Here is a 144,179-nt window from a genome sequence, read left to right as displayed (position 1 = left end):
TTTAAAACAACAACAAATATAAGTAAAGAAAATTTATTCACACCCCACAAATGAAGACAAAAATTTTGTTATCCAAGTTTGGGAAATTCCACTAGTTCAATCCTAATAGCTTGGTTTTATAAGAAAGAGATTTCTTCAACACATGTATTAAAAAATGGATATGCATGCTTTAAATGTGTTAAAGATGTAAATGACCTATGGATCCAAAGCTTTTAAAGAAAATAACAGACGCTCAATAAATTCTCAATTGAAAGTGTGGTGGCATATTTACCCGACTAATACAAGCCATTATTTTGCCCATTTACAAAAAGCTGACCTAAAAATCATAGAAGGTTGTAAATTGATTTGTCATTCGTAACGGGCTATATTTTTGTAAGAAATGACTTATGGATTGGGAGTCAACGCTCAGCTAAAAATCCCTCGCCTCCCCCTTTTCCCGACGATTGCAAAACCTAATATATAAAAACTAAAAAGAGTTTATAATCCCTCAAAATTACAGACACACTTTGGAATTATGTCTCTCTACATTTGTGCATTGTGCATTTCCATTTTAGATATATAATTTTTTCTTAAATCAAAACTTTGAGTTTTCGCTCTCCCTTCGTCATGTAAACAAAAAAGGCCAATTGATCACCACAAAATGAAAATTTTAGAGCTTATGTATTGAAAAAGTTTTAAAAAACAACAAATGTAAGTAAAGAAAATTTATTCACACATCACAAATGAACACAAAAGTTTTTCTATCCAAGTTTGGAAAATTCCACTAGTTCAACCCTAGTTGCTTGGAATTTAATAAGAATGAGATTTCTTCTACACATGTTTTCAAAATGGATATGCATGCTTCAAACGTGTTAACGATGCAAATGACCTATGGATCCAAACCTTTTCAAGAGAATGACAAACGCTCATTAAATTCTCAAGTGAAAGTGCGCTGGCATATTTACCCGAGTCAAACAAGCCATTTTTTTGCCCATTTACAAAAAGCTGACCTAATAATCATAGATGACTGTAAAGTAACTGATCATGTGTAACAGGCTATATTTTTCTAAGAAATAATTTATGGATTCAGAGTCAACACTCAGTTAAAAATCCCCCGCCTCCCCCTTTTCCCAACGATTGCCAAACCTAAAATATAAAAACTAAAAAGAGTTTACAATCCCTAAAAATTAGAGGAACTCTTTGGAATTATCTTTCTCTACATTTGTGCATTGTGCATTTCCATTTTAGATATATAATTTTTTCTTAAATCAAAACTTTGAGTTTTCTCTCTCCCTTTATCGTAAACAAAAAAGACAAATAGGTCACTATAAAATGAAAATTTTAGAGTTAATGTGTGGGAAAAATTTAAAACAACAACAAATATAAGTAAAGAAAATTTATTCACACCCCACAAATGAAGACAAAAATTTTGTTGTCCAAGTTTGGGAAATTCCTCTAGTTCAATCCTAAAAGCTTTGTTTTATAAGAAAGAGATTTCTTCTCCACATGTTTTAAAAATGGAAATGCATGCTTGAAACATATTAAAGAAGCAAATGACCTATGGATCCAAACTTTTTAAAGAGAATAACAAATGCTCATTAAATTCTCAAGTAAACGTGTAGTGGGATATTTGCCCGAGTCAAACAAGCCATTATTTTTCCCATTTACAAAAAGCTGACCTACCAATCATAGATGATTGTAAACTGATTTATCATGTCTAATGGGTTATATTTTTTTTAGAAATGACTAATGGATTGGGAGACAACACTCAGTTAAAAATTCCTACCACCCCCTTTTCCTGGTGATTGCTAAACTTCCCTAAAAATTGCAGACACTGTTTGAAATTATCTCTCTCTACATTTGTGCATTATGCATTTCCATTTTAGATGTGTGTTTTTTTCTTAAATCAAAACTTACAGTTTTCGCTCTCCCTTCATCCCGTGAACAAAAAAGGCAAATAGATCACAACAAAATAAAAAATTTTGAGTTTATGTATTGAAAAAATTTAAAACAACAACAAATGTAAGTAAATAAAATTTATTCACACACCACAAATGAACACAATTTTTCTTATCCAATTTTGGGAAATTCCTCTAGTTCAACCCGAATAGCTTCGAATTTTATAAAAAAGAGATTTCTTCTACACATGTTTTAAAAATGGATATGCATGCTTCAAACGTGTTATATATGCAAATGACCTATGGATCCAAACCTTTTAAAGAGAATAACAAACGCTCATTAAATTCTCAAGTGAACATGAGTGGGATATTTACCCGAGTCAAACAAGTCATTATTTTTCCCATTTGCAAAAAACTGACCTAACAATCATAGATGATTGTAAAGTAATTTATCATGTGTAACAGGTTATATTTTTTTAAGAAATTACTAAAGGATTGGGAGGCAACACTCAGTTAAAAATCCCTAGCCTCCCCGTTTTCCCGACGATTGCAAAACCTAATATATAAAAACTAAAAAGAGTTTACAATCCCTAAAAATTATAGACACTCTTTGGAATTATCTCTTTCTACATCTGTGCATTGTGAGTTTCCATTTTAGATGTATAATTTTTTCTTCAATCAAAACTTTGAGTTTTCTCTCTCCCTTTATCGTAAACAAAAAAAAGGCAAATAGGTCACCACAAAATGAAAATTTTAGAGTTAATATATGGGAAAATTTTAAAACAACAACAAATGTAAGTAAAGAAAATTTATTCACACACCACAAATGAACACAAAAGTTTTGTTATCCAAGTTTGGGAAATTCCACTAGTTTAATCCTAATAGCTTGGTTCTATAAGAAAGAGATTTCTTCTATACATGTTTTAAAAATGGATATTCATGCTTGCAACATATTAATGATTCAAATGACCTATGGACCCAAATCTTTTAAAGATAATAACAAACATTCATTAAATTCTCAAGTGAACGTGTGGTGGGATGTTTGCTCGAGTCAAACAAGCCATTATTTTGCCCATTTACAAAAAGCTGACCTTACAATCATAGATGATAGTAAAGTGATTTATCATGCGTAACTAGCTATATTTTTGTAATAAATGACTTTTGAATTGGGAGTCAACACTCGTTAAAAATCCTCTGCCTTCGCCTTTTCCCGACGATTGCAAAACCTAATATATAAAAACTAAAAGGAGTTTACATTCCCTAAAAATTACAGACACTCTTTCGAATTATCTCTCTCTACATTTGTACATTGTGCATTTCCATTTTTTATGTATACTTTTTTTTTAAATCAAAACTTTGATTTTTCTCTCTCCCTTCATCTTGTAAACAAAAAAGGCAAATAGATCACAACAAAATGAAAATTTTAGAGTTTATGTATTGAAAATTTTTAAAACAACAACAAATGTAAGAAAATAAAATTTATTCACACACCACATATGAACAAAAAAGTTTGTTATTGTTACAATATGGTGCCCACCATGGTGCTCGAGTAGGTGGGACCTGGACATAGGTCATCAAGAAGGATCCTAGAGGACTTGGGACACCAAGAAGAGTCCTCTCCCAAAGCCAGCACGAGTTAAGGAATCAAGAAGCACAAGCTGAATTGATTTAGAAGACTTGAAGATCAAGTGGGACCCACAAAGATTTCATGAGCTGGCATTATTATCAAGGTGCGCTGAAGGATCATGAGGGGCCCACAAGGATAAGGCCACGAGCTGGCTTATACCTTATAATCTCATGGGTAATAATGGACTCCTAGTTCTTCTCCAATTAGTTTTCTAGGAGTTCTTGTTTGAATAGACTTACTTATATTGAAGAGTTACAGTTGCAATGCAATTAGGATTGAATGACAAGTTGTATAAGGACTCTACCTCCTCCTCTACTATAAATAGAGGATTTTTAATTTAGAATTAATCAAGTCACACATTCATTCTCGAGATGGTTCTCTTTCTCCCTCTCCTTACTTGACGCAGCTCAATCTTTTCTTTTAATTTTTTTTTTCTCTACCGAGAGCTTTCCTCCCCTTTTCTCATTTTTTTACTTCTTTATCTTGTTCATGATCATGGAAAAGGGATCCTAAATTCAACTTGGTATCAGAGCAACATATTTAGGATCCCTTGAAAAAGGAATGCTCTAGAGAAATGATGATCAACAACACTCAAGAGAAGGCTCTTGTATGAAGGAAGAACACTAGCCAAGAGATAAGTGTCCAAACATATTTTTTTTTACGCTAATGGTTCTAGTTTTTAGATTATGATTCAAGGATGAATAAGTGATTACTTTCATGTTTTTATGTTATGAATATGCATGCCCCTCTATCTAGAAGAGCTATCCAAACAGTTTTATCGATTTGGAAATTCTGTTTGCCAAGACTAGTTCATACTCAGACTATTGAATTTTTTTCATGGTATAAGATTTCCTTGATACTAGAAGATTGCTATTGAGCCTCTTATGAGTGGATATCTGGAAAAAAATTATTTAGCATTGATGCTATATTTACATATACCGAGTTGATTGAAGAAGTGCTACTTGCTGATATTATTTGAAGTTTTTTTAAGAAGAAGAGCCTATCATGGCTGATGAGAATATGAATATCAAAGGTGAGATACTGAAAATCACCACCATACCCTTACATGGGGTATCAAATTTTATGAGTTGGTCCACCTCGGTTAGGAGGTTTCTCATAATCAAAGACCTTCTTGGTCACCTCACTACCCGAGGACCACCTATTGATGAAGATGATATTTTTTATATGAAATGGCTGAAGAATGATACTTTGGTAATTGGTTGGCTGATAAATATCATGGAATCACATGTCTCTAGTAATGTTATTCATCTTGACAATGCTAAACATATTTGGGAGACATGTACTAAACTATATTCAAGCCCTGATACACTGAATAGACCCATAGTGCTGGTCTAACAGATGATATTAAATGCACTCATAGTAAATTTCAGGGCCACACTATAGACCAGTGCCGTTATAGGCCATGCACTTACTGTGGTAGATATGGCCACTATAAATAAATATGCTATAAGGCTAATGACAAGTCAGAATCAACAAAAGCTAATCAAGCCTTCATTAGTGATGCGCAAGCAGACCATCCCCCAACACCAGTTAGACAAAAAATTATTACTGATAATGAGTATGAATTATTTTAGAAAATAATGACAATGCTATGGTCTTCTCCTAGCCCCTTTGCCTCTACTGCTGCCACTACTACTTCAAGTATGCTATCTGGCTCCTCTTCATCCTTATCTCCTAGTCTTTCAAACAAGTTTGTTACCATAGCTGACGATTCTCAAACCAAAGTCCAAGGAAAAGGTTCCACTTCTATCACCCCATCACTTCTGCTCAATGATATTCTTTTTGTTTCTTCCTTTCCTTTAAACTTGCTCTCTGTAGTCAGCTTACAAAATATTTTAATTGCTCGGTTACCTTCTCACCTACTTCATGTGTTTTTCAGAATCTTATAACCAAGCAAGTGATTAGTGGAGGCCATGAACAAGGGGGGTTCTACTACTTTGATGTGCCAAAGGTCAATATGGTGTCTACTACTGAGAATGAGACACGAGTATGGCACAATCGGTTGCATCCTTCCATACAATCTCTTTATCATATGTTTCCATCTCTTAAGATAAGGTCAGAATTTAGTTGTGAGGTATGTCAGTTAAGAAAACATCAAAGGAGTACATACTCTCCTCATCATGAAGTCAAAAGTAACATTCCTTTTTCATTGATTCATACTGATGTTTGGAAGCCTTTGAGTGTCTCTAATATTTCTCAAGCCAAATATTTTATCACTTTTATTGATGATTTCACTCATACAACTTTGTTGTTTATTTTTAAGGAGCGTTATGAGATACCATCTATTTTTAAATATTTTTATACGATGGTACACACTCAATTTGGTTAGAAGATAAAAATCCTCCGGTCTGATAATGCCAAAGAGTATATTTTAAAAGACCTTAACTCCTTTGTCAAGAGAATGGCATTATCCATCAGACATCATGTGCCTACACTCCTCAACAAAACAATGTAGCCGAATGGTCGTCATATTCTTGAGGTAGCTCGAGGTCTATTATATGCCATGAAAGTTCCATATTTTTACTGGCCCCTTGCTGTCCTTACAATGTGTTTTCTTATAAATCATCTACCATCTACTGTTCTTGGGAATAAATCCCCCTACTCTAAACTTTTACCACATGATGATCCATTTGCATTACCATTGAAAGTCTTCGGTTGTCAATGTTTTGTTCAACATACTTTACCTAGACACAACAAACTTGACCATAAATCTATAAAGTGTATCTTTTTGGGATACTCTCGAGCACAACAGGGTTATGTTTTTTGTAGTCCCTCTTTGCAATGTTTATTTGTGTCCAGGGATGTAACATTCTCTGAAGACTCCTCAAATTATTCTGATAGCGCTCCACTTGGTATGTCATCAGTACCAAGTTCTCCTCGACCGGTTGTGCCTTATGATACAGAGATTTTTCAGCCCCCAGATACAGTGGCCGATACCACACCTGCCGAGTTGTCGGATCCACCAAAGGTAAGTCCTTCATCACCAGTCATTTTTGGTCTTGAATTTGATACTTGTCCTATTGCTATAAGAAAAGAACCTCGTTCGTGCACTCAACCTTCTACTTCTCATCTTATCTCCAATTTTGTGTCTCATCATCACCTCTCACCTCTATGTTGTCAATTTCTTTCTTTTATTTCATCCATATATGTTCCACAGTCATATCAGAAGGCTCTACAACATCGATGGTGGAAGGTAGCAATGGACGAAGAGATGAAGGCCCTTAATGATAATCACACATGGTCTCTGGTTCCACTACCTATAGATAAAAATCCCATTGGTTGTAAGTAGGTTTATACAGTAAAAAATTATCCAGATGGGACCATTGCACGGCTGAAGGATTGACTGGTTGCAAAAGGTTACACTCAATGCTATGGTATTGATTATGATGAGACATTCTCTCTAGTGGCAAAAATGACCGTGGTACATATATTATTATCCTTGGCAACTAATTACTCTTGGCCCATATATCAACTGGATGTTAAAAACTCATTTCTCAAAGTGATATCAAAGAAGTGATTTATATGCAACAACCACCTGGATATGTGGTTGAGGGGGAGTCCGTATGTCGCCTTAAAAAATTTCTATATGGGCTAAAGCAATCCCCACTGGCATGGTTTGAGAAATTTAGTCAAGCCATCATACGGGCAGGTTTTTACAGATGCTCTGCAGACCACTCAGTCTTTATTGAGAACACAGCAAGAGGTAAGGTGATTCTAGTTATTTATGTTGATGATATTATTTTAACTGGGAATGATTCTGAGGGCATTCAAAAAATAAAAGAAAGAATATGTGCTGAATTCAAGAGGAAGGATCTTGGATTTCTGAAATACTTTTTGGGGATTGAGGTCTTACAATCTAGACATGGGATTATTCTATCCCAAAGAAAATATGAACTTGATCTAAAAGAAGAAACATGTATGATGGGATGCAAACCAGTAGACACTCCTATGGATGCAAATAAAAAATTATGTGGAGGCATTGGAGAAGATGTTGATATTGGCAAATATCAAAGGTTACTAGGATGACTTATTTACCTGTGTAACGAGGCCAGACATTTCATATGCAGTAAGTGTGGTAAGTCAGTACATGCACAAGCCACAACTTAGTCATTGGAAAGCACTTGAGAGGATACTACGTTATCTGAAAGGTGCTCCTGGAAGGGGGCTCCTCTATAAAAAAAAATGCTCACTTCAAGATTGAGGGATTCGTGGATGCAGATTGGGCTGGATCCCCAGATGATAGAAAATCTTCTTTCTATTTTTGCATGATGGTTGGAGGAAATCTCGTGACATGCAAAAGTAAAAAACAAAATGTAGTAGCACGGTCAAGTGCAGAAGTAGAATACAGAGCCATGGCACACACTGTAAGTAACCTTTTATGGATAAGGTCCCTTCTCACTGAATTGGGATTTTATAAAGAAGCTCCAATGGACCTATACTATGATAACCAAGCAGCAATACATATTGCATCGAATCCAGTCTTCCATGAGAGGATAAAGCACATTGAGGTCGATAACCACTTTATACGAGAAAAATTCCAAGCTGGTCTCTTATCCCTAAAGCACATCTCATCACAAAATGAAGTTGCAGACATCCTCACCTAACCAGTCACTCACAAGATTATGTCTACCATATGCAACAAGTTGGGTGTTTATGACGTCTTCTCACCCTCAGCTTGAGGGGGAGTGTTACAATGTGGGGCCCACCATGGTGCTCCAACTGGTGGGACCCACCATGAAGACGTAGGTCATCAAGAAGAATCCTAGAGGACTTGGGACACCAAGAAGAGTCCTCTCCCAAAGCAAGCACACGTTAAGGAATCAAGAAGCACAAGCTGAATTGATTTAGAAGACTTGAAGATCAAGTGGGACCCACAAAGATCTCACGAGTTGGCACTCTTATCAAGGTACGCTGGAGGATCATGAGGGACCCACAAGGATAAGGCCACGAGCTGGCTTATACCATATAATCTCGTGGGTGAAAAATGACTCCTAGTTTTACTCCAATTAGACTTACTTATATTGAAGAGTTAGAGTTGGAATGTAATTAGGATTGAATGACAAGTTGCATAAGGACTCTACCTCCTCCTCTACTATAAATAGAGGAGTTGTAATTCGAAATTAATCTAGTCACACATTCAATCCTGAGTTGGTTCTCTCTCCCCCTCCTTACTTGACGTAGCTCACCCTTTTCTTTTTTATTTTTTCTCTTCTCTACCGAAAGCTTTCCTCCCCTTTTCTCATTTTTCTTTCTTCTTTCTCTTGTTCATGATCATGGAAAATGGATTCTAAATTCAACAGTTATCCAAGTTTTGGAAATTCCACTAGTTCAACCCTAATAGCTTGGAATTTTAAAAGAAAGATATTTCTTCTACACATGTTTTAAAAATGGATATGCATGCTTGAAACATGTTAAAGATGCAAATGACCTATGCATCCAAATCTTTTAAAGAGATAACAAACGCTCATTAAATACCCAAGTGAACGTGCAGTGGGATATTTACCCGAGTCAAACAAGCCATTATTTTTCCCATTTACAAAAAGGTGACCTAACAATCATAGATGATTGTAAATTGATTTATCATGCGTAACAGGCTATATTTTTTTAATAAATGACTTATGGATTGGGAGTCAACACTCAGTTAAAAATTCCCTGCCTCCCCCTTTTCCCGACGATTGCCACACCTAATATATAACAACTAAAAACAGTTTACAATCCCTAAAAATTACAGACACTCTTTGGAATTATCTCTCTTTACATTTGGGCATTGTGTATTTCCATTTTAGATGTATACTTTATTCTTAAATAAAAACTTTTCGCTCTCCTTGCATCCCGTAAAAAAAAGGTAAATAGATCACAACAAAATAAAAATTTAAGAGTTTACGTATTTAAAATATTTAAAACAACAAAAAATGTAAGTCAAGAAAATTTATTCACACACAAAAATTGAACACAAATGTTTTGTTATCCAAGTTTGGGAAATTCCACTAGTTCAACCCTAATAGCATGAAATTTTATAAGAAAGAGATTTCTTCTACACATGTTTTAAAAATCAATATGCATGTTTTAACGTGTTAAAGACGCAAATAACCTATGGATCCAAACCTTTTAAAGAGAATAAAAAACACTCATTAAATTCTAAAGTGAACATGCGGTGGGATATTTACATGAATCAAACAAGCCATTATTTTGCCCATTTACAAAAAGCTGACCTAACAATCATAAATGATTGTAAAGTGATTTATCATGCTTAACAGGCTATATTTTTGTAAAAAATGACTTATGGATGGGGAGTCAACACTCAGTTAAAAATCCCCCACCTCCCCCATTTCCCGATGATTGCAAAAACTAATATATAAAAACTAAAAAGAGTTTACAATCGCTAAAAATTATAGACACTCTATGGAATTATCTCACTCTACATTTGTGCATTGTGCACTTCCATTTTTAGTTTTCGCTCTCACTTCATCCCGTAAACAAAAAAGGTAAATAGATCACAACAATATGAAAATTTTAAAGTTTATGTATGGAAAAAAGTTAAAAAAACAACAAATGTAAGTAATAAAATTTATTCACACTCCACAGATGAACACAAAAGTTTTGTTATCCAAGTTTGGGAAATTCCAATAGTTCAACGCTAATAGCTAGATATTTTATAAGAAAGAGATTTCTTCTACACATGTTTTAAAAATGGATATGCATGCTTGAAACGTGTTAAAAATGCAAATAACCTATGGATCCTAACCTTTTAAAGAGAATAACAAACGCTCATTAAATTCTCAAGTGAACGTGCGGTGGGATATTTACCCGAGTTAAACCAGACATTATTTTGACCATTTAAAAAAAGCTCACTAACAATCATAAATGATTGTAAACTAAATTATCATGCGTAACGGATTATATTTTTGAAAGAAATGACTTAATGGATTTGGAGCCAACACCCAGTTAAAAATCCCCCACCTTCCCCTTTTCTTGACGATTGCAAAACCTAACATATAAAAACTAAAACGAGTTTACAATTGCTAAAAATTACAGACACTCTAAGGAATTATCTCTCTCTACATTTATGCATTGTGCATTTTCATTTTAGATGTATACTTTTTTCTTAAATCAAAACTTTTATTTTTCGCTCTCACTTCATCCCGTAAACAAAAAAGGCAAATATATCACAACAAAATGAAAATTTTAGAGTTTATGTACAAAAAAAATTAAAAAAACAACATATGTAAGTAAAGAAAATTTATTCACACACCACAAATGAACATAAAAGTTTTCTTATCCAAGTTTGGGAAATTCGACTAGTTCAACCCTAATAGCTTGGAATTTTACACATGTTTTAAGAAATTTCTTCTATATATGTTTTAAAAAAGGGATATGCATCCTTGAAACATGTTAAAGATGCAAATCACCTATGGATCCAAACCTTTTAAAGAGAATAAAAAACACTCATTAAATTCTCAAGTGAACGTGCGGTGGGATATTTACCCCGAGTCAAACAAGCCATTATTTCGCCCATTTACAAAAATCTAAGCTAACAAACATTGATGATTGTAAAGTGATTTAACATGCATAATGGGCTATATATTTTTGTAAGAAATAACTTAAGGATTGGGAGTCAACGCTCAGTTAAAAATCCCCCGCCTCCACCTTTTCCCAATGATTGCAAACCCTAATATATAAAAACTAAAAAGAGTTTACAATCCCTAAAAATTACATATAGTCTTTGGAATTATCTCTCTCTACATTTGTGCAATGTACATTTAAATTTTAGATGTATACTTTTATTTTAAATCAAATCTTGGAGCTTTCACTCTCCCTTCATCCTGTAAACAAAAAAGACAAATAGATCACAACAAAATAAAATTTTTAGAGTTAATGTATGGAAAAAATTTAAAACAACAAAAAGTGTAAGTAAAGAAAATTGATTCACACACCACAAATTTTTACGGTCCTGAATCTGACACTAGAATTCGTTGGGAGGATCTTGGAACTGCCACGGGTTATAGGTCTGCCATGCATTACTGTAGGGATAGTAGGAAGACTAGGGGAAGACAAAGAATGGAGGATGAGAGAATACGTGGGTTTTTGAAGAAAACCCTAACATCGAGATCAAGAAGGTGATCTCAAGCCTCTTTACAGTAGATTTAACCTAATTCTCAATGCTTGTCTTTTCTCATTACTCTTACCCCTTAAATAGGGTTCACCTAGTTAGGGTTTAAGATAAAATATTACAAAAATACCCCTATAAATAAAATATTCCAAAAATTCCCCTGTGGCCTAAAACTGAAATAAATAAAGTAAATTATAGAAAAATAATTAAAATAATAATGTTATTGTGTGCATAACATTACACCCCCTCAAGCTCGAAACTAGGGCCTGTATGTCGACGTCTCCACCTGGTCCCCATTTGCATCCGCGAGTGCTATGTCTACCCTCCAGACGCCCAAAACAAGAGCATTCCCTCTAGAAACGTTTTTAATTTATTTATTTTTATAGTTGAATATAGGAATGCATGCTGAATATCGCTACATCTCCCCAAGTAGCATCTCTATTTGCCTTCAGTCCCGGATGGCACTACCTACACTCTGGCCGCATTGTACCCACAATCAACCCAATGAAGACTTTAGGTGTCAAAACATCTATTGTTGAAATTGCAGCCCGGCTCACAAAACCCCCCAAAAAGAGCTAAAGACACCAGGGCGGCTGAACCAATTGCAAAGCCCTTTCCAATAGCAGCAGTAGTGTTTCCAGCAGTAACAAGGGCATCGGGTCTCTCACGTATCCTGTGGCTCATGCCCGCCATCTCAGCAATACCTCCGGCATTGTCACTCATGGGTCCATATGCATCAATTGCCAACCTAGTGGCGATGGTGCCCAGCATCCCAAGAGCAGCCACTGCAAAACCATACATAGAAGCAAGACTAAAACAGAAAAAAATGTTGACTGCAATAGCAAAAATGGGAATAATGATAGACTTATATCCCAAAGCCAGCCCAAAGATCACATTTGTGGCAGCTCCTGTCCTGCAGGAATCAACAACATCTTGCACAGGGCTGTAAGCATTACTAGTATAGTATTTAGTTACAAGCCCAATGACAAGTGCACCCCACAGACCAACAACAACACAGAAGAACAGCTCCCAGTTCTTCACAACCTTCTGGGCTCCAAAATTATAGATTGTAAAGGACCATGGCAAGCCAATCCAGCTAACAATAGCAATACCAACAGACATCAGAGCAGCGGAAATGATGAGCTGCTTTTTCAAAGAAGGTTCAATACCGTTTTCAGATAAGAAGACTGTTGAGTTATTGAAATGCTCCTTTACGTACTTAACTGTTTTATACATTCCCCATGGGATGATGTAGAGCCACACTGAATTTTCTCTAGGACCAATTGGCACTCCATCATGTTCATAAGAAAAACCAGCATTGCAATATCTTACGGCCTGATATGTCGATCCAGAATCATAAATAGAAGTTGAAGCATACTGATCGATACCGACAAAATCAGTGAACCCTTAACTAATCTGATTGCTCCTTTTGTGAATCGTGGGACCCTCTCTCCTACAATTAGTTCCCTCCACTCAACCGTTGATATTTTCTCCACCAATATGCTACTTGGAGCCCGCATAATCTTGCATGAAGTAATTATACCCAACTCAGAAAACACTTCAATCAGCTTCTCATCAGCTATAGCCTCTAAGACCAATTCCAGAAAACCCAACAGAATGTCTATTAACACACACCCTCTATGATAATTAAGCCCTTTCTCAAACAAAAAAGGACCAACATCGTTGATCCCACTATCAATGGCATTCAGCTCCCTCCAACTCACGCCAGAAATTCCAACAGAATTTCCAGCCGGCAACTGACTCATGGAAAGCAATGGAAAATGAGAGGTAAAAGAGGATTCCAATTTCTGTGTTCTCACTTGTAGTGCATAATGACAACCTTTTGTGCAAACAAAACTAATAACATAATTATACAACCAACCAAGCATCTTTACTACACCAAAAAATTTTGTATCTCCATTTCAAACCTTGATGGCTCCCTCCCCATATGCTGCACTCCCATTGAAATGAAACTTATCCACTAACAGTGCCCGAGCAGCCAATAAAGCTGGAATGCCTCTTTCAAGTGCAATTTGAACTTGAATTTCATGTTCATCCTTGGGAACAAAAGACATAGTAATAACATCTCTATCAAAGAGATAACCTCCAAAGTTGGCAACCCCACAGCCAACGTCCAATACAACACGACCTCGTTTCCCCCATGCAATGTTAGGAAGTGTCTCTTGAACGAAATCAACATAATGCAGAGCACCATGCTTAAACTGTGTTCCACCTCTAGGTAACGTAAGGTACTCAGCAGTAACTTTCACCCAATTCTGGTGTCCTTTTACCACTAAAAGCTTGGTATGCGGAACATTGTGGTACCAAATCTTGATCCTGCTGTCAGGCCAAGAGATGGGCCGCTTGTATCCTTCAGGAAGAGGGACAAGACAAGGAGGTCCTTCCTCTAGGTAGTTGTAAACTCTTATTAGTTTTTATATATTACGTTTTGCAAGTGTCGAGAAAAGGAGGAAGCGGGGGATTTTTAACTGAGTGTTGACCCCCAATCTATAAGTCATTTCATACAAAAATATAACCCTTTATGCATGATAAATCACGTTACAATCATCTATGATAGTTTGGTCAGCTTTTTGTAAATGGGAAAAATAATGACTTGTTTGACTGGAGTAAATATCCCACCGGACGTTCACTTGAGAATTTAATGAGTGTTTTCTATTCTCCTTAAAAGGTTTGGATCCATAGGTCATTTGCATCTTTAAAAAATTCCAAGTTATTAGGGTTGAACTAGTGGAATTTCCAAAACTTGGATAACAAAACTTTTGTGTTCATTTGAGTTGTGTCAAAAAAATTTCTTTACTTAAAATTGTTATTGTTTTAAATTTCTTCCAAACATAAACTCTAAAATTTTCATTTTGTTGTAAACTATACACCTTTTTTGTTTACTGGATGAAGGGAGAGCGAAAACTCAAAGTTCTGATTTATGAAAAAAGTATCATCTAAAATCGAACTGCACAATGCACAAACGTAGAGAGAGATAATTCCACAGAGTGTCTGTAGTTTTTAGGGATTGTAAACTCTTTTTAGTTTTTATATATTAGGTTTTGAAATTGTTGGGAAAAGGGGGAGGCAGCGGGATTTTTAACTGAGTGTTGACTCCCAATCCATAAGTCATTTCTTAAAAAAATATAGCCCATCATGCATGATACATCACTTTAAAATCATCTATGATTGTAGGTCAGTTTTTTTGTAAGTGCAAAAAATAATGGCATGTTTGACTCGGGTAAATATCCCACAGCACGTTCACTTGAGAATTTAATCAACATTTGTTTTTCTCATTAAAATGTTTGGATCCATTGGTCATTTGCATCTTTAACATGTTTCAAGCATGCATATCCATTTTTAAAACATGTGTAGAAGAAATCTCTTTCTTATAAAATTCCAAGCTATTAGGGTTGAACTTGTGGAATTTCCTAAATTTGAATAACAAAACTTTTATTTTCATTTGTGGTGTGTGAATAAATTTTTTTACTTACATTTATTGTTGTTTTGAATTTTTTCCATACATAAACTCTAAAATTTTAATTTTGATGTGATCTATTTATCTTTTTTGTTTATGGGATGAAGGGAGAGCGAAAGCTCAAAGGTTTGACTTAAGAAAAAAGTACACATTTAAAATGGAAACACACAATGCACAAATGTAGAAAGAGATATTTCCAAAGAGTGTCTATATTTTTTAGGGATAGTAAAATCTTTTTAGTTTTTATATATTAGGTTTTGCTATCATCGGGAAAAAGGGGAAGCGGGGGATTTTTAACTGAGTGTTGACTCCCAATCCATAAGCCATTTCTTACAAAAATATAGCCATTTATTCTTGATAAATCACGTTACCATCTATGATTTTTAGGTCAGATTTTTGTAATCGTGCAAAATAATGACTTGTTTGACTTGGGTAAATATCTCACAGCACGTTCACTTGAGAATTTAATGAACGTTTGTTATTCTCTTTAAAAGGTTTGGATCCGTAGGTGATTTGCTTCTTTAACATGTGTCAAACAAGCATATCCATTTTCAAAACATGTCTAGAAGAAATCTCTTTCTTATTCAATTCCAAGCTATTAAGGTTGAACTAGTGGAATTTCCAAAACTTGGATAAAAAACTATTGTGTTCATTTGTGGTGTGTGAATAAATTTTCTTTACTTATTTTTTTATAGTTTTAAATTTTTCCTTACATAAACTCTAAATTTTTCATTTTGTTGTGATCTATTTGCCTTTTTTTTTAGGATGAAGAGAGAGCGAAAACTCAAAGTTTTAATTTAAGGAAAAAGTTTAAATCTAAAATGGAAATGCACAATGCACAAATGTAGACAGAGAAAATTCAAAAGAGTGTCTATAATTTTTGGGGATTGAAAACTCTTTATTTTTTATATTTTAGGTTTTGCAATCGTCAGGAAAAGGGGGAGGCGAGGGATTTTAAACTGAGTGTTGACTCCCAATCCATGAGTCATTTCTTTAAAAAATATAGCCTGTTACGCTTTATAAATCACTTTGCAATCATCTATGATTGTTCGGTCAAATTTTTGTAAATGGGCAAAAAATTGGCTTGTTTGAGGGGTAAATATCCCACCGCACGTTCACATGAGAATTTAATGAGCGTTTGTTATTCTCTATAAAAGGTTTAGTTCCATAGGTCATTTGCATCTTTAACATGATTCAAGCATGCTTATCCATTTTTAAAACATGTGTGGAAGAAATCTCTTTCGTATAAAATTCCAAGCTATTAGGGTTGAACTAGTCGAATTTCCAAAACTTGGATAAAAAAACTATTGTGTTCATTTTTGGTGTGTGAATAAATTTTATTTACTTACATTTGTTGTAGTTTTAAATTTTTTCCACACATAATCTCTAAAATTTTCATTTTGGTGTGATCTATTTGCCTTTTATGTTTACGGGCTGAAGGGCGAGCGAAAACTCAAAGTTTTGATTAAAGAAAAAAGAACCCATAAAAATGGAAAGGCACAATGAACAAATGTAGAGAGAGAAGATTCCAAAGAGTGTCTATAATTTTTGTGGATTGTAAACTCTTTTTAGTTTTTTTATTTTAGGTTTTGCAATCATCGGGAAAAGGGGGAGGCGGCGGATTTTTGACTGAGTGTTAACTCCCAATCCATAAGTCGTTTCTTTGAAAAATATAGCCCGTTACGCATGATAAATCACTCTACAATCATCTACAATTGAGAAGTCAGCTTTTTGTAAATGGGCCAAATAATGGCTTGTTTGACTCGGGTAAATATCCCACCGCACGTTCACTTGAAAATTTAATGAGAGTGTTTTATTCTCTTTAAAAGGTTTGGATCCATAGGTCATTTGCATCTTTAACATGTTTCAAGCATGCATATCCATTTTTAAAACTTTTGTAGCTGAAATGTCTTTCTTATAAAATTCCAATCTATTAGGGTTGAACTAGTGGAATTTCCAAAATTTGAATAACTAACCTTTTGTGTTCCTTTGTGGTAAGTGAATAAATTTTATTTACTTACATTTGTTGTTGTTATAAATTTTTTCCATACATAAACTCTAAAAGTTTCATTTTGTGGTGATTTATTTGCCTTTTTTGGTTACAGAGTGAAGGGAGAGTGAAAACTCAATGTTTTTATTTAAGAGAAAAGTATACATATAAAATGGAAATGCACAATGAAAAAATGTAGAAAGCGATAATTCGAAAGAGTGTCTGTAATTTTTTGGGATTGTAAACTTGTTTTATTTTTTATAGATTATGTTTTGCATTCATCAGGAAAAGGGGGAGGCAGGGGGGTTTTTAACTTAGTGTTGACTCCCAATCCATAAGTCATTTCTTTAAAAAATATAGCCCAATTGCGCATGATAAATTACTTTACAATCATCTATGATTGTTAGGTCAGCTTTTTGTAAATGGGCAAAATAATGGTTTGTTTGACTCGAGTAAATATCCCACCTCACGTTGACTTGAGAATTTAATGAGCGTTTGTTATTCTCTTTAAAAGGTTTGGATCCATAGGTCATTTGCATCTTTGACATGTTTAAAGCATGCATATCCATTTTTAAAACATGTGTATAAGAATTTCTTTCTTATAAAATTACGAGCGTAATGGGTTGAACTAGAGGAATTTCCCAAACATAGATCACAAATATTTTGTGTTCATTTGTGGTGTGTGAAAAACTTTTCTTATCTTACATTTGTTGTTTTTAAAAAAACTTTCATACATAAACTCTAAAATTTTCTTTTTTTTGTGACCTATTTCCCTTTTTTGTTTACGGGATGAAGGGAGAGCGAAAACTCAAAGTTTTGATTTAAGAAAAAAGGATACATCTAAAATTGAAATGCACATTGCACAAATATAGAGAGAGATAATTCCAAAGAGTGTCTGTAATTTTGAGGGATTGTAAACTCTTTTTAGTTTTTATATATTAGGTTTTGCAATCGTCGGGAAAAGGGGGAGGCGGGGCATTTTTAATTGAGTGTTGACACCCAATCCATAAGTCATGTCTTAAAAAAAATAGCCCGTTATGCATGATAAATAACATTAAAATCATCTATGATTGTTAGATCAGCTTTTTGTAAATGGGAAAAATAATGGCTGGTTTGACTCGGGTAAATATCCCACCTGACGTTCACTTAATCATTTAATGAGCATTTTTTATTCTTTTTAAAACTTTTGGATCCATAGATCATTTACAACATTAATGTGTTTCAAGCATGCATATCCATTTTTAAAACATGTGTAGAAGAAATCTCTTTTTGATAAAATTCCTTGCGTAATGGGTTGAACTTGTGAAATTTCCCAAACTTGGATAACAAAAATTTTGAATTCATTTGTGGTCTGTGAAAAATTTTTATTTACTTAGATTTTTTGTTTTTAAAATTTTTTTCATACATAAACTCTTTAACTTTCATTTTGTTGTGATTTATTTGCCTTTTTTGTTTACGGGATGAAGGGAGAGCGAAAACTCAAAGTTTTGGTTTATGCAAAAAGTATACATCTAAAATGGAAATGCACAACGCACAAATGTAGAGAGAGAGAGAATTCCAAAGAGTGTCTGTAATTTTTAGGGATTCTAAACTATTTTTAGTTTTTATATATTATGTTTTGCAATCATCGGGAAAATGGGAGGCGGGGGATTTTTAACTGAGTGTTGGCTCCCAATCCATAAGTCATGTCTTACAAAACAAAAATATTGCCCATTACGCATGATAAATTACTTTACAGTCATGTATGATTGTTAGGTTAGCTTTTTATAAATGGGCAAAATAATGGCTTATTTGACTCGGGCAAATATCCCACCGCACGTTCACTTGAGAATTTAATGAGCGTTTGTTATTCTCTTTGAAAGGTTTGGATCCATAGGTCATTTCCATATTTAACATGTTTCAAGAATGCATATCCTTTTTTAAAACATGTGTAGAAGAAATCTCTTGCTTATAAAATTCCAAGCGCAATGGGTTGAACTAGTGGAATTTCCCAAACTTGGATAACAAAACTTTTGTGCACATTTGTGGTGCGTAAATAAATTTTGTTTACTTACATTTGTTGTTGTTATAAATTCTTTCCATAGCTAAAATAAAAAAATTTAATTTTGTTGTGATGTATTTGCCTTTTTTGTTTACGGGTTGATGGGAGACCGAAAACTCAAAAGTTTTGATTTAAGAAAAAAGTGCAGATCTAAAATGGAAATTCAGAAAGCACAAATGTAGAGAGAGATAATTCCGAAGAGTGTCTATAATTTTTGGGGATTGTAAACTCTTTTTAGTTTTTATAAATTAGGTTTTGCAATCGTCGGGAAAATGTAGAGGAGGGGGATTTTTAACTGAGCATTGACTCCCAATCCATGAGTCATGTCTTACAAAAATATAACCCGTTACGCATGATAAATAACTTAACAATCATCAATGATTGTTAGGTCAGCTTTTTTTAAATGGGCAAAATAATGGCTTGTTTGACTCGGGTAACAATCCCACCGCACGTTCTCTTGAGAATTTAATAAGCGCTTGTTATTTTATTTTAAAGGTTTGTGTCCATAGGTCATATGAATTTTTAACAAGTTTCAAGCATGCATATCCATTTTTAAAACATGCTCTTTCTTATAAAATTCCAAGTGTAATTGGTTGAACTAGTCAAATTTCCAAAACTTGGATAACAAAAATTATGTATTCATTTGTGGTGTGTGAATAAATTTTCTTTACTTACATTTGTTGTTTTTGTAGATTTTTTTCATACATAAACTCTAAAATTTTCATTTTGTTGTGATCAATTTGCCTTTTTTGTTTACGGGATGAAGGGAGATCGAAAACTCAAATTTTTTATTTAAGTAAAAAGTATACATCTAAAACGGAAATTCACAATGCACAAATGAAGAGAGAGATAATTCCAAAGAGTGTCTATAATTTTTATTGATTATAAACTCTTTTAAGTTTTTATATATTAGGTTTTGCAATATTCGGAAAAAGAGGGAAACATGGGATTTTTAACTGACTGTGGACTCCCAATCCATAAGTCATTTTTTGCAAAAATATAGGTCATTACACAAGATAAATAACTTTACAATCATCTATGATTGTTAGGTTAGTTTTTATAAATGGGCAGAATAATGGCTTGTTTGACTCGGGTAAATATCCCACCGCACGTTCACTTGAGAATTTAATGAGTGTTTGTTATTCTCTTTAAAAGGTTTGGATCCATATGTCATTTGCATCTTTAACATGTGTCAAACATGCATATTCATTTTAAAAACTTGTGTAGAAGAAATCTCTTTCTTATAAAATTCAGAGCGTAATGGGTTGAACTAGTGGAATTTCCCAAACTTGGATAACAAAACTTTTAAGTTCATTTGTTTTGTGGGAATAAATTTTATGTACTTACATTTTTTTTTGTTTTAAATTTTTCCATACTCTAAAATTTTCATTTTATTGTGATCTATTTTCCTTTTTTGTTTACGAAATGAAGGGAGAGTGAAAACTCAAAGTTTTGATTTAAGAAAAAAGTATACATCTAAAATGGAAATGCATAATGCACAAATGTAGAGAAAGATAATTACCAAGAGTATCTGTAATTTTTAGGGATTGTAAACTCTTATTAGTTTTTATATATTAGTTTTTGCAGTCATCGAGAAAAGGGGGAGGCGGGGAATTTTTAACTGAGTGTTGACCCCCAATTAATAAGTCTTTTATTACAAAAATATAGCCCATTACGCATCATAAATCACTATATAATCATCTATTATTTTTTAGGTCAATTTTTTTGTAAATGGGCAAAATAATGGCTTGTTTGACTTAAATAAATATCCCACCGCACGTTCCCTTGATAATTTAATGAGCGTTTGTTATTCCCTTTAAAAGGTTTGGATCCATAGGTCATTTGCATCTATAACATGTTTCATGCGTGCATATCAATTTTTAAAACATGTGTAGAAGAAATCTCCTACTTATAAAATTCCAAGCGTAGTGGGTTGAACAAGGGGAATTTCTAAAACTTGGATAACAAAAATTTTGTGTTCATTTGTGGTGTGTAAATAAATATTATTTAATTACATTTTTTGTTGTCTTAAATTTTTTCCATACATAAACTCTAATATTTTCATTTTGTTGTGATCTATTTTCCTTTTTTATTGATGGGATGAAGGGAGATTAAAAATCAAAGTTTTGATTTAAGAAAAAAGTGTACATCTAAAGTGAAAATGCACAATGCACAAATGTAGAGAGAGATAATTCCAAAGAGTTTCTGTAATTATTATGGATTGTAAACACTTTTTAGTTTTTATATATTAGGTGTTGCAATCGTCGGGAAAAGGGGGAGGCGGGGGTTTTTTAACTGAGTATTGACTCCCAATCAATAAGTCTTTTCTTTCAAAAATATAGCCCATTATTCATGATAAATCACTCTACAATTATCTATGATTCTTAGGTCAGTTTTTTGTAAATGGGCAAAATAATTGCTTGTTTGACTCGGGTAAATATTCCACGGCACGTTCACTTGAGAATTTAATGAGCGTTTGTTATTCCCTGTAAAAGGTTTTGATCCATAATTCATTTTCATCTTTAACATGTTTCAAGCATTCGTATCCATTATTAAAACAAGTGTAGAAGAAATTTCTTGCTTATAAAATTCCAAGCATAGTGGGTTGAACTAGTGGAATTTCCAAAACTTGGACGAAAAAACTTTTGTGTTCATTTGTGGTGTGCGAATAAATTTTCTTAACTTACATTTGTTGTTGTTTTAAATTTTATATTCATAAACTCTAAAATTTTCATTTCGTTGTGACCTATTTACCTTTTTTGTTTACGGGATGAAGGGAGAGAGAAAACTCAAAGTTTTGATTTAAGAATAAAGTATACATCTAAAATGGAAATGGACAAAGAACAAATGTAGAGAGAGATAATTCCAAAGAGTGTCTAAAAATTTTAGGGATTGAAAACTCTTTTTAGTTTTTTGCAATCGCCAGGAAAAGGGGGAGGCGATGAATTTTTAACTGTTTGTTGACTCCCAAATGTAGAGTGAGATAATTCCAAATAGTGTCTTTAATTTTTAGTGATGGTAAACTCTTTTTAGTTTTTATATAGTAGATTTTACAATCGTTGGGAAAAGGGGGAGGCAGGGGATTTTTAACTGAGTGTTGACTCCCAATCCATAAGTCATTTGTTACAAAAAAATATCCCATTAGGCATGATAAATCACTTTAAAATCATCTATGATTGTTAGGTCAGCTTTTTTTAAATGGGCAAAATAATGGCTTGTTTGACTCGGGTAAATATCCCACCTCATGTTCACTTAATTATTTAATGAGTGTTTTTTATTCTTTTTAATAGTTTTGGATCCATAGATCATTTACATCTTTAAAATGTTTCAAGCATGCATATCCATTTTTAAAACATGTGTAGAAGAAATCTCTTTCTGATAAAATTCCTTGCGTAATGGGTTGAATTTGTGGAATTTCCCAACTTGGATATCAGAACTTTTGTGTTCATTTGTGGTGTGTGAAAAAATTATACTTACTTACATTTGTTGTCTTTTAAAATTTTTTCATACATAAACTCTAAAACATTCATTTTGTTGTGATCTATTTGCCTTTTTTGTTTACGGGATGAAGGGAGAGGGAAAACTCAAAATATTGATTTATGCAAAAAGCATACATCTAAAATGGAAATGCACAACACACAAATGTAGAGAGAGATAATTCCAAAGAGTGTCTGTAATTTTTAGGGATTCTAAACTCTTTTTAGTTTTTATATGTTATGTTTTTCAAACATCGAGAAAGTGGGAGGCAGAGGATTTTTAACTGAGTGTTGGCTCCCAATCCAGAAGTCATGTCTTAAAAAAATATAGCTCGTTATGCATGATAAATAACTTTACAATCATCAATGATTGCTAGGTCAGCTTTTTGTAAATGGTCAAAATAATGGCTTGTTTGACTCGGGTTATAATCCCACCGCACATTCACTTGAGAATTTAATAAGCGTTTTTTATTCTCTTTAAAAGTTTCTTATCCATAGATCATATGCATCTTTAATATGTTTCAATCATGCACATCCATTTTTAAAACTCATGTAGAAGAAATCACTTTCTTATAAAATTCCAAGCGTAATGGGTTGAATTAGTCGAATTTCCTAAACTTGGGTAACAAAACTTTTGTGTTCATTTGTGGTGTGAAAATAATTTTCTTTTACTTAAATTTTTTGTTGTTTTAGATTGTTTTCCATACATAAACTCTAAAATTTTCATTTTGTTGTGATCAATTTGCCTTTTTATTTTACGGGATGAAGGGAGATCGAAAACTCAATGTTTTGATTTAAGTAAAAAGTATACATCCAAAATGGAAATGCACATTGAACAAATGAAGAGAGAGATAATTCCAAAGAGTGTTTATAGTTTTTAGGGATTATAAACACTTTTTAGATTTTATATAGCAGGTTTTGCAATCGTTGGAACAAGGGGGAGGCAAGGGATTTTTAACTGACTGTGAACTCCCAATCCATAACTCATTTCTTACGAAAAAATAGCCCGTTACCCAAGATAAATCACTTTACAATCATCTATGATGGTTAGGTCAGCCTTTTGTAAATGGGAAAAATAATGGCTTGTTTGACTCGGGTAAATATCCAACAACACGTTCACTTGAGAATTTAATGAGCGTTTATTATTCTATTTAAAATGTTTGGATCCATAGGTAATTTGAATCTTTAACATGTTTCAAGCATGCATATCCATTTTTAAAACATGTGTAGAAGAAATCTCTTTCTTATAAAGTTCCGAGTGTAATGGGTTGAACTAGTGGAATTTCCCAAACATGGATAACAAAACTTTTGTGTTCATTTGTGGTGTGTGAATAAATTTTATTTAATTACATTTTTTGTTGTTTTAAATTTTTTCCATACGTAAACTCTTATATTTTCATTTTGTTGTGATCTATTTTCCTTTTTTGTTTATGAGATGAAGGGAGATCGAAAAATCAAAGTTTTTATTTAAGGAAAAGTATACATATAAAATGGAAATGCACAATCACAAATGTAGAGAAAGATAATTCCAAAGAGTGTCTGTAATTTCTAGGGATTGTAAACACTTTTTAGTTTTTATATATTAGGTTTTATGATCGTCGGGAAAAGGGGGAGGCGGGGGATTTTTAACTGTGTGTTGACTCCCAATCAATAAGTCATTTCTTACAAAAATATAGCCTACTATGCATGATAAATCACTTTACAATCATCTATGATTGTTAGATCAATTTGCTGTAAATGGGAAAAATAATAGCTAGCTTGAAATGGGTAAATATCTCACCGCATGTTCACTTGAGAATTGAATGAGCGTTTTTTATTCTCTTTAAAAGGTTTGGATCCATAGGTCATTTGCATCTTTAACATGTTTCAAGCATTCATATCCATTTTTAAAACAAGTGTAGATGAAATCTCTTGCTTATAAAATTCCAAGCGTAAAGGGTTGAACTAGTGGAATTTCCAAAACTTGGATAACCAAACTTTTGTGTTCATTTGTGCACTGTGAATAAATATTCTTTACTTAAAATTGTTGTTGTTTTTAATATTGTATATACATAAACTCTAAAATTTTCATTTTGATGTGATCTATTTGCCTTTTTTGCTTACGAGATGAAGGGAGAGAGAATACTCAATGTTTTGATTTAAGAAAAAAATATACATCTAAAATGGAAATGGTCAAAGCACAAATGTACAGAGAGATAATTCCAAAGAGTGTCTATAATTTTTAGGGATTGTAAACTCTTTTTAGTTTTTATATGTTAGGTTTTGCAATCGTCGGGACAAGGGTAGGCGATGGATTTTTAACTGAGTGTTGACTCCCAATCCATAAGTAATTTCTTACAAAAATATAACCCATTACACATGATAAATCACTTTACAATCATCTATAATTGTGAGGTCAGCTTTTTGTAATTGGGCAAAATAGTGGCTTGTTTGACTCGGGTAAATATCCCATCGCACGTTCACTAAAAAATTTATTGAGTGTTTGTTATTCTTTTTAAAAGGTTTGGATCCAAAGGTCATTTGCAGCTAAACATGTTTCAAGCATGCATATCCATTTTTAAAACATGTGTAGAAGAAATCTCTTTGTTATAAAATTCCGAGCGTAATGGGTTGAACTAGTGGAATTTCCCAAACATGGATAACAAAACTTTTGTGTTAATTTGTGGTGTGTTAAAAATTTTCTTCACTATCATTTTTTGTTTTTAAAACTTTTTTCATACATAAACTCTGAAATTATGATTTTGTTGGAATCTATTTGCCTTTTTTTTTTTACTGGATGAGGGGAGAGCGAAAAACTCAAAGTTTTGATTTAAGAAAAATGTATACATCTAAAATTGAAATGCACAATGCACAAATGTAGAGAAAGATAATTCCAAAGAGTGTCTGTAATTTTTAGGGATTGTAAACTCTTTTTAGCTTTTATATATTAGGTTTTGCAATCGTCGGGAAAAGGGGGAGACAGGGGATTTTTAACTGTGTGTTGACTCCCAATCCATTAGTCATGTCTTACAAAAATATAGCCCGTTACACAAGATAAATAACTTTAAAATGATCTATGATTGTTAGGTCAGCTTTTTGTAAATGGGAAAAATAATGGCTTGTTTGACTTGGGTAAATATCCCACCTCAAGTTCACTTAATTATTTAATGAGAGTTTTTATTCTGTTTAAAAGTTTTGGATCTATAGATCATTTACATCTTTAACATCTTTCAAGCATGCATATCCATTTTTAAAACATGTGTAGAAGAAATCTCTTTCTGATAAAATTCCTTGCGTAATGGGTTGAACTTGTGGAATTTCCCAAACTTGGATAAACAAAACTTTTGTGTTCATTTGCGTTGTGTGAAAAAAATTTATTTACTTTCATTTGTTTTTTTTTTTAAAATTTCATACATAAACTCTAAAACTTTCATTTTATTGGTATATATTTACCTTTTTAATTTATGGGATGAAGGGAGAGCAAAAACTCACTGTTTTGATTTATGTAAAAAGTATAAATCTTAAATGGAAATGCATGACGCACAAATGTAGAGAGAGATAATTCCAAAGAGTGTCTGTAATTTTTAGGGATTCTAAATTCTTTTAAGTTTTTAAATATTATTTTTTGCAATCATCAGGAAAATGGGAGGCAGAGGATTTTTAACTGTGTGTTGACTCCCAATCCATAAGTCATTTCTTATTAAAATATAGCCCGTTGCGCATGATAAATCACTTTGCAATCATCTATGATTGTTAGGTTAGCATTTTATAAATGGGCAAAATAATGGCTTGTTTGACTCGGGTAAATATCCCACAACTCGTTCACTTGAGAATTTAATGAGTGTTTTTTATTCTCTTTAAAAGGTTTGGATGCATAGGTTATTTCCATCTTCAACATGTTTCAAGAATGCATATCCTTTTTTAAAACATGTGTAGAAGAAATCTCTTGCTCATAAAATTCAAAGTGTAATGGGTTGAACTAGTGGAATTTCCCAAACTTGGATAACAAAACTTTTGTTCTCATTTGTGGTGCATAAATAAATTTTCTTTACTTACATTTGTTGTTGTTATAATTTTTTTCCATACATAAACTCTAAATTTTTTATTTTGTTGTGATATATTTGCCTTTTTTGTTTACGGGCTGAAGGGAGAGCGAAAACTCAAAGTTTTGATTAAAGAAAAAAGTACAAATCTAAAATGGAAATTCACAATGTAAAAATGTAGAGAGAGATAATTCCAAAGAGTGTCTGTAATTTTTAGGGATTGTAAACTCTTTTTTTGTTTTTAAATATTAGGTTATAGATCGTCGGAAAAAAATGGGGAGGTGGGGGATTTTTAACTAAGTATTGACTCCAATTCCATAAGTCATGTCTTAAAAAAATGTAGGCCATTACGCATGATAAATAACCTTACAATAATCAATGATTGTTAGGTCAACTTTTAGTAAATGGGCAAAATAATGGCCTGTTTGACTTGGGTAATAATCCCACCGCATGTTCACTAGAGAATTTAATGAATGTTTGTTATTCTCATTAAAAGGTTTGTATCCATAGTTCATATGCATCATTAAAATGTTTCAAGCATGCATATCCATTTTTAAAACATGTGTAGACAAAATCTCTTTCTCAAAACATTCAGAGTGTAATGGGTTGAACTTGTGGAATTTCCCAAACTTTAATAAAAAAAATTTTAAGTTCATTTTTGGTGTGTGAATAAATTTTATTTACTTAAATTTTTTAATCTTTAACATTTTTTCCATACAAAAACTGTAAAATTTTCATTTTGTTGTGATCAATTTACCTTTTTTGTTTACGGGATGAAGGGAGATCGAACACTCAATGGTTTGATTTAAGTAAAAAGTATACATGTAAAATGGAAATTCATAATGAAAAAATGAAGAGAGAGATAATTCCAAAGAGTGTCTATAAGTTTTAGGGATAATAAACTCTTTTTAGATTTTATATATTATGTTTTGCAATCGTCGGAAAAAGGGGGAGGAAGAGGATTTTTAATGGACTGTGGACTCCCAATCCATATGTTATTTTTTACAAAAATATAGCCCTATACGTATGATAAATCACTTTACAATCATCTATGATTGTTAGGTCAGCTTTGTGTAAATGGGCAAAATAATGGCTTGTTTGACTCAGGTAAATATCCAATCGCACATTCACTTAAGAATTTAATGAGTGTTTGTTAATCTCTTTAAAAGGTTGGCATCCATAGGTCATTTGCATCTTTAACATGTGAAGAAGAAATCTCTTTCATATAAAATTCAGAGCGTAATGGGTTGAACTAGTGGAATTTCCCAAACTTTGATTACAAAAGTTTTAGTTCATTTTTGGTGTGTGAATAAATTTTCATTAATTACATTTTTTGTTGTTTAAAATTTTTTCCATACATAAACTCTAAAATTTTCATTTTGTTGTGTTCTATTTTTCTTTTTGTATATTGGATGAAGGGAGAGCAAAAACTCAATGTTTTTATTTAAGAAAAAAGTATACATCTAAAATGGAAATGCACAGTGCACAAATGTAGTGAAAGATAATTCCAAAGGGTTAGGGATTGTAAACTATTTTTAGCTTTTATATATTAGTTTTTGAAATCGTCCAGAAAAGGGAGAGGCGAGGGATTTTTAACTGAGTGTTGACCCCAAATCCAAAAGTCTTTTCTTACAAAAATATTGGCCATTATGCATGATAAATTACTTTATAATCATCTATTTAGGTCAATTTTTTGTAAAGGGGCAAAATAATCTCTTTTTTAACTCGAATAAATATCCCACCGCACGTTCACTTGATAATTTAATGAGCGTTAGTTATTCTCTTTAAAAGGATTGGATCCATAGGTCCTTTGCATCTATAACATGTTTCATCCATGCATATAAATTTTTAAAATATGTGTGGAAGAAATCTCTTGGTTATAAAATTCCAAGCGCAGTGGGTTGAACAAGTGGAATCTTCCAAACATGGATAACAAAACTTTTGTGTTCATTTGTGGTGTGTGAATAAATCTTATTTAATTACATTTTTTGTTGTATTAAATTTTTTCCATACATAAACTCTAATATTTTCATTTTGTTGTGATCTATTTTCCTTTTTTTTTTCTAGGATGAAGGGAGAGGAAAAAATCAAAGTTTTGATTTTAGGAAAAAGTATACATCTAAAATGGAAATGCACAATGAACAAATGTAGAGAGAGATCATTCCAAAGAGTGTCTGTAATTTTTAAGGATTGTAAACACTTTTTAGTTTTTATATATTAGGTTTTGCAATTGTCGGGAAAATGGGGAGGTGGGGGATTTTTAACTGAGTTTTGACTCCCAATCAATAAGTCATTTCTTAAAAAAATATAGCCCATTACGCTTGATAAATCACTTCACAATCATCTATGATTGTTATGTCAGTTTTTTGTAAATGGGCAAAATAATGGCTTGTTTGACTCGGGAAAATATCCCACCGCACGTTCACTTGAGAATTTAATGAATGTTTTTTATTCTCTTTAAAAGGTTTGGATCCATAGGTCATTTGCGTCTTTAACATGTTTCACACATTCATATACATTTTTAAAACAAGAGTAGAAGAAATCTCTTGCATATAAAATTCCAAGCGTAATGGGTTGAACTAGTGGAATTTCCCAAACTTGGATAACAAAACTTTTGAGTTCATTTGTGGTGTGTGAATAAATTTTCTTTACTTACATTTTTTGTTGTTTTAAATTTTTTCCGTACATAAACTCTATAATTTTCATTTTGTTGTGATCTATTGGCCTTTTTTGTTTACGGGATGAAGGGAGACCGATAACTCAAAGTTTTGATTAAAGAAAACAGTATACATCTGAAATGGAAATGCACAATGCACAAATGTAGAGAGAGATTATTCAAAAGAGAGTTTAAAATTTTTTGGGATTGTAAACTCTTTTTAGTTTTTATATATTAGGTTTTGCAATCGTCAGGAAAATTGGGAGGCCGGTGATTTTTAAATGAGTGTTGACTCCCAATACATAAGTCATTTCTTACAAAAATCTAGCCCATTACGCATGATAAGTAATTTTACAATCATCTATGATTGTTATTTCAGTTTTTTTTTTAAATGGGCAAAATAATGGCTTGTTTGAATCGAATAAATATCCCACCGCATGTTTAATGAGCATTTTTTATTCTTTTTAAAAGGTTTGGATCCTTAGGTCATCTGTATTTATAACATGTTTCAAGCATGCCTATCCATTTTTAAAACACGTGTAGAAGAAATCTCTTTCTTATAAAATTCCGAGCGTAATGGGTTGAACTAGTGGAATTTCCCAAACTTGGATAACAAAACTTTTGAGTTTATTTGTCGTGTATGAATAAATTTTCTTTACTTACATTTGTTGTTGTTTTAAATTTTTTCCATACGTAAACTGTAAATTTTTTATTTTGTTATCATCTATTTGTCTTTTTTTTTACGGGATGAAGGGTGAGTGAAAACTCAAAGTTTTGATTTAAGAAAAAAATATACATCTAAAATGGAAATACACAATGCACAAATGTAGAGAGAGATAATTCCTAAGAGTGTCTATAATTTTAGGAATTGTAAACTCTTTTTAGGTTTTATATATTAGGTTTTGCAATCATCGGGAAAAGGGGGTGGCGGGGGATTTTTAAATGAGTGTTGACTCCCAATCCATAACTCATTTCTTACAAAAAAAATAGCCTGTTACGCATGATAAATAACTTTACAACTATCTATGATTGTTAGGTCAGCTTTTTCGTAAATGGGCCAAATAATGGTTTGTCTGACTCGGGTACATATCCAACCGCATGTTCACTTGAGAATTTAATGAGCTTTTCTTATTCTCTTTAAAAGGTTTGGATCCATAGGTCATTTCCATCTTTAACATGTTTCAAGCATGCATATCCATTTTTAAAACATGTCTGGAAGAAGTCTCTTTCTTATAAAATTCCGAGTGTAATGGGTTGAACTAATGGAATTTCCCAAACTTGGATAACAAAAATTTTGAGTTCATTTGTGGTGTGTGAATAAATTTTCTTTACTTACATTTTTTATTGTTTTAATTTTTTTCTATACATAAACTCTAAAATTTTCATTTTTTTGTATTCTTTTTGCTTTTTTTTTAACAGGATGAAGGGAGAGCGAAAACTCAAAGTTTTGATTCAAGAAAAAAGTAAATATGTAAAATTGAAATGCAAAATGGAGAAATGTAGAGAGAGATAATTCCTAAGAGTGACTATAATTTTTAGGGATTGTAAACTCTTTTTAGTTTTTATATATGAGGTTTTGCAATCATCAGGAAAAGGGTGAGGCGGGGGATTTTTAACTGAGTGTTGACTCCCAAACCATAAGTCATATCTTAAAAAATATAGCCCATTTCGCATGATAAATAACTTTAAAATCATCTATGCTTGTCAGGTCAGCTTATAGTAAATGGGCAAAATAATAGCTTGTTTGACTCTGGTAAATATCCCACCTCCCGTTCACTTAATAATTTAATGAGAATTTTTTATTCTTTTTAAAATGTTTGGATCCATTGATCATTTACATCTTTAACATGTTTCAAGCCTGCATATCCATTTTTAAAACTTGTGTAGAAGAAATCTCTTTCTAATAAAATTCCTTGCGTAATGGGTTGAACTTGTGGAATTTCCAAAACTTGGATAAAAAAACTTTAGTGTTCATTTGTGGTGTGTGAAAAAAAAATTCTTTACTTATATTTTTTTTTTTAATTTTTTCATACATAAACTTTAAATTTTCATTATGTTGTGATCTATTTGCCTTTTTTGTTTACGGGATGAAGGGAGAGCAAAAACTCAAAGTTATGATTTTTCAAAAAGTATACAACTAAAATGGAAATGCACAATGCACAAAAGTAGAGAGAGAAAATTCCAAAGAGTGTCTTTAATTTTTAGGGATTATAAACTCTTTTAAGTTTTTGTATATTATGTTTTGCAATCATCGGGAAAATTGGAGGCGGGGGATTTTTAACTCAATGTTGACTCCCAATCCATAAGTCATGTCTTACAAAATATGATCCGTTACGCATGATAAATCACTTTACAATCATCTATGAATGTTTGGTCAGCTTTTTATAAATGGGCAAAACAATGGCTTGTTTGACTCGGGTAAATATCCCACCGCACAATCACTTGAGAATTTAATGAGCGTTTGTTATTCCCTTTAAAAGGTTTGGATCCATAGGTCATTTCCATCTTTAATATGTTTCAAGCATGCGTATCCTTTTTTAAAACTTGTCTACAAGAAATCTCTTGCTTGTAAAATTACAAGCGTAAAGGGTTGAAGTAGTGGAATTTCCCAAACATGGATAACAAAACTTTTGCTTTCATTTGTGGTGTGTGAATAAAATTTATTTACTTACATTTGTTGTTATTTTAAATTTTTTCCAAACATAAAATCTAAAATTTTCATTTTGTTGTGATCTAATTGCCCTTTTTGTTTATGGGATGAATGGAGAGCAAAAACTCAAAGTATTTTTTAAAGAAAAAAGTATACATCTAAAATGGAAATGCACAATGCACTAATGTAGAGAGAGATAATTCCTATGAGCGTTTGAAATTTTTAGGGATTGTAAAATCTTTTTAGTTTCTATATATTAGGTTTTGCAATCATCGGGAAAAGTGGGAGGCAGGGGATTTTTAACTGAGTGTTGACTCCCAAACCATAAGTCATTTCTTACAACAATATAGCCCATTACGCATGATAAATCACTTTACAATAATCTGTGATTGTTAGGTCAATTTTTTGTAAATGGGCAAAATAATGGCTTGTTTGACTCATATAAATATCCCACTGCACGTTCTCTTGAGAATTTAATGAGCATTTGTTATTCTCTTTAAAAGGTTTGGATCCAAAGGTCATTTTCCTCTTGAACATGTTTCAAGCATGCGTACCCTTTTTTAAAACATTTGTACAAGAAATCTCTTTCTTATAAAATTCTGATCGTAATGGGTTGAACTAGTGGAATTTCCCAAACTTGGATAACATAACTTTTGAGTTCAATTGTGGTGTGTGAATAAAATTTCTTTACTTACATTTGTAGTTGTTTTAAATTTTTTTTCCACACATAAACTCTTAACTTTTCATTTTGTTGTGATCTATTTGCCTTTTTTGTTTACTGGATGAAGGGATAGTGAAAATTCAATGTTTTGATCTAAGAAAAAAGTATACATCTAAAATGGAAATGCATAATGCACAAATGTAGAGAGAGATAATTCCAAAGAGTGTCTGTAATTTTTTGGGATTGTAAACACTTTTTAGTTTTTATATATTAGGTTTTTCAATCGTCGGGAAAAGGGGGAGGCAAGGGATTTTTAAGTTCGTGTTGACTCCCAATCAATAAGTCATTTCTTACAAAAATATAGCCCATTACACATGATAAATCACTTTACAGTCATTTATGATTGTTAGGTCAGCTTTTTGGACATGGGCAAAATAATGGCTTGTTTGACTCGGGTAAATATCCAACCGCACGTTTACATGGGAATTTAATGAGCGTTTGTTATTCTCTTTGAAAGGTTTGGATCCATAGGTCATTTGCAACTTTAACATGTTTCAAGCATGCATATCCATTTTTAAAACATTTGTAGAAGAAATCTCTTGCTTATAAAATTCCAAGCGTAATGGGTAGAACATTGTGGAATTTTCCAAACTTGAATAAAAAACTTTTGAGTTAATTTGTGGTGTGTGAATAAATTTTCTTTACTTACATTTGTAGTTGTTTTAAATTGTTTCCACACAAAAACTCTAACCTTTTCATTTTGTTGTGATCTATTTACCTTTTTAGTCTACGGAATGATTGGAGAGTGAAAACTATAAGTTTTAATGTAAGAAAAAAGTATACATCTAAAATTGAAATGCACAATGCACAAATGTAGAGAGAGATAATTCCGAAGAGTGTCTTTAATTTTTAGGGATTGAAGCATTGTTTACTTTTTATATATTAGGTTTTGCAATTGTCGGGAAAAGGGCGAAGCTGGGGATTTTTAACTGAGTTTTGACTTCCAATCAATAAGTCATTTCTTACAAAAATATAGCCCATTACGCATGAAAAATCATTTTACAATCATCTATGATTGTTAGGTCGGTTTTTTGTAAATGGGCAAAATAATGGCTTGTTTGACTCGAATAAATATCCCACCGCACGTTCACTTGAGAATTTATTGAGAGTTTTTTATTCTCTTTAAAAGGTTTGGATCCATAGGTCATTTGCATCTTTAAGATGATTCAAGCATGCATATCCATTTTTAAAACATGTGTTGAAGAAATCTCTTTCTTAAAAAATTCCGAGCGTAAGGGGTTGAACTAGTGAAATTTCCCAAACTTGGATAATATAACTTTTGAGTTCGTTTGTGGTGTGTGAAAAAATTTTCTTTACTTACTATTTTTGTTGTTTTAAATTTTTTCCATACATAAACCCTAAAATTTTCATTTTTTTTGTGATCTATTTGCCTTTTTTGTTAACAGGATGAAGGGAGAGCAAAAACTCAATGTTTTCATGTAAGAAACAAGTATGCATCTAAAATGGAAATGTACAATGCACAAATGTAGAGAGAGATAATTCCAAAGAGTGTCTGTAATTTTTAAGGATTGTAAACTTTTTTTAGTTTTTAAATATTAGGTTTTGCAATCTTCGGGAAAATGGGGAGGCAGGGGATTTTTAACTGAGTGTTGACTACCAATCCTTAAGTCATTTCTTACAAAAAAATGTAGCCCATTTCAGATGATAAATCACTTTATAATCATCTATGATTTTTAGGTTAGTTTTTTGGAAATGGGCAAAATAATGGCTTTCTTGACTCGAATAAATATCCCATTGCTCGTTCACTTGGGAATGTAATGAGCCTTTGTTATTCTCTTTAAAAGGTTTGGATCCATATATCATTTGCATCTATAACATGATTCATGCATGCATATCCATTTTTAAAGCATTTTTAGAAGAAATCTTTGGCTTATAAAATTCCAAGCGTAATGGGTTGAACTAGTGGAATTTCCCAAACTTGGATAACAAAAGTTTTGTGTTCATTTGTTGGGTGTTAATAAATTTTCAATAATTAAATATATTAGTGTTTTAAATTTTTTCCATACATAAACTTTAAATTTTTTATTTTGTATTGATCAATGTTCCTTTTTTGTTTACGGGAAGAAGGGAGAGCGAAAAATCAAAGTTTTGATTTAAGAAAAAAGTATAGATCTAAAATGGAAATTCACAATGCTCAAATGTAGAGAGAGATAATTTCAAAAAGTGTCAATAATTTTTAGGGATTTTAAATTCTTTTTAGATTTTATTTATTAGGTTTTAAAATCGTCGGGAAAAGGGAGAGGCAGGGGATTTTTAACTGAGTGTTGACTCCCAATCTATAAGTCATTTCTTACAAAAATATAGCCTGTTACACATGATAAATCATTTTACAATCATCTATGATTGTTAGGTCAACTTTTTGTACATGGGGAAAATAATGGCTTATTTGACTCGGGTAAATATCCAACCGCACGTTCACATGAGAATTTAATGAGCGTTTGTTATTCTCTTCAAAAGGTTTGTATCCATAAGTCATTTGCATCTTTAACACATTTCAAGCTTGCATATCCATTTTAAAAACATGTGGAGATAAAATCTCTTTCTTATAAAATTCCAAGCGTAATGGGTTGAACTAGTGCAATTTCCCAAACTTTGATAACGCAACTTTTGAGTTCATTTGTGGTGTGTGAATAAATTTTCTTTAGTTACATTTGTTGTTGTTTTAAATGTTTTCAACACATAAACTCTAAACTTTTAATTTTTTTGTGATCTATTTACCTTTTTGTTTACGCGATGAAGGGACAGAGAAAACTCAAAATTTTTATTTAATAAAAAAAATTTCATCTTAAATGGTAATTCACAATACAAAAATGTGGAGAGAGATAATTCCAAAGAGTGTCTGTAATTTTTTGGGATTGTAAACACTTTTTAGTTTTTATATATTTGGTTTTGCAATCGTTGGGAAAAGGTGAAGTCGGGGGATTTTTAACTGACTATTGAGTACCATACCAAAAGTCATTTCTTTCAAAAATATAGCCCGTTACGTATGTAAAATCACTTTATAATCATATATGATTGTTAGGTCAGCTATTGGTAATTAGGAAAAATAATGGCTTGTTTGACTTGGGTAAATATCCCACCGCACATTCACTTGAGAATTTAATGAGCATTTGTTATTCTCTTTAAAAGTTTTGGATCCATTGGTCATTTGCATCTTTAACATGTTTCAAGCATGCATATCCATTTTAAAAACAGGTGGTGAAAAGATCTCTTTCTTATAAAATTCCAACTTGGGGGATTCTTAACTAAGTGTTGACTCCCAATCCATAAGTCATTTCTTATAAAAATATAGCCCGTTACGTATGATAAATAACTTTACAATAATCTATGATTATTAAGTCAGCTTTACGTAAATGGGCAAAATAATAGCTTGTTTGACTCGGGTAAATATCCAACCGCAAGTTCCCTTGAGAATTTAATGAGCGTTTGTTATTCACTTTAAAAGGTTTGGATCCATAGGTCATTTGCATCTTTAACATGTTTCAAGCATGCATATCCATTTTTAAAACATGTGTAGAAGAAATCTATTTTTTATAAAATTCGGAGCGTAATGAGTTGAACTAGTGGAATTTCCCAAACCTGGATAACACAACTTTTGATTTCATTTTTGGAGTCCGAATAAATTTTCTTTACTTACATTTGTAGTTGTTTTTAATTTTTTCCACACATAAACTCTTAATTTTCATTTTGTTCTGATCTATTTACCTTTTTTGTTTACGGGAAGAAGGGAGAGAGAAAACTCAAAGTTTTTATTTAAGTAAAAAGTATACAGATAAAATGGAATTGCACAATCCACAAAAGTAGAGAGAGATAATTCCAAAAAGTGTATGTATTTTTTAGGGAATGTAAACACTTTTTAGTTTTTATATATAATGTTTGGCAATTGTCAGTAAAAGGGGGAGGTGGGGGATTTTTAATTGATTGTTGACTCCCAATCCATAAGTCATTTCTTACAAAAATATAGCCCATTACACATTATAAATAACTTTACAATCATCTGTGATTGTTAGGTCAGCTTTTTGTAAATGTGAAAATAATTGCTTGTTTGACTCGGGTAAATATCCCACCGCACGTTCACTTGAGAATTTAATGAGCTTTTGTTATTCTCTTTAAAAGGTTTGGATCCATAGGTCCTTTGCATCTTTAACATGTTTCAAGCATGCATATACATTTTTAAAACATGTGTGGAAGAAATCTTTTTCTTATAAAATTCCAAGCGTAATGGGTTGAACTAGTGGAATTTTCCAAACTTGGATAACAAGACTTTTGTGTTCTTTTGTGGTGTGTGAATATGTTCTCTTTACTTACATTTGTTGTTGTTATAATTTTTTTCCATACATAAACTCTAAAATTTTCATTTTGTTGTGATCTGTTTGCCTTTTTTGTTTTCGGGGGAAAGGGAGAGAGTAAACTCAATGTTTTGATTGAAGAAAAAAGTATACATTTAAAAAGGAAATGCAAAATACAAAACTTTAGAGAGAGATAATTCCAAAGAGTGTCTGTAATTTTAAGGGATTGTAAACTCTTTTAGTTTTTATATATTAGGTTTTACAATTGTCGGGAAAAGGGGGAGGGGGGATTTTTAACTGAGTGTTGACGCCCAATCCATAAGTCATGTCTTAAAATAATATGGCCCGGTAAGCATGATAAATAACTTTACAATCATCTATGATTATTAGGTCAGCTTTTTGTAAATGGGCAAAATAATGGCTTGTTTGGCTCGGGTAAATATCCCACTGCACGTTCACTTGAGAATTTAAGGAGCATTTGTTATTCTCTATGATTATTAGGTCATTTGCATCTTTAACATGTTTCAAACATTCATATCCATTTTTAAAAACATGTGTTGAAGAAATGACTTTCTTATAAAATTCCAAGCGTAATGGGTTGAACTAGTAGAAGTTCCCTAACTTGAATAACAAAACTTTTGTGTTCATTTGTGGTGTGTGAATAAATTTTCTTTACTTACATTTGTTATTGTTTTAATTTTTTCCATACATAAACTCTAAGTTTTTCATTTTGTTGTGATCTTTTTGTCTTTTTACTTTATGGGATGAAAGGAGAGCGAAAACTCAAAGTTTAGATTTAAGAAAAGGGAGAGTGAAAACTTTAGTTTGGTTTTGAAAAAAAATTGAACTTCCAAAATGGAACTGCACAAATGATGAGATAGATAATTAAAAAAACTATCTGTGATTTTTAAGGATTGTAAACTCTTTCAGTTTTTTATATATTAGGTTTTGCAATCATTAGAAGAGTGGGGGGCAATGCATTTTTAACTGAGTGTTGACTCCCAAACCATAAGTAATTTCTAACATAAATTATAGCCGTTACACATCATTAATTGATCAAAACATTTACTATGATCTCTGATTGTTAGGCGACTTTTTTTAAAATCGGCAAAACGTGAGTTGTTTGGCTCTGGTAAATATCGCACCATACTTTAACTTGGATCATTAGGTCATTTGCATCTTCAACATGTTTCAGATATGCATATCCAACACATTTAAAACATATTCGAACTCATTAAAAATCCCTTTCTTATAAAATTCAACCAAGCTATTGGGGGTTGTACTTGTGAAATTTCCCAAACATGGACACAAAAACTTTCGTGTTCGTTTTTAGCATGTGAAATAATTTTCTTCACTTACATTTATTGTAGTTTTCAATTTTTTGTATACATAAACTCTAAAATTTTCATTTTATTGTGATCTTTTTGCCTTGTCTTTTTGTTTACAAGAAAAATGGGAGAAAGAAAACTCAAGTTTGGATTTGAAAAAAAATTGAACATCCATAATGGAAATGCAAAAATTTTGAGAGGAATAATTCCAAAAACTATCTGTGATTTTTAAGGATTGCATACTCTTTTAATTTTTTAAATATTAGGTTTTACAATCACCGAAAAAGGGGGGAGGGGGGGGGGGGGGGGGGGGGGGGGGGGGGGGGTTGGGGTTTAACAGAGTGTGACTCCCAAATCATAAGTCATTTATGACAAAAGTTATAGTCGTTACACTTCATTAATCGATCAAAACATTTACGATTATCTATGATTGTTAGGTCTGCTTTTTGTAAAATAGGCAAAAAGTGGGTTGTTTGGCTCTGGTAAATATCCCATCGCACCTTAATTTTTTCAACTACTTGAAAATTTTGGATCAGTAGGTCATTTGCATCTGCAACATGTTTCAGGCATGCATATCCACTACATTTAAAACATGTTATGATCAATTAGAAATCTCTTTCTTATAAAATTCTACCAATCCATTAGGGGTTGCAGTAGTGAAATTTCCCAAACATGGATAACAAAACATTTATGTTCATTTTTAGTGCAAGAAATTATTTTCTTCGCTTACATTTATTATTATACTTTTCAATTTTTGGCATACATAAACTCTAAAATTTTCATTTTGTTGTGATCTATTTGCCTTATCTTTTTTTTTTACGAGAAAAATGAGAGAGTGAAAACTCAAGTTTGGATTTGAAAAACAATTCAACATCCAAAATAGAAATGCAGAAATACTGAGAGAGATAATTGCAAAAAGTATCTATGATTATTAAGGATTGTAAACTCTTTTAGTTTTTTATATATTAGGTTTTCCAATCATCGGAAGAGGGGGGACGAGGCATTTTTAACTGAGAGTTAACTCCCAAACCTTAAGTCATTATTTCTATCCTAAATTATAACCGTTACACTTCATTGATCAATAAAAACAATTATGGTGATCTATGATTGTTAGATCCAGTTTTTTTAAACCAGGCAAAAAGTGGGTTTTTTGGCTATTGTAAATATCGCACCGCACGTTAACTTGAGTATTTAATTTTTTCTACTCCTTGAAATTTTTGGATAATTAGGTCATTTGCAACTTCAACATGTTTCAGGCATGCATATCTACCACATTTAAAACATGTTAGGATCAATTAGAAATCTCTTTCTTATAAAATTCCACCAAGCTATTAGGGGTTGTACTAATGTAATTTCCCAAACATGGATAACAAAACATAGGTGTTCATTTTGAGTGCGTGAAATAATTTTATTAGCTTACATTTATTATTAAAATTTTCTCTTTTTTGCAAAGATAAACTCTAAAACTTTCATTTTGTGGTGATCTATTTGCCTTATCTTTTTGTTCACGAGCAAAATGGGAGAGTGAAAACTCAAGTTTGGATTTGAAAAAATATTGAACATCCAAAACTGAAATGCACAAAAGCTGGGAGAGATAATTCCAAATAGTATCTATGATTTTTAAGGATTGTAAACTCTTTTAGTTTTTTTATATATTAGGTTTTGCAATTATCGCAAGAGGGGGGCGAGGATTTTTTACTGACTGTTGACTCCCAAACCATAAGTCATTTCTAACAAAAATTAAAGTCGTTACACATCATTAAACGATCAAAACATTTATGATGATCTATGATTGTTAGGTCCACATTTTTTAAAATAGGCAAAAAGTGGGTTGTTTGGCTCTCATATGTATCCCACCGCACGTTAACTTGACAATTTAATTTTTTCTACTCCTTGAAAATTTTGAATCATGAGGTCATTTGCATCTTCAACATGTTTTAGGTATACATATCCACAAAATTTAAAACATGTTAGGATCAATTAGAAATCTCTTTCTTATAAAATTCCACCAAACAATTACTGTTTGTACTAGTGGAATTTTCGAAACATGGATATCAAAACATTGGTGTTCATTTTTAGTGCGTGAAATAATTTTCTTCACTTACATTTATTATAGTTTTCCACTTATAATGTACTTAAACTCTAAAATTATCATTTAAATTTTGGATTTTAAAAAAAAATTGTACACTCAAAATGGAAATGCACAAATGCTGAGAGAGATAATTCCAAAAAGTATCCATGATTTTTAAGGATTGTAAAATCTTTTGTTTTTTTGTCTATTAGGTTTTGCAATAATCGGAAAAGGGGGGCAAGGCATTTTTAAGTAAGTGTTGACTCCCAAACCATATGTCATTTCTAACAAAAATTATAACCGTTACACATCATTAATCAATTAAAACTTTTACGATGTTCAGTTATTGTTATGTCCACTTTTTGTAAAATAGGCAAAAAGTGGGATGTTTGGCTCTGGTAAATCACCCACTGCACGTTAACTTGGCAATTTATTTTTTTCCACTCCTTGAAATTTTTGGATCATTTGGATGATTGCATCTTCAACATGTTTCAGGCATGCATATCCACCACATTTAAAACATGTTAGGATCAATTAGAAATCTCTTTCTTATAAAAATCTACCAAGCTATTAGGGGTTGTATTAGTGCAACTTCCCCAACATCGATAACAAAACTTTGGTGTTCATTTTTAGTGCGTGAAATAATTTCCTTCACTTACATTTATTATAATTTTCAATTTTTTTCATTCATAAACTCTAAAATTTTCATTTTGTTGTGATCTATTTGCCTTATCTTTTTGTTTACGAGAAAAATGGGAAAGTGAAAACTCAAGTTTGGATTTGAAAAAAAATTGAAAATCCAAAATGGAAATGCACAAATGCTGAGAGAGATAATTCCAAAACATGAAGTCATTACACATCTTTAACTGATCAAAACATTTAAGCTGATGTATGATTGTTAGGTCCACTTTTTGTAAAATATGCAAAAAGTGGGTTGTTTGGCTTTGGTAAATATACCACCGTACGTTAACTTGAGAATTTAATATTTTCTACTCCTTGAAATTTTTGGATCATTAGGACATTTGCATCTTCAACATGTTTGTGGCATGCATATCCACCACATTTAAAACATGTTAGGATCAACAAGAATTCTCTTTCGTATAAAATACCACCAAGTGATTAGGGGTTTAACTAGTGGAATTTCCCAAACATGGATAACAAAACTTTGGTGTTCATTTCTAATGCGTGAAAATATTTTCTTCACTTACATTTATTATAGTTTTCAAATTTTTCCAAACATAAACTCTAAAATTTTCATTTTATTGTGATATATTTGCCTTATCTTTTTGTTTACGAGAAAAATGGGAGAGTAAGTTTGGATTTGAAAAAAAAATTGAACATCCCAAATGGAAAGACACAAATTCCGAGAGAGATAATTCAAAAAGTATCTGTGATTTTTAAGGATTGTAAACTCTTTTAGTTTTTTATATATAAGGTTTTGCAATCATGCGAGGCATTTTTAACAGTGTTGACTCCCAAACCATACGTCGTTTCTAACAAAAATTAAGTTGTTACACTTCATTAATCGATCAAAACATTTACCGTGATCTATGATTGTTTTGTCCGCTTTTTGTAAAATAGGCAAAAAGTGTGTTGTAAGGCTCTAGTAAATATCCCACCGCAAGTTACAGTGATCTTGAGAATTTAATTTTTTCAACTCCTTGAAAATTTTGGATCATTAGGTCATTTGCATCTTCAACATGTTTCAGGCATGCATATCCACCACATTTAAAACATGTTAAGATCAATTAGAAATCTCTTTCTTATAAAATTGCACCAAGCCATTAGGGCTTGTACTAGTGGAATTTCCGAAACAAGGATAACAAAAGTTTGGTGTATCTTTTTAGTGCGTTAAATAATTTTCTTCACTTACATTATTATTTTTTTTCAATTTTTTGCATTCATAAACTCTAAAATTTTCATTTTGTTGTAATCTATTTGCCTTATCTTTTTATTTGCGAGAAAAATGGGAGAGTGAAAACTCAAGTTTGGATTTGAAAAAAAGGTGATCATCCAAAATGAAATGCAAAAATGCTGAAGAGATATTTCCAAAAAGTATCTTTGATTTTTAGGGATTTTAAACTCTTTTAGTTATTTATATATTAGGTTTTGCAATAATCAGAAGAGGGGGAAGAGGGGGGGGGGGGGGGGGGGGGAGCGAGCAATAACAAAAATTATAGCCATTAAACATCATTAATGGATCAAAACATTTATGATGATCTATGATTGTTAGAACCCCTTTTTGAAAAATAGGCAAAAAGTGGGTTGATTGGCTCTAGTAAATATCCCACTGCACGTTAACTTGAGAAGTTAATTTTTTCTACTCGAATTTTTTTATCATTATTTCTTTTGCATCTTCAACATGTTTCTGGCATGCAGATCCACCACAGTTAAAATATGTTAGGATCAATTAGAAATCTCTTTCTGATAAAATTCCTCCAAGCTATTAGTGGTTGTACTTGTGGAATTTCCGAAACATGAATAAAAAAACTTTGGTGTTTATTTTTAGTACGTGAAATAATTTTCTTCACTTAAATTTAATGTAGTTTTCAATTTTTTTCATACAAAAACTCTAAAATTTTCATTTTGTTGTGATCTATTTGCCTAATCTTTTTGTTTATGAGAAAAATGGGAGAGTGAAACCTCAAGTTTGGATTTGAAAAAAAATTGAACATCCAAAATGGAAATGCACTAATGCTGAGATAGATATTTCCAAAAAGTATATGTGATTTTTAAGGATTGTATACTCTTTTAGTTTTTTGTATATTAGGTTTCGCAATCATCGGAAGAGGGGGGGCGCTGCATTTTTAATTGAGTGTTAACTCCCAAACCATAAGTCATTTCTAAAAAAAATTATACCCATTACACATCATTAATCGATCAAAACATTTACAATGACCTATGATTGTTCGGCCGGCTTTTTGAAAAATAGGCAAAAAGTGGGTTGTACTGCTCTGGAAAATATCCCACCGCTCGTTACCTTGACAATTGTTTTTCTACTCCTTGAAATTTTTGGATCATAAGGTCATTTGCATCTTCAACATGTTTCAGGCATGCATATCCACCACATTTAAAACATGTTCAAATTAATTAGAAATCTCTTTTAAAAAATTTCACCTAGGCATTAGGGGTTGTACTAGTGGAATTTCCCTAACATGGATAAACAACACTTTGGTGTTCTTTTTTAGTGCATGAAATATTTTTCTTCAGTTACATTTATTATAGTTTTCAATTTTTTGCATACATAAACTCTAAAATTTTCATTTTGTTGTGATCTATTTGCCTTATCTTTTTGTTGACGAGAAAAATGGGAGAGTGAAAACTCAAGTTTGGATTTGAAAAAAAATCGAACATCCAAAATGGAAATGCACTAATGCTGAGATAGATATTTCCAAAAATTATTTGTGATTTTTAAGGATTGTAAACTCTTTTAGTTTTTTATATATTAGGTTTAGCAATTATCGGAAGAGGGGGGCGAGGCATTTTTAAATGAATGTTGACTCCCAAACCATAAGTCATTTCTAAAAAAACATTATAGCTATTACACATCATCAATGAGTGTTAGGTGCACTTTTTGTAAAATAGGCAAAACGTGGGTTGCTTGGCTCTGGTAAATATCCCACCACACGTTATCTTGAGATTTTAATTTTTTCTACTAAAAAATTTGGATCATTAGGTCATTTGCATCTTCAACATGTTTCAGTCATGCATATCTTCCACTTTTAAAACATGCTAGGATAATTTAAAAATCTCTTTCTTAAAAAATTCCACCAGGCCATTGGGGATTGTACGAGTGGAATTTCCCAAACATGGAGAACAAAACTTTAGGGTTCACTTTTTGTGCGTGTAATAATTTTCTTCACTTACTTTTATTATAGTTTTCAATTTTTGTATACATAAACTCTAAAATTTTCATTTTTTGTGATCTGTTTGCCTTTTCTTTTTGTTTACGAGAAAAATGGGAGAGAGAAAACTCAAGTTTGGATTTGAAAAAAATCGAACATCCAAAATTGAAATGCACTAATGCTGAGATAGATAATTCAAAAAATTATCTGTGATTTTTAAGGATTTTAAACTCTTATAGTTTTTTATATATTAGGTTTTACAATCTTCGGAAGAGGGAGGGCGAGGCATGTTTAACTAACTGTTCAATCCAAAACTAGAAATCATTTCTACATAAAGTTATAGTCGTTACACATCATTTATTGATCAAAACATTGATGATGATCAATGATTGTTAGGTCCGCTTTTTGTAAAATAGACAAAAAGTGGGTTGTTTGGCTCTGGTAAATATCCCACAAGAAGTTAACTAGAGAATTTAATTTTTTCTATTCCTTAAAATTTTTGCCTCATTAGGTCATTTGCATCTTCAACCTGTTTCAGGCATGCATATCACCACAATTAAAAAATGGTACGATCAATTAGAAATCTCTTTCTTATAAAATTCCACCAAGCCATTAGGGATTGGACTAGTGGAATTTCCCAAAATATGATAACAAAACCTTGCTGTTCGTTTTTAGTCCGTGAAATAATTTTCTTCACTTACATTTATTATAGTTTTCAATTTTTTTAATACATAAACTCTAAAATTTTCATTTTGTTGTGATCTATTTGCCTTATCTTTTTGTTTACGAGAAAAATGGGAGAGTGAAAACTCAAGTTTGGATTTGAAAAAAATTGAACATCCAAAATGGAAATGCACAAATGTTGAGAGAGATATTTCCAAAAAGTATATGTTACTTTTAAGGATCTTAAAATCTTTTAGTTTTTTATATATTACATTTGGCAATCATCAGAAGAGCAGGGCGATGCATTTTTAACTGAGTGCTGACTCCCAACTCAAAAGTCATTCCATACAAAAATTATAGCCGTTACACATCATTAACCGATCAAAACATTTACAATGATCTATGATTGCAAGGTCCACTTTTTGTACATTTATTATAGTTTTCAATTTTTTGCATACTTAAATTTTAAAATTTTCATTTTGTTGTGAGTTATTTGCCTTATCTTTTTTTTTTTACGAGAAGAAAAAAGGGAGAGTGAAAACTCTAGTTTGGATTTGAAAAAAAAATTGAACATGCAAAATAGAAATGCACAAATGCTGAGAGAGATAATTTCACAAAGTATCTGCTATTTTAAAGGATTGTAAACTCTTTTAGTTTTTTAGATATTAGGTTTTCCAATCATTGGAAAAGGGAAGGGGGGGGGGATGCGTTTTTAACTGAGTGTTGACTCCCAAACCATAAGTCATTTCTGAAAAACATTATTGCTATTACACATCATTAATCGATCAAAACATTTACACTGAACTATGACTGTTAGGTCCGCTTTTTGTAAAATAGGCAAAAAGTGGGTTGTTTGGCTCTTGTAAATATCCCACCCCATGTTAGCTTGAGAATTTAATTTTTTCTTCTCCTTGAAATTTTTGGATTATTAGGTTATTTGCATCTTCAACATGTTTAAGGAATGCATATCCACCACGTTTAAAAAATGTTAGGATCATTTAGAAATCTCTTTCTTATAAAATTCAACCAACTATTAGGGGTTGTACTAGTGTAATTTCCCAAACATGGATAACAAAACTTTGGTGTTGATATTTAGTGCGTGAAGTAATTTTCTTCACTTAAATTTATTATAGTTTTCAATTTTTTTTCATACATAAACTCTAAAATTTTCATTTTGTGGTGATCTGTTTGTCTTATTTTTTTGTTTACGAGAAAAATGGGAGAGTGAAAACTCAAGTTTGGATTTAAAAAAAATTGAACAACCAAAATGGAAATGCACAGATGCTGATGAGAGAAAATTCCAAAAAGTATTTGTGATTTTTAAAGATTGTAAACTCTTTTAGTTTGTAATATATTAGGTTTTGCAATCTTTGGAAAAAGTGGGGGGGGGGGGGGGGGGGGGGGGGGGGGGGGGCGCGACTCATTTTTAAATGGGTGTTGACATGCAAACCATAAGTCATTTCTAAAAAAAATTATAGCCGTTCCACAACACTAATCGATCAAAACACTTACGCTGAACTATGATTGTTAGGTCTGAGTTTTGTAAAATAGGCAAAAAGTGGGTTGTTTGGCTCTGGTAAATATCCTACTGCATGTTAACTTGAGAATTTCATTTTTTTTACTCTTTAGAATTTTTGGATGATTAGGTCCTTTGCATCTTGAACATGTTTTAGGTATGCATACCCACCACATTTAAAACATGTTAGGATCAATTAGAAATTTCTTTCTTATAAAATTCCACCAAGCTATTAAAGGTTGTACTAGTGGAATTTCCCAAAATGGATAACAAAACTTTGGTGTTCATTTTTAGTGTGTGAAATAATTTTCTTCACTTACATTTATTTTACTTTTCAATTTTTTTTCATACTTAAACTCTAAAATTTTCATTTTGTTGTGTTGTATTTGCCTTATCTTTTTTTTTTACAAGAAAAATGGGAGAGTGAAAACTCAAGTTTGGATTTAAAAAAATTGAACATCCAAAATTAAAACGCAAAAATGCTGAGAGAGATAATTCCATAAATTATTTGTGATTTTTAAGGATTTTAAATTCTTTTAGTTTTTTATAGATTAGGTTTTGCAATCATCAGAAAAGTGGGGGAGAGGCATTTTTAAGTGAGTGTTGACTCCCAAACCATAAGTCATTTCTAAAAAAAATTATAGCCTTCACACATCATTAATCGATCAAAATATTTACACTGATCTATGATTGTTAGGTCCGCTTTTTGTAAAATAGGCAAAAACTGGGTTGCTTGGCTCTCGTAAATTTCCCACCGCGCGATAACTTGATAATTTAATTTTTTTTACTCCTTAAAATTTTTGGATCATCTGGTCATTGGCATCTTCAACTTGTTTCAGACATGCATATCCACCACATTTAAAACATGTTAGGATCAAATAGAAATCTCTTTCTTATAAAATTCCACCAAGCTATTAAGGGTTGTATTAGTGGAATTTCCTAAACATGGATAACAAAACTTTGGAGGTCATTTTTAGTGCATTAAATAGTTTTCTTCACTTAAATTTATTATAGTTTTTAATTTTTTGCATACAAAAACTCTAAAATTTTCATTTTGTTGTGATCTATTTGCCTTATCTTTTCGTTTACGAAAAAATCGGAGAGAGAAAACTCAAGTTTGGATTTGAAAAAAAAATTGAATATCCAAAATGGAAATGAAAAAATGCTAAGAGAGATAATTCCACAAAGTCTCTGTGATTTATGTGGATTTTAAAATCTTTTAGTTTTTTAGATATTAGGTTTTGCAATCATCAAAAAAAGGGGGGCGACGCATTTTTAACTGAATGTGGACTCCCAAACCATCAGTCCTTTCTAACAAATATTATTGCCGTTTAATAGATGCCAAATTATAACATGAGAACTAGATTAATTATAATAGAATAACCCTTATAATTGTGTTATAGGTGGTTATTTATCGGTTTTCGAATGAAACGTGCATTTATTGAATTTAGCAGTAATTACTATTTATATTGCATATTTTTCTCTTCTGAATTATATTTCATTGCTTTTAGGGTTTATTTCTTCCTGAAATGATTTTTATGGATTCAATTATGGAATTTTAGGAGAATTTTGGTGGAGAAGGAAATATTTACAAAAATACCATTAGTGGTGTTCATTAACTGAGTGTTGACTCCCAAAACATAAGTCATTTCTAACAAAAATTATAGCCGTTACACATCATTAATCAATCAAAACATTTACGAAGATATATGTTTGTTAGGTCTGCTTTTTGTAAAATAGGCAAAAAGTGGATTGTTTGGCTCTGGTAAATATCCAACCGCACGTTAACTCGAGAATTTAAGTTTTCTTCTCCTTGAAATTTTTGGATCATTAAGTCATTTGCATCTTCAACATGTTTCAGGCATGCTTATCATGAAAAAAAAAACATTGTTGTTCATTTTTAGTGCATGAAATAATTTTCTTCACTTACATTTATTATAGTTTTCAATTTTTATTTTATTGTGATATATTTGCCTTATCTTTTTGTTTACTAGAAAAAAAGGAGAGTGAAAGCTGAAGTTTCGATTTCAAAAAAAATTGAACATCCAAAATGGAAATGCACAATTGCTGAGAGAGATAATTCCAAAAATTATCTGTGATTTTTAAGGATTGTAAACACTTTTAGTTTTTTATATATTAGGTTTTGCAATCATCGAAAAAGGGGGGCGAGGAATTTTTAACTGAGTGTTGACTCCCAAACCATAAGTCATTTCTAACAAAAAGTATAGTCGTTACACATCATTAATCGATTAAAACATTTACAATGATCTATGTTTGTTAGGTCCACTTTTTGTGAATTAGGCAAAAAGTGAGTTGTTTGGCTCAAGTAACTATCCCACTACATGTTAACTTGGGAATTTATTTTTTTCTACATGAAGTTTTTGGATCATTAGGTCATTTGCTTCTTCAACATGTTTCGGGCATGCATATCCACAACATTTAAAACATGTTAGGATCAATTAGAAATCTCTTTCTTATAAAATTCGACCTAGCAATTAGGGGTTGTACTAGTGGAATTTCCAAAATATGGAAAACAAAACTTTGGTATTCATTTTTAGTGCATGAAATAATTTTCTTTACTTACATTTAATATAGTTTTTAATTTTTTCCATACATAAACTCTAAAATTTTCATTTTTTTGTGATCTATTTGACTTATCTTTTTGTTTACGAGAAACATGGGAGAGTGAAAACTCAAGTTTGGATTTCATAAAAACTAGAAAATCCAAAATTTAAATTCACAAATGTTGAGATAGATAATTCCTAATAGTATTTGTGATTGTTAAGGATTGTAAACTCTTTTAGTTTTTTATATATTAGATTTTGCAGTCATCAGAAAAGAGGGAGCGGGGAATTTTTAACCAAGTGTTGATTCCAAAACCATAAGTCATTTCTAAAGAAAATTATAACCATTATACTTTATTAATCCATCAAAATATTTACGATGATCTATGATTGTTAGGTCCGCTTTTTGTCAAATTGGCAAAAAGTGTGTTGTTGTGCTCAGGTAAATATCCCACCGCACGTTAACTTGAGAATTTAATTAGGTCATTTGCATCTTCAACATGTTTCAGACATGCATATCCACCAGAGTTAAAAAATGTTTGGATTAATTTGAAATCTCTTTCTTTATAAAATTCCACCAAGCTCTTAGGGATTGGACTAGCAGAATTTCGCAAACATGGATAACAAAACATTAGTGTTCATTTTTAGTGCTTGAAATAATTTTCTTCACTTACATTTATTATAGTTTTCAATTTTTTGGCATACATAAACTCTAAAATTTTCATTTTGTTGTGATATATTTTCCTTATCTTTTTGTTTAGGGGAAAAATGGGAGAGTGAAAACTCAAGTTTGGATTTGAAAAAAGAAATTGAACATCCAAAATGGAAATGCACAAATACTGAGAGAGATAATACCAAAAAATATCTGTGATTTTTAAGGATTGTAAACTCTTTTAGTTTTTTGTATATTAGGTTTTACAATCATCGAAAAATTGGGGGTGAGGAATTTTTAATTGAGTGTTGACTCCCAAACCATAAGTTCGCTTTTAGTTTTTTATATATTAGGTTTTGCAATCTTCGGAAATGGGGGGTTGAGGAATTTTTAACTGATTGTTGACTCCCAAACCATAAGTCATTTCTAACAAAAATAATAGCCGTTACACATCATTAATCGACCAAAATATTTACGATGATCTATGATTGTTAGATCTGTTTTTTATAAAATAGGAAAAACGTGGTTTCTTTTGCTCTAGTAAATATCCAACCGCACGTTAACTTGAGAATTTAATTTTTTCTACTCCTTCAAATTTTTGGATCATTAGGTCATTTTGGTCTTTAACATGTTTCAAGCATGCATATCCACCACATTTAAAACATGTTAGGATCATGTAGAAATCTCTTTCTTATAAAATTCGACCTAGAAATTAGGAGTTGTACTAGTGGAATTTCTAAAATATGGATAACAAAACTTTGGTGTTCATTTTTAGTGCGTGAAATATATTTTTTTATTTACATTTATTATATTTTTCAATTTTTTGCATACATAAACTCTAAAATTTTCATTTTGTTTTGATCTATTTGCGTTACTTTTGTGTTTACGAGAAAAAAGGGAGAGTAAGAACTCATGTTTGGAAATGGACAAATGCAGGTAGAGATAATTCCAAAAAGTATATGTAATTTTTTAGTATATTAGGGTTTCCAATCATTGGAAAAGGGGGGGGGGGGGGGGGGGGGGGGGGGGGGGGGGGGGGGGGGCGCAAGGAATTTTTAACTGAGTGTTGACTCCCAAACCATAAGTCATTTCTACCAAAAATTATTTCCATTACACATCATTAATCCATCAAAACATTTATGATGATCTATGATTGTTAGGTCTGCTTTTTATAAAATAGGCAAAAAGTGGGTTGTTTGGCTCTGGTAAATATCCCACCGCACGTTAACTTGAGAATTTAAGTTTTTCTATTCCTTGAAATTTTTGGATCATTAGGTCATTTGCATCTTCAACATGTTTGGATGAATTAGAAATCTCTTTATTATAACTTTCAACCAACCTATTAAGGGTTGTACTAATGGAATTTCCCAAACATGGATAACAAAACAATGTTGTTCATTTTTAGTGCGTGAAATAATTTTCTTCACTTACATTTATTGTAGTGTTCAATATTTTGCATACATAAACTCTAAAATTTTCATTTTGTTGTGATCTATTTGCCTTATCTTTTTGTTTACGAAAAAAATAGGAGAGTGAAAACTAAAGTTAGGATTTGAAAAAAAATTGAACACCCAAAATGGAAATGCACAAATGCTGAGAGAAATAATTCCAAAAAGTTTATGTGATTTTTGAGGATTGTAAACTCTTTTTTTTATATATATATTAGGTTTTGCAATCATCGGAAAAGGGCGGGCAAGGAATTTGTAATTGAGTGTTGACTCCAAAACCATAAATAATTTCTAACAAAAATTTTAACCATTACACATCATTAATCAATCAAAAAAATTATGATGATCTATGATTGTTGGGTTCTCTTTTTGTAAAATAGGCAAAAAGTGTATTGTTTGGCTTTGTCAAATATCCCACCGCACCTTAACTTGAGAATTTAATTTTTTCTACCCCTTATAATTTTTTGATCATGCGGTCATTTGCATCTTGAACATGTTTAAGCCATGAAAATCCAGAATATTTTAAACATGTTAGGATTTATTCGAAATCTCTTTCTTATAAAATTCCACCAAGTTATTTGGTGTTGTACTAGCGGAATTTCAAAAACATGGATAACAAAACATTGTTGTTCATTGTTATTGCGTGAAATAATTTTCTTCACTTATATTTATTATTGTTTTAAATTTTTTGCATACATAAACTCTGAAATTTTCATTTTGTTATGATCTATTTGCCTTATCTTTTTGTTTAGGAGAAAAATGGGAGAATATAAACTCAAGTTTGGATTTGAAAAAAAAATGAACATCCAAAATGGAAATACACAATTTCTAGGAGAGATAATTCAGAAAAGTATAAGTGATTTTTAAGGATTGTAAACAATTTTAGTTTTTTTATATATTAGGTTTTGCATCATCGGAAAAGGGGGAGCGTGGCGTTTTTAACTAAGTGTTGACTAACAAACCATAAGTCATTTCTAACAAAAATTATAGCCGTTACACATCATTAATCGATCAAAAAATTATGACGATCTATGATTCTTAGGTCAGCTTTTTGTAAAATAGGCAAAAAGTGGGTTGTTTGGCTCTGGTAAATATCCCACAGCACGTTAACTTGAGAATTTAATTTTTTCTACTCCTTGAAATTTTTGGATCATTAGGTCATTTGTATCTTCAACATGTTTCGGGCATGCATTGCCCCCACATTTAAAATATGTTAGGATGAATTAGAAATCTCTTTATTATAAAATTCGACCAAGCTATTAGGAGCTGTACTAATGGAATTTCGCAAACATGGATAACAAAACTTTGGCATTCCTTTGTAGTGCGTTAAATAACTTTCTTCACTTACATTTATTATAGTTTTAAATGTTTAGCATACATAAACTCTAAAATTTTCATTTTGTTGAGATGTATTTGCCTTATCTTTTTATTTACGAGAAAAATGGGAGAGTGAAAACTCAAGTTTGGATTTGAAAAAAAATTGAACATCCAAAATGGAAATGCACAAATGATGAGAGAGATAAGTCCAAAAAGCATCTGTGATTTTTAAGGATTGTAAACTCTTTTAGTTTTTTATATATTAGGTTTTCTAATCATCTGAAAAGGGGGGCAAGGAATTTTTAACTGAGTGTTGACTAACAAAGCATAAGTCATTTATAAAAAAATTTATATCCTTTATACATCATTAATCAATCAAAACATATACGATGATCTATGATTGTTGGGTCCGCTTTTTTTAAAATAGGCAAAAAGTTGGTTGTTTAGCTCTGGTAAATATCCCAGTGCACGTTAACTTGAGAATTTAATTTTTTCTACTCCTTGAAATTTCTGGATCATTAGGTCATGTGCATCTTCAACATGTTTCGGGCATGCATATCCACCACATTTAAAACATTTTAGGAAGAATTAGAAATCTCATTCATATAAAATTTCACCAAGCCATTAGGGGTTGTACTGGAGGAATTTCCCAAACATGGATAACAAAATATTGTTGTTCATTTTTTGTGCGTGAAATAATTTTCTTCACTTACATTTATTATAGTTTTCAATATTTTGTATATATAAACTCTAAAATTTTCATTTTTTTGTGATCTATTTGACTTATCGTTTTGTTTAGGAACAAAATGGAAGAGTGAAAACTCAAGTTTGGATGTGAAAAAAAATTGAACATCCAAAATGGAAATGCACAAATGCTGAGAGAGATAACTCAAAAAAGTATCTGTGATTTTTAAGGATTGTAAAAATTTTTAGTATTTTTATATATTAGGTTTTGCAATGATCATAAAAGAGGGAGAGAGGCATTTTTAACTAAGTGTTGACTAGCAAACCATAAGTCATTTCTAACAAAAGTTATATCCTTTACACATCATTAATCGATCAAAACTTTTACAATGATTTATGATTTTTGGGTCCGCTTTTTGTAAAATAGGCAAAAAGTGGGTTGTTTAGCTCTGGTAAATATCCCACCGCATGTTAACTTGAGAATTTAATTTTTTCTACTCTTAGAAATTTTTGGATCATTAGGTCATTTGCATCTTCAACATGTTTCGGGCATGAATATCCACCAGATTTAAAACTTTTTAGGATGAAATAGAAATCTCTTTTTTATAAAATTTCACCAAGCCATTAGGGGTTGTACTAGAGGAATTTCCCAAACATGGATAACAAAATATTGGTTTTCATTTTTTAGTGTGTGAAATAATTTTCTTCACTTAAATTTATTATAGTTTTCAACATATTGATTACATAAACTCTAAAATTTTCATTTTGTTGTGATCTGTTTGCCTTATCATTTTGTTTAGGACAAAAATGGGAGAGTGAAAACGCAAGTTTAGATTTGAAAAAAAATTGAACATCCAAATTTGAAATGCACAAATGTTGAGAGAGTTAACTCAAAAAAGTATCTGTGATTTTTAAAGATTGAAAACTCTATTAGTTTTTTATATACTTGGTTTTGCAATCATTAGAAAAGGGGGGCGAGGCATTTTTAACTGAGTGTTGACTCCTAAACCACAAGTCATTTTTAACAAAAATTATAGCCGTTACACATCATTAATCGATCAAAACATTTAAGATGATTTATGATTGTTAGGTCCACTTTTTTTAAAATAGGTAAAAAGTTGGTTGTTTTGCTCTTCAAATTATCCCACCGCAAGTCGATTTGAGAATTTAATTTTTTCTACTCGTTGAAATTTTTGGATCATTAGGTCATTTGCATCTTGAACATGTTTCAGGCATGCATATCCACCACATTTAAAACATGTTTGGATCAATTAGAAATCTCTTTCTTATAAAATTCCACCATGCTATTAGTGGTTGTACATGCGGAATTTCCCAAACATGGATAACAAAAGTTTAGTGTTCATTTTTAGTGCTCAAAATAATTTCCTTCGGTTACATTTATTATAGTTTTCAATTTTTTGCATACATAAAATCTAAAATTTTCATTTTGTTGTGATCTATTTGCCTATCTTTTTGTTTACGAGAAAAATGGGAGAGACAAAACTCAAATTTGAAAAAAAGTTGAACATCTAAAATGGAAATGCACAAATGTTGAGTGAAATAATTCCAAAAAGTATATGTGATTTTTAATGATTCTAAACTCTTTGGTTTTTTATAAATTAGTTTTTGTTATCATCGGAAAAGGGGGTGCGTGGAATTTTTAACTGAGAGTTGACTCCCAAACCATAAGTCAGTTCTCACAAATATTATAGCCGTTACACTTTATTAATCGATCAAAACATTTACGATGATCTATGATTCTTAGGTCCGCTTTTTGTAAAATAGGCAAAAAGTGGGTTGTTTGGCTCTTCCAAATATCCCACCACACGTTACCTTGAGAATTTAATTTTTTATTCTCCTTGAAATTTTTGGATCATTAGGTCATTTGCTTCAAAAACTTTCAGGCATGCATATCCATGAGATTTAAAAAATGTTAGGATTAATTAGAAATCTATATGGGGTTTGACTAGCGGAATTTCCCATACATGGATAACAAAACATTATTGTTCAGTTTTTAGTGTGTGAAATAATTTTCTTCACGTACATTTATTATAGTTTTCAATTTTTTGGCATACATAAACTCTAAAATTTTCATTTTGTTGTGTTCTATTTGGCTAATCTTTTTGTTTAGGAGAAAAATGGGAGAGTGAAAACTCAAGTTTGGATTTGAAAAAAAAATGAACATCCAAAATGGAAATGCAGAAATGGAGTGAGAGATAATTCCAAAAAGTATCTATGATTTTTAAGGATTGTAAACTCTTTTAGTTTTTTATATATTAGGTTTTGCAATCATCGAAAAAATGGGGGGGGGTGAGGAATTTTTAACTGATTGTTGACTCCCAAACCATAAGTCATTTCTAACAAAAATTATAGCTGTTACACATTATTAATCGATCAAAACATTGACGATGATCTATGATTGTTGGGTCCGCTTTTTGTAAAATAGACAAAAAATGGTTGTTTAGCTCTAGTAAATATCCCACCGTACGTTAACTTGAGATTTAATTTTTTCTTCTCCTTGAAATTTTGGATCGTTAGGTCATTTGCCTCTTCGACATGTTTCAAGCATGCATATCCACCACATTTAAAACATGTTAGGATCAATTAGAAAACTCTTTCTTACAAAATTCGACAAAGCTTTTAGGGGATGTTCTAGCAGAATTTCCCAAACATGGATAACAAAACTTTGGTGTTCATTTTTAGTGTGTTAAATAATTTTCTTCACTTACCTTTATTATAGTTTTATATTTTGTGCGTACATAAACTCAAAAATTTTCATTTTCTTGTGATCTATTTGGCTTATCTTTTTGTCCACGAGAAAAATGGGAGAGTGAAAACTCAAGTTTGGATTTGAAAAAATATTGAACATCCAAAATGCAAATGCACAAATGCCGAGAGAGATAATTCCAAAAAGTATCTGTGATTTTTAAGGATTGTAAACTCTTTTATTTTATTTTTTATATTAGGTTTTGTAATCATCGGAAAAAGGGGGGTGAGGAATTTTTAACTCAGTGTTGACTCCCAAACCAAAAGTCATTTCTGACAAAAATTATAGTCGTTAAACATCATTAATTGATCAAAACATTTATGATGATCTATGATTGTTCGGTCCACCTTTTTTAAAATAGGCAAAAAGTGGGTTGTTTGGTTCAGGTAAATATCCCACCGCACGTTAACTTGAGAATTTATTTTATACTACTCCTTGAAATTTTTGGATCATTAGGTCATTTGCATCTTTAACATGTTTCAGGTACGTATATCCACCAGATTTAAAACACGTTAGGATTAATTAGAAATCTCTTTCTTATAATATTCCACCAAGCTCTTTGGGGTTGTACTAGTGGAATTTCCCAAACAAGGATAACAAAACATTGTTGTTCATTATTTGCATACATAAACTCTAAAATTTTCATTTTTTTGTGATCTATTTGCCTTTTCATTTTGTTTAGGTGAAAAATGGGAGAGTGAAAACTCAAGGTTGGATTTTTAAAAAAATTGAACATCCAAAATTGAAATGCACAAATGCTGAGAGGGATAATTCCAAAAAGTATCTATGATTTTTAAGGATTGTAAAATCTTTTAGTTTTTTAAAAATTAGGTTTTCCAATCTTCGGAAAAGGGGGGCGAGGAATTTTTAACTGAGAGTTGAATCCCAAACCACAAGATATTTCTAACAAAAATTAGAGCCGTTACATATCATTAATCGATCAAAACATTTACGATGATCTATGATTGTTAGGTCTGCTTTTTGTAAAATAGTCAAAAAGTGGTTTGTTTGGCTCTAGTAAATATCCAACCGCACGTTAACTTGAGAATTTAATTTTTTCTACTCGTTGAAATTTTTGGAGCATTAGCTCATTTTGGTCTTCAACATTTTTCGGGCATGCATATCCACCACATTTAAAACATCTTAGGATGAATTAGAAATCTCTTTCTTATAAAATTCGACCAAGCAATTAGGGGTTCTACTAGTGAAATTTCCTAAAGATGGATAAAAAAACTTTGCTGTTCATTTTTGGTGCGTGAAATAATTTTATTTACTTACATTTATTATAGTTTTCAATTTCAAGCATACATAAACTCTAAAATTTCCATTTTTTTGTGATCTATTTGCATTATTTTTGTGTTTACGAGGAAAAAGGTTGAGTAAAAACTCAAGTTTGGATTTGAAAAAAAAAATTAACATAAAAAATGGAAATGCACAAATTCAGGTAGAGATAATTCCAAAAAGCATATGTGATTTTTAAGGATTGTAATTTTTTTTTTCTTTTTGAATGTTAGGTTTTCCTATCATCGGAAAAAGGAGGGGGGGGGGGGGGGGGGTGTGGTGTTGGGGCTGGGATATTTTAACTAAGTGTTGACTCCCAAATCATAAGTCATATCTACCAAAAATTATTGCCATTACACATCATTAATCCATAAAAGAAATTACGATAATCTATGATTGTTAGGTCTGCTTTTTGTAAAATAGGCAAAAAGTGGGTTGTTTGGCTCTGGTAAATATCCCACCACACGTTAACTTGAGAACTTAATTTTTTCTAATCCTTGAAAATTTTGGATCATTTGGTCATTTGCATCTCTAACATGTTTCGGGGATGCATGTTCACCACATTTAAAACATGTTAGGATGAATTAGAAATCTCTTTATTATAAAATTCGACCAAGAAATTAGGGGTTGTACTAATGGAATTTCCCAAACATGGATAACAAAACATTGTTGTTCATTTTTAGTGCATGAAATAATTTTCTTCACTTACTTTTATTATAGTTTTCAATTTTTTTCATACATAAACTCTTAAATTTTCATTTTGTTTTGATCTTTTTGCCTTATCTTTTTGTTTATGAGAAAAATGGGAGAGTGAAAACACAAGTTAGGATTTGAAAAAAAATTGAACACCCAAAATTGAAATGCACAAATAGTGAGAGAGATAGTTCTAAAATGTATCTGTGATTTTTAATGATTCTAAACTCTTTGGTTTTTTATATATTAGGTTTTGCAATCATCGAAAAAGGGGGCGTGAGGAATTTTTACCCGAGCGTTGACTCCCAAACCATAAGTCAGTTCTCACAAAAAATTATAGCCATTACACTTTACTAATCGATCAAAACATTTTCGATGACCTATGATTGTTAGGTCCGCTTTTTGTAAAATAGGCAAAAAGTGGGTCGTTTGGCTCTTGTAAATATCCCACCGCACGTTTCCTTGAGAATTTAATTTTTTATTCTCTGTGAAATTTTTGGATCATTAGATCATTTGCATCTTCAACATTTTTCAGGCATGCATATCCACCAGATTTTAAAAATGGTAGGATTAATTAGAAATTTCTTTCTTATAAAATTCCACCAAGCTATAAGGGGTTGGACTAGCGGAATTTCCCACACATGGATAACAAAACATTGTCATTAATTTTTAGTGCGAGAAATAATTTTCTTCCCTTACATTTATTATAGTTTTCAATTTTTTGGCATGCATAAACTCTAAAATTTTTATTTTGTTGTGTGCTATTTTCCTAATCTTTTTGTTTAGGAGAAAAATGGGAGAGTGAAAACTCAAGTTTAGATTTGAAAAAAAATTGAACATCCAAAATGGAAATGCACAAATGGTGTGAAAGATAATTCCAAAAAGTATCTGTGATTTTTAAGGATTGTAAACTTTTTTAGTTTATAATATATTAGGTTTTGCAATCAACAGAAAAGTGGCGGTGAGGAATTTTTAACTGAGTGTTGACTCCCAAACCATAAGTCATTCCAAACAAAAATTATAGCAATTACACATCATTAATCGATCAAAAAATTTAAACTTGTTTTATTTTTTATAGATTATGTTTTGCATTCGTCAGGAAAAGGGGGAGGTAGGGGGGTTTTTAACTTAGTGTTGACTCCCAATCCATAAGTCATTTCTTTAAAAAATATAGCCCAATTGTGCATGATAAATTACTTTACAATCATCTATGATTGTTAGGTCAGCTTTTTGTAAATGGGCAAAATAATGGTTTGTTTGACTCGAGTAAATATCCCACCTCACGTTGACTTGAGAATTTAATGAGCGTTTGTTATTCTCTTTAAAAGGTTTGGATCCATAGGTCATTTGCATCTTTGACATGTTTAAAGCATGCATATCCATTTTTAAAACATGTGTATAAGAAATTTCTTTCTTATAAAATTACGAGCGTAAAGGGTTGAACTAGAGGAATTTCCCAAACATAGATCACAAATATTTTGTGTTCATTTGTGGTGTGTGAAAAACTTTTCTTATCTTACATTTGTTGTTTTTAAAAAAACTTTCATACATAAACTCTAAAATTTTCTTTTTGTTGTGACCTATTTCCCTTTTTTGTTTACGGGATGAAGGGAGAGCGAAAACTCAAAGTTTTGATTGAAGAAAAATGGATACATCTAAAATTGAAATGCACATTGCACAAATATAGAGAGAGATAATTCGAAAGAGTGTCTATAATTTTGAGGGATTGTAAACTCTTTTTAGTTTTTATATATTAGGTTTTGCAATCGTCGGGAAAAGGGGCAGGTGGGGCATTTTTAATTGAGTGTTGACACCCAATCCATAAGTCATGTCTTAAAAAAAATAGCCCGTTATGCATGATAAATAACATTAAAATCATCTATGATTGTTAGATCAGCTTTTTGTAAATGGGGAAAATAATGGCTCGTTTGACTCGGGTAAATATCCCACCTCACGTTCACTTAATTATTTAATGAGTGTTTTTTATTCTTTTTAAAAATTTTGGATCCATAGATCATTTACAACATTAATGTGTTTCAAGCATGCATATCTATTTTTAAAACATGTGTAGAAGAAATCTCTTTTTGATAAAATTCCTTCCGTAATGGGTTGAACTTGTGAAATTTCCCAAACTTGGATAACAAAAATTTTGAATTCATTTGTGGTCTGTGAAAATTTTTTATTTACTTAGATTTTTTGTTTTTTTAAATTTTTTCATACATAAACTCTTAAACTTTCATTTTGTTGTGATTTATTTGCCTTTTTTGTTTACGGGATGAAGGGAGAGCGAAAACTCAAAGTTTTGGTTTATGCAAAAAGTATACATCTAAAATGGAAATGCACAACGCACAAATGTAGAGAGAGAGAATTCCAAAGAGTGTCTGTAATTTTTAGGGATTCTAAACTCTTTTTATTTTTATATATTATGTTTTGCAATCATCAGGAAAATGGGAGGCGGGGGATTTTTAACTGAGTGTTGACTCCCAATCTATAAGTCATGTCTTACAAAAATATAGCCCATTACGCATGATAAATTACTTTACAGTCATGTATGATTGTTAGGTTAGCTTTTTATAAATGGGAAAAATAATGGCTTGTTTGACTCGGGCAAATATCCCACCGCACGTTCACTTGAGAATTTAATGAGCGTTTGTTATTCTCTTTGAAAGGTTTGGATCCATAGGTCATTTCCATCTTTAACATGTTTCAAGAATGCATATCCTTTTTTAAAACATGTGTAGAAGAAATCTCTTGCTTATAAAATTCCAAGCGCAATGGGTTGAACTAGTGGAATTTCCCAAACTTGGATAACAAAACTTTTGTGCTCATTTGTGGTGCGTAAATAAATTTTGTTTACTTACATTTGTTGTTGTTATAAATTCTTTCCATAGCTAAAATAAAAAAATTTAATTTTGTTGTGATGTATTTGCCTTTTTTGTTTACGGGTTGATGGGAGACCGAAAACTCAAAAGTTTTGATTTAAGAAAAAAGTGCAGATCTAAAATGGAAATTCAGAAAGCACAAGTGTAGAGAGAGATAATTCCGAAGAGTGTCTATAATTTTTGGGGATTGTAAACTCTTTTTAGTTTTTATAAATTAGGTTTTGCAATCGTCGGGAAAATGTAGAGGAGGGGGATTTTTAACTGAGCATTGACTCCCAATCCATGAGTCATGTCTTACAAAAATATAACCCGTTACGCATGATAAATAACTTAACAATCATCAATGATTGTTAGGTCAGCTTTTTGTAAATGGGCAAAATAATGGCTTGTTTGACTCGGGTAACATTCCCACCGCACGTTATCTTGAGAATTTAATATGCGTTTGTTATTTTATTTTAAAGGTTTGTGTCCATAGGTCATATGAATTTTTAACAAGTTTCAAGCATGCATATCCATTTTTAAAACATGCTCTTTCTTATAAAATTCCAAGCGTAATTGGTTGAACTAGTCAAATTTCCAAAACTTGGATAACAAAAATTATGTGTTCATTTGTGGTGTGTGAATAAATTTTCTTTACTTACATTTGTTGTTTTTGTAGATTTTTTTCATACATAAACTCTAAAATTTTCATTTTGTTGTGATCAATTTGCCTTTTTTTGTTTACGGGATGAAGGGAGATCGAAAACTCAAATTTTTTATTTAAGTAAAAAGTATACATCTAAAATGGAAATTCACAATGCACAAATGAAGACAGAGATAATTCCAAAGAGTGTCTATAATTTTTATTGATTATAAACTCTTTTAAGTTTTTATATATTAGGTTTTTCAATCTTCGGAAAAAGAGGGAAACATGGGATTTTTAACTGACTGTGGACTCCCAATCCATAAGTCATTTCTTGCAAAAATATAGGTCATTACACAAGATAAATAATTTTACAATCATCTATGATTGTTAGGTTAGTTTTTATAAATGGGCAGAATAATGGCTTGTTTGACTCGGGTAAATATCCCACCGCACGTTCACTTGAGAATTTAATGAGTGTTTGTTATTCTCTTTAAAAGGTTTGGATCCATATGTCATTTGCATCTTTAACATGTGTCAAACATGCATATTCATTTTAAAAACTTGTGTAGAAGAAATCTTTTTCTTATAAAATTCAGAGCGTAATGGGTTGAACTAGTGGAATTTCCCAAACTTGGATAACAAAAATTTTAAGTTCATTTGTTTTGTGTGAATAAATTTTCTATACTTACATTTTTTTTTGTTTTAAATTTTTCCATACTCTAAAATTTTCATTTTATTGTGATCTATTTTCCTTTTTTGTTTACGGAATGAAGGGAGAGTGAAAACTCAAAGTTTTGATTTAATAAAAAAATATACATCTAAAATGGAAATACATAATGCACAAATGTAGAGAAAGATAATTACCAAGAGTATCTGTAATTTTTAGGGATTGTAAACTCTTATTAGTTTTTATATATTAGTTTTTGCAGTCATCGAGAGAAGGGGGAGGCAGGGAATTTTTAACTGAGTGTTGACCCCCAATTAATAAGTCTTTTCTTACAAAAATATAGCCCATTACGCATCATAAATCACTATATAATCATCTATTATTGTTAGGTCAATTTTTTTGTAAATGGGCAAAATAATGGCTTGTTTGACTTAAATAAATATCCCACCGCACGTTCCCTTGATAATTTAATGAGCGTTTGTTATTCCCTTTAAAAGGTTTGGATCCATAGGTCATTTGCATCTATAACATGTTTCATCCGTGCATATCAATTTTTAAAACATGTGTAGAAGAAATCTCCTACTTATAAAATTCCAAGCGTAGTGAGTTGAACAAGGGGAATTTCTAAAACTTGGATAACAAAAATTTTGTGTTCATTTGTGGTGTGTAAATAAATATTATTTAATTACATTTTTTGTTGTCTTAAATTTTTTCCTTACATAAACTCTAATATTTTCATTTTGTTGTGATCTATTTTCCTTTTTTATTGATGGGATGAAGGGAGATTAAAAATCAAAGTTTTGATTTAAGAAAAAAGTGTACATCTAAAATGAAAATGCACAATGCACAAATGTAAAGAGAGATAATTCCAAAGAGTGTCTGTAATTATTATGGATTGTAAACACTTTTTAGTTTTTATATATTAGGTGTTGCAATCGTCAGGAATAGGGGGAGGCGGGGGATTTTTAACTGAGTATTGACTCCCAATCAATAAGTCTTTTCTTTCAAAAATATAGCCCATTATTCATGATAAATCACTCTACAATTATCTATGATTCTTAGGTCAGTTTTTTGTAAATGGGCAAAATAATTGCTTGTTTGACTCGGGTAAATATTCCACCGCACGTTCACTTGAGAATTTAATGAGCGTTTGTTATTCCCTGTAAAAGGTTTTGATCCATAATTCATTTTCATCTTTAACATGTTTCAAGCATTCGTATCCATTATTAAAACAAGTGTAGAAGAAATCTCTTGCTTATAAAATTCCAAGCATAGTGGGTTGAACTAGTGGAATTTCCAAAACTTGGACGAAAAAACTTTTGTGTTCATTTGTGGTGTGTGAATAAATTTTCTTAACTTACATTTGTTGTTGTTTTAAATTTTATATACATAAACTCTAAAATTTTCATTTCGTTGTGATCTATTTACCTTTTTTGTTTACGGGATGAAGGGAGAGAGAAAACTCAAAGTTTTGATTTAAGAATAAAGTATACATCTAAAATGGAAATGGACAAAGAACAAATGTAGAGAGAGATAATTCCAAAGAGTGTCTAAAAATTTTAGTGATTGAAAACTCTTTTTAGTTTTTTGCAATCGCCGGGAAAAGGGGGAGGCGATGGATTTTTAACTGTTTGTTGACTCCCAATCCATAAGTCATTTCTTACAAAACTATAGCCCATTATGCATGATAAATCACTTTAAAATCATCTATGATTGTTAGGTCAGCCATTTATAAATGGGTAAAATAATGGCTTGTTTCACTCGGGTAAATATCCCACTGCACGTTCACTTGAGAATTTAATGAGTGTTTGATATTCACTTTAAAACGTTTGGATCCATAGGTCATTTGCATCTTTAACATGTTTCAAGCATGCATATCCATTTTTAAAACATTTATAGAAGAAATCTCTTTCTTATAAAATTCCGAGCATAATGGGTTGATCTAGTGTAGTTTCCCAAACCTTGATAACAAAACTTTTGTGTTCATTTTTGGTGTGTTAAAAAATTTTCTTAACTTACATTTTTTGTTTTTTAAATTTTTTTATACATAAACTCTAAAATTTTCATTTTGTTGTGATCTATTTGCCTTTTTTGTTTACGGGATGAAGGGAGAGCGAAAACTCAAAGTTTTGATGTAAGAAAAAAGTATACATCTAAATTTGAAATGCACAATGCACAAATGTAGAGTGAGATAATTCCAAATAGTGTCTTTAATTTTTAGTGATGGTAAACTCTTTTTAGTTTTTATATAGTAGGTTTTACAATCGTTGGGAAAAGGGGGAGGCAGGGGATTTTTAACTGAGTGTTGACTCCCAATCCATAAGTCATTTGTTACAAAAAAATATCCCGTTAGGCATGATAAATAACTTCAAAATCATCTATGATTGTTAGGTCAGCTTTTTTTAAATGGGCAAAATAATGCCTTGTTTGACTCGAGTAAATATCCCACCTCATGTTCACTTAATTATTTAATGAGTGTTTTTTTATTCTTTTTAATAGTTTTGGATCCATAGATCATTTACATCTTTAAAATGTTTCAAGCATGCATATCCATTTTTAAAACATGTGTAGAAGAAATCTCTTTCTGATAAAATTCCTTGAGTAATGGGTAGAATTTGTGGAATTTCCCAAACTTGGATATCAGAACTTTTGTGTTCATTTGTGGTGTGTGAAAAAATTATACTTACTTACATTTGTTGTCTTTTTAAATTTTTTCATACATAAACTCTAAAACATTCATTTTGTTGTGATCTATTTGCCTTTTTTGTTTACAGGATGAAGGGAGAGGGAAAACTCAAAATATTGATTTATGCAAAAAGTATACATCTAAAATGGAAATGCACAACACACAAATGTAGAGAGAGATAATTCCAAAGAGTATCTGTAATTTTGAGGGATTCTAAACTCTTTTTAGTTTTTATATGTTATGTTTTGCAAACATCGGGAAAGTGGGAGGCAGAGGATTTTTAACTGAGTGTTGGCTCCCAATCCAGAAGTCATGTCTTAAAAAAATATAGCTCGTTATGCATGATAAATAAATTTACAATCATCAATGATTGTTAGGTCAGCTTTTTGTAAATGGTCAAAATAATGGCTTGTTTGACTCGGGTTATAATCCCACCGCACGTTCACTTGAGAATTTAATAAGCGTTTTTTATTCTCTTTAAAAGTTTCTTATCCATAGATCATATGCATCTTTAACATGTTTCAATCATGCACATCCATTTTTAAAACTCATGTTGAAGAAATCACTTTCTTATAAAATTCCAAGCGTAATGGGTTGAATTAGTCGAATTTCCTAAACTTGGATAAAAAAAATTTTGTGTTCATTTGTGGTGTGAAAATAATTTTCTTTTACTTAAATTTGTTGTTGTTTTAGATTGTTTTCCATACATAAACTCTAAAATTTTCATTTTGTTGTGATCAATTTGCCTTTTTTGTTTTCGGGATGAAGGGAGATCGAAAACTCAATGTTTTGATTTAAGTAAAAAGTATATATCTAAAATGGAAATGCACATTGAACAAATGAAGAGAGAGATAATTCCAAAGAGTGTTTATAGTTTTTAGGGATTATAAACACTTTTTAGATTTTATATAGTAGGTTTTGCAATCGTTGGAACAAGGGGGAGGCAAGAGATTTTTAACTGAATGTGAACTCCCAATCCATAACTCATTTCTTACGAAAAAATAGCCCGTTACCCAAGATAAATCACTTTACAATCATCTATGATGGTTAGGTCAGCCTTTTGTAAATGGGAAAAATAATGGCTTGTTTGACTCGGGTAAATATCCAACAACACGTTCACTTGAGAATTTAATGAGCGTTTGTTATTCTATTTAAAATGTTTGGATCCATAGGTCACTTGAATCTTTAACATGTTTCAAGCATGCATGTCCATTTTTAAAACATGTGTAGAAGAAATCTCTTTCTTATAAAGGTCCGAGTGTAATGGGTTGAACTAGTGGAATTTCCCAAACATGGATAATAAAACTTTTGTGTTCATTTGTGGTGTGTGAATAAATTTTATTTAATTACATTTGTTGTTGTTTTAAATTTTTTCCATACATAAACTCTTATATTTTCATTTTGTTGTGATCTATTTTCCTTTTTTGTTTATGAGATGAAGGGAGATCGAAAAATAAAAGTTTTTATTTAAGGAAAAGTATACATATAAAATGGAAATGCACAATCACAAATGTAGAGAAAGATAATTCCAAAGAGTGTCTGTAATTTCTAGGGATTGTAAACACTTTTTAGTTTTTATATATTAGGTTTTATGATTGTCGGGAAAAAGGGGAGGCGGGGGATTTTTAACTGTGTGTTGACTCCCAATCAATAAGTCATTTCTTACAAAAATATAGCCCACTATGCACGATAAATCACTTTACAATCATCTATGGTTGTTAGATCAATTTGATGTAAATGAGAAAAATAATAGCTAGCTTGACATGGGTAAATATCTCACCGCATGTTCACTTGAGAATTGAATGAGCGTTTTTTATTTTCTTTAAAAGGTTTGGATCCATAGGTCATTTGCATCTTTAACATGTTTCAAGCATTCATATCCATTTTTAAAACAAGTGTAGATGAAATCTCTTGCTTATATAATTCCAAGCGTAAAGGGTTGAACTAGTGGAATTTCCAAAACTTGGATAACCAAACTTTTGTGTTCATTTGTGCACTGTGAATAAATATTCTTTACTTAAAATTGTTGTTGTTTTTAATATTGTATATACATAAACACTAAAATTTTTATTTTGATGTGATCTATTTGCCTTTTTTGTTTACGGGATGAAGGGAGAGAGAATACTCAATGTTTTGATTTAAGAAAAAAATATACATCTAAAATGGAAATGGACAAAGCACAAATGTACAGAGAGATAATTCCAAAGAGTGTCTATAATTTTTAGGGATTGTAAACTCTTTTTAGTTTTTATATGTTAGGTTTTGCAATCGTCTGGACAAGGGTAGGCGATGGATTTTTAACTGAGTGTTGACTCCCAATCCATTAGTAATTTCTTACAAAAATATAACCCATTACACATGATAAATCACTTTACAATCATCTATAATTGTGAGGTCAGCTTTTTGTAATTGGGCAAAATAGTGGCTTGTTTGACTCGGGTAAATATCCCATCGCATTTTCACTAAAAAATTTATTCAGTGTTTGTTATTCTTTTTAAAAGGTTTGGATCCAAAGGTCATTTGCAGCTAAACATGTTTCAAGCATGCATATCCATTTTTAAAACATGTGTAGAAGAAATCTCTTTGTTATAAAATTCCGAGCGTAATGGGTTGAACTAGTGGAATTTCCCAAACATGGATAACAAAACTTTTGTGTTAATTTGTGGTGTGTTAAAAATTTTCTTCACTATCATTTTTTGTTTTTAAAACTTTTTTCATACATAAACTCTGAAATTATGATTTTGTTGGAATCTATTTGCCTTTTTTTTTTTTACTGGATGAGGGGAGAGCGAAAAACTCAAAGTTTTGATTTAAGAAAAATGTATACATCTAAAATTGAAATGCACAATGCACAAATGTAGAGAAAGATAATTCCAAAGAGTGTCTGTAATTTTTAGGGATTGTAAACTCTTTTTAGCTTTTATATATTAGGTTTTGCAATCGTCGGGAAAAGGGGGAGGCGGGGGATTTTTAACTGTGTGTTGACTCCCAATCCATTAGTCATGTCTTACAAAAATATAGCCCGTTACACAAGATAAATAACTTTAAAATGATCTATGATTGTTAGGTCAGCTTTTTGTAAATGGGAAAAATAATGGCTTGTTTGACTCGGGTAAATATCCCACCTCAAGTTCACTTAATTATTTAATGAGAGTTTTTATTCTGTTTAAAAGTTTTGGATCTATAGATCATTTACATCTTTAACATCTTTCAAGCATGCAATCCATTTTTAAAACATGTGTAGAAGAAATCTCTTTCTGATAAAGTTCCTTGCGTAATGGGTTGAACTTGTGGAATTTCCCAAACTTGGATAAAACAAACTTTTGTGTTCATTTGCGTTGTGTGAAAAAAATTTATTTACTTACATTTGTGTTTTTTTTTAAAAATTTCATACATAAACTCTAAAACTTTCATTTTGTTGGTATATATTAAATGGAAATGCACGACGCACAAATGTAGAGAGAGATAATTCCAAAGAGTGTCTGTAATTTTTAGGGATTCTAAATTCTTTTAAGTTTTTATATATTATTTTTTGCAATCATCGGGAAAATGGGAGGCAGAGGATTTTTAACTGTGTGTTGACTCCCAATCCATAAGTCATTTCTTATTAAAATATAGCCCGTTGCGCATTATAAATCACTTTGCAATCATCTATGATTGTTAGGTTAGCATTTTATAAATGGGCAAAATAATGGCTTGTTTGACTCGGGTAAATATCCCACAACTCGTTCACTTGAGAATTTAATGAGTGTTTTTTATTCTCTTTAAAAGGTTTGGATGCATAGGTTATTTCCATCTTCAACATGTTTCAAGAATGCATATCCTTTTTTAAAACATGTGTAGAAGAAATCTCTTGCTCATAAAATTCAAAGTGTAATGGGTTGAACTAGTGGAATTTCCCAAAATTGGATAACAAAACTTTTGTTCTCATTTGTGGTGCATAAATAAATTGTCTTTACTTACATTTATTGTTTTTATAATTTTTTTCCATACATAAACTCTAAATTTTTCATTTTTTTGTGATATATTTGCCTTTTTTGTATACAGGCTGAAGGGAGAGCGAAAACTCAAAGTTTTGATTAAAGAAAAAAGTACAAATCTAAAATGGAAATTCACAATGTAAAAATGTAGAGAGAGATAATTCCAAAGAGTGTCTGTAATTTTTAGGGATTGTAAACTCTTTTTTGTTTTTAAATATTAGGTTATAGATCGTCGGAAAAAAATGGGGAGGTGGGGGATTTTTAACTAAGTATTGACTCCAATTCCATAAGTCATGTCTTAAAAAAATGTAGGCCATTACGCATGATAAATAACCTTACAATCATCAATGATTGTTAGGTCAACTTTTAGTAAATGGGCAAAATAATGGCCTGTTTGACTTGGGTAATAATCCCACCGCATGTTCACTAGAGAATTTAATGAACGTTTGTTATTCTCATTAAAAGGTTTGTATCCATAGTTCATATGCATCATTAAAATGTTTGAAGCATGCATATCCATTTTTAAAACATGTGTCGACAAAATCTCTTTCTCAAAAAATTCAGAGTGTAATGGGTTGAACTTGTGGAATTTCCCAAACTTTAATAAAAAAAAAATTTAAGTTCATTTTTGGTGTGTGAATAAATTTTATTTACTTAAATTTTTTAATCTTTAACATTTTTTCCATACAAAAACTGTAAAATTTTCATTTTGTTGTGATCAATTTGCCTTTTTTGTTTACGGGATGAAGGGAGATCGAACACTCAATGGTTTGATTTAAATAAAAAGTATACATGTAAAATGGAAATTCACAATGCAAAAATGAAGAGAGAGATAATTCCAAAGAGTGTATATAAGTTTTAGGGATAATAAACTCTTTTTAGATTTTATATATTATGTTTTGCAATCGTCGAAAAAAGGGGGAGGAAGAGGATTTTTAATGGACTGTGGACTCCCAATCCATATGTCATTTTTTACAAAAATATAGCCCTATACGTTTGATAAATCACTTTACAATCATCTATGATTGTTAGGTCAGCTTTGTGTAAATGGGCAAAATAATGGCTTGTTTGACTCAGGTAAATATCCAATTGCACATTCAGTTAAGAATTTAATGAGCGTTTGTTAATCTCTTTAAAAGGTTTGCATCCATAAGTCATTTGCATCTTTAACACATGTCAAGCATGCATAACCATTTTTAAAACATGTGAAGAAGAAATCTCTTTCATATAAAATTCAGAGTGTAATGGGTTGAACTAGTGGAATTTCCCAAACTTTGATTACAAAAGTTTTAGTTCATTTTTGGTGTGTGAATAAATTTTCATTAATTACATTTTTTGTTGTTTTAAATTTTTTCCATACATAAACTCTAAAATTTTCATTTTGTTGTGTTCTATTTTTCTTTTTGTATATTGGATGAAGGGAGAGCAAAAACTCAATGTTTTTATTTAAGAAAAAAGTATACATCTAAAATGGAAATGCACAGTGCACAAATGTAGAGAAAGATAATTCCAAAGGGTTAGGGATTGTAAACTATTTTTAGCTTTTAAATATTAGTTTTTGAAATCGTCAAGAAAAGGGAGAGGCGAGGGATTTTTAACTGAGTGTTGACCCCAAATCCAAAAGTCTTTTCTTACAAAAATATTGGCCATTATGCATGATAAATTACTTTATAATCATCTATTTAGGTCAATTTTTTGTAAAGGGGCAAAATAATCTCTTTTTTAACTCGAATAAATATCCCACCGCACGTTCACTTAATAATTTAATGAGTGTTAGTTATTCTCTTTAAAAGGATTGGATCCATAGGTCATTTGCATCTATAACATGTTTCATCCATGCATATAAATTTTTAAAACATGTGTGGAAGAAATCTCTTGGTTATAAAATTCCAAGCGCAGTGGGTTGAACAAGTGGAATTTCCCAAACATGGATAACAAAACTTTTGTGTTCATTTGTGGTGTGTGAATAAATCTTATTTAATTACATTTTTTGTTGTATTAAAATTTTTCCATACATAAACTCTAATATTTTCATTTTGTTGTGATCTATTTTCCATTTTTGTTTCTAGGATGAAGGGAGAGGAAAAAATCAAAGTTTTGATTTTAGGAAAAAGTATACATCTAAAATGGAAATGCACAACGAAAAAATGTAGAGAGATCATTCCAAAGAGTGTCTGTAATTTTTAAGGATTGTAAACACTTTTTAGTTTTTATATATTAGGTTTTTCAATTGTCGGGAAAAGGGGGAGGTGGGGGATTTTTAACTGAGTTTTGACTCCCAATCAATAAGTCATTTCTTAAAAAAATATAGCCCATTACGCTTGATAAATCACTTTACAATCATCTATGATTGTTAGGTCAGTTTTTTGTAATTGGGCAAAATAATGGCTTGTTTGACTCGGGAAAATATCCCACCGCACGTTCACTTGAGAATTTAATGAGCGTTTGTTATTCTCTTTAAAAGGTTTGGATCCATAGGTCATTTGCATCTTTAACATGTTTCACACATTCATATACATTTTTAAAACAAGAGTAGAAGAAATCTCTTGCTTATAAAATTCCAAGCGTAATGGGTTGAACTAGTGGAATTTCCCAAACTTGGATAACAAAACTTTTGCGTTCATTTGTGGTGTGTGAATAAATTTTCTTTACTTACATTTGTTGTTGTTTTAAATTTTTTCCGTATATAAACTCTATAATTTTCATTTTGTTGTGATCTATTGGCCTTTTTTGTTTACGGGATGAAGGGAGACCGATAACTCAAAGTTTTGATTAAAGAAAACAGTATACATCTGAAATGGAAATGCACAATGCACAAATGTAGAGAGAGATTATTCAAAAGAGAGTTTGAAATTTTTTGGGATTGTAAACTCTTTTTAGTTTTTATATATTAGGTTTTGCAATCGTCAGGAAAATTGGGAGGCCGGTGATTTTTAAATGAGTGTTGACTCCCAATACATAAGTCATTTCTTACAAAAATCTAGCCCATTATGCATGATAAGTAATTTTACAATCATCTATGATTGTTATTTCTGTTTTTTTTAAATGGGCAAAATAATGGCTTGTTTGAATCGAATAAATATCCCATCGCACGTTCACTTGAGAATTTAATGAGCATTTTTTATTCTTTTTAAAAGGTTTGGATCCTTAGGTCATTTGTATTTATAACATGTTTCAAGCATGCATATCCATTTTTAAAACACGTGTAGAAGAAATCTCTTTCTTATAAAATTCCGAGCGTAATGGATTGAACTAGTGGAATTTCCCAAACTTGGATAACAAAACTTTTGAGTTTATTTTTCGTGTATGAATAAATTTTCTTTTCTTACATTTGTTGTTGTTTTAAATTTTTTCCATACGTAAACTGTAAATTTTTTATTTTGTTGTCATCTATTTGTCTTTTTTTTTACGGGATGAAGGGTGAGCAAAAACTCAAAGTTTTGATTTAAGAAAAAAATATACATCTAAAATGGAAATACACAACGCACAAATGTAAAGAGAGATAATTCCTAAGAGTGTCTATAATTTTAGGAATTGTAAACTCTTTTTAGGTTTTATATATTAGGTTTTGAAATCATCGGGAAAAGGGGGTGGCGGGGGATTTTTAACTGAGTGTTGACTCCCAATCCATAACTCATTTCTTACAAAAAAAATAGCCTGTTATGCATGATAAATAACTTTACAACCATATATGATTGTTAGGTCAGCTTTTTCGTAAATGGGCCAAATAATGGTTTGTCTGACTCAGGTAGATATCCAACCGCATGTTCACTTGAGAATTTAATGAGCTTTTGTTATTCTCTTTAAAAGGTTTGGATCCATAGGTCATTTGCATCTTTAACATGTTTCAAGCATGCATATCCATTTTTAAAACATGTCTGGAAAAAGTCTCTTTCTTATAAAATTCCGAGTGTAATGGGTTGAACTAATGGAATTTCCCAAACTTGGATAACAAAACTTTTGAGTTCATTTGTGGTATGTGAATAAATTTTCTTTACTTACATTTTTTATTGTTTTAATTTTTTTCTATACATAAACTCTAAAATTTTCATTTTTTTGTATTCTTTTTGCTTTTTTTTTAACAGGATGAAGGGAGAACGAAAACTCAAAGTTTTGATTCAAGAAAAAAGTAAATATCTAAAATTGAAATGCAAAATGGAGAAATGTAGAGAGAGATAATTCCTAAGAGTGACTATAATTTTTAGGGATTGTAAACTCTTTTTAGTTTTTATATATTAGGTTTTGCAATCATCAGGAAAAGGGTGAGGCGGGGGATTTTTAATTGAGTGTTGACTCCCAAACCATAAGTCATGTCTTAAAAAATATAGCCCATTTCGCATGATAAATAACTTTAAAATCATCTATGATTGTCAGGTCAACTTATAGTAAATGGGCAAAATAATAGCTTGTTTGACTCTAGTAAATATCCCACCTCACGTTCACTTAATAATTTAATGAGAATTTTTTATTCTTTTTAAAACATTTGGATCCATTGATCATTTACATCTTTAACATGTTTCAAGCCTGCATATCCATTTTTAAAACTTGTGTAGAAGAAATCTCTTTCTAATAAAATTCCTTGCGTGATGGGTTGAACTTGTGGAATTTCCAAAACTTGGATAAAAAAACTTTAGTGTTCATTTGTGGTGTGTGAAAAAAAATTCTTTACTTATATTTTTTTTTTTAAATTTTTTCATACATAAACTCTAAAATTTTCATTATGTTGTGATCTATTTGCCTTTTTTGTTTATGGGATGAAGGGAGAGCGAAAACTCAAAGTTATGATTTTTTCAAAAAGTATACAAATAAAATGGAAATGCACAATGCACAAAAGTAGAGAGAGAGAAAAGAGTGTCTTTAATTTTTAGGGATTCTAAACTCTTTTAAGTTTTTGTATATTATGTTTTGCAATCATCGGGAAAATTGGAGGCGGGGGATTTTTAACTCAATGTTGACTCCCAATCCATAAGTCATGTCTTACAAAATATCATCCGTTACGCATGATAAATCACTTTACAATCATCTATGATTGTTTGGTCAGCTTTTTATAAATGGGCAAAACAATGGCTTGTTTGACTCGTGTAAATATCCCACCGCACAATCACTTGAGAATTTAATGAGCGTTTGTTATTCCCTTTAAAAGGTTTGGATCCATAGGTCATTTCCATCTTTAACATGTTTCAAGCATGCGTATCCTTTTTTAAAACTTGTCTACAAGAAATCTCTTGCTTGTAAAATTACAAGCGTAAAGGGTTGAAGTAGTGGAATTTCCCAAACATGGATAACAAAACTTTTGCTTTCATTTGTGGTGTGTGAATAAAATTTATTTACTTACATTTTTTGTTATTTTAAATTTTTTCCAAACATAAAATCTAAAATTTTCATTTTGTTGTGATCTAATTGCCTTTTTTGTTTATGGGATGAATGGAGAGCAAAAACTCAAAGTTTTTTTTAAAGAAAAAAGTATACATCTAAAATGGAAATGCACAATGCACAAATGTAGAGAGAGATAATTCCTATGAGTGTTTGAAATTTTTAGGGATTGTAAACTCTTTTTAGTTTCTATATATTAGGTTTTGCAATCGTCGGGAAAAGTGGGAGGCAGGGGATTTTTAACTGAGTGTTGACTCCCAAACCATAAGTCATTTCTTACAACAATATAGCCCATTACGCATGATAAATCACTTTACAATAATCTGTGATTGTTAGGTCAGTTTTTTGTAAATGGGCAAAATAATGGCTTGTTTGACTCATATAAATATCCCACTGCACGTTCTCTTGAGAATTTAATGAGCAATTGTTATTCTCTTTAAAAGGTTTGGATCCAAAGGTCATTTTCCTCTTGAACATGTTTCAAGCATGCATACCCTTTTTTAAAACATTTGTACAAGAAATCTCTTTCTTATAAAATTATGATCGTAATGGGTTGAACTAGTGGAATTTCCCAAACTTGGATAACATAACTTTTGAATTCAATTCTGGTGTGTGAATAAAATTTCTTTACTTACATTTGTAGTTGTTTTAATTTTTTTTCCACACATAAACTCTAAACTTTTGATTTTGTTGTGATCTATTTTCCTTTTTTGTTTACTGGATGAAGGGATAGTGAAAATTCAATGTTTTGATCTAAGAAAAAAGTATACATCTAAAATGGAAATGCATAATGCACAAATTTAGAGAGAGATAATTCCAAAGAGTGTCTGTAATTTTTTGGGATTGTAAACACTTTTTAGTTTTTATATATTAGGTTTTTCAATCGTCGGGAAAAGGGGGAGGCGAGGGATTTTTAAGTTCGTGTTAACTCCCAATCAATAAGTCATTTCTTACAAAATTATAGCCCATTACACATGATAAATCACTTTACAGTCATCTATGATTGTTAGGTCAGCTTTTTGGACATGGGCAAAATAATGGCTTGTTTGACTCGGGTAAATATCCAACCGCACGTTTACATGAGAATTTAATGAGCGTTTGTTATTCTCTTTGAAAGGTTTGGATCCATAGGTCATTTGCATCTTTAACATGTTTCAAGCATGCATATCCATTTTTAAAACATTTGTAGAAGAAATCTCTTGCTTATAAAATTCCAAGCGTAATGGGTAGAACATTGTGGAATTTTCCAAACTTGAATAAAAAAACTTTTGAGTTAATTTGTGGTGTGTGAATAAATTTTCTTTACTTACATTTGTAGTTGTTTTAAATTTTTTCCACACAAAAACTCTAACCTTTTCATTTTGTTGTGATCTATTTACCTTTTTAGTCTATGGAATGAATGGAGAGTGAAAACTATAAGTTTTAATGTAAGAAAAAAGTACACATCTAAAATTGAAATGCACAATGCACAAATGTAGAGAGAGATAATTCCGAAGAGTGTCTTTAATTTTTAGGGATTGAAGCATTGTTTACTTTTTATATATTAGGTTTTGCAATTGTCGGGAAAAGGGCGAAGCTGGGGATTTTTAACTGAGTTTTGACTCCCAATTAATAAGTCATTTCTTACAAAAATATAGCCCATTACGCATGATAAATCATTTTACAATCATCTATGATTGTTAGGTCGGTTTTTTGTAAATGGGCAAAATAATGGCTTGTTTGACTCGAATAAATATCCCACCGCACGTTCACTTGAGAATTTATTGAGAGTTTTTTATTCTCTTTAAAAGGTTTGGATCCATAGGTCATTTGCGTCTTTAAGATGATTCAAGCATGCATATCCATTTTTAAAACATGTGTTGAAGAAATCTCTTTCTTAAAAAATTCCGAGCGTAAGGGGTTGAACTAGTGAAATTTCCCTAACTTGGATAATATAACTTTTGAGTTCATTTGTGGTGTGTGAATAAATTTTATTTACTTACTATTGTTGTTGTTTTAAATTTTTTCCATACATAAACCCTAAAATTTTCATTTTTTTTGTGATCTATTTGCCTTTTTTGTTAACAGGATGAAGGGAGAGCAAAAACTCAATGTTTTCATGTAAGAAAAAAGTATGCATCTAAAATGGAAATGTACAATACACAAATGTAGAGAGAGATAATTCCAAAGAGTGTCTGTAATTTTTAAGGATTGTAAACTTTTTTTAGTTTTTAAATATTAGGTTTTGCAATCTTCGGTAAAATGGGGAGGCGGGGGATTTTTAATTGAGTGTTGACTACCAATCCTTAAGTCATTTCTTACAAAAAAATATAGCCCTTTTCAGATGATAAATCACTTTATAATCATCTATGATTGTTAGGTTAGTTTTTTGGAAATGGGCAAAATAATGGCTTTCTTGACTCGAATAAATATCCCATTGCTCGTTCACTTGGGAATGTAATGAGCCTTTGTTATTCTCTTTAAAAGGTTTGGATCCATATATCATTTGCATCTATAACATGATTCATGCATGCATATCCATTTTTAAAGCATTTTTAGAAGAAATCTTTGGCTTATAAAATTCCAAGCGTAATGGGTTGAACTAGTGGAATTTCCCAAACTTGGATAACAAAAGTTTTGTGTTCATTTGTTGGGTGTTAATAAATTTTCAATAATTAAATTTACTAGTGTTTTAAATTTTTTCCATACATAAACTTCAAATTTTTTATTTTGTATTGATCAATGTTCCTTTTTTGTTTACAGGAAGAAGGGAGAGCGAAAAATCAAAGTTTTGATTTAAGAAAAAAGTCTAGATCTAAAATGGAAATTCAAAATGCTCAAATGTAGAGAGAGATAATTTCAAAAAGTGTCTATAATTTTTACGGATTTTAAACTCTTTTTAGATTTTATTTATTAGGTTTTAAAATCGCCGGGAAAAGGGAGAGGCAGGGGATTTTTAACTGAGTGTTGACTCCCAATCTATAAGTCATTTCTTAAAAAAATATAGCCTGTTACACATGATAAATCACTTTACAATCATCTATGATTTTTAGGTCAACTTTTTGTACATGGGGAAAATAATGGCTTATTTGACTCGGGTAAATATCCAACCGCACGTTCACATGAGAATTTAATGAGCGTTTGTTATTCTCTTCAAAAGGTTTGTATCCATAAGTCATTTGCATCTTTAACACATTTCAAGCTTGCATATCCATTTTAAAAACATGTGGAGATAAAATCTCTTTCTTATAAAATTCCAAGCGTAATGGGTTGAACTAGTGCAATTTCCCAAACTTTGATAACGCAACTTTTGAGTTCATTTGTGGCGTGTGAATAAATTTTCTTTAGTTACATTTGTTGTTGTTTTAAATATTTTCAACACATAAACTCTAAACTTTTCATTTTTTTGTGATCTATTTACCTTTTTGTTTACGGGATGAAGGGACAGAGAAAACTCAAAATTTTTATTTAAGAAAAAAAATTTCATCTTAAATGGTAATGCACAATACAAAAATGTGGAGAGAGATAATTCCAAATAGTGTCTGTAATTTTTTGGGATTGTAAACACTTTTTAGTTTTTATATATTTGGTTTTGCAATCGTTGGGAAAAGGTGAAGTCGGGGGATTTTTAACTGACTATTGAGTACCATACCAAAAGTCATTTCTTTCAAAAATATAGCCCGTTACGCATGTAAAATCACTTTATAATCATATATGATTGTTAGGTCAGCTTTTGGTAATTGGGAAAAATAATGGCTTGTTTGACTTGGGTAAATATCCCACCACACGTTCACTTGAGAATTTAATGAGCATTTGTTATTCTCTTTAAAAGTTTTGGATCCATTGGTCATTTGCATCTTTAACATGTTTCAAGCATGCATATCCATTTTAAAAACAGGTGGTGAAAAGATCTCTTTCTTTAAAATTCCAACTTGGGGGATTCTTAACTAAATGTTGACTCCCAATCCATAAGTCATTTCTTAGAAAAATATAGCCCGTTACGTATGATAAATAACTTTACAATCATCTATGATTGTTAAGTCAGCTTTATGTAAATGGGCAAAATAATAGCTTGTTTGACTCGGGTAAATATCCAACCGCAAGTTCCCTTGAGAATTTAATGAGCGTTTGTTATTCTCTTTAAAAGGTTTGGATCCATAGGTCATTTGCATCTTTAACATGTTTCAAGCATGCATGTCCATTTTTAAAACATGTGTAGAAGAAATCTATTTCTTTTAAAATTCGGAGCGTAATGGGTTGAACTAGTGGAATTTCCCAAACCTGGATAACACAACTTTTGAGTTCATTTGTGGAGTCCGAATAAATTTTCTTTACTTACATTTGTAGTTGTTTTTAATTTTTTCCACACATAAACTCTTAACTTTTCATTTTGTTCTGATCTATTTACCTTTTTTGTTTACGGGAAGAAGGGAGAGAGAAAACTCAAAGTTTTTATTTAAGTAAAAAGTATACAGATAAAATGGAATTGCACAATCCACAAAAGTAGAGAGAGATAATTCCAAAAAGTGTATGTATTTTTTAGGGAATGTAAACACTTTTTAGTTTTTATATATAATGTTTGGCAATTGTTAGTAAAAGGGGGAGGTGGGGGATTTTTAATTGATTGTTGACTCCCAATCCATAAGTCATTTCTTACAAAAATGTAGCCCATTACACATTATAAATAACTTTACAATCATCTGTGATTGTTAGGTCAGCTTTTCGTAAATGTGAAAATAATTGCTTGTTTGACTCGGGTAAATATCCCACCGCACGTTCACTTGAGAATTTAATGAGCTTTTGTTATTCTCTTTAAAAGGTTTGGATCCATAGGTCCTTTGCATCTTTAACATGTTTCAAGCATGCATATACATTTTTAAAACATGTGTGGAAGAAATCTTTTTCTTATAAAATTCCAAGCGTAATGGGTTGAACTAGTGGAATTTCCAAAACTTGGATAACAAGACTTTTGTGTTCTTTTGTGGTGTGTGAATATGTTCTCTTTACTTACATTTGTTGTTGTTATAAATTTTTTCCATACATAAACTCTAAAATTTTCATTTTGTTGTGATCTGTTTGCCTTTTTTGTTTTCGAGGGAAAGGGAGAGAGTAAACACAATTTTTTGATTGAAGAAAAAAGTATACATTTAAAAAGGAAATGCAAAATACAAAAATTTAGAGAGAGACAATTCCAAAAAGTGTCTGTAATTTTAAGGGATTGTAACCTCTTTTAGTTTTTATATATTAGGTTTTACAATTGTCGGGAAAAGGGGGAGGGGGGATTTTTAACTGAGTGTTGACGCCCAATCCATAAGTCATGTCTTACAATAATATGGCCCGGTAAGCATGATAAATAACTTTACAATCATCTATGATTATTAGGTCAACTTTTTGTAAATGGGCAAAATAATGGCTTGTTTGGCTCGGGTAAATATCCCACTGCACGTTCACTTGAGAATTTAAGGAGCATTTGTTATTCTCTATGATTATTAGGTCATTTTCATCTTTAACATGTTTCAAACATTCATATCCATTTTTAAAAACATGTGTTGAAGAAATGACTTTCTTATAAAATTCCAAGCGTAATGGGTTGAACTAGTAGAAGTTCCCTAACTTGAATAACAAAACTTTTGTGTTCATTTGTGGTGTGTGAATAAATTTTCTTTACTTACATTTTTTATTGTTTTAATTTTTTCCATACATAAACTCTAAGTTTTTCATTTTGTTGTGATCTATTTGTCTTTTTACTTTACGGGATGAAAGGAGAACGAAAACTCAAAGTTTAGATTTAAGAAAAAAGTATACATCTAAAAGGAAAATGCACAATGCACAAATGTAGAGAGAGATAATTCAAAAAAGTGTCTGTAATTTTTAGGGCTTGTAAACTCTTTTTAGTTTTTATATATTAGCTTTTTCAATCGTCAGGAAAAGGGGGAGGCGGGGGATTTTTAACTGAGTGTTGACTCTCAATCAATAAGTCTAGACTTACAAAAATATTGCCCGTTACATATGATAAATAACTTTAAAATCATCAATGATTATTAGGTCAGCTTTTTGTAAATAGGCAAAATAATGGCTTGTTTGACTTGGGTAAAATATTCCACTGCATGTTCACTTGAGAATTTAAGGAGCGCTTTTTATTCTCTTTAAAAGATTTGGATCCATAGTTCGTTTGAATCTTTAAAATGTTTCAAGCATGCATATCCATTTTTAAAACATGTGTAGAAGAAATCTCTTTCTGATCAAATTCCAAGCGTAATGGGTTGAATTAATGGAATTTCCCAAACTTGGATAACAATACTTTTGTGTTCATTTGTGGTGTGTGAATAAATTTTCTTTACTTACATTTGTTGTTGGTTTAAATTTTTTCCATACATAAACTCTAAAATTTGCCTTTTTTGTTCACGGGGGAAAGGGAGAGAGTAAACTCAATGTTTTGATTGAATAAAAAAGTATACATCTAAAATGGAAATGCAAAATGCACAAATGTAGAGAGAGATAATTCCAAAGAGTGTCTGTAATTTTAAGGGATTGTAAACTCTTTTTAGTTTTTGTATATTAGGTTTTGCATTCGTTGCGAAAAGGGGGAGGCGGAGATTTTTAACTGAGTGTTGACTCCCGATCCATAAGTCATGTCTTACAAAAATATAGCCCGTTACGCATGGTAAATCACTTTGAAATCATCTGTTATTTGTAGGTCAGCTTTTTGTGAATGGGCTAAATAATGGCTTGCTTGACTCGAGTAAATATCCCACCGCACGTTCACTTCAAAATTTAATGAGCATTTGTTATTCTCTTTAAAAGGTTTGGATCCATAGGTCATTTGCATCTTTAACATGTTTCAAGCATGCATATCGATTTTTAAACAAGTGTAGAAGAACTCTCTTTCTTATACAATTCCTAGCGTAATGGGTTGAACTAGTGGAATGTCCCAAACATGGATAACAAAATTTTTTGTTCATTTGTGGTGTGTGAATAAACTTTCTTTACTTACATTTGTTGTTGTTTAAATTTTTTTCCGTACACAAACTCTAAAGTTTTCATTTTGTTGTGATCCATTTTTCTTTTTGGTTTATGGGTTGAAGGGAGAGCAAAAATTAAAAGTTTTTATTTAAGAAAAAATATACATCTAAAATGGAAATGCACAATGCACAAATGTTGAGAGAGATAATACCAAAGAGTGTTTGTAATTTTTAGGGATTCTAAACTCTTTTTAGTTTTTATATATTAGGTTTTGCAATGGTCTGGAAAATGGGGAGGCGGGGCATTTTTAACTGAGTGTTGACTCCCAATCCATAAGTCATGTCTTACAAAAATATAGCCTGTTACACATTATAAATTACTTTACAAGCATCTATGATTGGTAGGTCAGCATTTTGTAAATGGGAAAATAATGGCTAGTTTGACTCGGGAAAATATCCCCCCGCACATTCACTTGAAAATTTAATGAGCGTTTGTTATTCTATTTAAAAGGTTTGGATCCATACTTCATTTGCATCTTTAACATGTTTCGAGCATGCATATGTTTTTTTTAAAACAAGTGTAGAAGAAATCTCTTTCTTATAAAATTCCATGCGTAATAGGATGAACTTTTGGAATTTCCCAAACTTGGATAACAAAACTTTTGTATTCATTTGTGGTGTGCGAAAAAAAATTCTTTACTTACATTTGTTGTTGTTTTAATATTTTTCCACACAAAAACCCTAAAATTTTCATTTTTTTGTGAGGTATTTACCTTTTTTGTTTATGGGATGAAGCGAGAGCGAAAACTCAAAGTTTTGACTTAAGAAAAAATAATACATCTAAAATGCAAATGACCAATGCACAAATGTAGAGAGAGATAATTCCAACGAATGTCTGTAATTTTTATATTTTTAGTTTTTATATATTATGTTTTACAATCGTCGGGATTTTTAACTGAGTGTGGAGTCCCATTCCATAAGTCATGTCTGAAAAAAATATAGCCTATTACACATGATAAATCACTTTACAATTATCTATGATTGGTAGTTTAGGTTTTTGTTATTCTCTTTAAAAGGTTTGGGTCCATAGGTCATTTGCATCTTTAACATGTTTCAAACATGCATATCCATTTTTAAAATAAGTGATGAGGAAATCTCTTTCTTATAAAATTCCTAGCGTATTGGGTTGAAGTAGTGGAATTTCCCAAACTTGGATAACAAAACTTTTGTGTTCATTTGTGGTGTGAGAATAAATTTTCTTTACTTACATTTGTTGTGGTTTTAAATTTTGTCCATACATAAACTCTAAAAGTTTCATTTTGTTGTGATCTATTTGTCTTTTTTGTTTACGGGATGAAGGGAGAACAAAAACTCAAAGTTTTGACTTAAGAAAAAGTATACATCTAAAATGGAAATGCAAAATGCACAAATTGTAGAGAGAGAAAATTCCAAAGGGTGTCTGTAGTTTTTAGGGATTGTAAACTCTTTTTAGTTTTTATATATTAGGTTTAGCAATCGTCTAGAAAATGGGGTGGTGGGGCGTTTTTAATTGAGTGTTGACTCCCAATCCATAAGTCGTGTCTTAAAAAAATATAGCCCATTACGCATGACAAAGAACTTTACAATCATCTATGATTGGTAGGTCAGCTTTTTGTAAATGGCCAAAATAATGGCTTGTTTGACTCGGGTAAATATCACTCCGCACGTTCACTCGAGAATTTAATGAGCGTTTGTTCTTCTCTTTAAAAGATTTGGATCCATAGGTCATTTACATCATTAACATGTTTCAAGCATGCATATCCATTTTTAAAACATGCGTAGAGGAAATCTCTTTCTTATAAAATTCCAAGCTATTAGGGTTGAACTAGTGGAATTTCCGAAACTTGGATAATAAAACTTTTGTGTTCATTTGTGGTGTGCGAGTAAATTTTCTTTACTTAAATTTGTAGTTGTTTTAAAATTTTTATTTAAATAAAATCTAAAATTTTCAGTTTGTTGTGATCTATTTGACTTTTTTGTTGACGGGTTCAAGGGAGAGCGAAAACTCAAAGTTTTTATTTAAGAAAAAAGTATACATCTAAAATGGAAATGCACAATGGAAAAATGTAGAGAGAGATAATTCCAAAGAATGTCTGCAATTTTTAGGGATTGTAAACTCTTTTTAGTTTTTATATATTAGGTGTTGCAATTGTCGGCAAAAGAGGGAAACGGGGGATTTTTAACTAAGCGTTGACTCCCAATCCATAAGTCATTTCTAAAAATATATAGCCTGTTATACAAGATAAATCACTATAAAATCATCTATAATTTTTAGGTCAGCTTTTTATAACTAGGAAAAATAACGGCTTGTTTGACTTGGGTAAATATCCCACAGCACGTTCACTCGAGAATTTAATCAGCGTTTGTTATTCTCCTTAAAAGGTTTGGATGCATAGGTCATTTAAATCATTAACTTGTTTCAAGCATGTATATCCACTTTTAAAACATGTGTAGAAGAAATCTCATTCTTATAAAATTCCAAGCTATTAGGGTTGAACTGGTGGAATTTCTTAAAGTTGGATAACAAAACTTTTGTTTTCATTTGTGGTGTGCGAATTAATTTTCTTTACTTACATTTGTTGTTGTTTTTAATTTTTTCCATGCATAAACTCTAAAAGTTTCATTTTGTTGTGATCTATTGTCCTTTTTTGTCTACGGGATGAAGGAGAGCGAAATCTCAAAGTTTATATTTAAGAAAAAAGTATACATCTAAAATGGTAATGCATAATGGAAAAATGTAGAGAGAGATAATTCCAAAGAGTGTCTGTAATTTTTAGGGATTGTAAATTATTTTTAGTTTATATATATTAGGTTTTGCAATCGACAAGAAAAGGGGGAGGCGGGGGATTTTAACTGAGCGTTGACTCATAATCCATAAGTCATTTATTACAAAAATATAGCTCGTTACACAAGATTAATCACTTTAAAATCATCCAAGATTGTTAGGTCAGCTTTTTGTAAGTGGGCAAAATAATGGCTTGTTTGACTCGGGTAAATATCCCACCGCACGTTCACTAGAGAATTTAATGAACGTTTGTTATTCTCTTTAAAAGGTTTCGATCCATAGGTCATTTACATCATTAATATGTTTCAAGCATGCATATCCATTTTTAAAACATGTGTAGAAGAAATCTCATTCTTATAAAATTCCAAGCTATTAGGGTTGAGCTGGTATAATTTCCCAAACTTGGATAACAAAACTTTTGTGTTCATTTGTGGTGTGAGAATAAATTTTATTTACTTACATTTGTTGTTGTATTAAATTTTTTCCATACATAAACTCTAAAATTTTCATTTTGTTTTGATCTTTTTGCCTTTTTTATTTATGGGATGAAGGGAAAGCGAAAACTCAAAGTTTTGATTTAAGAAAAAAGTATACTTCTATAATGGAAATGCACAACTCACAAATGTAGAGAGAGATAATTCCAACATGTGTCTGTAATTTTTAAGGATTTTAAACTCTTTTTAGTTTTTATATTTTTGGTTTAGCAAACGTACGGAAAAGGGGGAGGGGGGGGGGGATTTTTAACTGAGTGTTGACTGCCAATCCATAAGTCATTTCTTAGGGTAATATGGCCCATTTTGCATGATAAATCACTTTACAATTATCTATGATTGTTAGGTCAGCTTTTTCTAAATGGGCAAGATAATGGCTTGTTTTCATCGGGTAAATATCCCACCGCACGATCACTTCAGAATTTAATGTGCGTTTGTTCTTCTCTTTAAATGGTTTGGATCCATAGGTCATTTACAACTTTAACATGTTTCAAACATGCATATCCATTTTTAAAATATGAGAAGAAGAAATCTCTTTCTTATAAAATTCCATGCTATTAGGGTTGAAATGGTGGAATTTCCCAAACTTGGATAACAAAACTTTTTTGGTCATTTGTGGTGTGCGAATAAATTTTCTTTACTTACATTTGTTGTTGTTTTAAATTTTTTCCATACATAAACTCTAAAATTTTCATTTTTTAGTGATCTATTGGCCTTTTTTGTTTACGGAATGAAGGGAGAGCGAAAACTCAATGTTTTGATTTAAGAAAAAAGTATACATCTAAAATGGAAATGCACAATGCAAAAATGTAGACAGAGATATTTCCAAAGAGTGTCTATAATTTTTAGGGATTGTAAACTCTTTTTAGCTTTTATATATTAGGTTTTGCAATCGTCGGGAAAAGGGGAGGCGGGGGTTTTTTAACTAAGCATTGACTCCCAATCCATAAGTCATTTCTTACAAAAATGTAGCCCGTTACACAAGATAAATCACTTCAAATCATCTATGATTGTTAGGTCAGGCATTTGTAACTGTGCAAAATAATGGCTTGTTTCACTCAGGTAAATATCCCACCACACGTTAACTCAAGAATTTTGATGAGCGTTTGTTATTCTCTTTAAAAGGTTTCGATCCATAGGTCATTAACATCATTAAGATGTTTCAAGCATGCATATCCATTTTTAAAACATGTGTAGAAGAACTCTCATTCTTATAAAATTCCGAGCAATTAGGGTTAAACTGGTGGAATTTCCCAAACTTGGATAAAAAAACTTTTGTGTTCATTTGTGGTGTGCGAATAAATTTTCTTTACTTACATTTGCTTTTGTTTTAAATTTTTTCCATACTTAAACTCTATAATTTTCATTTTGTTGTGATCTATTTGCCTTTTTTGTTTACGAGATGAAGGGAGAGCGCAAACACAAATTTTTTATTTTAGAAAAAAGTGTACATAAAAAAAGGAAATCCACAATGCAAATATGTAGAGAGAGATAATTCAGAAGAGTGTCAATAATTTTAAGGGATTCAAAACTCTTTTTAGTTTTTATATATTAGGTTTTGCGATGGTCAGGAAAAAGGGGAGGTGGGGGATTTTTAACTGAGCGTTGACTCCCAATCCATAAGTCATTTCCTATAAAAATATAGCCCATTAGGCATGATAAATGACTTTAAAGTCATCTATGATTGTTAGGTCAGCTTTTTTTAAATGGGAAAAAAATGGCTAGTTTGACTCGGGTAAATATCCCACCCCACGTTTACTTGAGAATTTAATGAGCGTTAGTTATTCTCTTTAAAATGTTTGGATCCATAGGTCATTTGCATCTTTAACATGTTTCAAGCATGCATATCCATTTTTAAAACATGTGTAGAAGAAATCTCTTTCATATAAAATTTCAAGCTATTAGGGTTGAACTAGTGGAATTTCCCAAACTTGGATAACAAAACTTTTCTGTTCATTTGTGGTGTGCGAAGAAACTTTCTTTCTTTACATTTATTGTTGTTATAAAATTTTTCCATAAATAAACTCTAAAATTTTCATTTTGTTGTGATCTATTGGCCTTTTTTGTTGACGGGATGAAGGGAGAGAGAAAACTCAAAGTTTTGATTTATGAAAAAAGTATACTTCTAAAATGGAAATGCCCATTGCACAAATGTAGAGAGAGATAATTCCAACGAGTGTCTTTAATTTTTAGGGATTTTAAACTCTTTTTTGTTTTTATAAATTAGGTTTTGCAATAGTCTGAAAAAGGGGGTGGTGGGGGATTTTTAACTGAGTGTTGACTCCCAATCCTTAAGTTCTCTCTAAAAAAAATATAGCCCGTTATGTATGATAAATCACTTTGAAATCATCTATGATTTTAAGGTCAGCTATTTATAAATGGGTAAAATAATAGCTTGTTTGACTCAGGTAACATGTTCACTTGAGAATTTAATGAGCGTTTGTTATTCTCTTTCAAAGGTTTGGATCCATAGGTCATTTACATCTTTACCATGTTTGAAACATGCATTTCCATTTTTAAAACATGTGTAGAAGAAATCTCTTTCTTATAAAATTCGAAGGTAATAGGGTTGAACTAGTGGAATTTCCCAAACTTGGATAACAAAACTATTGTTTTCATTTAAGCTGTGTGAATAAATTTGATTCATTTATATTTGTAGTTTTTTCAAATTTTTCGAGACATAAACTCTAAAATTTTCATTTTTTTGTGATCTATTTGCCTTTTTATTTTACGGGATGAAGGGAGAGCGAAAACTCAAAAGTTTTGATTTAAGAAAAAAGTATACATCTAAATTGGAAATGCACAATGCACATATGTAGAGAGAGATAATTCCTAAGAGTGTCTATAATTTTTAGGTATGGTAAACTCTTTTTACTTTTTATATATTAGATTTTACAATCATCAGGAATAGGGATTTTTAACGGAGCGTTGACTCCCAATCCATATGTCACTTCTTACAAAAATATAGCTTGTTACGCATGATAAATCACTTTACAATCATCTATGATTGTTTGGTCAGCTTTTCGTAAATCGTCAAAATAATGGATTGTTTGACTCCAGTAAATTTCGCACTCCACGTTCATTTGAGAATTTAATGAGCGTTTGTTATTCTTTTTAAAATGTTTGGATACATAGGTCATTTGCATCTTTAACATGTTTCAAGCATGCATATCCATTTTTAAAACATGTGTAGAAGAAATATGATTCTTATAGAATTTCAAGCTATTGGGGTTGAACTGGTGGAATTTCCAAAACTTGGATAACAAAACTTTTGTGTTCATTTGTGGTGTACGAATAAATTTCTTTTGCTTACATTTTTCTTAAAATTGTTTCCATACATAAACTCTAAAATTTTCATTTGGTTGTGATCTATTTGCCTTTTTTTTACGGGATGAAAGGAGTGCGAAAACTAAAAGTTATGATTTAAGAAAAAACTATACATTTAAAATAGAAATGCACAATGCAAGAATGTAGACAGAGATAATTCCAATGAGTGTCTGTAATTTTTAGGGATTATAAACTCTTTTTAGTTTTTATATATTCGGTTTTTCAATCATCGGGAAAAGGGGGAGGTGGGGGAATTTTAACAGAGCGTTGACTCCCAATCTTTAGTCATTTCTTACAAAAATATAGTCTGTTACACATGATAAATCACTTTAAAATCTTCAATTACTGTTAGGTCAGCTTTTGGTAAATGGGCAAAAGAATGGCTTGTTTGACTTGGGTAAATATCCCACTGCACGTTCACTTGAGAATTTAATGAGAGTTTTTTATTCTCTTTTAAAGCTTAGGATCCATAGGTCATTTGCATCTTTAACATGCTTCAAGCATGCATATCCATTTTTAAAACATGTGTAGAAGAATTCTCTTACTTATAAAATTCCAATATATTATGGATGAACTAGTGGAATTTCCAAAACTTGGATAGCAAAACTTTTGTGTTCATTTGTGGTGTGGGAATACATTTTCTTTTCTTACATTAGTTGTTATTTTAAACTTTGCCATATATAAACTCTAAAATTTTCATTTTGTTGTTATCTACTTGCCTTTTATGTTTACGGGATGAAGGGAGAGTGAAAACTACAAGTTTTGATTTAAGAAAAAATTATACATATAAAATGGAAATGCAAAATACACAAATGTAGATAGAGATAATTCCAAAGACTATCAGTATTTTTTAGGGATTGTAAATTATTTTTAGATTTTATATATTAGGTTTTGCAATGGTCGGGAAAAGGGGGAGGTGTGGGATTTTTAACTGTGCGTTGATTCCCAATCCATAAGTCATTTCCTACCAAAAATATAGCCTGTTACGCATGGTAAATCACTTTACAATCATTAATGATTGTTACATCAGCTTTTTGTAAATGGGAAAAATAATGGCTTGTTTGACTCGGGTAAATATCCTACCGCACGTTCTCATGAGAATTTAATGAGCGTTTGTTATTCTGTTTAAAAGGTTAGGATCCATAGGTCATTTGCATCTTTAACATGTTTCAAGCATGCATATCCAATTTTAAAACATGTGTAGAAGAAATCTCTTTCTTATAAAATTTCAAGCTTATAGGGTCGAACTAGTGGAATTTCCCAAACTTGGATAACAAAAATTTTGCGTTCTTTTCTAGTTTACGAATAAATTTTCTTTACTTAAATTTGTTTTTGTTTTAAATTTTTTTCATACATAAACTCTAAAATTTTCATATTGTTGTGATCTTTTGGCCTTTTTTGTTTACGGCATGAACGGTGAGCGAAAACTCAAAGTTTTGATTTAAGAAAAAAATATATATCTAAAATAGAAATGCACAATGCAAAAATGTAGAGAGAAATAATTCCAAAGGGTGTTAGTAATTTGTAGGGATTGTAAAGAATTTTTATTTTTTTATATATTTGGTTTTTAATTCATCGGGAAAAGGGGGAGGGGAGGGGGGGATTTTAACCAAGCATTGACTCCCAATCCAGAAGTAATTTCTTACAAAAATATAGCCTGTTACGCATGATAAATAACTTTACAATCATCTACGATTATTAGGTCAGCTTTTTGTAAATGGGAAAAATAATGGCTTGTGTGACTCGGGTAAATATCCTACTGCACGTTCACTTGAGAATTTAATGGGCAGTTGTTATTCTCTTTAGAAGGTTTGGATCCATAGGTCATTTGTATCTTTAAAATGTTTCAAGCATGCATATCCCTTTTTAAAACATGTGTAGAAGAAATCTCTTTCTTATAAAATTCCAAGCTATTATGGAAGAACTAGTGAAATTTCCCAAACTAGGATAACAAAACTTTTGTGTTCATTTGTGGTGTGCGAATAAATTTTCTTTACTTACATTTGTTGTTATTTTAAACATTTTCCATACATAAACTCTAAAATTTTTATTTTGTTGAGATCTATTTGCCTTTTTTGTTTACTGGATTGAGGGAGAGAGAAAACTCAAAGTTCTAATTTAAGAAAAAAGTATACATATAAAATGGAAATGCACAATGCACAAATGTAGAGAGAGATAATTCCAAATATTGTTAGTAATTTTTTGGTATTGTAAACTCTTTTTAGTTTTTATATATTAGGTTTTGCATTCGCCGGCAAAAGGCGGAGGCGGGGGATTTTTAACTGATCATTGACTCCAATTCCATAAGTCATTTCTTACAAAAATATAGCCCATTACGCTTGATAAATCACATTGCAATCATCTATGATTGTTAGGTCAACTTTTTAAAAATGGGCAAAATAATGGCTTGTTTGTCGCGGGTAAATATCCCACCGCACGTTTACTAGAGAATTTTGATGAGCGTTTTTTCTTCTCTTTAAAAGGTTTGAATCCATAGGTCATTTGCATCTTAACATTTTTCAAGCATGCATATCCATTTTTAAAACATGTGTAGAAGAAATCTCTTATCAAATTCCAACCTATAAGGGTTGAACTAGTGGAATTTACCAAACTTGGATAATAAACCTTTTGTTTTCATTTGTGGTGTGCGAATAAATTTTATTTTCTTACGTTTTTTTTTTAATCTTTGCCATCCATAAACTCTAAAATTGTCATTTTGATGTGATCTATTTGCCTTTTTTGTTTACGGGTTGAAGGGAGAGCGAAAACTCAAAGTTTTGATTTGAGAAATAATATACATCTAAAATGGTAATGCACAATGCACAAATATAGAGAGAGATAATTCCTAAGAGTGTCTGTAATTTTTAGGGATTGTAAACTCTTTTTAGCTCTTTTATATTTGGTTTTGCAATCGTCGGGAAAAGAGGGAGGCAGGGGATATTTACTGATCGTTGACTCCCAATCCATAAGTCATTTCTTACAAAAATATACCCCGTTACATGTGATAAATCACTTTACAATCATCTATGATTGTTCAGTCAGCTTTTTGTAAATGGGCAAAATAATGGCTTGTTTGACTCGGGTAAATATCCCACCGCATGTTCAATTGAGAATTTAATCAGCGTAACAGGCTATATTTTTGTAAGAAATGACTTATGGATTGGGACTCAATGCTCAGTCAACGCTCAGTTAAACCCCCCCCCCTTTTCCCGACGGTTGTAAAATCTAATATATAAAAGCTAAAAAGAGTTTACAATCCCTAAAAATAACATACACTCATTTGAATTCTCTCTCTCTCTTCACTTGTGCATTGTGCATTACCAATTAAGACCTATACTTTTTTCCTAAATCAAAACTTTGAGTTTTCGCCCTCCCTCCTTCCTGTAAACAAAAAAGGTAAATAGATCACAAGAAAATAAAAATTTTAGTGTTTATGCATGGAAAAAATTTTAAACAACAAAAAATGTAAGTCATGAAAATTTATTCGCACACCACAAATGAACACAAAATATTTGTTATCCAACTTTTGGGAAATTCCACTAGTTCAACCGTAATAGCATGGAAATTTATAAAAAAGAGATTTCTTCAGCAAATGTTATAAAAATTAGTATGCATTCTTGAAACATGTTTAAGATGCAAATGACCTATGGATCCAAACCTTTTAAACAAAATAACAAACACTGATTAAATTCTCAAGTGAACTTGCGGTGGGATATTTACCCGAGTCAAACAAGCCATTACTTTGCCCATTTACAAAAAGCTGACCTATCAATCATAGATGATTGTAATGTGATTTATCATGCGTAACGGGCTATATTTTTGTAAGAAATGACTTTTGGATTGGGAGTCAATGCTCAGTTAAATATCCCCAGCCTCCCCCTTTTCCTAACGATTGCAAAACCTAATATATAAAAACTAAAAAGAGTTTACAATCCCTAAAACTGATAAGAATGCTTTTAACTTATCTCTCTCTACATTTGAGCATTGTGCTTTTCGTTTTTAGATGTATACATTTTTCTTAAATCAAAACTTTGAGTTTTCGCCCTCCCTTCATCCCGTAAAAAAAAGGCAATTAGATCACAACAAAATGAAAATTTTAGAGTTTATGTATGGAAAAAATTAAAACAACAATAAATGTAAGTAAAAAAAATTTATTTGCATACCGTAAATGAACACAAAAGTTTTGTCATCCAATTTATAGAGAGTATTTCTTTCGTTTAAATGGTATCAGAGCCGAGTATTAGACTTGGTTTTGTATGTGTCAAAGAAGTCAAAGCTTATCTTTGATTCTTTCTGTTTAGATATACATACTCCCAAACAGTTACGACCCATACCGGTCACATCCCAAGTAACATTTGTAAGGAACAAATGTACTAATGTACCAAAGACCCCAACTGGTAGGTCAGAAGGAACTCAATGGTCCTTCTTACAACACCGTGTTGAAAACTGGACACACAAATGTTTGTCCAATAATAGGCTATCCACATGGATGGCATGACAAGAATAATCCAATATTAAATAATATAATGGATTTAGTTGGTGATATACATCACAACTTCTTTCTGAAAAGATGCTGGGAAAAATACACCCCAGAAAGCGTTGCTTTCTTATGCGTAGGAATAGAAAGTGACTTTAATGAACAAGTACAGAATCTCAAGAGAAGAATTAATGCCCATCTTGAGGTACTTAAAACAGGAAATACTGAAGAAACAGTACGTTTCCTTACAGATCTACAAAGCTATGTGGATCAAGAAATAAATCCTTCTAGGATCTTAGCACCAATCCGAGAAGCGAAAATAAAGATGGTTAATAACAAACCATCAAAAAAGGAGTTACAAGAAGTAATTTGCAAAATATCTTCTGTAAAAACTCATCATGGAACAGATAGAGATCGTCTTATACGAGACATCTGCGCCTTAACACAAAATGAGGAATCGAGAGAACTAGTTATACAACACATAACTCCTTTCATCACTTTGTATCAATTGGAACGATTGCTTGAACTCCTGTTCCAAAAATTAGAAGAGACCTCAACTCATCTAAAATTCCTAAATGGCTGAACAAATAGGAATAGAATGTACTTCTCTCCAAAATAGTGTTCATATACATCATGAAACACAGGGAGAATACGATGAACATCCTAATCTCATGCAGGATGGACAAAAGTGGACAATAAGTATCCCTCGGATAACTGAAGTCTACAACAAAGATTGGATTGAATTCCAAAAGAAATCCTTCGTCTTCCAGAAGGAACTATCTGTAGAAATACAGGATACCGACTCAGGTACTTTTTGCTACAGATTATTAAGTGAATCTGACTTAGCTAAGCTAAAACGATTCAAATATGTCCATTATGGACTAGTTCGTATAGGATTAAACCCCTTAATACGAATCAATCAGAATTTACCCTTCATAGCAGCTATAGTAGATAACTCTGTGAAGAATAATTTTGAAAAAGCCCAACTCGGAGGAGTTAGAGAAAATTTAGGATTAGGCCCAGTATCCTTTACAACATGGCCCAATCTACAAATAGATTTAGAAGACAAGCACATCCAAGATACCTTGTCCCAAAAAATCTATACAGATAACTGGTCGAAAAAAGGAATTCAACCAGGACGAAGAGTTATGCGCATACTTGTATGCATAGTAGCCCGAGGAATCAACACTGGAAAGGTTCCAGTTAAAGATTCAAAGAAACTCACATAATTATCCAAAAACATTGGTTATTCTGAAAACTTGACCATAGAAGAACTCGACCCAAGAGAGTTAACATGACCAACAGAATGGGTAGTTCAACCTTTGGCACCCAGACACCTTCCTCTCTCTCAAAAAACCGTAAAGGAGATAGAAGGAAAACTAGTGATCACAAACACTAGACCCAGCTTTTCCATCGAACAGGACAGGCCCTCTACCTAGATAAGTAGAACCTCAACTAGTTCCCGTTTCGAAGGAATAGGAAATCCAAGGCCCAATGCTTATGTTCCTCTTCACATAGATGATGGCACATAATCCATACAAAGCCTTAGGTCCACCTACAGGAAATAGTGACATTGTCACCAATTCCATTCAAACCTTAGAGTCTTATGGTAAGACCCTTAATAGGTTAGAAAAAACTGTTGAAAACCTCCAACAGAAAATAGATTTCCTCTATGATGAACATAAACATAGAGAAATAATAAAGTGTCAAAACATCCTAGAAAATATTCTAGAAAAGATTGACCATGGAAATAGTCCTATTTTCTTCAAAGAGTTAACAGAACTTAAACAAAGTTTAGATAATCTAAACAAAGATAAAATGCAAGAAATTTTGACAGAAGTCTTAGCATTAAAAGAACATCAAGGTTCAAAAGAACGTCTAGGTTCTCCAAGTCCATCACGGTATAAAACACCTTTTACACCTTGGACACCAGAATGATCTATAAAAGGAAACTTTTAGATCATTTAAAATTAAAAAGAGAAAGCCTTGACCTCGCTTTACTCCAAAGAAATACTCTTCAGCCAGAAGATAATACAATCCCAGCAATGGTATGGTATTACTATTTTTGGGAAAGATATTCTGATCGCATCTACAACCTTAGATGCAAGATCAAGAAAATCAAAAGGAAGCTAAATCTTTTAGCTTTGTAAAATGATCAGTAGAGCAAGACTACTAGATCAACTTCGTCTGGTACGGTCAATACAAGCCCAAAATTGGCAAGCCAGAGAAACTCTCGCACCAGTAAATGACACCGATATAGCTTATCAGGCATATCTGAATGAATGGTGGAGATTAACCCGTAGAGAAATTCTACTACGGTATCTGATTAAAAAGTTTCAACGGAAGCTTCAAGAATTAGCTCTATGACAGAGTTTTTCTATTTAATGGATATGGAAACTCCATTACCATTAGGCCTTCCTGACATCACCGGATGGCTTAAAAACCTAGTGTACTTTGCAACCCCTTGCATAGCACCTAGAAGAAAGGATCCAGCACCACCTGCTTTTAGGATCGCTTCAAAAGCATCATCCTCCACCGATGATGAAGTTTATGCAGAATATAATACCTTCGATCGTCAACCGATTTATTATGTTCAAGAAGAAAAACCTTCTTCGAGTAAACAACAAGAGCAACATGACAGTGAACCAGAAGCCTGGGAATCTGATGAAGTTGCAGAAGAAAATACCAAGAAAACAGACTACTCTGCTAAAGACAAAAAGGCAGATGATCTTGGTAAACGGTTTCGAATGCTTTGTGGTAGCGACCATTTTGAAGCAGAAACTTCAAGGGTACGAGATACCCACATGGAAGATAGCTCTCAAGATAACTTCCAAAACCGTACTGCTGTTCATCCGCAAGAACGAGAAAGTTTCTCCCACTCCAAAATATCCCTGGGAGGACAAAGGTATACGACAAAATACACAAATGTCGATCCTTCAAATGCTACTAAGGGACACCGAACCATAGATAGCATAAACCCTTTTGGATTTTACCTCAACTTGGATTGCCCCAAGGATGGAGAAAAAATCCTTAAAAATTGGGAAAGAAGCATGAGCAATGCTGCAAATATGCATGAATCTTGGAACCAAGAATCAGCATTTAATTTCTTTACCCATGCTTTACAGGGTAATGTAGCTCTTTGGTGGGACAACCTTCCCGAAGACCAAAAACGAGCTAATACCTCAATATCAATAGCCAATATCTTGAAAGGATTAGTGGCTAAGATATCAAAGGAATTTCTAGGAATACATCCAACCCTAGAAGCCTACAATGAGAGTACTAAACAAAGAAAATGTTTAGAAACTCTTCAGAAATTAAACAAGTTACAAATCTGTAACATTTGTTTTTATGAGAAGTATTACTGCGAGTTTGCAAGTTACTTCTATAAACTACAAAAAGAAGATCAGAAACCTTATCTGTCTATCTTTTATGCAAAATTGCCAGAACCATTTGCACATGTAGCAGAAAAAGACTACATTACAAAGTATTGGCAAAAAAATCCAGAACTTGGTACTTTAACCATGGATATATTCCTAAACATTGATACTTTAGGAAGAAGACATAGATTTGTACAAGACATGTTGGCAAATCTTTGTGAAGCCCAAAAACTACAAAAGAAAACATTATGTTGTTCAAACCAGAACAAAAATGTAGGAGCTTATGCTTGCAAAACCACCTCTCATAAGCAACGAAATTATCCTAAGAAATTTCAATAGAAAAAAATTAGGATACAAAAAAGTTCTACAACAAGGTATACTCCTAAAAAGAGATACTTTAGGAAAAGAACAAATTCTGGCCCGACCACATCCAGTAAAGGGTCAAATGCATACTGCCCCAAGGGGAAAAACCCCACGCAAATGCAAATGCTGGATATGCCAGAAAGAAGGACATTTCGCCAAAGATTGTCCAAATGATAAACAACAACGGTGGTACAGTACATATATGTTACTAGCCGAAGAAAATGGATTGGAAATCATCCATTACGTTGACATCCAGTCAGAAGATGAAGTGTATGAACTTCATCTCGAAACTGAGTCTTCCTCCTCGGAAAACTCAGAAAATATGAGTGACTCTTCAGGCACAACTTTTGCCTAAAATCGGTTATGCTTTTGCTTACCCGTTATACCAATGGCAGCTAGCATGGTGATTTGATTTATCTCCCACTATTGTCATAAAATACTTTCTCTACTCCTGCATCACGCCTTATAGAGAATTTTATAATTAACCTGATACTCTTACCACTAGAGAATTTTCTTGTGTTACAGATAGGTAAAATGGATCCCCTCAGCAGCACCCTGACGGACCTAGCAACAGCAATTGCCGCACTCACGGTATTGCTCTCAACCCTACAGTCACTATTCGACAGTCTTTTAGTTCTCTCAGAACGAGGAGACATTTATGAGAATTGTGCCCGTTACGGTTAAGTGGAGAACTCTTACAACTCAAGGTTAAAGAATTAACCGAAGAGTTAAAAGAACTCACTCTACGGCATGAAATGCCAAGCTCCTCCGGGACTTCTACCGGATCTCCATTGCGAGAAAAGGAAGCCACAACGTCAGCTAATCAGCAGACGGATGACTTTAGTGTTTTGATAAACACAGGTTGACCCGGGATTTCTACCGGTCATGCTAGGCATGAGAAGGAAATCACAACCCAATCTTCTTTGAAGATAGGGGAATCAGGGATTTCTACCTGCCAGTCAAGAGCTGGAAAGGAAACCTTAACGATTTCGTTGAAATCGGAATCATGGACTTCTACCTGTCAGTCTAGAACTAAAAAGGAAGTCTTAAAGGATCCATCCCTGATGGAAACGGACTTGTCTCAGAATGAGAAATCATTCAAGACAAAATTGGTTACCCCGTCTGAGTTTACAATGTTGAAAAGCCTAAATAAACCAGAGGAAACTAGTTTTAATGATTTTGAGTTTTTAAAGAAATATAAACCTTTAAAACTTTTGGACATTATGTCTGAGGAACCCTCGCTACGCCCTCAACAGGTGGACAGCGTTCATTCAAAGATCGAATCCGATCATACTGTTCAATTCCAGAGATGGAATGAACAAATTGGACAAGGGATGAACACTCCCTTCTTCACCACTGAGCCCAACAACAGTTGGAATCAAGTGAAGCTGAGTCATGAAATAGACTCAAAATATGCATCCATGCTTTATGCATATGGATTCATAAAACAACTGGTATTGCCCTCCACCGACTTATCAGTATTGGAGAAAATGCCAAAGGAAATTATGGAGGCTTGCAAAAGCTTTATCTCCATAACGAAGAGTAAAGGAATTCGACTGCATTTCGTTTCCTGTATTGCTGAAATTGTTACTGACACAAAAATGTTTCCAAGCATTTCCGTCGTGACTATTGAAGGCATCAAAGAAGATGACACCAACATGGAATATGATCCCAGACATGTTCCAAAAGCCAAGCCTTGCCCAGAAGCAGTCTGGCCAACCAGGCGTATCCACAGGCTCAAAAACCTGATACAGCTCATGAAGCGGCTGATTCAGAAAAAGAGAAGCTTCATCTACAAGACCTCCGTCCCATTGACGATCATCTCTAAAAGCTATAAAGAGACTCCGGCCTCCGTCCAGACCAGTCTTGAAGTTACGCTGAAGAAACTCCTTGGAGGAAATATCCCCTTCAGCAAAACAACAAAGGAAAGCTTCTGCCAGATGGCCTAGAAGACTTTTTCTAAGGAGCACACCTGTAGACTGTGCACAGAAAGGCAGCTGTCCGAATGAGCAGTCAGCAGCCACGTCAGCAGACTAGGCCCACGACGAAAACAAAGTCAGCAAAGGCGGCTCAAAAGTCCGCAATGGCGGCTACAAAAAGTCATCAATGACGTCTACACCAAGTCAACAAAGATGGCTAAAAAAGATTCCTGCACGTCATCATCATGACATCACCAGCAAAAAAGACATTTCTACCCCTGCTTTCGGCGCCGAAAGGTAATAATGCAAGGGCAAAAGAGACATGCCAAAAAGACAAAAGTTACCCTTTGTCTTTAAACACCCACCTTACAATCAAGGGTAAAGGTGGAAGAGCTGAAAAATCTTCAACTATAAATACGATGCTCCTCCAGAGGTTGGGATCATCGAAACTTGGAGCAACTCACCAATAGACGAGCATTAGTTCCGACGAAGAAGGCGATTTCCGGCGATCTTTCTCCGGCAAGTTCCTCAAGCACGGTATGTGCTTAAACAGCCGTAATGGCTGAGTAGAAAAGAGGGAACCGACCGGTGCCACGGTCGGTAACTTCGGGAGTTATGTAGATAAGTAGTTTTTTCTTTTCCGTTTTTAAGGGTATGTATTTTATGTTTTGTTTTCAGACAATGTTTTTATATTTCCGCATGTTTGTAATATTATGATTTGTACAGTAATTGTTTTTACTATTCATATTCCGCATTTATAAATATGATCTCCACAGTAGTTGTTATCACTGTTCATGTTCCGCATCTATGTATTGATATCCACAGTGTTTGTTTTTACTGTTCCAAAGTACTGTTCATTTTTACTATTCACAGTTACTATTCATGATTACTATTCATGTTTACTGTTCACTCGTCAAAAAAGAAATAGTATCGAAATAGTGCCAAATAGGACAGAAGCTAGAAACTTAGAATTATTCGGCTACGCTCCAAGGTAGAAAATGAAACGGAGTTGTGCTCTACCCTGCTGAAGCAGCCATGGAGCCGCAACGGTTAATAGGAACGACTCGGGGCCCTCTGAAGACCGTGAGGACCGCATCGACGGAATTGCCCACGTGGTGGTAAGCCGGCAGGAATAGGGTCAAACCCCGAAGAAGTTCTAGGTAGCAGCAAAAGTCATGTTGGGCCTACTAGATAGCTATGAAATAGACACAAACGAGTACATAACGGTGACATGTGGTAGGAAGCAGGAAAGTAGCCTAATGGTAAACTGATAGGACGGACGAAGTGTGACTATAGGAATAGTATTGTGTGAGTCATTGTTGTTTTCTGCTGCCCGTAGATGTCATCCTCTGCCCGTAGCTTGAGACTGGCAGGTAGAATTCCCTAGGATTCATGTTCCGCTGCCCTGTTTCCCTAGGTTGTCTTCCGCTGTGTCTTTAAAACAAAAACATAAAATACATACCCTTAAAAAAAAGGAAAAGAAAAACTACTTATCTACATAACTCCCGAAGTTATCGACCGTGGCACCGGTCGGTTCCCTCTTTTCTACTCAGCCATTATGGCTGTTTAAGCACATACCGTGCTTGAGGAACTTGCCGGAGAAAGATCGCCGGAAATCGCCTTCTTCGTCAGAACTAATGCTCGTCGTCTATTGGTGAGTTACTCCAAGTTTCGAAGATCTCAACCTCTGGAGGAGCATCGTATTTATAGCTGAAGATTTTTCAGCTCTTCCATCTTTACCCTTGATTGTAAGGTGGGTGTTTAAAGACAAAGGGTAACTTTTGTCTTTTTGGCATGTCTCTTTTGCCCTTGCATTATTACCTTTCGGCGCCGAAAGCAGGGGTAGCAATGTCTTTTTTGTTGGTGACGTCATGATGATGATGTGCAGGAATCTTTTTTAGCCATCTTTGTTGACTTGGTGTAGCCGTCATTGATGACTTTTTGTAGCCGCCATTGCGGACTTTTGAGCCGCCTTTGCTGACTTTGTTTTCGTCGTGGGCCTAGTCTGCTGATGTGGCTACTGACTAGTCGATTGACGTGGCTGCTAACTGTTCATTCGGACAGCTGCCTTTCTGAGCACAGTTTACAGGTGTGCTCCTTAGAAAAAGTCTTCTGGGCCATTTGGCAGAAGCTTTCCTTTGTTGTTTTGCTGAAGGGGATATTTCCTCCAAGGAGTTTCTTCAGCGTAACTTCAAGACTGGTCTGGACGGAGGCCGGAGTCTCTTTATAGCTTTTAGAGATGATCGTCAATGGGACGGAGGTCTTGTAGACGAAGCTTCTCTTTTTCTGAATCAGCTGTTTCATAAGCTGTATCAGGTTTTTGAGCCCGTGGATACGCCTGGTTGGCCAGACTGCTTCTTGGCAAGGCTTGGCTTTTGGAACATGTCTGGGATCATATTCCATGTTGGCGTCACTTTCTTTGATGCCTTCAATAGTCACGATGGAAATGCTTGGAAACATTTTTGAGTCAGTAACAATTTCAGCAATACAGGAAATGAAATGCAGTCGAATTCCTTTACTCTTCGTTATGGAGATAAAGCTTTTGCAAGCCTCCATAATTTCCTTTGGCATTTTCTCCAATACTGATAAGTAGGTGGAGGGCAATACCAGTTGTTTTATGAATCTATATGCATAAAGCATGGATGCATATTTTGAGTCTATTTCATGACTCAGCTTCACTTGATTCCAACTGTTGCTGGGCTCAGTGGTGAAGAAGGGAGTGTTTATCCCTTGTCCAATTTGTTCATTCCATCTCTGGAATTGAACAGTATGATCGGATTTGATCTTTGAACGAACGCTGTCCACCTGTTGAGGGCGTAGCGAGGGTTCCTCAGACATAATGTCCGAAAGTTTTAAAGGTTTAAATTTCTTTAAAAACTCAAACTCATTAAAACTAGTTTTCTCTGGTTTATTTAGGCTTTTCAACCTTGTAAACTCAGGTGGGGTAACCAATTTTGTCTTGAATGATTTCTCATTCTGAGACAAGTCCGTTTCCATCAGGGATGGATCCGTTAAGACTTCCTTTTCAGTTCTAGACTGACAAGTAGAAGTCCCTGATTCCGATTTCAACGAAATCGTTAAGGTTTCCTTTCCAGTTCTTGACTGGCAGGTAGAAATCCATGATTCCCCTATCTTCAAAGAAGATTGGGTTGTGATTTCCTTCTCATGCCTAGCATGACCGGTAGAAATCCTGGGTCGACCTGTGTTTATCAAAACTCTAAAGTCATCCGTCTGCTGATTAGCTGACGTTGTGGCTTCCTTTTCTCGCAATGGAGATCCGGTAGAAGTCCCGGAGGAGCTTGGCATTTCATGCCATAGAGTGAGTTCTTTTAACTCTTCGGTTAATTCTTTAACCTTAAGTTGTAAGAGTTCTCCACTTAACCCGTAACGGGCACAATTCTCATAAATGTCTCCTCAGAACAACAAGCTATATTTTTGTAACACAAAACTTTTATGTTCATTTGCGGTATCAGAATAATTTTTTTTCCTTACATTTGTTGTTGTTTTAAATTTTTTGCATACATAAACTCTAAAATTTTCATTTTGCTATGATCTATTTGCCTTTTTTGTTTACGGGATGAAGGGAGAGCGAAAACTGAAAGTTTTGATTTGAGAAAAAATTATACATCTATAATGGGAATGCACAATGCACTAATATAGAGAGAGATAATTCCTAAGAGTGTCTGTAATTTTTAGGGATTTTAAACTCATGTTTAGCTTTTATATATTTGGTTTTGGAATCGTCAGGAAAAGGGGGAGGAGGGGGATATTTAACTTAGCGTTGACCCCAAATCCATTAATCATTTCTTACAAAAATATATCCCGTTACGCTTGATAAATCACCATACAATCATCTATGATTGTTAGGTTAGCTTTTTGTAAATGGGCAAAATAATGGCTTGTTTGACTCGGGTAAATATCCCACCGCACGTTCACTTGACAATTTAATCACCCTTGGTTATTCTCTTTAAAAGGTTTGGATCCACAGGTCATTTACATCTTAAACATGTTTCAAGCATGCATATCCATTTTTATTACATGTGTAGAAGAAATCTCTTTTTTATAAAATTCCAAGCTATTAGGGTTGAAATAGTGGAATTTCCAAAACTTGGATAAAAAATCTTTTTTGTTCATTTGTGGTGAGCGAATAAATATTCATTACTTACATTCGTTGTTTTTTAAATTTTCATTTTCTTGTGATTGTTTACAGGATGGAGGGATAGCAAAAACTAAAAGTTTTGATTTAAGAAAAACGTAAGTATCCAAAATGGAAATGCACAATGCACAATGCACAAATGTAGAGAGAGATAATTCCAAAGAGTTTCAGTAATATTTATGGAATAAACTCTTTTTAGTTTATATATATTAGGTTTAAGAATTTTCGGGAAAAGGGGGAGGCGGGGGATTTTTAACTAAGCGATGACTCCCAATACATAAGTCATTTCTTACAAAAATATAGCCCGTTATTCTTGATAAATCACTTTTCAATCATCTATGATTGTTAGGTCAGCCTTTTGTAAATGGGAAAAAAATGGCATGTTTAATGTGGGTAAATATCCCACCACACGTTCACTTGAAAATTTAATGACCATTTGTTATTCTCTTTAAAAGGTTTGGATCCATAGGTCATTTGCATCTTTAGCATGTTCCTAGCATGCGTATCCATTTTAAAAACATGTGTAGAAGAAATCTCTTCCTTATAAAATTCCAAGCTATTAGGGTTAAACTAGTGGAATCTCCCAAACTTGGATAACAAAACTTTTGTGTTCATTTGTGGTGTACGAATAAATTTTCTTTACTTACATTCGTTATTTTTTTAATTTTTTCCTTACATAAACTCTAAAATATTCTTTTTTTGTGATTTTTTTACCTTTTTTGTTTACGGGATGAAGGGAGAGTGAAAACTCAAAGTTTTCATTTAAGAAAAAAGTATACATCTAAAATGGAAATGCACGATGCACAAATGTAGAGAGAGATAATTCCAAAAAGTATCAGTAATTTTTAGGGATTTTAAACTATTTTTAGTTTTTATATATTAGGTTTTGCAATCGTCTAGAAAAGGGGGAGGTGGTAGATTTTTAACTGAGCGTTGACTTCCAATCCATAAGTAGTTTCTTATTAAAATATAGCCCGTTACGCATGATAAATCACTTTACAATCAACTACGATTTTTAGGCCAGCTTTTTGTAAATGGGAAAAATAATAGCTTCTCTGACTCGCGTAAATATCCCACCGCACGTTCATTTGAGAATTTAAAGATTGTTTGTTGTTCTCATTGAAAGGTATGGATCCATAGGTCTTTTGCATCGTATGGATCCATAGGTCTTTTGCATCTTTAACATTTTTCAAGCATGCATATCCATTTTTAGAACATGAGTAGAGGAAGTCTCTTCCTTATAAAATTCATAGCTATTAGGGTTGAACTAGTGGAATTGCCCAAAATTGAATGACAAAACTTTTGTGTTCATTTACAGTATGCGAATAAATTTTTTTTACTTACATTTGTTATTGTTTTAATTTTTTTCCATACATTAACTCTAAAATTTTCATTTTGTTGTGATCTATTTGCCTTTTTTTTTATGGGATAAAGGGAGAGAAAAAACTCAAAGTTTTGATTTAAGAAAAATGTATACATCTAAAAAAAAAAAACGAAATGCACAATGCACAAATGTAGAGAGACAATTTAAAAGAGTTCCTGTTATTTTTAGGGATTGTAAACTCCTTTTAATTTTTATATATTAGGTTTTGCAATCGTCGGGAAAAGAGGGAGGCGGTGGATTTTTAACTGAGCGTTGACTCCCAATCCATAAGTCATTTCTTACAAAAATATAGCTCGTTATGCATGATAAATCACTGTATAATGATCTACGATTGTTACGTCAGCTTTTTGTAAATAGGCATAATAATGGCTTGTTTGACTCAGGTAAATATCCCACCATATGTTCACTTGAGAATTTAAAGAGCATTTGTTATTCTCTTTAAAAGGTTTGGATCCATAGGCCATTTGAATCTTTAACATGTTTCGAGCATGTATATCCCTTTTTAAGACGTGTAGAAGAAATCTCTTTCTTATAAAATTCCAAGCTATTAGGGTTGAACTAGTGGAATTTTCCCAAACTTGGATAAAAAAAATTTTGTGTTCATTTGTGGTGTACTAATTAATTTTCTTTTCTTTTGTTGTTGTTTTAAAAAATTTCCATACATAAACTCTAAAATTTTCATTTTGTTGTGCTCTATTTTCCTTTTTTATTTACGGGATAAAGGGAGAGCGACAACTCAAAGTTTTCATTTTGGAAAAAACTATATGTCTAAAATGGCTATGAACAATGCACAAATGCAGAGAGAGAAAATTCCAACGAGTGTCAATAATTTTTAGAGATTGTAAACTCTTTTTAGTTTTTATATATCAGGTTATAGAATTGTCGAAAAAGGGGGACACTGGGTTTTTTAACTGAGCGTTGATTGCCAATCCATAAGTCATTTCTAACAAAAATATAACCAGTTACACATAATAAATCACTTTACAATCATCGACGATTGTTTGGTCAACTTTTTGTAAATTGGCAAAATAATGGCTTGTTTGAGTCAGGTAAATATTCCACCGCACGTTCACTTAAGAATTTAATGAGCGTTTGTTATTCTATTGAAAAGGTTTGGATCCATAGGTCATGTTCATCTTTAACATGTTTCAAGCATGCATATCAGTTTTTAAAACATGTGTAAAAGAATTCTCTTTCTTATAAAATTCCAAGCTATTAGGGTTGAACTAGTGGAATTTCCAAACGTTGGATGACAAAACTTTTGTGTTCGTTTGCGGTATGCGAATAAATTTTCTTTACTTACATTTTTTGTTTTTTTAAATTTTTTTCCATACATAAACTCTAAAATTTTTATTTTGTTGTGTTTTATTTGCCTTTTTTGTTTATAGGATAAAGGCGGAGAAAAAACTCAAAGTTTTGATTTAAGAAAATAGTATACATCTAAAATGGAAAAACACAATTCACAAATGTAGAGAGAGATAATTCGAAAGAGTGTCTATAATTTTTTTGGATTGTAAACTCTTTTTAGTTTTTATATATTAGGTTTTACAATCGTAAGGAAAAGTGGGAGGAGGTGGATTTTTAACTGAGCGTTGACTCCCAATCCATCAGTAATTTCTAAAAAAAATATAGCCAATTACACATGATAAATTTCTTTACAATCATCTACGATTGTTACATTAGCTTGTTGTAAATGGGAAAAATAATGGCTTGTTTGACTCGAGTAAATATCCCACCGCACGTTCTCTTGATAATTTAATGAGCGTTTGTTATTCTCTTTGAAAGGTTTGAATCCATGAGTCATTTTTATCTTTAACATGTTTCAAGCATGCATATCCATTTTTAAAACATGTGTAGAAGAAATCTTTTTCTTATAAAATTCCAAGCTATTAGGGTTGAACTAGTGCAATTTCCCAAACTTGGATAACAAAACTTTTATGTTCATTTGTGGTGTGCGAATAAATTTTCTTTACTTACATTCGTTGTTTTTTAATTTTTTTCCACACATAAACACTAAAATTTTCATTTTGTTGTAATCTGTTTGCTTTTTTTCTTTACGGGAAGAAGGCATACCAAAAACTCAAAATTTTTATTTAAGAAAAAAGTATACATCTAAAATTAAAATGCACAACGAAAATATGTAGAGAGAGATAAAACGAGTGTCAGTAATTTTTAGGGATTATAATCTATTTTTAGTTTTTACATATTCTATTTTGAAATCTTTGAGAAAAGGGGGAGGCGAGGGATATTTAACTGGGCGTTGTTTCCCTATCCATAAGTTATTTCTTAAAAAAATATAGCCTGTTACGCATGATAAATCACTCTACAATCATCTATGATTGTTCGGTCAACTTCTTGTAAATGGGAAAAATAAGAGCTTGTTTGACTCAGGTAAATATCCCACCGCACGTTCACTTGAGAATTGAATTTTCATTTTTTATTCTCTTTAAAAGGTTTGGATCCATAGGTCATTTGCATCTTTAACATGTTTCAAGCATTCATATCCATTTTTAAAACATGTGTACAAGAAATCTCTTTCTTATAAAATTCCAAGCTATTAGGGCAGAACTATTGAAATTTGCCAAACTTGGATAACAAAACTTTTGTGTTCATTTGTGGTGTGCGAATAAATATTCTTTACTTACCTTTGTTGTTTTTTTAAATTCTTTCCATGGATAAACTCTAAAATTTTCATTTTGTTGATTTCTTTTTGCTTTTTTTGTTTACGGGATGAAGGGAGAGAGAAAACTCAAAGTTTTGATTTAAGAAAAAAGTATACATCTAAAATGGAAATGCACAATGAAAAAATGTAGAGAGAGATAATTCCAATGAGTGTCTGTAACTTTTAGGGATTGTAAACTCTTTTTACTTTTTATATATTTGATTTTGCAGTCGTCGGGAAAAGGGGGATGCATTGGATTTTTAACTGAGCGTTGAATCCCAATCCATAAGTTATTTGTTAAAAAAATATAGCCCTTTATGAATGATAAATCACTTCACAATTATCTATGATTGTTAGGTCAGATTTTTGTAAATGGTCGAAATAATGGCTTGTTTGACTCCAGTAAATATCCCACCGAACGTTTACTTGAGAATTTAATGTGCGTTTGTTATTCTCTTTAAAATGTTTGGATACATAGGTCATTTGCATCTTTAACATGTTTCAAGCCATTAGGGTTGAACTGGTGGAATTTCCCCAACTTGGATAACAAAACTTTTGTTTTCATTTGTGGTCGGTGAATAAATTTGGTTTACTTACATTTTATTTTTTTTTAAATCTTTTCCATACATGAACTCTAAATTTTTCATTTTGTAGTAATCTATTTGCCTTTTTTGTTTACGGGATGATGGGAGAGTGAAAACAAAAAGTTTTGATTTAAGAAAAAAGTATACATCTAAAATAGAAATGCACAATGCAAGAATGTAGACAGAGATAATTCCAATGAGTGTTTGAAATTTTTAGGGATTGTAAACTCTTCTTAGTTTTTATATATTAGGTTTTGCAATCATTAGGAAAAGGGGGAGGCGGGGGAATTTTAATTGCGCGTTGACTCCCAATCTTTAGTCATTTCTTAAAAAAATATAGCCTGTTACGTGAGATAAATCACTTTAAAATCTTCTATGATTGTTAGGTCAGCTTTTTGTAAATGGGAAAAATAATGGCTAGTTTGACTCGGGTAAATATCCCACCGCATGGTCACTTGAGAATTTAATGAGCGTTTGTTATTCTTTTTAAAAGGTTTAGATCCATAGGTTATTTGCATCTTAAACATGTGTCAAGCATGCATATCCATTTTTAAAACATGAGTAGAGGAAGTCTCTTCCTTATAAAATTCATAGGTATTAGGGTTGAGCTATTGGAATTGCCCAAAATTGGATAACAAAACTTTTGTGTTCAATTGCGGTATGCGAATAAATTTTCTTTACTTACATTTGTTGTTGTTTTAATTTTTTTTCCATACATAAACTCTAAAATTTTCATTTTGTTGTGATCTATTTGCCTTTTTTTTACGGGATGAAGGGAGAGCGAAAACTCAAAGTTTTGATTTAAGAAAAATGTATACATCTAAAAACGAAATGCACAATGCACAAATGTAGAGAGAGATAATTTAAAAGTGTTCCTGTAATTTTTAGAGATTGTAAACTCTTTTTAGTTTTTATATATTAGGTTTCACAAACGTTGGGAAAAGGGGGAGGTGGGGGATATTTAACTGAGGGTTGACTCCCAATCCAAAAGTCATTTCTTACAAAAATATAGCCCATTATACGTGATAAATCACTTTATAATCATCTATGATTGTTAAGTCAGCTTTTTGTAAATGGGCAAAGTAATGGCTTGTTTGACTCGGGTAAATATCCCACTGCACGTTCACTTGAGAATTTAATAAGTGTTTGTTATTCTCATTAAAAGGTATGGATCCATAGGTCATTTTCATCTTTAACATGTTTCATGCATGCATATCCATTTTTAAAACTTGAGTAGAGGAAGTCTCTTTCTTATAAAATTCCAAGCTATTAGGGTTGAAGTAGTGGAATTGCCCAAAATTAGATGACAAAACTTTTGTGTTCATTTGTTGTATGCGAATAAATTTTCTTTACCTACATTTGTGGTTGTTTTAAATTTTTTCCATGCATAAACTCTTAAAGTTTCATTTTGTTGTGATCCAGTTTGTATTTTTTTTTTTATGGGATGAAGGGAGCGTGAAAACTCAAAGTTTTGATTTAAGAAAAATGTGTACATCTAAAATGGAAATGCACAATGCAAAAATGTAGAGAGAGATATTTCCAAAGAGTGTCTGTAATTTTTAGGGATTGAAAACCTTGTTTAGTTTTATTTATTTGGTTTTACAATTGTCAGGAAAAAGGGGAGGCGGGGGATATTTCACTGAGCGTTGACTCTGAATCCATAAGTCATTTCTTACAAAAATATACCCCGTTACGCTTGATAACTAACTTTACTTTCATCAATTATTGTTACATCAGCTTTTTGTAAATGGGCAAAATAATGGCTTGTTTGACTCGGGTAAATATCCTACCGCACAATCACATGAGAATTTAATTAGCGTTTGTTATTCTCTTTAAAAGGTTAGGATCCATAGGTGATTTGCATCTTTAACATGCTTCAAGCATGCATATCCATTTTTAAAACAAGTGTAGAAGAAATCTCTTTCTTATAAAATTCCAAGCTTATAGGGTCGAACTAGTGGAATTTCCCAAACTTAGATAACAAAACTTTCGTGTTCTTTTGTGGTATGCGAATAAATTTTCTTTACTTACATATGTTGTTGTTTTAAATTTTTTTCATACATAAGCTCTAAAATTTTCATTTTGTTGTGATCGTTTTGCCTTTTCGTTTACGGCATGAATGGAGAGAGAAAACTCAAAGTTTTAATTTTAGAAAAAAGAAGAGATCTAAAATGGAAATGCACAATGCACAAATGTAGAGAGAGATAATTCCAAAGAGTGTCAGTAATTTTTAGGGATTGTAAGCTATTTTTAGTTTTTATATATTTGGTTTTGCAATCATAGGGAAAAGGGGGAGGCGGGGGATTTTTAACTGAGCATTGACTCTCAATCTATAAGTCATTTCTTAGAAACATATAGCCTGTTACGCATGATAAATAACTTTAAAATCTTCTACGACTATTAGGTCAGCTTTTTTTAAATGGGCAAAATAATGGCTTGTGTTACACGGGTAAATATCCCACTACACGTTCACTTGAGAATTTAATGAGAGTTTGTTTTTCTCTTTAGAAGGTTTGGATCCATAGGTCATTTGTATCTTTAACATGTATCAAGCATTTATATCCCTTTTTAAAACAAGTGTAGAAGAAATCTCTTTTTGATAAAATTCCAACCTATTATGGATGAACATGTGAAATTTCCCAAACTTGGATAACAAAACTTTTGTGTTCATTTGTGGTGTGCGAATAAATTTTCTTTACTTACATTTGTTGTTATTTTAAACTTTTTCCATACATAAACTCTAAATTTTTTATTTTGTTGTGATCTATTTGCCTTTTTTCTTTACGAGATGGAGGGAGAGAGAAAACTCAAAGTTTTGATTTGAGAAAAAAGTATACATTCAAAATGGAAATGCACAATGCACAAATGTAGAGAGAGATAATTCCAAAGAGTGTCAGTAATTTTTAGGGATTGTTAACTCTTTTTAGTTTTATATATTAGGTTTTACAATTGACGGGAAAAGGGGGAGGCGGGGGATTTTGACTGGGCATTGACTCCCTATCCATAAGTCATTTCTTACAAAAATATAGCCCGTTATGCATGATAAATCACTTTACAATCATCTATGATTTTTAGGTCAGCTTTTTGTAAATGGGCAAAATAATGGCTTGTTTGACTCGGGTAAATATCCTACTGCACGTTCACATGAGAATTTAATGAGCATTTGTTATTCTATTTAAAAGGTTAGGATCCATAGGTGATTTGCATCTTTAACATGTTTCAAGCATGCATATCCATTTTTAAAACATGTGTAGAAGAAATCTCTTTCTTATAAAATTCCAAGCTTATAGGGTCGAACTAGTGGAATTTCCCAAACTTGGCTAACAAAAGTTTTATATTCTTTTTTTATTTTTGAATAAATTTTCTTTAATTTCATTTCTTTTTTTAATTTTTTCCATACATAAACTCTAACATTTTCATTTTGTTGTCCTCTTTTTGCCTTTTTTGTTTACGACATGAAGAGAGAGCGAAAACTAAAAGTTTTGATTTGAGAATAAAGTAAACATCTAAAATAGAAATGCACAATGCACAAATGTAGAGAGAGATAATTCCAAAAAGTGTCAGTAATTTTTAGGGATTGTAAACTATTTTTAGTTTTTATATATTTGGTTTTGCAATCGTCGGGAAAAGGGGGAGGCGGGGAATTTTAAACTGAGCATTGACACCCAATCCATAAGTCATTTCTTAAAAAAATATAGCCTGTTACGCATGATAAATAACTATACAATCATCTACGATTATTAGGTCACCTTTTTTTAAATGGGCAAAATAATGGCTTGTGTGACTCGGGTAAATATTCCACTGCACGTTCACTTGAGAATTTAATGAGCGTTTGTTCTTCTCTTTAGAAGGTTTGGATCCATAGGTCATTTGGATCTTTAACATGTATCAAGCATTTATATCCCTTTTTAAAACAAGTGAAGAAGAAATCTCTTTCTGATAAAATTCCAACCTATTATGGATGAACATGTGAAATTTCCCAAACTTGGATAACAAAACTTTTGTGTTCATTTGTGGTGTGCGAATAAATTTTCTTTACTTACATTTGTTGTTATTTTAAACTTTTTCCATACATAAACTCTAAAATTTTTATTATGTTGTGATCTATTTGCTTTTTTTTGTTTACGCGATGGAGGGAGAGAGAAAACTCAAAGTTTTTATTTATGAAAAAAGAATACATCTAAAATGGAAATGCACAATGTAAAAATGTAGAGAGAGATAATTCCAAAGAGTGTCAGTAATTTTTATGGATTGTAAACTCTTTTTAGTTTTTATATATTAGGTTTTGCAAACGTCGAGAAAAGATGGAGGGATGGATTTTTAACTGAGCCTTGACTCCCAATCCATAAGTCATTTCTTAAAAAAATATAGCCCGTTACGCATGATAAATCACTTTACAATCATCTTTGATTCTTAGGTCAGCTTTTTAAAAATGGGAAAAATAATGGCTAGTTTGACGGGAGTAAATATCCCACAGCACGTTCACTAGATCCATAGGTCATTTGCATCTTAATATGTTTCAAGCATGCATATCCATTTTTAAAACATGTGTAGAAGAAATCTCTTTCTTATAAAATTCCAACCTATATGGGTTGAAGTAGTGGAATTTCTCAAACTTGGATAATAAACCATTTGTGTTCCTTGGTGGTGTGCGAATTGATTTTCTTTTATTACATTTGTTGTTGTTTTATATTTTTTCCATCCATAAACTCTAAAATTTTAATTTTGTTGTGATCTATTTGTCTTTTTTGTTTACGGGATGAAGGGAGAGTGGAAACTCAAAGTTATGATTTAGGAAAAAAGTATTCGTCAAAATTGGAAATGCACAATGTACAAATGAATAGAGAGATAAAATTCCTACGAGTGACTGTTATTTTTAGGGATTGTAAACTCTTTTTAGTTTTTATATATTAGGTTTTGCAATCATTGGGAAAAGGGGGAAGTGGGGGGTTTTTAACTGAGCGATGATTCCCAATCCATAAGTCATTTCTTACAAAAATATAGCCCGTTACGTATGATAAATCACTTTACAATCATCTACAATTGTTAGGTCAGCTTTATGTAAAAGGTCAAAATAATGGCTTGTTTCACTCGGGTAAATATCCCACCGCATGTTCACTTGAGAATTTAATGAGCGTTTGTTATTCTCTTTAAAAGGTTTGGATCCATAGGTCATTTGTATCTTTAACATGTTTCAAGCATGCATATCCATTTTAAAACATGTGTAAAAGAAATCTCTTTCTTAAACAATTCCAAGCTATTAGGGTTCAACTAGTGGAATTTCCCAAACTTGGATGATAAAACTTTTGTGTTCATTTGCGGTATGAGAATAAATTTTTTTACTTACATTTGTTGTTGTTTTAAATTTTTTGCATACATAAACTCTAAAATTTTCAATTTGTTGTGATCTATTTGCCTTTTTTTTTTTTCGGGATGAAGGGAGAGCGAAAACACAAAGTTTTGATTTGAGAAAAAAGTATACATCTAAAATGATAATGCACAATGTACAAATGTAGAGAGAGATAATTCCTAAGAGTGTTTGTAATTTTTAGGGATTGCAAACTCTTTTTGCTTTTATATATTTGGTTTTGCAATCATCGGGAAAAGGGGGAGGCAGGGGATATTTAACTGAACATTGACTCCCAATCCATAAGTCATTTCTTACAAAAATATAGCCCGTGATGCGTGATAAATCACTTTACAATCATCTATGATTGTTAGGTCAGCTTTTTGTAAATGGGCAAAATAATGGCTTGTTTGACTCGGGTTAATATCCCACCACACGTTCACTTGAGAATTTAAACAGCGTTTGTTATTCTCTTTAAAAGGTTTGGATCCATAGGTCATTTGCATCTTAAACATGTTTCAAGCCTGCATATCCATTTTTATAACATGTGTAGAAGAAATCTTTTTTTTATAAAATTCCAAACTATTAGGGTTGAACTAGTGGAATTTCCCAAACTTGGATAACAAATCTTTTGTGTTCATTTGTGGTGTGCGAATAAATTTTCTTTACTTACATTCGTTGTTTTTTAAATTTTTTCCATACATAAACACTAAAATTTTCATTTTGTTGTGATCTATTTGCTTTTTTTGTATACATGATTGAGGGAGAGAGAAAACAAAAAGTTTTGATTTAACAAAAAAGATACATCTAAAATGGAAATGCACAATGCACAAATGTGGAGAGAGATAATTCCAAAGAGTGTCAATAATTTTTATGGATTGTAAACTCTTTTTAGTTTATAATTATTAGGTTTTGCAATCGTCGGGAAAAAGGGGGAGGCGGGGGTTTTTTAACTGAGCGATGACTCCCAATACATAAGTCATTTCTTAAAAAAATATAGCCTGTTATTCTTGATAAATCCCTTTTCAATCATGTATGATTGTTAGGTCAGCACTTTTTAAATGGGCAAAAAAATGGCATGTTTGACACGGGTAAATATCCCACCGCACGTTCACTTGAGAATTTAATGAAATGTTTGTTATTCTATGTAAAAGGTTTGATCCATAGGTCATTTGCATCTTTAACATGTTTCAAGAATGCGTGTCAATTTTTAAAACATGTGTAGTAGAAATCTCTTTCTTATTAAATTCCAAGCTATTAGGCTTGAACTAGTGGAATCTCCCAAACTTGGATAACAAAACTTGTGTGTTCATTTCTAGTGTGCGAATAAATTTTCTTTACTTACATTCATTGTTTTTAAAATTTTTTCCATACATAAACTCTAAAACATTCATTTTGTTGTGATCTTTTTGCCTTTTCTTTTTTACGGGATGAAGGGAGAGCAAAAACTCATAGTTTTGATTTAAGAAAAAAGTATACATCTAAAATGGAAATGCACAAAGAACAAATGTAGAGAGAGATAATTCCAACAAGTTTCTTTAATTTTTAAGTATTTTAAACTCTTTTTAGTTTTTATATATTAGGTTTTGCAACAGTCATGAAAAGGGGGAGGTGGGGGATTTTTAATTGAACTCTGACTCCCAATCCATAAGTCTTTTCTTACAAAAATATTGCCTATTACGCAAGATAAATCACTTTACAATCATCTATGATTGTTAGGTCAGCATTTTGTAAATGGGCAAAATAATGGCATGTTTGACTTAGGTGAATATCCCACTACACGTTCACTTGAGAATTTAATGAGCGTTTGTTTTTCTCTTTGAAAGTTTGGATCCATAGGTCATTTGAAACTTTAACATGTTTCAAGGATGCATATCCATTTTTAAAACATGTGTAGAAGAAATATCTTTCTTATAAAATTCCAAGCTTTTTTGGGTTGAACTAGTGGAATTTCCAAAACTTGGATAACAAAACTTTTGTGTTCATTTACGGTATGCGAATAAATTTTTTTTACATACATTTGTTGTTTTTTTAAATTTTTTCCATACATAAACTCTAAATTTTCATTTTTATATTCCGTTTTGCCTTTTTTCTTTTACACGATGAAGGGATAGCAAAAACTCAAAGTTTTGATTTAAGAAAAATGTATACATCTAAAATGGGAATGCACAATGCACAAATGTAGAGAGAAATATTTCCAAAGAGTGTTAAAAATTTTTAGGGATAGTAAACTCTTTTTAGTTTTTATATATTAGGTGTTACAATCGTCGAGAAAAGGTGGAGGCGGGGGATATTTCACTGAGCGTTGACTCCGAATCCATAAGTTATTTCTTTTTAAAATATACCCTCTTACTCTTGATAAATCAATTTACAATCATCAATGATTGTTACGTCAGCTTTTTGTAAATGGGCAAAATAATGGCTTGTTTGACTCGGGTAAATATCCTACCGCACGTTCACTTGAGAATTTAATGAGCATTTGTTATTCTCTTTAAAAGGTTAGGATCCATAGGTGATTTTCATCTTTAACATGATTCAAGCATATATATCCATTTTTAAAACATGTGTAGAAGAAATCTCTTTCTTATAAAATTCCATGTTATAGGGTCGAACTAGTGGAATTTCCAAAACATGGATAACAAAACTTTTGTGTTCTTTTGTGATTTGAGAATAAATTTTCTTTACTTACATTTGTTGTTGTTTTAAAATTCTTTCATATATAAACTCTAAAATTTTCATTTTGTTGTGACCTTTTTGCCATTTTTGCTTATGGCATGAACGGGAGCGAAAACTCAAAGTTTTGATTTAAGAAAAAAGTATACAGCTAAAATGGAAATGCACAATGCACAAATGTAAAAAGAGATAATTCCAAAGAGTGTCAACAATTTTTAGTGATTGTAAACAATTTTTAGTTTTTATATATTTGGTTTTGCAATCGTCAAGAAAAGGGGGAGGCAGGGGATTTTTAACTGAGCATTGAAACCCAATCCATAAGTCATTTCTTACAAAAATATAGCCTGTTACGCATTATAAATAACTTTACAATCATCTATGATTATTAGGTCAGCTTTTTGTAAATGGGCAAAATAATGGCTTGTGTGACTCGGGTAAATATCCCACTGCACGTTCACTTGAGAACTTAATGAGCGTTTGTTATTCTCTTTAGAAGGTTAGGATCCATAGGTATTTTGCCTCTTTAACATGTTTCAAGCATTCATATCCTTTTTTAAAACATGTATAGAAGAAATCGCTTACTTATAAAATTCCAAAATATTATGGACGAACTAGTAAAATTTCCCAAAATTGGATAAAAAAACTTTCGTGTTCTTTTGTGGTGTGCGAATAAATTTTCTTTACTTGCATTTGTTTTTATTTTAAACTTTTTCCATACATAAACTCTAAAATTTTTTATTTTGTTGTGATCTATTTGCCTTTTTTTCTTTATGGGATGGAGGGTGAGAGAAAACTCAAAGTATTGATTTAAGAAAAGTATACATCTAAAATGGAAATGCACATTGCACAAATGTAGAGAGAGATAATTACAAAGAGTGTCAGTAATTTTTATGGATTGTAAACTCTTTTTAGTATATATATATTAGGTTTTGCAATCGTCGGGAAAAGGGGGAGGCGTGGGATATTTAAGTGAGCGATGACTCACAATCCATAAGTCATTTCTTACAAAAATATAGCTTGTTATTCTTGATAAATCACTTTACAATTATCTATGATTGTTTGGTCAGCTTTTTTTAAATAGGCAATACAATGGCAGGTTTGACGCACGTTCACTTGAGAATTTAATGAGCATTTTTTATTCTCTTTAAAAGCTTTGGATCCATAGGTCATTTGCATCTTTAACATGTTTCAAGCATGCGTATCCATTTTTAAAACATGAGTAGAGGAAGTCTCTTCCTTATAAAATTCCAAGCTATTAGGGTTGAACTAGTGGAATTGCCCAAAATTGGATGACAAAAATTTTGTATTAATTTGCGGTATGCGAATAAATTTTCTTTACTTACATTTGTTATTGTTTTAATTTTTTTCCATACATAAACTCTAAAATTTTCAATTTGTTGTGATCTATTTGCCTTTTTTTTTTACGGGATGAAGGGAGAGTGAAAACTCAAAGCTTTTTTTTTTAATAAAAATGTATACATCTTAAAACGAATTGCACAATGCACAAATGTGGAGAGAGATTATTTAAAAGAGTTCCTGTAATTTTTAGGGATTGTAAACTCTTTTTAGTTTTTATTTATTAGGTTTTACAATCGTCGGGAAAAGGGGGAGGCGGGGGATATTTCACTTAGTGTTGACTCCCAATCCATAAGTCATTTTTTAAAAAATAAATCCCGTTACGCATGATAAATCACTTTACAATCATCAATGATTGTTACATCTGCTTTTCGTAAATGGGCAAAATAATGGCTTGTTTGACTCATGTAAATATCCCACCTCACGTTCACTTGAGAATTTAAAGAGTGTTAGTTATTCTCTTTAAAGGGTTTGGATCCATAGGCCATTAGCATATTTTATATGTTTCAAGCATGCATATCAATTTGTAAGACATGTGTAAAAGAAATCTTTTTCTTATAAAATTCCAAGCTATTAGGGTTGAACTAGTGGAATTTCCCAAACTTGGATAACAAATATTTTGTGTTCATTTGTGGTGTGCAAATAAATTTTCTTTACGTACATTCGTTGTTTTTAAAATTTTTTCCATACATAAACACTAAAATTTTCGTTTTGTTGTGATCTATTTGCGTTTTTTGTTTATAGGATGGAGGGATAGCGAAAACAAAAAGTTTTGATTTAAGAAAAAAGTATACATCTAAAATGGAAATGCACAATGCACAAATGTGGAGAGAGATAATTCCAAAGAGTGTCAGTAATTTTTATGGATTGTAAACTCTTTTTAGTTTATAATTATTAGGTTTTACAATCGTCGGGAAAAGGGGGTGGCGGGGGATTTTTTAATTGAGCGATGACTCCCAATACATAAGTCATTTCTTACAAAAATATAGCCTGTTATTCTTGATAAATCATTTTTCAATCATGTATGATTGTTAGGTTAGCTCTTTGTAAATGGGCAAAAAACTGGAATGTTTGACACGGGTAAATATCCCACCGCACATTCACTTGAGAATTTAATGAGCATTTGTTATTCTCTTTTAAAAGTTTGATCCATAGGTCATTTGCATATTTAACATGTTTCATGAATGCGTGTCCATTTTTAAAACATGTGTAGAAGAAATCTCTTTCTTATAAAATTCCAAGCTATTAGGCTTGAACTAGTGGAATCTCCCAAACTTGGATAACAAAACTTTTGTGTTCATTTCTAGTGTGCGAATAAATTTTCTTTACTTATATTCGTTTTTTTTAAAAAAAATTCCATACATAAAATCTAAAATATTCATTTTGTTGTGATTTTTTTGCCATTTTTTTTACGGGATGAAGGGAGAGCAAAAACTCATAGTTTTGATTTAAGAAAAAAGTATACATCTAAAATGGAAATGCACAAAAAACAAATGTAGAGAGAGATAATTCCAACGAGTGTCTATAATTTTTAGGTATTTTAAACTCTTTTTAGTTTTTATATATTAGGTTTTGCAATAGTCAGGAAAAGGGGGAGGCGGGGGATTTTTAATTGAGCGCTGACTCCCAATCCATAAGTCATTTCTTACAAAAAAATATTGCCTATTACGCAAGATAAATCACTTTACAGTCATCTATGATTGTTAGGTCAGCATTTTATAAATGGGTAAAATAATGACATGTTTGACTTAGGTAAATATCCCACTACACGTTCACTTGGGAATTTAATGAGTGTTTGTTATTCTCTTTCAAAGGTTTGGATCCATAGGTCATTTGCATCTTTAACATGTTTCAAGCATGCATATCCATTTTTAAAACATGTGTAGAAGAAATCTCTTTCTTAGAAAATTCCAAGCTATTAGGGTTGAACTAGTGGAATTTCCAAAACTTGGATAACAAACTTTTGTGTTCATTTCTAGTATGCGAATAAATTTTCTTTACACACAATTTTTGTTGTTTTAAATTTTTTACATACATAAACTCTAAATTTTCATTTTGTTGTGATCCATTTGCCTTTTTTTTCTGAATTTTCACTTTTCAATTATCTATGATTGTTAGGTCAGCTTTTTGTAAATAGGCAAAAAAATGGCAGGTTTGACGCACGTTAACTTGAGAATTTAATGAGTGTTTTTTATTCTCTTTAAAAGGTTTGGATCCATAGGTCATTTGCATCTTTAACATGTTTAAAGCATGCGTATCAATTTTTAAAACATGAGAAGAGGAAGTCTATTCCTTATAAAATTCCAAGCAATTAGGGTTGAACTAGTGGGATTGCTCAAAATTGGATGACAAAAATTTTGTATTAATTTTCGGTATGCGAATAAATTTTCTTTACTTACATTTGTTGTTGTTTTAATATTTTTCCATATATAAACTATAAAATTTTCTATTTGTTGTGATCTATTTGACTTTTTTTTACTGGATGAGGGGAGAGTGAAAAGTCAAAGTTTTGATTTAAGAAAAATGTATACATCTAAAAATGAAATGCACAATGCACAAATGTGGAGAGAGATAGTTTAAAAGAGTTCTTGTAATTTTTAGAGATTTTAAACTCTTTTTAGTTTTTATTGATTAGGTTTTACAATCGTAGGGAAAAAGGGGAGGCGGGGGCTATTTCACTGAGTGTTGACTCCCAATCTATAAGTCATTTCTTAAAAAAATAAAGCCCATTACGTATGATTAATCACTTTACAATCATCAATGATTGTTACATCAGCTTTTTGTAAATGGGCAAAATAATGGCTTGTTTGACTCAGGTAAATATCCCACCGCATGTTCACTTGAGAATTTAAAGAGTGTTAGTTATTCTCTTTAAAGGGTTTGGATCCATGGGCCATTTGCGTCTTTTACTTGTTTTAAGCATGCATATCCATTTGTAAGACGTGTAGAAGAAATCTCTTTCTTATAAATTCCAAGCTATTAGGGTTGAACTAGTGGAATTTCCCAAACTTGGAAAACAAAACTTTTGTGTTCATTTGTGGTGTGCTAATAAATTTTATTTTCTTACATTTTTTGTTGTTTGAAATTTTTTCCACACATAAACTCTAAAATTTTCATTTTGTTGTGATCTATTTGCCTTTTTTGTTAACGGGATGAAGGGAGAGCGAAAACTCAAAGTTTTGATTTAGGAAAAACATATACATGTAAAATGGTAATGAACAATGCACAAATGTAGAGAGAGAGAATTCCAACGAGTGTCTATACTTTTTAGAGATTGTAAACTCTTTTTAGTTTTTATATATTAATTTTTTCAATCGTCGAGAAAAGGGGGGGGGGGGTTGTGTAACTGAGGGTTGACTGAGCGATGACTCCCAATCCATCAGGCATTCTTACAAAAATATAGCCCGTTATGAATGATAAATCAGTTTACAATCATCTACGATTGTTAGGTCAGCTTTATGTAAATGGGCAAAATAATGGCTTGTTTGACTCGAGTAAATATCCCACCGCACGTTCACTTGAGAATTTAATGAGCGTTTGTTATTCTCTTTAAAAGGTTTGGATCTATAGGTCATTTGCATCTTTAACATGTTTCAAGCATGCATATCCATTTTTAAAACATGTGTAGAATAAATCTCTTTCCTATAAAATTCCAAGCTATTAGGATTGAACTAGTGGAATTTCCAAAACTTGGATAACAAAACTTTTGTGTTCATTTGTGGTGTGCAAATAAATTTTCTTTACTTATATTTTTTATTATTTTAAAATTTTTTAACACATAAACTCAAAAAATTTCATTTTTTTGTCATCTTTTTGCCTTTTTTGTTTACCGGATGGAGGGAGAGTGAAAACTATGTGTTTTTATTTAAGAAAAAAGTGTATATCTAAAATAGAAATGCAAATTGCACAAATGTGGAGAGAGATAATTCCAAAGAGTGACAGTAATTTTTTGGGGTTGTAAACTCTTTTTATAATTTATGTATCAGGTTTTGCAATCGTCGGGAAAAGTGGAAGGAGGTGGATTTTTAACTTAACATTGACACCCAATCCATAGGTCATTTATTACAAAAATATAGCCTGTTAAGTATGATAAATCTCTTTACAATGATCTACGATTGTTAGGTCAGCTTTTTGTATATGGGCAAAATAATTTTTTCTTTGACTCGGGTAAATATTCCAACACACGTTTACTTGAGAATTTTATCAGCGTTTGTTATTCTCTTTAAAAGGTTTGGATCCATAGGTCATTTGCATATTTAAGATGTTTCAAGCATGAATATCCATTTTTAAAACAAGTTTAGAAGAAATCTCTTTCTTATAAAATTTCAAGCAATTAGGGTTGAACAAGTGGAATTTCCCAAACTTGGAGTACAAAACTTTTGTGTTCATTTGTGGTGTGCGAATAAATTTTCTTTACTAACATTTATTGTTGTTTTAAATTTTTTTTATACATAAACTCTAAAATTTTCATTTTTTGTGATCTATTTGCCTTTTTAGTTTCCGAGATGAAGAGAGAGCGAAAACTCAAAGTTTTTATTTAAAAAAAAAAGTATACATCTAAAATAGAAGTGGACAAGGTACAAATGTAGAGAGAGATATTTCCAAAGAGTGTTAGTAATTTTTAGGGATTGTAAACTCTTTTTAGTTTTTATATATTAGGTTTTGAAATTTTATGGAAAAGGGGGAGGAGGGGGATTTTTAACTGAGCGTTGACCCCCAATCCTTAAGTCATTTCATGCAAAAATATAGCCAGTTATGCATGATAAATCACTTTACAATCATCTATGATAGTTAGGTCAGCTTTTTTGTAAATGGGCAAAATAATGACTTGTTTGACTCGGGTAAATATCCCACTGCACGTTCACTTGAGAATTTAATGAGGGTTCGTTATTCACTTTAAAAAAAGGTTTGGATCCATGGATCATTTGCATCTTTAACATGTTTCAAGCATGTAGATCCCTTTTTAAAACATGTGTAGAAGAAAAATATTTCATTTAAAATTCTGAGCTATTAAGGTTGAACCAGTGAAATTTCCCTATTTTGGATAACAAAACTTTTTTGTTCATTTCTGGTGTGTGAATAAATATTCTTTACTTACATTTATTGTTATTTTAAATTTTTTCCATACATCAACTCTAAAATTTTTATTTGTTGTGATCCATTTGCCTTTTTTATATACGGGATGAAGGGAGAGCGAAAACTTAAAGTTTTCTTTTAAGAAAAAATTATACATTTGAAATGGAAATGTACAATGCACAAATGTAGAGAGAGATAATTCCAAAGAGAGTCCGTAAATTTTAGGGATTGTAAACTCTTTTTAGTTTTTAGATATTAGCTTTTGTAATCGTAGGGAAAAGGGGTGGCGAGGGATTTTTAACTGAGCATTGACTCCCAATCCATAAGTCATTTCTTACAAAAGTATAGCCCGTTACGCATGATAAATCACTTTACAATCATCTATGATTGTTAGGTCAGCATTTTTTAAATGGGCAAAATAATGACTTGTTTGACTCGGGTAAATATCCAACCGCACGTTCACTTGAGAATTTTGATAAGCATTTGTGCTTCTATTTAAAAGGCTTGGATCCATAGGTCATTTGCATCTTTCACTAGCTTCAAGCATGCATATCCCTTTTTAAAACATTTGTAGAAGAAATTGTTTTCTTATAAAATTCCAAGCTAATATGGGCGAACTAGTGAAATTTCCCATAATTAGATAACAAAACTTTTGTGTTCATTTGTGGTGTGCAAATAAATTTTCTTTACTTACATTTTTTGTTATTTTAATTTTTTTCCATACATAAACTCTAAAATTTTTATTTTGTTGTGATCTATTTGCCTTTTTTCTTTACGGGATGGAGGGAGAGAGAAAACTCAAAGTTTTGATTTAAGAAAAAAGTATATCTCTAAAATGGAAATGCACAACGCACAAATGTAGAGAGAGATAATTCCAAAGAGTGTCATTAATTTTTAGGGATTGTAAACTCTTTTTAGTTTTTATATATTAGGTTTTCCAATCGTCGTGAAAAGGCAGAGGCGGGGATTTTTAACTGAGCATTGACTCCCATTCCAAAAAATATAGCCCATTACGTATGATAAATCACTTTACAATCATCTATGATAGTTAGGTCAATTTTTGGAAAATGGGGAAAATAATGCCAAGTTTTACACGGGTAAATATCCCACCGCACGTTCACTAGAGAATTTTGATGAGCATTTTTTCTTCTCTTTAAAAGGTTTGGACCCATAGGTCATTTGCATCTTAACATGTTTCAAGCATGCATATCCATTTTTAAAACATGTGTAGAAGAAATCTCTTTCTTATAAAATTCCAAGCTATAAGGGTTGAACTAGTCGAATTTCCCAAACTTGGATAATAAGCCTTTTGTGTTTATTTGCGGTGTGTGAATAAATTTTCTTTTCTTACATTTGTTGTTGTTTTAAATTTTTGCCATCCATAAACTCTAGAATTTTCATTTTGTTGTGATCTATTTGCCTTTTTTTTTATGAGATGAAGGAAGAGTGAAAAATCAAAGTTTTGATTTAGGAAAAAAGTATACATCTAAATTGGAAATGCACAATGCACAAATGAAGAGGGAGAGAATTCCAACGAGTGTGTGTTATTTTTAGGGATTGTAAACTCCTTCTAGTATTTTTATATTAGGTTTTGCAATCGTCAAGAAAAGGGGGAAGCCGGGGTTTTTTAAATGAGCATTGACTCCTAATCCATAAGTCATTTCTTACCAAAATATTTCCCATTATGCATGATAAATCACTTTACAATCATCTACGATTGTTAGGTCAGCCTTATGTGAAAGGCTAAAATAATGGCTTGTTTGACTCAGGTAAATATCCCACCGCACCTTCATTTGAGAATTTAATGAGCATTTGTTATTCTCTTTTAAAAGGTGTGGATCCATAGGTCATTTGCGTCTTTAACAGGTTTCAAGCATGCATATCCATTTTAAAAATATGTGTAAAAGAAATCTCTTTCTTATAAAATTCCAAGCTATTAGGGTTGAACTAGTGGAATTTCCCAAACTTGGATGACAAACCTTTTGTGTTCATTTGACGTATGAGAATAATTGTTTTTACTTTCAATTGTTGTTGTTTTAAATTTTTTTCACACATAAACTCTAAAATTTTCTTTTTGCAGTGTTCTATATGCCTTTTTTGTTTACGAGATGAAGGGAGAGCGAAAACTCAAAGTTTTTTTATGAGAAAAAAGTATACATCTAAAATGGTAATGGACAATGCAAAAATGTAAAGAGATACAATTTCTAAGAGTGTCAGTAATTTTTAGGGATTGTAAAATTTTTTAAGCTTTTATATATTTGGTTTTGCAATCGTCAGGAAAAGAGGGAGGCGGGGGATATTTAACTGAGCGTTGACTCCCAATCCATAAGTCATTTCTTACAAAAATATAGCTCGTTACGCGTGATAAATCAATTTACAATCATCTACGATTGTTAGGTCAGCTTTTTTGTAAATGGGCAAAATAATGGCTTGTTTGACTCGGGTCAATATCCCACTCAACGTTCACTTGAGAATTTAATCAGCGTTTGTTATTCTCTTTAAAAGGTTTGGATCCATAGGTCCTTTGCATCTTAAACATGTTTCATGCATGCATATCAATTTTTGTAACATGAGTAGAAGAAATGTCTTTTTTATAATATTCCAAGCTTAGGGTTGAACTAGGGAAATTTCCCAAACTTGGATAACAAATCATTTGTGTTTATTTGTGGTGTGCGAATAAATTTTCTTTACTTACATTCGTTGTTTTTAAAACTTTATCCATACAAAAACACTAAAATTTTTATTTTGTTGTGATCTATTTGCCTTTTTTGTTTACATGATGGAGGGAGAGCGAAAACTAAATGTTTTGATATAAAAAAAGGTATACATCTAACATGGAAATGCACAATGCACAAATGTAGAGAGAGATAATTCCAAAGAGTGTCAGTAATTTTTATGGATTGTAAACTCTTTTTAATTTCTATATATTAGGTTTTGCAATCGTCGGGAAAAGGGGGAGGCGTGGGATATTTAACTGAGCGATGACTCCCAATCCATAAGTCATTTCTTAAATAAATATAGCCTGTTACACATTATAAATCAATTTACAATCATCTATGATTGTTAGGTCAGCATTTTGTAAATGGGCAAAATAATAGCTTGTTTGACTCCGGTAAATATCCCACCACACGTTCACTTGAGAATTTATTGAGCATTTTTTATTCTCTTTAAAAGGTTTGGATCGATAGGTCATTTGCATCTTTATCATGTTTCAAGCCTGCATATCCATTTTTTAAAACATGTGTAGAAAATATCTCTTTCTTATAAAATTTCAAGCTATAAGGGTTCAACTAGTGGAATTTCCAAAACTTGGATAACAAAACTTTTGTCTTCATTTGTGGTGTGTGAATAATTTTTCTTTACTTACATTTGTTGTTGTTATAAATTTTTTCCATAAATAAAATCTAAAATTTTCATTTTGTTGTGATCTATTTGCCTTATTTGTTTACGGGATGAAGGGAGAGCGAAAACTCGAAGTTTTGATTTAAGAAAAAAGTATACATCTAAAATGGAAATGCACAATGCAAAAATGTACAGATAGATAATTCCAAAGAGTGTCAGTAATTTTTTGGGATTGTAAACTCTTTTTAGATTTTAGATATTAGGTTTTGTAATCATCGGGAAAAGGGGCAGGTAGTGGATTTTTAACTGAGCATTGACTCCCATTCCATAAGTAGTTTGTTACTAAAATATAGCCCGTTCCGCATGATAAATCACTTTACAATCATCTACGAATTTTAGGCCAGCTTTTTGTAAATGGGCAAAATAATGGCTTCTTTGACAAGTGTAAATATCCCACCGCACGTTCACTTGAGAATTTAAAGGGCGTTTGTTGTTCTCATTAAAAGGTATGGATCCATATGTCATTTGCATCTTTAACATGTTTCATGCATGCTATCCATTTTGAAAACATGAGTAGAGGAAGTCTCTACCTTATAAAATTCCAAGCTATTAGGGTTGAACTAATGGAATTGCCCAAAATTGGATGACAAAAATTTTGTATTAATTTACGGTATGCGAATAATGTTTCTTTACTTACATTTGTTGTTGTTTTAATTTTTTTTCCATACATAAACTCTAAATTTTTCAATTTGTTGTGACCTATTTGCCTTTTTTTTTTACGGGACGAAGGTAGAGCGAAAACTCAATGTTTTGATTTAAGAAAAATGTATACATCTAAAAACGAAATGCACAATGCACAAATGTAGAGAGAGATAATTTAAAAGATTTTCTGTAATTTTTACGGATTGTAAACTCTTTTTAGTTCTTATTTATTAGGTTTTACAATCGTCGGGCAAAGGGGAGGCGGGTGATATTTCACTGACCATTGACTCCCAATCCATAAGTCATTTTTTAAAAAAATATAGCTTGTTATGCATGATAAATCACTTTACAATGATCTACGATTGTTACATCAACTTTTTGTAAATGGGAAAAATAATGGCTTGTTTGACTTAGGTAAATATCCCACCGCACGTTCACTTGAGAATTTAAAGAGTGTTAGTTATTCTCTTTAAAGGGTTTGGATCCATAGGTCATTTGCATCTTTTACATGTTTCAAGCATGCATATCCATTTTTAAGACCTGTGTAGAAGAAATCTCTTTCTTATAAAACTTGGAAAACAAAACTAGTGGAATTTTCCAAACTTGGAAAACAAAACTATTACGGTGTGCTAATAAATTACGGGAAAGAAACATGCATATCTATTATGGTTGAACTAGTGGAATTTCCCAAGCTTGGAAAACAAAACTTTTGTGTTCATTTGTGGTGTGCTAATAAATTTTATTTTCTTACATTTGTTGTTGTTTTAAATTTTTTCCATACATAAAGTCTCAAATTTTCATTTTGTTGTGATCTATTTGCCTTTTTTGTTTATGGGATGAAAGGAGAGCGAAAACTCAAAGTTTTGATTTAGGAAAAAAGTATACGTCTAAAATGGTAGAGAGAGAGAATTCCAACGAATGTCTATAATTTTTTGAGATTGTAAACTCTTTTTTGTTTTTTCATATTAGGTTTTGCAATCGTTGGGAGACAGGGGGGTTTAACTGAGCGTTGGCACGCAATCCATAAGTCATTTCTTACAAAAATATAGCCAATTCAGCATGATAAATCACTCTACAATCAATCACGATTACTAGGTTAGCTTTAAGTAAATGGGAAAAATAATGGCCTGTTTGACTCTGGTATATATCCGACCGCATGTTCACTTGAGAATTTAATGAGCGTTTGTTATTCTCTTTAAAAGGTTTGGATCCATAGATCATTTGCATCTTTAACATGTTTCAAGCATGCATATCCATTTAAAAAACTTGTGTAAAAGAAATCTCTTCCTTATAAAATTCCAAGCTTAATTTCCCAAACTTTGATGACAAAACATTTGTGTTCGTTTGCGGTACGCGAATAAATTTTCTTTACTTACATTTGTGGTTGTTTTAAATTTTTTCCATACATAAAATGTAAAATTTTCATTTTGTTGTGTTCAATTTGTCTTTTTCTTTTACGGGATGAAGGGAAAGCGAAAACTCAAATTTTTTATTTCAGAAAAAAGTATACATCTAAAATGGAAGTTCACAATGCACAAATGTGGAGAGAGATAATTCCAAAGTGTGTCTGTAATTTTTGGGGATTGTAAACTCTTTTTTGATTTTATATACTAGGTTTAGCGATCGCCGGGAAAAGGGGAGGCGGTGAATATTTAATTGAGCGTTGACTCCCAATCCATAAGTCATTTCTTACAAAAATATAGCTTGTTATGTATGATAAATCACTTTACAATCATCTATGATTGTTACATCAGGTTTTTGTAAATGGGTAAAATAATGGCTTGTTTGACTCGGGTAAATATCCCACCACACATTCACTTGAGGATTTTATCAACGTTTTTTATTCTCTTTAAAAGGTTTGGATCCATAGGTCATTTGAATCTTTAACATGTTTCAAGCATGAATATGTATTTTTAAAACAAGTGTAGAAAAAATCACTTTCTTATAAAATTCCAAGCAATTAGGGTTGAACAAGTGGAATTTCCAAAACTTGGATTACAAAACTTTTGTGCTCATTAGTGATGTGTGAATAAATTTTCTTTACTAACATTTATTGTTGTTTTAAATTTTTTTATACATAAACTCTAAAATTTTCATTTTTTGTGATTTATTTTCCTTTTTTGTTTATGGGATGAAGGGAAAGAGAAAACTCAAAGTTTTGATTTAAGAAAAAAGTATACATCTAAAATAGAAGTGGACAAGGTAAAAATGTAGAGAGAAATAATTCCAAAGAGTTTTAGTAATTTTTAGGGATTGTAACCTCTTTTTAGTATTTATATATTAGGTTTTGCAATCGTAAGGAAAAGGGGAATGAGGGAGATTTTTAACTGAGCGTTGACTCCCAATCCATAAGTCATTTCTTAGAAAAATATAGCCAGTTATGCATGATAAATCATTTTACAATCATCTATGATAGCTAGGTCAGTTTTTTGAAATTGGGCAAAATAATGACTTATTTGACTCGGGTAAATATTCCACTGAACGTTCACTTGAGAATTTAATCAGCGTTTGTTATTCACTTTAAAAGTTTATGATCCATAGATCATTTGCATCTTTAACATGTTTCAAGCATGCAGATCCCTTTTTAAAACATGTGTAGAAGAAATATCTTTCTTTTAAAATTCCAAGCTATTAAGGTTGAACCAGTGAATTTTCCCTAACTTGGATAACAAAACTTTTTTGTTCATTTGTGGTGTGCAAAAAAATTTTCTTTACTTACATTTTATGTTACTTTAAATTTTTTCCATACATAAACTCTAAAATTTTTATTTTGTTGTGATCTATTTTCCTTTTTTATATACGGAATGAAGGGAGAGCGAAAACTCAAAGATTTCATTTAACAAAAAAGTACACATCTAAAATGGAAATGTAAAATGCACAAAGGTAGAGAGAGAGAATTCCAAAGAGTGTCAGTAATTTTTAGGGATTGTAAACTCTTTTATGTTTTTAGATATTGGGTTTTGCAATCGTAGGGAAAAGGGGAGGCGGGGGAATTTTAACTGAGCATTGACACCCAATCCATAAGTTATTTCTTACCAAAATATTGTCCGTTATGCATGATAAATCACTTTACAATCATCTATGATTGTTAGGTCAACATTTTTTAAATGGGCAAAATAATGGCTTGTTTGACTCGGGTAAATATCCCACCGCACGTTCACTTGAGAATTTAAAATGCGTATGTTATCTCTATAAAAGATTTGGATCCGTAGGCCATTTGCATCTTTAACATGTTTCAAGCATGCATATCCATTTTTAAAACATGTGTAGAAGAAATATCTTTCTTATAAAATTCCAAGCTATTAGAGTTGAACTAGAGGAAATTTCCAAACTTGGATAACAAAACTTTTGTGTTCATTTGTCGTGCGCGAATAAATTTTCATTACGTACATTTGTTGTTGTTTTAAATTTTTTGCACTCATAAACCCTAAAATTTTCATTTTGCTGTGATCTATTTGTCTTTTTTTTTTTACGGGATGAAGGGAGAGCGAAAAGTCAAAGTTTTGATTTAAGAAAAAAGTATACATCTAAAATGGAAATTCACAATGCACAATTGTAGAAAGAGACAATTCCTAAGAGTGTCTGTATTTTTTAGTGATTGTAAGCTTTTTTTGTTTTTATATATTAGGTTTTGCAAACGTTGGGAAAAGGGGGAGGAGGGGGATTTTTAACTGAGGGTTGACTACCAATCCATAAGTAATTTTTTACAAAAATATAGTCCATTACGCATGATAAATCACTTCACAATCATCTATGATTGTTAGGTCACCTTTTTCTAAATGGCAAAACTAATAGCTTGTTTGACTCGGGTAAATATCCCATTGCACGTTCACTTGAGAATTTAATGAGCGTTTGTTATTCCCATTAAAAGGTTTGGATCCCTAGGTTATATGCATCTTTAACATGTTTCAAGCATGCATATCCATTTTTAAAACATGTGTAGAAGAAATATTTTTCTTATAAAATTCCAAGCTATTAGGGTTGAACAAAGTGGAATTTCAAAAACTTGGATATTAAAACTTTTGTGTTGATTTGTGGTGTGTGAATAATTTTTCTTTACTAACATTTTTTTTTATTTTAATTTTTTTCCAAACTTAAAATCTAAAATTTTCATTTTGTTGAGATCTATTTGCCTTTTTTGTTGACGGGATAAAGACATAGCGAAAACTCAAAGTTTTGATTTAAGAAACAAGTATACTTCTAAAATGGAAATGCACAATGCATAAATGTGGAGAGAGATAATTCCAACGAGTGTTTGTAATATTTAAGGATTGTAAACTCGTTTTAGTTTTTATATATTAGGTTTTGCAATCGTCGGGAAAAGGGGGAGGCTACAGATTTTTAACTGAGCATTGACTCCCAATACATAAGTCATTTCTTACAATAATATGGCTTGTTACGCATGATAAATCACTTAAAAATCATCTATGATTGTTAGGTCAGCTTTTTGTCAAAATGGGAAAAATAATGGCTTGTTTGACTCCGGTAAATATCCCGCCGCACGTTCACTTGAGAATTTAATGAGCGTTTGTTATTCTCTTAAAAAGGTTTGGATCCATAAGTCATTTACATCGTTAACATCTTTCAAACATGCATATCCATTTTTAAAACATGTGTAGAAGAAGTCTCTTTGTTATAAAATTCCAAGCTATTAGGGTTGCACTAGTGGATTTTCCCAAATTTAGATAACAAAACTTTTGTGTTCATTTGTGGTGTACGAATAAATTTTATTTACTTTCATTTGTCGTTGTTTTAAATTTTTCTCTGTTCATCAACCCTAAAATTCTGATTTTGTTGTGATCTATTTGCCATTTTTGTTAACGGGATGAAGGGAGAGCGAAAACTCAAAGTTTTGATTTAAGAATAAATTATACATATAAAATGGAAATGCACAATGCAAAAATGTAGAGAGAGATTATTCCAAAGAGTGTCAGTAATTTTTAGGGATTGTAAACTCTTTTTAGTTTTTATATATTTGGTTTTACAATCGTCGGGAAAATGGGAGGGGGGACATGTTTAACTAAGCGTTGACTCCCAATCCATAAGTCATTTCTTACAAAAACGTTACACATGATAAATCACTTTAAAATCATTCATGATTATTAGATCAGCTTTTTGTAATTGAGCAAAATAATTGCTTGTTTGACTCGGGTAAATATCCCACCGCACGTTCACCTGTGAATTTAATGAGCGTTTGTTATTCTCTTTAACAGGTTTAGATCCATTGGTCATTTACATCTTTAACATGTTTCATGCATGCATATCCATTTTTAAAACATGTGTAGAATAAATCTCTTACTTCTAAAATTCCAAGCTATTAGGGTTGAAATAGTGGAATTTCCTAAACTTTTGTGTTCATTTGTGGTGTCTGAATAAATTTTATTTACTTACATTTGTCGTTGTTTTAAATTTTTTCCGTACATAAACCCTAAAATTTTCATTTTATTGTGATCTATTTCCCTTTTTTTGTTTACAGGATGAAGGGTAAGCGAAAACTCAAAGTTTTGATTGAAGGAAAAAGTATACATCTGAAATTGAAAAGCATAATGCACAAATGTAGAGAGAGATAAGTCCAAAGAGTGTCTGCAATTTTTAGGGATAGTAAACTCTTTTTAGTTTATATATTAGGTTTTGCACTCATTGGGAAAAGGGGGAGACGGTGGATTTCTAACTGAGCATTGCTCCCATTCCATAAGTCATTTCTAAAAAAAATATAACGCATTACACATGACAAATCAATTTAAAATCATCAACGAATAATAGGTTAACTTTTTGTAAATGGCCAAAATAATAGCTTGCATGACTCTGGTAAATATCCCACGCATGTTCACTTGAGAATTTAATGACCGTTTGTTATTCTGTTTAAAAGGAATGGATCCATAGGTCATTTGCATCTTTAACATGTTTCAAGCATGCATCTCCATTTTCAAAACATGACTAGAAGAAATCTTTTTCTTATAAAATTCCAAGCTATTAGGGTTGAACTGGTTGAATTTCCCAAACATGATAACAAAAGTTTTGTGTTCATTTATGGTGTGCGAATAAACTTTTTTACTCACATTTGTTGTTGTTTTAAACTTTTTCCATACATAAATTCTAAAATTTTCAATTTCTTGTGATCTATTTGCCCTTTTTTTTACAGGATGAAGGGAGAGTGAAAACTCAAAGTTTTGATTTAAGAAAAAATTATACATCTAAAATGGAAATGCACAATCCACAAATGTAGGGAGAGATAATTCCAAAGAGTCTCTATAATTTTTAGGGATTGTAAACTCTTTTTAGTTTTTATTTAGTAGGTTTTGCTATCGTCGGGAAAAGGGGGAGGTGGTGGATTTTTAACTGAGTGTTGACTCCCAATCCATAAGTCATTTCTTATGAAAAATATAGCGCGTTACGCATGATACTTCACTTTACAATCATCTACAAATGTTATGTTAGCTTTTTGTAAATGGGGAAAATATTGCCTTGTTTGTCTTGGGTAAATATCCCACCGCACGTTCATTTGAGAGTTTAATGATCGTTTGTTATTTTCTTTAAAAGGTATGAATCCGTAGGTCATTTGCATCTTTAACATGTTTCAAACATGCATATCTATTTTTAAAAACATGAGTAGAAGAAATCTCTTTCTTATAAAATTCCAAGCTATTAGGGTTGAACTTGTGGAATTTCCCAAACTTGGATGACAAAAGTTTTATGTTCATTTGCGGTATGCGAATAAATTTTCTTTCCTTACATTTGATGTTGTTTTAAATTTTTCCAATACAAAAAGTCTTAAATTTTCATTTTGTTCTGATCTGTTTGCCTTTTTTTTAAGGGGATGAAGGGAGAGCGAAAACTCAAAGTTTTGAATTAAGAAAAAAGTATACATCTAAAATGGAAATGCACAATGCACAAATGTAGAGAGAGATAATTTCAAAGAGTGTCTGTAATTTTTAGGGGTTGTAAGCTCTTTTTTGTGTTATATCTCAGATTTTGCAATCATGGGGAAGAGGGGGAGGCGGGGAATTTTTAACTGAGTGTTGACTCCCAATCCATAAGTCATTTCTTAAAAAACTTTATCCCGTTACACATGATAAATCTTTTTACAATCATTTATGATTGTTAGGTCAACTTTTTGTAAATGGATAAAACAAGGCTTGTTTGACTCAGGTAAATATCCCACTGCACGTTCACTTGAGAATTTAATGAGCGTTTGTTATTCTCTTTAAAAGGTTTGGATCAATAGCTCATTTGCATCTTCAACATCTTTCAAGCATGCATATCCAGTTTTAAAACATGTGTAGAAGAAATCTCTTTCTTATAAAATTCCAAGCTATTAGGGTTAAACTAGTGGAATTTTCCAAACTTGGATAACAAAATTTTTGTGTTAATTTGTCGTGTGTGCATAAATGTTCTTTACTTACATTTGTTATTGTTTTAAAATTTTCCATACATAAACTCTAAAATTTTCATTTTGTTGTGTTCTTTTTTGCCTTTTTTGTTTACAGGATGAAGGGAGACCGAAAACTTAAAGTTTTAATTAAAGAAAAAAGTGTACATCTAAAATAGAAATGCACAATGCACGAATGTAGAGAGAGAAAATTCCAAAGAGTGTCTGTAATTTTTAGGGATTGAAAGCTCTTTTTAGTTTTTATATCTTTGGTTTTCCAATCGTCTAGAAAAGGAGGAGGCTGGGGATTTTTAATTGAGTGTTGACTCCAAATTCATAAATAATTTTCTTACTAAAATATAGCCTGTTACTCAAGATAAATCACTTTACTAATTTATTCCAAGCTATTAGTGGAATTTCCCAGACTTGGATAACAAAACTTTTGTGTTCATTTATGGTGTGCGAATAAATTTTCTTTTCGTGCATTCGTTGTATTTGAAATGTTTTCCACACATAAACTCTTAAATTTTCATTTTTTTGTGGTCTTTTTGCCTTTTTTTTTTTTTTACAGGATGAAGAGAGAGCGAAAACTCAAAGTTTTTATTTAAGAAAAAAGTATACATCTAAAAGGGAAATGCACAATGAAAAAATGTGGAGAGAGATAATAACAACGAGTGTCTGTAATTTTTAGGGATTGTAAACTCTTTTTAGTTTTTATTTATTAGGTTTTGCAATCGTTGGGAAAAGGGGGAGGCGGGGATATTTAACAGAGCATTGACACCCAATCCAAATTTCTTAAAAAAAATATAGACCGCTATGCATGATAAATCACTTTACAATGGTCTTTTTGCCTTTTTTTTTACAGGATGAAGAGAGAGCGAAAACTCAAAGTTTTTTTTTAAGAAAAAAGTATACATCTAAAATGGAAATGCACAATGCACAAATGTAGAGAGAGATAATTCCAATGAGTGTCTATAATTTTTAGGGATTGTAAACTCATTTTTTTTATATAAAGGTTTTGCAATCGTCGGGAAAAGGGGGATGCGAGGGATTTTTAACTAACCATTGACTCCTAATCCATAAGTCATTTCTTAAAAAAATAGAGCCCGTTATGCATGATAAATAACTTTAAAATAATCTATGACTGTTAGGTCAACTTTTTGTAAATGGGTAAAATAATGGCTTGTTTCACTCGGGTAAATATCCCACCGCACGTTCCCTTGAGAATTTAATTAGCGTTTGTTATTCTTTTGAAAAGGTTTCGATCCATAGGTCATTTGCATCTTTAACATGTTTCAAGCATTCTTATCCATTTTTAAAACATGTGTAGAAGAAATCTCTTTCTTATAAAATTCCAAGCTATTAGGGTTGAACAAGTAGAATTTTCCAAACTTGGATAACAAAACTTCTGTGTTCATTTGTGGTGTGTGAATACATTATTTTTACTTAGTTTTGTTGTTGTTTTAATTTTTTTCCATAGATAAACTCTAAAATTTTCATTTTATTCTGATCTATTTTCCTTTTTTGTTCACGAGATGAAGGGAGAGCGAAAACTCAAAGTTTTGATTTAAGAAAAAAGTATACATCTAAAATGGAAATGCACCATGTACAAATGTAGAGAGAGATAATGCCACAGAGTGTCTGCAATTTTTAGGGATTGTAAACTCTTTTTAGACTTTATATATTAGGTTTTGCAATCATCGAGAAAAGGGGGAGGCTGTGGATTTTTAAATAAGCATTGACTTCCAATTCATCAGTCATTTCTTACAAAAATATAGCGTGTTACGTATGATAAATCACTTTACAATTATCTACGATTTTTAGGTCAACTTTTTGTAAATGAGCAAAATAGTGGCTTGTTTGACTCGGGTAAATATCCCATCGCACACTCACCTGAGAATTTGATGAGCGTTTGTTATTCTCTTTAAAAGGTACGGATCCATAGGTCATTTGCATCTTGAAAAAGTTTCAAGCTTGGATATTCATTTTTAAAACATGAGTTGAAGAAATTTTTTTCTTATAAAATTGCAAGCTATTAGGGTTGAACTAGTAAAATTGCCCAAACTTGGATGACAAAACTTTTGTGTTCATTTGTGTTATGCGAATAAATATTCTTTACTTACCTTTGTTGTTGTTTTAAATTCTTTCCATGCATAAACTCTAAAATTTTCATTTTGTTGTGATCTATTTGCCTTTTTTTTATGGGATTAAGGGAGAGCGAAAACTCAAAGTTTTCATTTAAGAAAAAAGAATACATCTAAAATGGAAATGCACAATGCACAAATGTACGGAGAGATAATTCCAAAGTGTGTCTGTATTTTTTACGGATTATAAACTCCTTTTAGTTTTTATTTATTAGATTTTGCAATCGTCGGGAAAAGGGGGAGGCGGGGGATATTTAACTTAGCATTGACTCCCAATCCATAACTCATTTCTTAGCAAAACATTGCCCGTTACACATGATAAATCACTTTACCTTCATCTACGATTGTTAGGTCAACTTTTTGTAAACGGGCAAAATAATGGCTTGTTTGACTCGGGTAAATATCCCACCACTAGTTCACTTGAGAATTTAATGAGCGTTTGTTATTCTTTGTAAAAGGATTTGATCCATAGGTCATTTGATTCTTTAACATGTTTCAAGCATGCATATCCATTTTTAAAACATGTGTAGAAGAAATCTCTTTCATATAAAATTCCAAGCTATTAGGATTGAACTAGTGGAATTTCCCAAACATGGATAATAAAAAAAATTTGTTCAAATGTGGTGTGCGAATAAATTTTTCTTACTTACATTTGTTGTTTATAAATTTTTCCATATATAAACTCAAAATTTTTCATTTTGTTGTGATCTATAGGCCTTTTTTTGTTTATGGGATGAAGGTACAACGAAAACTCAAAGTTTTGATTTAATAAAAAAGTATACATCTAAAAAGGAAATGCCCAATGCACAAATGAAAAGCGAGATAATTTCAATGAGTGTCACTAATTTTTAGGGATTGTAAACTCTTTTTTTTATATATATAGGTTTTGCAATCGTCGAGAAAAGGGGGAGGCGGAGGATTTTTAACTGAGCGTTGACTCCAAATCCATATGTCATTTCTTAAAAAAATTATAGCTCGTTACACATGAAAAATCACTTTACAATCATCTATAATTGTTAGTCAGATTTTCATCAATGGGAAAAATAATGGCTTGTTTGACTCGAGTAAATATCCCATTTCATGTTTACTTGAGAATTTAATGAGCATTTTTTCTACTCTTTAAAAGGTTTGGATCCATAGGTCATTTACATATTTAACATGTTTCAAGCATGCATATCCATTTTTTAAACATGTGTAGAAGAAATCTCTTCCTTATAAAATTCCAAGCTATTAGGGTTGAACTAGTGGAATTTCCCAAACTTGATAACAAAACTTTTGTGTTCATTTGTGGTGTGCAAATAAATTTTCTTTACATACATTGGTTGTTGTTTAAATTTTTTCCATACATAAACTCTAAAATTTTCATTTTTTTGTAATCTGTTTGCCTTTTTTGTTTACGAAATGAAGGGTAAGCAAAAACTCAAAGTTTTGATTTAAGCAAAAAGTATACATATAAGATGGAAATGCACAATGCACAAATGTTGACAGAGATAATTCCAAAGAGTGTTTGTCATTTTTAGGGATTGTAAACTCTTTTTAGTTTTTATATATAATGTTTTGCAATCGTCAGGAAAAGGGGGACGCGGCGGATTTTTAACTGAGCATTGACTCCCAATCCATAGTCAGTTCTTACAAAAATATAGTCTGTTACTCATGATAAATCACTTTACAATCATCTATGATTGTTAGGTTAGCTTTTTGTAAATTGGCAAAAATATGGCTTGTTGGACTTGGGTAAATATCCCACATCACACTCACTTGAGAAATTAATGAGCGTTTTTTCTTCTGTTTAAAAGGTTTGGATCCATAGGTCATTTGCATCATTAACATGTTTCATGCATGCATATCCATATTTAAAACATGTGTCGAAGAAATCTCTTTCTTATAAAACTCCAAGCTATAAGAGTTGAAGTAGTGGAATTTCCAAAACTTGGAAAACAAAACTTTTGTGTTCATTTGTGGTGTGTGAATAAATTTTCTTTACTTACATTTGTTGTTATTTTAAATTTTTTCCATACAAAAACTCTAAAATTTTCATTTTTTTGCGATCTATTTTACTTTTTTGTTTACGGGATGAAGGGTGAGCAAAAAATCAAACTTCTAATTTAAGAAAAAAGTATACTTCTAAAATGGAAATGAACAATACACAAATGTAGACAGAGATAATTCCAAAGAGTGTCAGTAATTTTTAGGGATTCTAAAATCATTTTAGTTTTATAAATAAGGTTTTGCATTCGTCAGGAAAATGGGGACGTGGGGGATTTTTAACTGAGCGATGACTCCCAATTTATAAGTCAGTTCTCACAAAAATATAGCCTGTTACGCATGATAAATCACTTAACAGTCATCGATGATAGTTAGGACAACTTTTTGTAAATGGGCAGAATAATGGCTTGTTTGATTCGGGTAAATATCCCACCGCACATTCACTTGAGAATTTTGACAAGCGTTTTTTCGTCTCTTTAAAAGGTTTGGATCTATAGGTCATTTGCATCTTTAACATGTTTCAAGCATGCATATCCATTTTTAAAACATGTGTAGAAGAAATCTCTTTCCTATAAAATTCCATGCTATTAGAGTTGAACTAGTGGAATTTCCCAAACTTGGGAAACAATACTTATGTGTTCATTTCTGGTGGGCGAATAAATTTTCTCCACTTACATTTGTTGTTGTTTTATATTTTTTCCATACATAAACTCTAAAATTTTCATTTTTTGTGATCTATTTGCCTTTTTAATTTACGGGATGAAGGGGGAGCGAAAACTCAAAGTTTTTATTTAACAAAAAAGTATACAACTAAATTGGAAATGCACAACTCACAAATGTAGAGATAGATAATTACAAAGTGTGTCTGTAAATTTTAGGGATTTTAAACTCTTTATAGTTTTCATATACGAGGTTTTACAATCGTCGGGAAAAGGGGGAGGTGGGGGACTTTTAAGTGAGCTTTGACTCCCAATCCATAAGTCATTTCTTTCAAAAATATAGCCTGTTACGCATGACAAATCACTTTACAATCATTTATGATTGTTTGGACAACTTTTTGTAAACGGGCAGAATAATGTCTTGTTTGACTCAGGTAAATCCCACCGCACGTTCACTTGAAAATTTAATGAGCGTTAGTTATTCTCTTTAAAAGGTTTGAATCCATAGGTCATTTGCATCTTTATCATGTTTGAAGCTTGCATATCCATTTTTAAAACATGCGTAGAAGAAATCACTTTCTTAAAAAATTCCAAGCTATTAGGGTTGCACTAGTGGAATTTCCCAAACTTGGATAACAATACTTTTGTGTTCATTTATGGTGCACGAATAAATTTTCTTCACTTACATTTGTTGTTGTTTTAAATTTTTTTCATACATCAACTCTGAAATTTTCATTTTTTTGTGATCTATTTGCCTTTTTAATTTACGGGATAAAGGGGGAGTGAAAACTCAATGTTTTTATTTAAGAAAAAATTATACATCTAAAATGGAAATGCACAACTCACAAATGTACAGAGAGATAATTACAAAGTGTTTCTGTAAATTTGAGGGATTTTAAACTCTTTTTAGTTTTTATATATTAGGTTTTCCAATCGTCGGGAAAAGGAGGAGGCGAGGGATTTTTAACTGAGCTTTGACTCCCAATCCATAAGTCATTTCTGACAAATATAAGGCCTGTGAGGCATGATAAATCCCTTGACAATCATCTACGATTGTTAGGTCAGCTTTTTTTAAATGGGCAAAATAATGGCTTGTTTGATTCGGGTAAAAATTCCATCGCACGTTCACTTGAGAATTTAATAAGCGTTTGCTATTCTCTTTTAAGGGTTTGGATCCATTGGTCATTTGCACCTTTAACATGTTTCAAGCATGCATATCTATTTTTAAAACATGTGTAGAAGAAATCTCTTTCTTATAAAATTCCAAGCTATTAGGGTTGAACTTGTGGAATTTCTCAAACTTGGATAATAAAACTTTTGTGTTCATTTGTGGAGTGAGAATGAATTTTCATTACTTAAATTTTTTGTTTTTTAAAATTGTTTCCTTACTTAAACTCTTAAATTTTCATTTTGTTGTGATCTATTTGCCTTTTTGTTGACAAGATGAAGGGAGAGCGAAAACCACAAAGTTCTGATTTAAGAAAAAATTTTAAATATAAAATGGAAATGCACAATGCAGAAAAGTAGAGAGAGATAATGCTTAAGACTGTCTATAATTTTTAAGGATTGTAAAATCATTTTAGTTTTTATATATTAGGTTTTGGAATCGTCGGGAAAAGGGGGAGGCGGGGGATTTTTAACTGAGCTTTGACTCCCAATCCATAAGTCATTTCTTAAAAATATATAGCCCGTTAGGCATGTTAAATCACTTTATAATCATCTACGATTGTTAGGTCAATTTTTTGTAAATCGGCAAGATAATGGCTTGTTTGACTCCGGTAAATATCTCACCGCACGTTCACTTGAGAATTTTGACGAATGTTTTTTCTTCTCTTTAAAAGGTTTGGATCTATATGTCATTTGCATCTTTAACATGTTTCAACCATGCATATCCATTTTTAAAAAATGTGTACAAGAAATCTCTTTCTTATAAAATTCCAAGCTATTAGGGTTGAACAAGTAGAATTTCCCAAACTTGGATAACAATACTTCTGTGTTCATTTCTGGTGTGCGAATAAATTTTCTTTACTTACATTTGTTGTTGTTTTAAATTTTTTCCATACATAAACTCTAAAATTTTCTTTTTTTGTGATCTTTTTACCTTTTTAATTTACAAGATGAAGATGAAGGGGGAGCGAAAACTCAAAAGTTTTTATTTAAAAAAAAGTATACATCAAAAATGGAAATGCACAGCTCACAAAATATAGACAGAGATAGTTCCAAAGTGTGTTTATAATTTTTAGGGAATGTAAACTCTTTTTTGTTTTTATATATTAGGTTTTGCAATTTTCAGGAAAAGGGGGAGGCAGCGGATTTTTAACTAAACTTTGACTCCCAATCCATAAGTCATTTCTTAAAAATATATAGCCCGTGAGGCATGATAAATCACTTTACAATCATCTACGATTGTTAGGTCAGCCTTTTGTAAATGGACAAGATAATGGCTTGTTTGACTCGGGTAAATATCCCACCGCACAGTCACTTAAGAATTTAATGAGCGTTTGCTATCCTCTTTAAAGGGTTTGGATCCATCGGTCATTTGCACCATTAATATGTTTCAAGCATGCATATCTATTTTTAAAACATCTGTAGAAAAAATCTCTTTCTTATATAATTCCAAGCTATTAGGGTTGAACTAGTGGAATTTCCCAAACTTGGATAAAAAAAAATTTGTGTTCTTTGGTGGTGTGCGAATGAATTTTATTTACTTATATTTTATTTTTTTTAAAATTTTTTCCTTACTTAAACTCTTAAATTTTCATTTTGTTGTGATCTATTTGCCTTTTTTGTTTACGGGATGAAGGGAGACCGAAAACTCAAAGTTCTGATTTAATAAAAAAGTATACATCTAAAATGGAAATGCACAATGCAGAAATGTAGAGAGAGATAATTCCAAAGAGTGTCTATAATTTTTAGGGATTGTAAACTCTTTTTAGTTTTCATATGTTAGGTTTTGCATTTGTGTGAAAAGGGGGAGGCGGGGGATTTTTAACTGAGCATTGACTACCAATCCATAAGTCATTTCTCACAAAAATATACCCCTTACGCATGATAAATCACTTTACAATCATCTACGATTGTTAGGTCAACTTTTTGTAAATGGAGAATATAATGGCTTGTTTGACTCGGGTAAATATCCTACAACACGTTAACTTGAGAATTTAATGAGTGTTTTTTAATCTCTTCATAGGATTGGATCCATAGGTCATTTGCATCTTTAACATGTTTCAAGCAAGCATATCCATTTTTAAAACTTGTGTAGATGAAATCTCTTTCAAGTAAAATTCCAAGCTATTAGGGTTGAACTAGTGGAATTTCCTAAACTTGGACGACAAAACTTTATCCATTTTTAAAACTTGTGTAGATGAAATCTCTTTCTAGTAAAATTCCAAGCTATTAGGGTTGAACTAGTGGAATTTCCTAAACTTGGACGACAAAACTTTTGTGTTCATTTGTGCTGTGCAAATAAATTTTCTTCACTAACATTTGTTGTTGTTTAACATTTTTACCATACATAAACTCTAAAATTTTTATTTTGTTGAGATCTCTTTGCCTTTTTTGTTTACGGGATGAAGGGTATTCAAAAACTCAAAGTTTATATTTAAGAAAAAAGTATACAACTAGAATGGAAATGGAAAATGCACAAATGTAGACAAAGATAATTCCAAAGAGTGTGTGTAATTTTTTGAGATTGTCAACTCTTTTTAGTTTTTATATATTAGGTTTTACAATCGTTGGGAAAAGGGGGAGGCGGGGGATTTTTAACTGAGCGTTGACTCCCAATCCATATGTCAGTTCTTAAAAAAATATAGCCTGTTACACATGATAAATCACTTTACAATCATCTATGATTGTTAGGTCAGTTTTTTGTAAGTGGGCAAAATAATGACTGGTTTGTCTTAGGTAAATATCCCACATCACGTTCACTTGAGAATTTAATGAGTGTATGTTCTTCTCTTTAAAAGGTTTGGATCCATAGGTCATTTGCATCTTTAACATGTTTCAAGCATGCATACCCATTTTTACAACATGTGTAGAAGAAATCTCTTTCATATAAAATTCCATGCTATTAGGGTTGAACTAGTGGAATTTCCCAAACTTGGAGAACAATACTTTTGTGTTCATTTGTGGTGGCGTGTAAATTTTCTTTACTTAAATTTGTTGTTGTTTTAAATTTTTTCTTTTCATAAACTCTAAAATTTTCATTTTTTTGTGATCTATTTGTCTTTTTTTTAACTGGATCAAGGGAGAGCGAAAACTCAAAGTTTTGATTTAAGAAAAAAGTATATATATAAAATGGAAATGCACAATGCACAAATGTAGACAAAGATAATTCCAAAGAGTGTCAGCAATTTATAGGGATTTTAAACTCTTTTTAATTTTTATATACAAGGTTTTGCAATCGTCGGGAAAAAAGGGGAGGCGAGGGGATTTTTAGCTAAGCATTGACTCCCAATCCATAAGTCAGTTCTTACAAAATTATAGCCCGTTATGCATGATAAATCACTTTACAATCATCTATGATTTTCAGGTCAGCTTTTTGTAAATGGGCAAAATAATGACTTTTTTTACTCAAGAAAATATCCCACCGCACGTTCACTTGAAAATTCTGACAAGCTTTTTTTCTTCTCTTTAAAAGGTTTGGATCTATAGGTCATTTTCATCTTTAACATTTTTCAAGCATGGATATGCATTTTTAAAACATGTGTAGAAGAAATCTTTTTCTTATAAAAATCCAAGCTATTAATGTTGAACTAGTGGAATTTCCCAAACTTGGATAACAATACTTTTTTGTTCATTTGTGGTGTGCGAATAAATTTTCTTTACTTATATTTGTCGTTGTTTTAAATTTTTTCCATAGATAAACTGTAACATTTTCATTTTTTTGTGATATATTTGCCTTTTTTATTTACAGGATGATGGCAGAGCAAATGTAAATGAAAATGGAAATGCACAACTCACAAAAAATGGAAATGCACAACTCTCAAATGTAGAGAGAGATAATCCCAAAGAGTGTCTGAAATTTTTAAGTATCATCAACTCTTTTTAGTTTTTTATATATTAGGTTTTGCAATCGACGGGATTAGGGGGAGGTAGGGGATTTTTATCTGAGTGTTGACTCCCAATCCATAAGTCATATCTTACAAAAAATTAACAAGTTATGAATGATAAATATCTTTACAATCCTCTACGATTGTTAGGTCGACTTTTTTTAAATGGGCAAAATAATGGGTTGTTTGACTTGGGTAAATATGCCACTGCACGTTCACTTGAGAATTTATTGAGCGTTTGATATTCTCTTTAAAAGGTTTGGATCCATAGTTCATTTTCATCTTTAACATGTTTCAAGCATTCACATCCATTTTTAAAACATGTGTAGAAGAAATCTCTTTCCTAAAAAATTCCAAGCTTTTAGGGTTGAACTAGTGGAATTTCCCAAAGTTGGATGACAAAAATTTTGTGTTCATTTGTGACGTGCGAATAAATTTTCTTTATTTACATTTGTTGTTGTTTTAAATTTTTTCCATACATAAACTCTATAATTTTCATTTTATTGAGATCTATTTGCCTTTTTTGTTTACGGGATGAAGGGACAGTGAAAACTCAAAATTTTGATTTAAGAAAAAAGTATACTTCTAAAATGGAAATGCACAATGCACAAATGTGAAGAAAGAAAATTCCAAAGAATTTCTTTAATTTTTAGGGATTGAAACTCTTTTTAGTTTTTATATATTAGGTTTTGAAATCATCAAGAAAAGGGGGAGGCGGGGGATTTTTAACTAAGTGTTGACTCCCAAACATAAGTCAGTTCTTACAAAAATATGGCCCGTTACACATGATAAATCACTTTACAATCATCTATGATTGTTAGGTCAGCTTTTAGTAAATATCCCACCGCTTGTTCACTTTAGAATTTTGATGAGCATTTTTCCTCTCTTTCAATGGTTTGGATCTATAGGTCATTTGCATCTTCAACATGTTTTAAGCATGCATATCGATTTTTCAAACATGTGTGGAAGAAATCATTTTCTTATAAAATTCCAAGCTATTAGGGTTGAACTAGTGGAATTTCCAAAACTTGGATAACTAAACTCTTGTGTTCATTTGTGGTGTGAGAATAAATTTTCTTTACTTACATTTGCTGTTGTTTTAAATTTTTTCCAGACATAAACTCTAAAATTTTCATCTTGTTGTGATATATTTGCCTTGTTTTGTTTATGGGATGTTGGGAGAGAAAAAAATCAAAGTTTTGATTTAACAAAAAAGTACACATCTAAAATGGAAATGCACTTTGAAAAAATGTAAACTCTTTTTAGATTTTATATATTAGGTTTTGCAATCGTTAGAAAAGGGTGAGGCGGGGGATTTTTAACTCAGCGTTGATTCCAAATCCATAAGTTAGTTCTTACATACATATAGCATGTTATGGATGATAAATCACTTTGATGTCTCCTATGATTGTTAAGTCAACTTTTTGTAAATGGGAAAAATAAGGGCTTGTTTGACTCAGGTAATATCCTACTGCACGTTCACTTGAGAATTTAATGAGCGATTGTTATTCTCTGTAAAAGGTTTGGATTCATAGATCATTTTCATCTTTAAGATGTTTCAAGTATGCAAATCCATTTTTAAAAATCTGTAGAAGAAATCTCTTTTTATAAAATTCCAAGCTATTAGGGTTGAACTAGTGGAATTTCCAAAACTTGGATAAAAAAACTTTTGTGTTTATTTGTGGTGTGCGAATAAATTTTCTTTTCTTACATTTGTTGTTGTTTTAAACTTTTTCCATACATAAACTCTAAAATTTTCATTTTTTTGTGATATTTTTGCCTTTTTTGTTTAAGGGTTTAAGGGAGAGCGGAAACTCAAAGTTTTGATTTTAAAAAAAGTATACTTCTAAAATGGAATTGCACAATTCAAAAATGTTGAGAGAGATAATTCCAAAGAGCGTCAGTAATTTTTAGGGATTGTAAACTCTTTTTAGTTTTTATATATTAG

Source organism: Aristolochia californica, unplaced genomic scaffold (genome assembly GCF_029961685.1).
Source record: "Aristolochia californica isolate CCGP_79_NKW_82.1479 unplaced genomic scaffold, dmAriCali1.0.hap1 SCAF_1, whole genome shotgun sequence".
Classification (NCBI taxonomy): domain Eukaryota; kingdom Viridiplantae; phylum Streptophyta; class Magnoliopsida; order Piperales; family Aristolochiaceae; genus Aristolochia; species Aristolochia californica.
This window is presented reverse-complemented; position numbering follows the sequence as displayed.